Source organism: Carettochelys insculpta, chromosome 1, assembly GCF_033958435.1.
Source record: "Carettochelys insculpta isolate YL-2023 chromosome 1, ASM3395843v1, whole genome shotgun sequence".
Taxonomy (NCBI): Eukaryota; Metazoa; Chordata; order Testudines; family Carettochelyidae; genus Carettochelys; species Carettochelys insculpta.
The window spans coordinates 202,195,349-202,339,527 of record NC_134137.1 but is presented as its reverse complement, the minus strand read 5'-3'; the positions used below and the strand labels follow the sequence as shown (position 1 = coordinate 202,339,527).

The 144,179-nt window shown below is 43.0% G+C and overlaps 2 protein-coding genes and 1 long non-coding RNA gene across 4 annotated transcripts; 2 read left to right on the top strand and 1 right to left on the bottom strand.

Annotated features, from left to right (window-relative positions):
• Positions 1-35,638: 35,638 nt before the first annotated feature.
• On the top strand, positions 35,639-53,697 carry POU1F1 (POU class 1 homeobox 1). Of its 2 annotated transcripts, none has more exons than XM_074983477.1 (6): positions 35,639-35,780; positions 39,048-39,119; positions 42,768-43,013; positions 48,038-48,202; positions 51,567-51,627; positions 53,413-53,697. In XM_074983477.1, exons 1-6 carry the CDS (start codon positions 35,639-35,641, stop codon positions 53,624-53,626), a joined length of 900 nt encoding a protein of 299 aa, XP_074839578.1. In that variant the 3' UTR covers positions 53,627-53,697. The 2 variants fall into 2 exon arrangements, with proteins under 2 accessions (XP_074839578.1, XP_074839577.1); XM_074983476.1 differs by having other exon boundaries at positions 38,970-39,119.
• A 5,214-nt stretch (positions 53,698-58,911) lies between these two features.
• On the bottom strand, positions 58,912-78,970 carry CHMP2B (charged multivesicular body protein 2B). Its single transcript, XM_074997789.1, has 6 exons — positions 78,819-78,970; positions 71,973-72,064; positions 64,734-64,928; positions 62,906-63,008; positions 61,026-61,132; positions 58,912-60,866 (listed from the first exon to the last, which is right to left on the bottom strand). The coding sequence occupies exons 1-6, from the start codon at positions 78,850-78,852 to the stop codon at positions 60,753-60,755; spliced, it is 645 nt and encodes a 214-aa protein (XP_074853890.1). The 5' UTR covers positions 78,853-78,970; the 3' UTR covers positions 58,912-60,752.
• Positions 78,857-86,630, top strand: LOC142014748 (uncharacterized). Its single transcript, XR_012646037.1, has 4 exons — positions 78,857-78,943; positions 79,743-79,858; positions 81,841-81,922; positions 84,240-86,630. It is a non-coding gene; the product is annotated as an uncharacterized LOC142014748 (long non-coding RNA).
• Positions 86,631-144,179: the final 57,549 nt, after the last annotated feature.

Here is a 144,179-nt window from a genome sequence, read left to right as displayed (position 1 = left end):
TGCAACAAACCGCGTTGCCAGCTCTGCCCACATATACACACCAGCAACATCATTACAGGACCTAACTGGATCAGCCACACCATCGTGGGTTCATTCAGCTGCACATCTACCAATGTAATTTATGCCATCATGTGCCAGCAATGCCCCTCTACCATATACATCAGACAAACTGGACAGTCGCTACGTAAAAGAATAAATGCACACAAATCAGACATCAGAAATGGCAATATACAAAAACCCATAGGAGAGCACTTCAATCTCCCAGGACACACAGTAGCAGATTTAAAAGTAGCTATCCTGCAGCAAAGAAATGTCAAGACCAGACTCCAAAGAGAAATTGCTGAGCTACAATTCATCTGCAAATTCAATACCCTCAGCTCAGGATTAAACAAAGACTGTGAATGGCTGGCTAAATACAAAAGCAGCTTCCCCTCTCTTGGAGTTCACACCTCCAGATCTACTGATGACAATACAACTCAGCCTTCCTGACTGAGCTAACCTCGTTATCCCCAGCCTTGCTCTGGCCTATTTATACCTGGCCTTGCAGATTTCCAGGACCAGCATCTGAAGAAGTGAGTTAACTCACGAAAGCTCATGCTCAAAACTTTTCTGTTAGTCTATAAGGTGCCACAGGACCCTTTGTTGCTGCTCCAAAATAAAGGTCTCTATTTCGAAATAACTTTACAGCATCTTCACAATACAATCACTGTTTCAAATTAATTTTGAGATAGCAGTCAGCTTGTTTCAAAATTGGTGAACCTCATTCTACAAGGATTGACACCCAGTTTGGAATTCATATCTCAAACTAGGGGCTGGACAGACAGGGAATAATGATTATTTTAAAATAAACTATTCTGAAACAGTTTATTTCAAAATAAAGCTGCTGTGTAGACATAGTGGCGAAGTCTAACTGTCCCTCCCTTTCAGAAGGGGCATATAAAGGTTGTACTTCAAAAATGCTAATGAGGTGCTGATATGAATATTCAGCACCTCATTTGCATGATGGTGGCCTGTGGCTGCTTTGAAAGTGCTGCTTTTGAAATGCAAAATAGCCATGTTGATGGCGTTCCTTCAAAAGGAAGCCCCACTTTTGAAAGCGACTTTCTTCCTAATTTTTTTCAGGAAGAAGGGCGCTTGCAAAAGCAGAGCTTCCTTTTGGAGGAACCCCATCTACACGGCTAGTTTGCATTTTTGAAAGCAGCACTTTTGATGTGGCGAGTGGCTTCCATTGTGCAAATGAGGTGCTGAATAGTCCTATCAATGCCTCATTAGTATTTTCGATCCGCTACATTTACACGTCCCTTCTGAAAGGGAGTGGCGGTATAGACTCAGCAGTATTTTGGATTAGAGGCTGTGGAAACACTGCTTCTCATCTGAAATAGGCTCTGTTGTGTGTGGACACACTATTTCAGAATAAGTTTTGCTTATTTTGGGGCTTTGTGGTGTAGATGTGTTATTCCAGAATAGTTTGTTACGGAGTAATGACCCTGGAATAAGCTATTTCCCAAATAACTCTGTAAAACATACCCTTACAGAAACTTGGTTCCCACTCATCAGATTAAAAATGGAACCTAGGCTGTGTGGAAGCTGGTTTATCTGTGCCTGTAGTTTGCAGCTCTCTACTTTAATAGAACTAATACCATGCATGATGACAGAGGGATGCTCTAGTGAGTTAATGGCTGGCAAACCAATGTGTTACTGTACAGCACATTAGCTTGCCAGGCACTAATTTACTACGTAGACCTTGCTATAGAGCACCAAAAGTTTCATGATATAGTTTGACATTTCCTTATGAAAATGTGTCAAAGCACACTGCAGAACTTTACAGCACTGTAGGAAGTTGCCATTGGCCAGTTAGTGTACAGCAAGCAATTGTACTGTAGGGTGATACCCGGGTTAGCTAACACTAACAATTCTAGAGAGATACACGGTTAGATACAAGCACACACTATGGCTACGTCTACACAGCAGAATTATTTTGGAATAAACTATTCTGGAAGAGATTTTCTAAAACAGCTTATTTTGAAATAGCTCATGTACATACAAAATGCATATTGAAATAACGCATCCACAGGCAATAGAGCCTATTTTGGATTAGAGCCCCTGGAAACACTAAGATTATTTCGAAATAGCCTGTATTCCCAATCTACACAGCCCCTATTCCAAAACATCTATTTCAGAATGGGCACTATTCCTTGTAGAACGAGGTTTACACAATTTGAAATGACTGTCTGCTATTTTGAAATACTGGTTTTCCTGGCGGCTGTTATTCCGAAATAACTATTTTGTGTATCTAAATGGGAGGCATGATGCAGTGGTAAAATGAAGGACTGGGAGTTAGAGGATCCTGAACCTGTTAATTTCCTGCTACGTGAGTCCTGGGGCGAACCACTGAAGCTATCTCTGAAATGGAGTTCAAGCTGTTTCCTTGCATTGCAGGAGTGTATTGAGGCATAGCTGATTGTTACTGTCGTGAAATTCCTTGTTCCTGTCTTTGTAACATTTCATGTTTTAAAGTTCAACTGCCGTGTTGAGCTGAGAGTTATTTGAAATATAAGACAGTGAAAGCAACGCATAACAAAGTTGGTTGACATCTGATTGAATATTGCAATATTGCCTAATGATTTTATTCTATCTCAGTCTCATCTGAAAAGAACATTAATGAAAACCAATGCTCTCAAAAGCTCTCTGGAGCCATCCCTCTAAGTCCTCTGTGGGAAGAACATGCCTTAAACAGAATTGGAGCTGGAGAGTTTGAAAGCTGAATGCTCTACCAGGGACCTTGTTTGCCAAGTCCCCTTTAATCTAAAATGTTGCTGAAATTAGGGTCGCTTTCTTTTGACAAGTGTGTTGCAGAAGTTCATGTTAATGTTATGGAACCTACACAGTTGTGGAGTTTTTCTATCTGTGTGCATACAAGTTTTCATTGTTAGGTTCTTAGTGGCACACAATTCATTTTTATGCTATTTTTACGTACAAAAGAAACAATGTCATAAAAGCTATTGAGCGCATACAGACAACATAGTGAGCGCTGCCAGCCACTTGTGTACCCTGGCAGATCTTAAATCTGCTTTTTATAGCTCCTTTATTGTTTAGTTACTAGAAGAAAAATAATTGATAGTTAAATTAAGTTTTTTTTTGTTTCTCAGTTTACTTCACATGACCTCCATTTTCAACCCTTTTTCTAGACATTTTTGCATGCGGAATGTGTATGTTTATACATATACACAGATTGAATGTGTGTGTGTATTTTTAATATATTTATAGTTCCCTCACCACTGTATTATCTGAGCATCTTTGGGCAGTGTGTTATGTGAATTGACTAGTACCTCTCCCCTGCGTGGTTCATTCTTTCCCTTTTTCTCTCTTCAGGAGGACAGTGCAGTGTAGTAGTATTTTGTTGGGGTAGGGTTTTCTTTTGATTTCAAATGTGCATGCTGCTCTGCATTTAAGTGAGAGGAGAAAATGTCAATATATGGAGATACATACATATCTCATAGAGCTGGAGGGGACCTTCAGAGGTTATTGAGTCCAGTCTTCTGCACTCACAGCAGGACCTATCACCATCCCTGACTTTTTTTTCTATTTGCTCCAGACCCTTAAATGGCCCCCTCATGGGCTGAGCTTACAACCCTGGATTTAGCAGGCCAATGCTCAAACCCCTGAGCTATCCCCTCCCCACTGATGTTGATGAAGTGCGCCTTACTGGGTAGAAGTTGGTGACATTTCTGGTGATTATTGGCTTCTGCAGACATTTGTTTTCTCCAAGAAAACTGTTCTGCCCAAACAGGCATATGCTAGATTGCGTTAAGAGGACCGCAGTTGTTGACTCCTGTCCCTATCAAAGAGCTTTAGCTGATCTTCTAGTTACATTTTGGGCCCAGGTCATTAAGGATCTAAGCAATGCACATTATCCCAAGTAATTTAAATTTCACAAACTTACATTAAATAAAAGTCATTCTGTAATTGCTTAAAAATTCATTGAAAACTATTTTTAATGAAAAATGGAAACTATACTTTTCAAAAAAAATCTGTTATTGATTTAAAAAAAAATTCTTTTCAGGGTTGCAGGCTAGCAGAAAATAGGAGTAGCTGGTGTATTAGAGCAGGTCCATCTTCTGACCATGACCGAATTCAGTTTTTATGCCAAGGAAGAGAAGGAGAATAATTCTCTGTTGGGTTTTAACTTCCAAAACTTGCTTATGTGCAGGGTCTTCTGCCATCATGTGTGATAAGTTTGGAGAGACCCTGTGGTGATTGTAATGAGAATGCTCCCCCCCATACATCTGAGGGTTTCTCAAAAATCAAAAGGGGGGCGTGATACTGAAAAGTTTGGGAACCACCGAACTAGGGTATTTTGCATCTGCACTAGAGAGTTTTGTTAACAAAATGCGTGGAGTGTCCACACAAAAAAGGCGTTCTGTCAACGCACTGTGGACAGAACTTGGCACTTTTGTCAACAGCCTTCTGCCTCTCCTCCATGAGGCAGAACACCTTTTTCAACAGAATCTGTCCACAGTGAAGCCGTGTGGATGCTCCGGGGGACACTTTGTCAAGAGGCAGGGCTTCTGGGTCACCAGGCAGCCCTGTCTGCTGTGCTTCCAGTTGGCCATTCCATTGAGAAAGTGGCTGGGCAGTTTGTCCGCTCTCTGTCGACAGAGAGGATCGACAGAGCAATCCGCTTTCATGTGTGGCTATGATTTGTCGACAGAAGTTTTGTCAGAAGATATCCTCTGACAGTAACTTCTGTCGACAGATCACTGTAGTATAGACGTCATGGGAGAGTGGAAGTGACGAAGCTGGTGGGGGTTTTGACTCCTAGGTTAATTCATTCCAGCCCCTGAGAAGGCTTTCTCCTCCACAGACAAGCTTTTCCCTTGTGGTAGAAAATTGCATTGTGCCAGTGGAGCAGATATGTCAACCCTGGTCTTCATCTAGGGCATCTGATGAACTTGTCAATGTGCTGGACCTGGGCTTTTGAACGACTTATTGGAAAGGTCTGAGTCTTTGAACTTGTACTCAAAGCCAATACAGGGACTGGGTTTTTATACCTTTGTGGTAGTTCATGTTTCTGAGGGGAGATACTACAGCATTCTGTACTGGCTGGCCTTTCCTGCACATTGAGGGTTGTTTGCTCAGATATATTATATTTCCGTGGTATAGTCCAGGAAGAAGAAGATAAGTATATATATATATATATATAACTGAGGCTAGGTCATTATTTGCCAAGACAGAACCACATTTCTTAGAAAATCAGAGATAACGGCAGCATCTATGAGTAACATTTTCTATTTGAGATCTTGGTGATTATTCCCATACTATCAACTGAACTGACAAAGTGTGGGTCATCTTCCCCTAAAGAAGATGACACCAGCATTGCAAACTCACCACGCTGCTTTCCTCTGATCAACATCATGATCACCTTTGTCTTGCTCAGGCTCAGATTGAACCAGCTGCTTTTTCATTCATGAGTTGATATTGGCTAAACACTGAGTGACTGTGGTGAGTGTGCCAGGGTTGTTCTTGGTGTAGGATAGGTAGAGACGTGTGTCATCTGCACTTTGCTGGCATTTGAATCCATGTCGTGTGGCCAGCTTATCTAATGGCTGAATCTTGATTATAATGCACTGCTATAAGTGCAAATTTAAATGCACCTATGACTGTGGAGTCACTGCGAATGCCTCCATCATTTATATGCCCCATTACTGGCTATTACGTACACATTTTCAATTTTCAATTTATATGTTTATATGTATGTTGGTTTCTTCAAGTGTTTCACAAAACTTCCTCCATCTGTTTAAATATACGAAATTATGAGCTCTTTTTTCCAGGGGTTGGTTTCATGACTCAAACAAAGCTGCCATTGTGAAAGGGACAAACTATAGGGAGTTAAAATATCCACTGTGTGCTCTAAAACCTCAACTGCAGCAAACCTCTTAAGAAAATGCTTAGTTTTATCGTTTTTCAGCCAAGTGCTAAAGCACAGGCTTAAATCCCATAACTTTTATTCTTTAAAGATAAGCATGTGCTTAATTAAGTCATCTATGGAAGATAGATGAACTTAAGCATGTGTTAAGTCCTTTGCTGAACTGGATCCTAAATCTCACATAATTTTTTAAGTACGCACTTGTTCAGTGATGACCATATTTGTAAAAATTCAGTGAGTGGAACGTCAGTTCATTTATCTGTACAATATTGGAAACAGTTGTGGAGTTAATAAATTGGAAATCTGGAAAACTCTGTGTGTGTGTGTGTAAAAGCACATCTGTACATTATGAGAAATTTGAAGCTCTTACAAAATATTTTAAAATGGAATCTATGTGCATGCATAAGCATTTCTGATCAATAAAATTTTCTGCTCCTGCAGACCTGACACACTAAAGCCCATAGGAAGCAGAATAAGGCCCCCCAAGATGATCCATCAATGCTGTCATATTTGGTTATGTTAATACAAATTGGACTCATTATTCATTCAGAGTTTGGGTGGGCACAGAAGAGATGTGTGAAACAAGTAACAATTTCCTCTTTTTTCACAGAAGTTACTTCAAGTTACAGAAACTTTAACAAGTATCTTTAGAGCTTTTAGCTTGCTTTGCTATCCTAAGTATTAAAAAAGAGCAAAATTATTTAAATATTCAAAAGTAGTTTACTGTTGGCCTGAAATCTTATTCAGTTCCTCACACTTCAGCCTAGAATAGATTTTGTTAGCCAAGTTATTGACCATGAAAATAGATTCACTTTATCCTGTGAAACATCAGCTATATGCACAGAACTCAACAGACACAAGTTACTGTTTGTTTACACACCGGCAGTAGGCTTTGATTGCAGGTACTTATGTAGAATGAGGAAAAGCTTAACTAACCTATTCATTTTTAACAGGAAACCTGTGAAGTCCCACCAGTATTTCACAAGTCCACATTGTGTGTCTGCAGATATTGCTGGACATTTAGAGCTTGATTGGGCAAACCTTGCATAAGTAGGTTCTTACTCATTCCAAGTACACGTAAATGTTTAGGAACTGTTCATATAAGCATGAGTTTATGCTATCCAGTCCAGGTCTGTGAGCAACTTTGAGATCGCTGCAACTACTTATGGTCAATGTAACTGGAGAAGGGAAAAGCACAGCTGCTGAAAGAAGAAGGGAACACCACCTCATCTCCCTGACTTGGTAAGTACTATTTGCCCATTAATCTCCCTTCTCCATGCCTGGTCTAGTGACAGTTCCCCTTCCTATTTTAATTATTTCCACTTTAGCTACAGCAGAACTATTTTACGTGTGTGTTTGCAGGATTGGGCACTTATGGTTTAAGTACTTTCTGTCAAGAGCCTTTTGCTGGCAGAGGCATAATAGAGTAGTGGTGTACTATTCTGCTACCAGGAAGCTGCCTGGAAGTTGGCTTAGCTGGCCATAGGAAAATTCTCTCTGTGTAAGGGAATCTTATCATGACAGAGAAATGACACATCATCTGCCATCCTAACCTCCCCAGCTTGTGTCCTCTGCAGAGGGGTTGAATTGAAGAAGGGGCACGGCTAGTGCTTTCCAATACCCCACAAAGCCCGGCTGTTATAACAGCCCCTTGAGGCCATAGGCCACTGAGACAAATTAGAACAGCAGTCAAGCCCGTTCCAAACTGTGTCGAGGCAGAACTGATATAGAATGGCTGCAGGACTATAGAAGCTTCAATGCATTTCCCTCCTCAGCCACATCTGAGGATTTTGCCCCTTGTTTTGTGCATGTTTGTAAAGCAACCAGCACAGTACTGACACTAGAGGAATCTTTCTCAGCAGCAGGGAGGCTGAGTTAAAGAAAACAGTTGGCCTGATTCTTTTCTGCTTATACCAGGTTTCCATTGACTTTAATGGAGTTACGCCTGCTTTGCTCTTTTGGAAGGTGGAGGACACTCAGGCTGAACAAGTGGAGAAGAAGAACGTAGTGGTTAGGGCTCTGGCTTGGGAGTAGCAGCTTTAAGTCCCTGCTTCACCAGAAGCCTCCTATGTGACCTTAAGCAAATCACTTAATCTCTTTGTGCCTCAGTTCTCCACCTGTTAAACAGCAATGAAACACTTTCCCTACTTCAAAGGGGTTTGCGAGCTACACAAACTACATGGTGAGGAGCCACAGAATGACTTTTTGTGAGGAAAAACACCTGAGAAGTGAAGGCATTTACCTTGCAAATTAAGGCCATGGCAGCCAGTAGAATACTGCATAATTACTGTTTAACCATAGTACTCTGCTGGTTGCTATGGAGACACATAACATCTTGCTGTCAGGAAAAGGAATAGAGCAACACACCCTACTGTCCCAAAATTTGTCCTCATTGGCAATAGTTTTGAAAGAAATTGATTCAAGCCTCAAGTTTTTCTATAAAATTAAGACTACTTTGTATTTTACTGTTTTCAGCAATTTTTAACCAAGTCCCTGGTGGGAATTATTAAGTGACTGAAACAATCCTCTCCTGTAAATGATTATTTAAAGCAGCGTTATAAATAAAATACTCTGACAGGTGGAGACACTTAGTAATATCAATCAGTTCTCCCTTTAAATATGAAGTAATCATTTTATAAATTTATTTATTCTCTACATAAAGTTGCTGCCTCTCTCTCTCTCAAAAAGGTGACATGCTGTTGGAATATATAGTGCTATACATCTGGAAGAATAATACTTTATGGCTGGTGTTTTAAGGGTATGTGCTAAACAATTTTAGGAAGAAGGACAAAATGGTGATGTTTTGCAAACATGAAGATGAGTCTGTTGAGTGCTGGATTAAGAAAGAGATTAAGGGGTGGCTTTGGAGAGCTCTTCCACTCAGGTACTCTTTTTGTTATGTGCAAAAAATAGGAAATTCTCAGCATTAACAGTGACATGTTTTTCCCTATAACACCACATTTCTTCCTAAGTTTTCTTTTGTTAAGGCTTTTTTGAAGACAAGGGTAATATAATTTGTTTTAGCTGAGTTATATAATATTCAGCAGCAGCTTGATTAAATCTCATTGTAAGGACTTAAATTGTGAAGCAGAATTGCTTTCTTGAATTTGATGCTCTGTGTGCGATAACTGTATATACTAAGATAAAATAATGATAGCCATGAACCACATGAAGAAAGTGCTATAAAAAGTCATCAAATGTGATGAATTTTTGAATGCCCACATAAATCACATACATGCTGTTGAGTGTTCCAGAGTAGAGAAAAATGTGTCTAAATTTGTTTTCTGGTTATAAATGCGCTGTGAATGTGCATGCTAATCTCTGTGCTCTCTGCAAAGAGCGGAGTAGCAGATTTTTAAAAAGTCAGCGAACTATCACAATTCTAACATGACTAGAAACAGAATTAGCAGTAATTTGTCAATATAACCAACCTTCCAAGGGAGTGGTGAAAATTAATGTTTTAAAGCACTTTGAGACAATCAGATAAAAAGTGCTTTAGAAGTGCAAATTGTTGCTAATATCATCAGTACTATATAATAATAATTAGAATGAAATTGCCTTTAACCTATTAAATGAATGCTAACTGACAGAGCTCAAAGTGTTTCTGGTTCCTTTTTTCACTGTTGTTCCACAGCTGGGCATGTTGGATTTTGTTGTTGTTTGTTGTTTTAATTTCCAGTTTTCATTAAGAAGAGATATTGCAGATTATATTCTTCACAAATATGTTTCTCATTCAAAACAAAATGTAGGAGGTAATATATATGTAGAGAGAGAGCAGCTAAGAAATCATGGCAAAACCATGGCTACCTGGCAGCCACATCCAGCTTTTTTACATTTTTTTTAAAAATCAGGGACTTTTGTTGTATCTACTTTTGCTCTATATTTTAGATGAAAACTGGAACATAGCTGTGGACAAGTACCATTGCAAGATGTGATTAGCCAACTAAAATGAAATGAGTGCTTTGAAAAGATAACTGCAGCCCTTTTTTAGGCTGGTAGACTGTAGGGATCTGAAAGAAGGATGTGGGGAAAGGGAATGTGAGAAAGAAGCATAAGAGAGGGAAAAATCTCCTCACATGGGTCTGGTAATTCAAGAATGAATTTTGTGGTTCACACAGTTAGTTTGTGGTTTGCTGTGACTTTTGTACCCCATGCAACTTGATCTGAGGTTAGGGTTTGTGAGGTTCTGTGGCATTAAAATGTCAGTGGATTTGACAGCTTATAATTTACTTTAACTGTTTTGTGACTGTGTGGTTATGGCTACGAGTACATATCATGGCTCAGGTGACCTCTCAAAGTACTTAAGCTTCACTCTTCTGGACTATTAGGATGTCACTTGCATCCACTGGCATGCTTATAATGGTACATGGTACAAACCATGTTCTCTGGCGCTCAAATGACCATCACATTCAGTTAACTGGCATGCCTGACTGAGGCCAGCTGTCCAGGCAGGTCAGCTGACCAGCTGGGGCTGGCTGACCAGCTGCTCACCCAGGGCAAGTAGAAGGGGGTTGGCTGCCGGCTGTAATTTCCAAACATATAATGTTCAGCTCAGATATCTGGCACATTTTATTGCCCAACAACCCTGGTTCCTGGGGTGCCAGATAGTAATACTTGTAGGCTGGGTCTACGCTAGAGAATTTTGTCGACAGAAGGGGCCTTCTCTTGAAGTAACTCCAGGGAGCGTCTGCACACTTAAAGCGTTCTGTTGACAGATTCTTGACAGAACTCTGCATTTGCCTCAACAGCATTATCCCTCAAAAATCTGAAGCATAACAATCTGCTGACAGAGTACTGTCGACAAAAGTGCAGTGTAGCCACTTCTGGTGACAGAGAGGGCTTCCGGTTGCGAGGCTGCCCTTTTGCAGAGCTGCCATTCCGCTTTCCACCACCAGAGGGCCGTGCAGTCTGGCACTTCTCTGTCGACAGAGCAAAGTTGTGTGTAGATGCAATCTGTTGACAGGGGGTCCGTCGAGATTTTCCTGTCCACAGTAACTGCTGTCGACAGATGCTTCTAGCGTAGACATAGCCATACTGTATTGCATGGGCTGCATTTTGCCTTTAGTGACAGCCCTGAGCTTGGAGCAGTGTGTATACTGCACCATCCTGGGAGTGGACCCAGAGAACATTAACTCAGAGACACTCTTCTGAGCCACAGTCACTCCCTTGCTTCCTCTTCTCTCCCAGGAGATAGTGATGTACTGTTGGCCTTTACCCTAGCTAGCGACTAGAAAGGGAAGCAGGGTCATGGTTTTATCTGTTCTCCACCTCTACACATCCACTGTCTGTCCTCTTCTGGAGAGAGAGAAAGTGGTTAAGTAGCTTCTTATGCCTATGCCCCCAGACCACACCGTAATCAGCATCTAGCCCTCCCAACCGCCAACAGTACAGAACATCCCTCTTAAAATATCCTCCTCATACAGGGAAACCAGACTCTCCTGACAGAACAGTGGCTTTTTTTAGAAGAAAATTGCTCATATTCCTTGGCATTCTAATGGTATAATGCAGTATTTATTATACAAATGTGAATGCTTCAGGAAATAACTGTCACGCTGTTCCTGCTTCCTGGTTGAACTGGAATCTGCACCTGGGGCAGAGGAGAAATCTTCCTCTGTGGCAAGCTGCATGTCAGTATGGGATCAGGCGGGGTGGAGCTGTAGCCCTCTTTCCTCCAGGTCCTTCTTCTAAACCTGTGGGGAAACACAGCAAATGTTAATATAGCCTGAGGATACATGTGTTGCACTCCGTGCTGTGGAAGTCTCCAGGCACCATGGCATTTGTTCTGCATGTACTGCTGTCATGGGTGTCCCCTAGAAGCACAACTCCTGTTGCAGTCTGAGGGTTAGCAGAACTTGCAGGGTCAAACAGCAGAACAGAGGGAAGGGGAAATATCTTTCTGAATCTTCCTTGCCTATGCAGGATGCTCCAGGACCTGAGAGTTCAGGGGCTGAGAACCCGTGAGCGCTCTTTCAGAGAAGCTAATCCTACCTGGAAGGCGAAATAATGTGAGCTGAAAATGAAGAGTTTCTTTGCCTCCATTTGGTTATTCTTTCAGGGAGAAGCGTGAGGGCCCCAGATATTAATGTTGCTCAACCCAGTGTAGGTTAAATCATGGAAAATGTCACAGTGCTACCATTTTTAAAATGTCCCTCTCCCCCAGGCCAAACGTGTGGTTAGAAGCTTTTGTTCCACGTGGTACATGGCCTGCTGGCAGTTTAAAATTTGCTGCTGTGGTTTTAAAGGGGTATGAGGGAAAGAAGGTTTCAAAGTCCTATTGCACCTGCCTCCCAGTGTGGCTCTCAAAATCTTAGTATATTTTTGCGAGGTTTTAAGAGGAGTGATAATACCTTAAAAGGCAGTGTCAGCCATTCCAGTCAGAGGCATTAAAGTGGTTGGTTTAAGGAGGAAAGAGTATATTTGAACTCTTTCATACTGAATTAATTCCCACATGCTCATGCACACTGCACATTAAAAGGCTCAGTCAATGGCTGTTTTGAAAATAGATGTACATTTTTCATGTTGGTAGTTGCTGCTTTATTTTTCCCCAGATAATTATAAAGGAGGGGGATTCAGAATATTTTTGTTTCTTTTTTTTCCCCTGCCTCTTAAAAAAGACCTTCTCTCCGTCTTGCATATTCTATGTCTGGAGAGAACAGCCTCCTTCTTGCCAAATTCTATTGATATCTGAACTTGCTCCAACCTTTAGGTAACACTTTAAAAATTAACAAACTAATTTATTAAGTAATAAGCTTTTGTGGAGCAGACCCACTTCTACATATCTGGACATAGTGATGTTCTGGAAATATTGCTGAAAGTGAATTGGGACGATTATATAACGCAGGGATACAAAAAAAAAAAAGACTGACAAATCAAATACACAGGGTAGAAGGGAGGGGAGAGAAAATTACTAATTGTAAGAGTCTATTGAGTTAAGGGACCTGCCTGAGATCACTACAAATATCAGAGATGGGGAAGCTGTCTTACACATTACGAAGACAGCTTCCCCATCTTCGATATTTGTAGTGACCTTGGGCAGGTCCCTTAACTCAACAGACTTTTACAGTCAGTAATTTTCACTCCCCTCCTCCCCACCCTTCACCCCCCTTTCTGTCCTATGTAGCTGATTTCAGTTTTTATTTCCCCCGCCTTTTTTTTTCTGTGTCTCTGTGTTTGTATAATTGTCTTGCCAATTCACTTTCAGCAACATTTCCAGTACAGCATCTCCAGATCCGAAGAAGTGGGTCTGCCCCATGAAAGCTCATCAACTAATAGATTATTTTGTTCATCCTTAAAGTGCTACATGATTGCTGGTTTGTTTTGTTAGGATACAGACTAACACAGCTACCCTCTCTGTTACTATTCAACCTTGAGGTAGTTCATTCTGTGTCTGAGCACCAGACAGACTACCCTGGCTGATACAGTACTCCCAAAAGTGCAGGTATTGTTTTTTATTTATGTCCACACAGTATTTCAGTCTGTTTTCTTTAATGAGGCAGGGATGCATGCAGAAAGCTGTAAAGTTTTCTGTTTTGACTAAGAATCTAGGGGTCTCTAGGCACATCTGACTACTATTCCCATCTCTGCCACTGACTTTTTATGTCACTTGGGTAAGCCACATAGCCACTCCGTGCTACAGTTTCCTCATCCACAAAATGTTAATGCATTTAAAAAGCAATGTGACAGCCTCTGCAGTAGCCCTTCATAGATAATTATACCATAATTACTATTATTATTATCATACAGTATACTTTTTCACATTTAATATCACTTGGCAATGATTAATCTAGTTTTGTGGATTTAGTGTTTTAGTATGAGTTATGGAAGACTTTCCTAAAGAATAATACTTTAAATGTTATTGGGGATTAAAAACTTAAAACTTTTGTCTCATATTTCAAAGATTTTTACATGACCTTCTGATTGAGCCGGTGTGTGGTTTGAATATGCTGATGAAATCACTTTGGTTGCAAGATGTTTTGTTTGGTGATGAAACTCAAAACTACCAACTGTGTTGAACAGATGATGTTTTTCTGTCTAATGCACTAATATTCATCAATGCAGTGTATGTGAGGAAAGTTCAGGTATGAATATAGATGAAGACAAGGATTTTCCAGGAGCATATATGATTAGCTCCATTCGGTCATGATGTTTTTAGAAGCATAATGACCTCTGCTTCTATTGATATGGGAAGGAAAAAACAATATTTCATCACTCAGCGCTATGAATGCTGAAGCAGTAGCATTCTCATCACTAGCCTTTTATCAAATTAAAAATTTCCATTTAAGACAAGATTTTGTCAGCCTTCCTCACACTGAACGGTATCTTACTCAATGACCTAAGCCCATTAAAATTAGCATGCTTTTTTCAGACCAAGAGTGAGTTGGCATATCAAAATCTGGCTATGAATGTTTTGAGTTTATGGGAAGATTTAGGAAATAGATTTTGTTTTATGGATTTTCTTGGCACTGTCATTATAAATAGTCTTATCTTAGATGAACATACGCACCATTTTCTTTTTGGTAAGAGGTATGGAAAGTTACAAGTTCTGTGCTCTTGCATTCAAAAGCAGGCAATTTGTTTTTACAAACTGTTACTTAAGAAATAATATGCACTCCTGTGGCCACAGGACTGCTCATTATTTGTGAAGTAAGAGACTTCTGTAAGGTGCTGCAGGACTGCTTGTTGTTTGTGAAGCTGAAGACTAACACTCGACTGTTAATTGAGCTATTAGGTTTGTAAGAATAGAAGCAACCAGAGAAAGTTCACACTTGAAAAAATTATTACAGATCTCATTTTACTTTGCTCTTGTGTCATTTACCATTATAAATCTTACTATTGTGAACTAAAACAAGCATTATAATCCTATAAAATACTATGACTTTGGGATTAAAGCATTTATTTGAACATTTGTTCTTTAAAGCCTGCCTATACTTTAAACAAAATTAGTAAGGCTGCAAATTTCAACTTCTTGGGATATTTGGCTTAAAATAATCTGGAGAAATTGAATAATCTTATTTTCTATACTTAAGAAAGATTATAAAAGGTGCCCAGAGTATACCCTATATTATATTTTGTGAAAATCCAAACCAACTAATTAATGAGGAATATCTTTTTACTTATGTGCATGTACAGCAACCAAATAGCCTCAATTTCTGGTTGAAGCCTTGTATCTATTATTGCAGTGTACATAAATAGTGTTCTGTGGGACTCAGAATTTTAGTTACAAAATTAGTTTCCATTCTGAAGCAGAATAAATGTCCAATTTTGGAATTTCCTTTGAAATGGAATTTTGCCCAGGAAAAAATCATTTTGTGTTTATCAAAATATTTTATTTTAACTGCGACTCTTTATTTTTTAACATTATAATATAAATAAAATTCAGAACACATCAATATTAAAATCAAAAATCAAAATATTTTGCCTGGAAATGTTGAGGTGGGCTGCTTTAACTTTATTGAAATGCTTGGTTTTGATTTAAAATAAGATTAATCAAACTCAGCATTGTCCCAAGGAAAGTACTGATTTTCGACAAAACAGCATGTTCCAAAAGAAAAATGATCAATTTGAACACCAGAGCTACCCACTTCAGCTCTCAGATAATGATGTACATTTTTGTTAATATAATTTGTTTTATAAGTTTTTAAAATTTAAATTAAAAGAGGCTAGCTTTGGCCAACCTTAATTTCTCATGCTAAGTAGAAGCTTAGTGCACAAGTTTACACTAGAGAGTTTTGTCAACAAAACTTGTGGAGCATCTACACACAAAATGTGTTTCATCTACAGAAACTGTTGGCAAAAAAGCCGTGTAGACACTCTTGGGGACCCTTTTGTCAATGGAGAGGGTCAAAAGATTGATCGCTTTTATGCTTAGACACAATCTGCGGACAGAAGTTTTGCTGGAACACCTCTTCCAATAGTAACTTCTCTAGACAGAGGCTTCTAGTGTAGATGTAGCCAAGTAGTCCCACTGATTCCAGCGGTGCTTCATAAATAGCAATGTTCAGGGTAGCAAATTCTGTTCCAGGTTGAATTTTTTGCTGGGCTAAGGCAAACCTAAATATTCTGTGAAAAATCCTGGCTCACACTGAAGTCAGTGGGAGCTTTGCCATTTAGTGAGGCTGTGATTTACCCAGTGTTTTTATTACTGATCCTAAATTTAAATGCAAATGAGGTTGGTAATATACTAACTGGTTTCTTTATTCAGAGAAGAGGAGGGAAGAAGCCAAGTACATCAGAAGACGAATGTGACTGACTTTCAATTCATTCTGCCACAGAGAACTTTCCTTAAAATCATGATCTTCTTCATTCAATCCATTTTTCTATCACTTGAAATATATACACATCCCTAACTTCAGTAAGACCTTGTCCGCCTAAATCATTTTAATTCCACTTTGAGAATTGTTTTTTTTTTTCTTGGGAGCCTGAGGAATTAAGAAAAAGCTATTGGAATAAAGTATTTCAGTGCTTGCTCCTCTCTAATATTAAATAATTATGTATACGGTGAGCGCTTATGAAAGATAAGTGGACTTGTTCACCTTCATATAGGAGAGGCCTTTGCACATCAGTCTGTGTTGCATGTTCAGCCTCTGACCTATTCTGGTAAATCATCTTATTATTCAAAGTGTCAGACTGTGCCATCTTTAATATCAAGAAAATGAATTTTGTATTGTAATTGGAGATGTTACACTGCACATTCTTAGGTTATAAAAATATATTAGTGAACCACTGGGTATTTTGGTGTGTATGTTGATTACAGTTCCCAGACTTTTCTGGGTAGACTTTCACCACCTCAGGGAGACTCTAGAAACTGGTTTTATTTAGCCTACAGAAGAAAAGAGTGAGAGAGGATTTGATAGCAACCTTCAACCCCTCAAGAGGGGTGGTCCAAAGAGGAGAGAGGGAAGCTGTTTTCAGCGGAGCAGATGACAGACTAAGGAGTCTCACATTGCAGTGGGGAGAGGTCTAGGTTGGATATTAGGAAAAACTATTTCATTAGGAGAGTGGTGAAGCACTGGAATGGGTTATGTAGAGAGGTGGTAGAATGCCCATCCTCAGAGGTTTTAAAGGCTAGGCTTGACAAAGCCCTAGCTGGGATGGTTTATATGGGATTGGTTTTGCTTTGCACAGGGGGTTGGACTCTATGACCTCCTGAGGTCTTTTCCAAACCTAATATTCTAAGATTCCATTATTTTGACCAAATCACATCTTTCATTTTTGTCAAAAAAATTTGGGAAGTTTAAAAATAATTTATTGGCAAGCTGTGTTCAATTCCAAGTTGGCCTGAGGAATATAAATCACAGACTCTTCAGTCAAGATCAGTTTTTATGTTCACAAAAGCAGTTTTACTTTGCTCTGGCAGTGTAAAGAGGCTTTAAATGTGCATAAATATAACACACTTATATTTTAAGCCTCTTTTAAACCTCAGGCTATGTCTATACCAGAGAGCTTTGTCAACAAAACTGGGGTTTTGTTGACAAAAAACTTGCAAACCATCTACACACACAATGTGTTTTGTCAACAGAAACCATTGGAAAAAAAAAGGTATGTACATACTCCAGGGGAGCCCTTTTTTGAACATAACCAATCAAATGATTGATCCACTTTTACATGTAGACTGATCTGTTGACGGAAGTGTTCTTGGAACATCTCTTTCAACAGTAACTTGTGTAGACAGGTGCTCCTATTGTAGACATAGCCTCAGTATTTTCTCAAGTATTCCTTGTAGTTTCAGTTAGGTCTATGTACACCCTGATCTCTGATTTTGGGGCATTTCGCATTTGCCAGTGTTGGAAGACAGGATTCTGAGCTAGCTGGGTCTTTGATGTGGTGCAGTATAGCTGTTCTAATGGTTTTGTGTTACAATCACCTTATTACCATTTGCCCAGTTTTTGATTACCCTCTGGTGAGGGATCTATTTAGGGAGAAAAAACAGAATGCTGTCAAGTGATTCTATTAAAATCAGATAGAAATAGAATCACTTGACAGTGAATCTGATGTCAATAGAACTAAATAAAAGATGCTGGCTTGGACGTCACCTGGATAAAGAAGTCAAAACAAAAAGCAGTCAAGTAGCACTTTAAAGACTAGCAAAATAGTTTATTAGGTGAGCTTTTGTGGGACAGACCCACTTCTTCAGACCATATCCAGACCAGAACAGACTCAATATTTAAGACACAGAGAACCAAAAACAGTAAGCAAGGAGGACAAATCAGAAAAAGATAATCAAGGTGAGCAAATGAGAGAGTGGAGGGGTGGGGGGGAAGATCAAGAATTAGATTGAGTTAAGTATGCAGACGAGCCCCTATAGTGACTCAAAGTTCACATCACGATTTAAACCATGTGTTAATGTTCCGAATTTGAATATAAATGTCAGTTCGTCCACTTCCCTTTCTACAAAGAAGCGATAATTTCTTTTCAGTAACACACATACCTTTAGGTCATTGACAGAATGCCCCATTCCATTCAAATGTTGACTAACTGGTTTGTGGATCTGGAGTGTTTTGATGTCTGTTTTGTGCCCGTTGACCCTTTGTCTAAGGGAGTTAGAAGTCTGTCCAATATACAAAGCATCTGGGCATTGTTGGCACATGATGGCATATAAGATGTTAGTAGAGGAGCATGAGAAAGTGCCCGTGATTCTGTGAGTAACCTGGTTAGGTCCAGTGATGGTATTTCCAGAGAGGATAAACAAGGTCTGCAACACCAATCGAGCGATTGGGGTTGGGTCAATAAGTTGACTACCGAAAGAAAATTACAACTAACACATATAATATGAATTGGAATGTAGAATGTCCAAACACCATGGACAACTGGAAAATTAGAGCTGCTTTGGAAGGAGATGGTGAGATACTGATGCGATATACTTGGACTGGCTGAGATGCATTGGACGGCATCAGGAGAAATGTGAGGTTGTGAAGTCATTTGAACAGGGGACAAAGCAAAGCATGAGGCAGAAGTCAGATTCCTTCTCAGCCAAAGAGCTAGAGAGGCATTATTAAGATACAAACTGGTGAGTGCAAGAATGATGGTAGCAAAATCATTCAACATCTCGGTCATTCAGTTGTATGCACCCACATCAGACAGTACAGAGGAAGAGACTCAGCTATTCTATAAAGACTTGACAAAGACACTGGAGGAGATTCCAAAGAGAAATGTGGTGGTCATTGTAGGAGATTGGAATGCAAAGGTCAGAACAGATAATGAAGGTTAGGAGAGAGTCACGCAAAGGTTTGGATATGGAGAAAGAAATGAATGAGGTGAGAAACTACTAGAGTTTGCTATGGAGCACAAGATGGTGATATTCAACATGAGATTTCAACAAAAGGACTGTAGGAAGTGGACATGGTGATTGAATGACAGGAAGCCCAAGAACATGATAGATATGATTTTGAAGAGAAGAAAATGGGTAACATCAGTACAGCAGTGCTGAATTTTCCAAGGAGCAGAGGTAGACTTGGACCACAGTCTAGTGATTGCAAACATCAACATGAAACTCAAGAGAAAATGTAACACACAGTTTAAGAAAAGAAGAGATGTGGCAAGACTAGGTGAAGAAGAAATAGGGAATGCATACAGAAAAGGACCTAGATAAGAGTTTGAAGGGATAGCCACGCTGATAGAGGAGGCAGTTGAGCAGAATGTTCTGGAAGAAGAGACGATCAATAAGAAGCGGATTATGCAGGAGATCCTGAAGTTGGTACAAGAGAAGAAAGTGTTGAAGATCAGAAGGGATGTTTCTGAGAGGGTGGAACAGCAATATAGGGTGAAATGCAATGAGGTAAGGAAAGTGGCCAGAAAAGATAAGGCAAAATGGTTAGAGGAGCAGTGTGAAGATATGGAGAGGTATTACGGTGAACGTAAGACCAGGGAGGTGTATAAGATGATCAGGAATGTTAATAGGAAGTGGCAGCCTAAGCAGATAGCAATCAAAGATGAGAACAAAGAGGTGCTCATGAACAAGGAGAAGATTGTGCGGCGATGGATGAGATATTGCACCAAACTATACAAAGCACAGTTGGACCTGAGTGGATCAGAGAGACTGATCAAAGAACTGAAAGACATATCTTTGCTGAGTGTCAAGAGTGAGACTGATATTTCAAAGGAGGAAGTAGAAAGAGCAGTGAAATGACTAAAGAATGACAAGAGCCCTGGAAATAAGATCACAGGAGGGATGATTAAATAGGGTGGAGAAAGCATGATTCAAGAAATACACTGACTATGTAACATAGCATGAAAAGAAGGGAAGGCACCTAAGGAATGGAAAAGATCTGTGCTAGTGGCAGTACACAAGAAAGGAAGTGCATTGAACCACAAGAACTACAGAATGATTGCCCTAACGAGTCATCTAGGCAAGGTGCTCATGGAGACGCTAAGACTGCAGATATAAAAACCATCTAGTGGATGAGCAAGCAGGGTTCAGGAAAGATAGAAGTACCGTACAACAGATATTGGCACTAAGGTTGGTAGTGAAGAAAACTCGATTGAAAGAACAAGAACGTCTACATTTGCTTAGTTGATTTTTCAGAAGGTATTTGACAGTATAGATCATAAAGTGACTTGGGCGGTTTTAGAGTCATATGGAGTAGGTAGCAGACTGATACAGCTGTTGAAGGACATCAGTGGCAATGCAGAGCCAGTGGTGAGAATGTGTGGAGAGTTGGGAAGTTGGTTTAGAATGAGTAGAGGGTACAAGACAAGGAGATCCGATATCCCAGAGTATCTTCATCATGCATCTAGAGAGAGCGATTGGACAAGATCACAGAAGAGGTAGAAGGGATATCTGTGCATGAAGTAAGAATTAACAACTTGAGGTTCACAGCTGTCATTGAGGAACATGAGGAGAAGCTAGCAAAAATGGTACATGTGCTTAATGAGGGAGGGAAGCAGTACAGACTGATTATGAACCTGATAAAACAAAAACAATGGTATTTGGAGATAAAGAAATAGGAAGGGAGGTTAGCGTAGATGGGATTGAACTAGAGAACATAGAGAAGTTCACATATCTGGGGAGCAACATATCATGATCTAGGCTGTAAAAGGGAAATAGCAACTAGAATAGTAAAAGCAAGAGCAAGTCTGATGGCAACAGATAAGATCTGGAAAAGCAAAGTGATTAGCTTAGGAATGAAGCTGAACATCTTTAAACCGTGTATTCAGCAGAATGTTGTACAGATGTGTGACATGGGTGATAATGAAAGATTCAAAGAGAAGAATATTAGCATTCAAGAGGAGTTGTTCTGGAAAGATCCTGAGAACAGGACGGATGAAGAAGGTTACCCATGAGGAATGATATAGGAAGATACAGCTGAAAGAGAACCTACTGCAGAAGGTTCTACAATGCAAGTTACCGGTATTCGGGCATGTCTGGAGAATGAATGATGAATGAAAAATCAAGACCCGGTTATACGGCATAATGGAGGGTTTGAATAGGAGAGGCAGACCTCACAGAGAATGGGTAGACGACATAGTAGATTGGTGCAGAGCTAGTTTACAGAAACTAAGCCACTCCACACTGAACAGAGAAAAATGGAAGAAAATATTGAAAGAGACATCAGACACCAATGGGTGCTGAGCCCATGGTTGATGATGAGATATAGAGCTGAGAAACATTGTTCAGACAAATAGTTTATTCACTAAAAAGTGAATTTTTGGTCAACCTAAAATGAGTCGGAAATACTGAATGTGTGTGTCAAAGTATTCTGGTCACTTTTTGGCCACTTAGGATGAAGGCACTATTCACAAAAAAGGAACTGGTTACATTTTATGACTTTTAATCCAGCAACACTGGTACACCTGTGGATGTGCGTTGGTTCTATTCTCCCCAGTTGCCTGACGTAGAGAGAGGCTCTGAGCCTGGATCTTCCCCACTGCAGGAGAGTGTCCTAGCCAGTAGGCTCTGAGAGATGCTGGTGTGGAGTGGTCTCAGTCTCTCCTGTTAAGAACATAAGAAAATAAGAATAGCCATAATGGGTCAGACCAAAGGTCCAGCTAGTCCAGTACCCTGTCTTCTGATGGTTGCCAATGTCAGATGCCCTGGAGACAATAAACAACAGGAAATCATTGAGTGATCCTTCTTATGTCATCTGTTTCCGGTCTCTGACAAACAGTGGATATGAACACCAATTCTACCTATCCTAGCTGATAAGTATTGATGGACCTAACCTCCATGAATTCATCTAGTTCTCTTTTAAACTCTGGTGAAGTCATGGTCTTCACAACATACTCTGGCAAGGAGTTCCACAGGTTGACTGTGTGCTGTACAAAGAAAAACTTTCTTTTGTTTTAAACCTGCCACCTATGCATTTCACTTGGTGACCCCTAGTTCTTATGTCATGGAAACAAGTAACTTTACCTTTGTCACTTTCTCCATACCTATCATGATTTTATAAACCTCTATCATATCCCCCCTTAGCCTCCTATTTTCTGAGATGCAAAGTCTCAGTCATTTTAATCTTTCTTCATATGGAAGCCATCCTAAGCCCCTAATATTTTTGTTGCCCTTTTCTGAACCTTTCCAATGCCAATATATCTTTTTTGAGATGAGGTGACCACATCTGTATGTGCTATTCAAGATGTGAGTGTACTATGGATTTATATAGAAGCAATAAGATATTTTTGTCTTATTGTTTCCCCTTTTTTAATGATTCCTCACATTGTTTGATTTTTTTTTTATTACTGCAGCACGTTGGTGGATGTTTTCAGAAAACTCTCCACAATTACCCCAAAAGTGCTTAATGCAGAATCAGTTCCCATTATTTTGTATGTGCAGTAGGGATTATTATTTTCCAGTGTACATTACTTTGCATTTATTGACATTATAATTCATTTGTCATTTTGTTGCCCCTAGTTTTGTGAGATCCTTTTGAATTTCTTCCCATTCTGCATTGTTCTTAACTACAGGCTGAACCTCTGTAATCCAGCACTCTCTCATCTGACAACATGAAGCAAGAGTTTAGTTAGCCGAAGGTCCACTTATCATGGGAGTGGCCAAGTTTCCCATGGTCCAGTAAAGTTTGTTTACTGCCACCAGTCCTGGCTCTCAGTGTTCTGTGCTGTTACTTAGCTCTAATTTACCCCTAAATGTCTTCTAAGAGCCCAGCAAGCAGAGGAAGTGTTGGAAATGCTGCTAGACAATACTGACCTCCTGGGGTTCAGCAAATTCTCTTGTATGGCACTGGTCAGGTCCAGAGGGTGCTGGACTAGAGAGGGTCAGCCTGTATCTTGAGCAGGTTAGTATCATCAGCAAATTTTGCCATCCCACTGTTTACCTCTTTCTCCAGATCATTTATAAATATATGGAATAGGGTTGGTCCCAGTAAAGACCCTTGGGGGACATAACTAGTTACCTCTCTTCATTCTAAAAACTGACCATTTATTCTTACCCTTTGTTTCCTGTCTTTTAACCAGTTATCAATCCATGAGTCATCAATCCTTCCCTCTTATCCCATGACAACTCACTTTACTTAAGCTGTTGAACCTGTGGTAGTTTGTATACAGTTTTTGAATAGCAATTGACCTAGAGAGAGACTGTATAGCCTAGTGGTTTGGGCACACTCATGATCTGGAAGATTCAATTTCAAATGCATACTGCAGGTTTCATTTGTATTCAGTTAGCCACAGTTCAGTAACTTGACAAGATATAAGTAGCAAATTATACAATACACAGTCAAAGATGCTGTGCGTGTAGACAATCATAGTTTGAGATATTTTGATTCATTTGATATAAAGTAAAAATGAATCAGGGAGCTGCACAATAATGGTTACACAGCTGTAAAGATTGTACAAAAGCTTTTTTTTTCCCCGTTAGGTAATTTAATATAAATTATAAAAAAGGGACAAAAAGGGAGTTTCTGCTGTGTTTAGTGTGCTTGCAACCAATATTTTTATCTACATGAGAAAGTTTTACCAGATATGAAGGGGTTCCTTTCTAAGTGACATGAGCTAAACTGAAAAAAGTCTCTCATACACTGAAAATATGTTTGCCCACATAGGGATTATACCACTGTCATTTTAAACTCACCTTTAGATTATATTAAAAATAAAACAAAAAACTTTGCTACATAGATGAGGCCTGCTTTCCCAACAGTTGATCCTGCAGTCCCTTCTCATGCAAAAGTGTCCTTAATTTCAGTGTGCATTTTGCCTATATAAGGCCTGGAGCTTTAGGCTCTGAAACAAAGTTAGTGACCTGTAATGCATCAATACTTTTAAATCTGCCCCTCAGCACTAGCAACTCATTACAATTATTTATTCTCCTTAATAGTGCAGAGTTTTTAATGACACATTTTAGAATCAGCGCACGCTCTTCATCCCAGGCATAGGTGTACTGGTAAGGCCTAATATACCTTTTGGCATAATTCACGGCTGCATTTCAGTAGAGTTGCACTGGCACAAAACTGGTGAATCAGGATCTCTATGTTTATATTTTAAGCAGAACAGGTGAAATTTTAATAGAAGGACCTCAGTGACTTAAGAGCTCATGTGATGTAAATCAAGTCACTCCTAGATCATTTAAACCCTCAACCTCAATCATAATTTATAATATCTACCATTATTCAGAATGCGAAGGCACTAGTCTAGGGGACTAGTCACTCACCCCAGGCCTGTCACCATGCTGTTCTTTGAGAACCGTGGGAACACCATGTTTTCTGCTCAGATGATAAATCTTGTCTGTGATGTACATTTAGTGGCTCTTTTTCAGTAGAAATAATCTAGACCAAGGACAGGTGGTTCAGGGAAACAAATTATTTTACATTTTCTCTTTGGCCTTTTTCAAGTATCCCTACTTTTTTGAATCTGGCTTTAAGGCTATTGTCAGCTTTAATGTAATTATGCTCGTTTTTATTGAAACCGCAGTGAGCCAGACTTTGGCAGCAAGACCTAATAAGCCTCCTATATGTTTTAAAAGGCAAAACACATTGTGTTGGTCCATGGGAAAGTGTCTTCCTTTAAAATCTCTTAATCCCTTTCTCCCCCCTCATTTGTGTGTGCTACAGTAGCTGTGACCATCTATGGTATATACTGACAAGTAGTTAATCTGTATCTCACACCTTGTGGGAGGTGTACTTTTATCCCATACAGAAGTATTATATACAAAAAAGATATTGCTGGTTACTTATAGTAAAGATATGATGGATCTCATGGTTTCAATACTGTAAATGGACAGGTGCATCTCAGTGATTTCAAGTGAGTTTATAAAGAGCTTTTTGATGAAGAGAGATATGACTGCTGTCTATAAATACATTAGAGGGATAAACATCAGAGGGAAGGAGAGGAGTTCTTTATGTTAAAGAATCAGTGCTGGCCCATGGACAAATAGATGTAAACTAGCTATGAGCAAGTTAGGTGTGCAAACAAACAAAGGTTTTTAGCCATCAGAGGAGTGAAGTTCTAGAACAGGCTTGCCAGGGGAGTAGTGGGGGTGAAACAAAACAAAACAAAACAAAAAGTAAATTGTTTCAAGACTGAATTTAAAAAGTTTATAAAGGAGAGGTTATGCTAAGATTGCCTACAAAGGCATCTAACCCATCCATGACTGCTGTTAACAGATGTCTCCAATGGCTGGGGAGAGGTCTGAGTTACTAGAAGGGATTTCCTCCCAGGTGTCTGGCTGTGGGTGTCACCCATATGCTCAGGATCTAACAAATCACCATCTTTAGGGTCAGGAAAGAATTTTCCACCAGGTCATGTTGTCAGAGACCCTGTTTTGTTTATTTTATTGCCTTCCTCTGAAGCATGGGGTCCAGGTCACTTGGTGGACTGAACAATAATAAATGGTGGATTCTCTATAATTGAAACCTTTAAACCATCATTTGACCGTTTCAGTAAGTCAGCCAGAAGTTATGGTTCTGTTTTAGGTGATGGTGGTTCAGGTGGTGAAGTTCTGGTGCCTGCAATGTGCAGATGGTCACACTAGATGATTATGGTGATACTTTCTAGACTTAAAGTCTATTATTCTGAGTAAAACTCAGTAGGCTCTTAGCACCTTTTAGGATTTAGCTTGTAATGTTTAGAACAAATTTTTAACAAACAGTACCTAAATATAAATGCCAACTCAATGTTAATGCACCGAGATAGGTAGCCTGATTGTCCAGTTTGACAGGCACTTAGGAGTTCCATTGAATTAAATTGGAACTGTTAGTTGCTCAGGAGTTTTGACCACAGTTTTAACCTCTATCTGTAAGCAGATATGGAAGCATAGCTTTAGACATCGAGTTTGTCATCTTGTTTGTATTCTCCTCCAAGATTTCAGACAGGTTATATTTTTCCAGATTATCACTGCAAGTGTTATTCCTGCCACAAAAGCTCTTTTAAAACAGAATCCAGTAAATCTATATTTCATTGAGGCATACTTCTTGCAAAAGTATTCTTACTGTTTCTACACCCTGTGAAATAGAACCACATTTATGCATTAGTCAAGCTGTTAGTTTCTCTTTCCCATATAGAGTACAAACAACATAAATTGTATAAATTAGAAATGCAAAATACTATATATATGACCGTGAAGAGATTGGAGGAAGCAAACAGAATTATTGTTTAACAAGATAAGATCTGCACAGGTTTGCCAAGAGTGGACATAAACACATACACCAATTATATCCTTAGTGTAATATCACTGAGTTAGGAGATTTGCATTTTCTGCAACTATTCATAAATAGCACAAGTTGTCCCAAAGTAGTATTGCACAGCAGTACGTTGGAGACTACAGAAACAGCATGGCTGGGTCTACACATTCCCCTTCCTTTCGAAAGGGGCACGTTAATGTGCAGGTTCAAATATGCTGATGAGGCGATGCAATGAATATGCAACGCCTCATTAACATAATAGTAGTTGTGGTGATTCGAAAGTGCGGCTTTTCGAATCGCACGCTGCCTGTGGAGATGGGACCTTCTGAAAGGACCCCTCCCCCCAGTTTTCAAAAGCCCTTCTTCCAATCACCAGGTAGAAAGAAGGGCTTTCGAAAACTGGGGAAGGTCCTTTCGGAAGGTCCCGTCTCCATGGGCGGCACGTGATTCGAAAAGCTGCACTTTCAAATCGCTGCGGCTGTCATTATGCTAATGAGGTGCCGCATATTTATTGCAGCGCCTCATTAGCATATTTTGAACCTGCTCATTAACATGTCCCTTTTGAAAGGAAGGGGAATGTGTAAACCCAGCCTATCTGTATAGCATCTGGTGTTACAAATGTTCAGTTCCACCAGAATCATTGGTCTTGAGTAATTATCATGACCTCTTTAATGTTCCAGTTGATAAGCTGCAAGATAAGTGTGCTTGCAGTTGCTTAGCAGTTCTGAAAATAAGGCCAAAAAGAATGACATTTACTTGTCATACAGAGTGCCAGAATGAGGCCATTCACTTAATAAGCACCAAGGCCTGCCCCAATGGTCTGTGCTTCGAGGTGCAGGAGTGGAAGAGGCTCACTTAATTATTTACCCTGCCTAGGGGCTCTGCTTGGAGTTGGCTGGCTGAGCAGCCATGTAGAGATGCATGTGCACCCTCCATACTTCACAGGCCTGGTTGCCTAGGAAGGGCTGGTACTTCCTTTGTAGACAGGTAATAAACCAGGGTGATGTCCTGGTAGAGAGCTATGACAGACATCTTAACCATGAAGAAGTGGATGAGGATTTTTGATGTTGCTTTGTGTTGTTTTTTTTAAACAACTAACACGGTTATCCAAAACATAGTCCTTTGCACGTGGAGAATTTCAATGAACTACATTTGCTATGAAAGGCTACGTCTACACGTGAAGCCTACATCGAAATAGCTTATTTCGATGAGTAACGTCTACACATCCTCCAGGGCTGGCAACGTCGATGTTCAACTTCGACGTTGCGTGGCACCACATCGAAATAGGCGCTGCGAGGGAACGTCTACACGCCAAAGTAGCACACATCGAAATAAGGGTGCCAGGCACAGCTGCAGACAGGGTCACAGGGCGGACTCAACAGCAAGCCGCTCCCTTAAAGGGCCCCTCCCAGACACAGTTGCACTAAACAACACAAGATACACAGAGCCTACAACTGGTTGCAGACCCTGTGCCTGCAGCATGGATCCCCAGCTGCCGCAGCAGCAGCCAGAAGCCCTGGGCTAAGGGCTGCTGCCCACGGTGACCATAGAGCCCCGCAGGGGCTGGAGTGAGAGCATCTCTCAACCCCCCAGCTGATGGCTGCCATGGAGGACCCGGCAATTTCGACGTTGCGGGACGTGGATCGTCTACACGGTCCCTACTTCGAAGTTGAACGTCGAAGTAGGGCGCTATTCCGATCCCCTCATGAGGTTAGCGACTTCGACGTCTCGCCGCCTAACGTTGAAGTTGACTTTGAAATAGCGCCCGATGCGTGTAGCCACGACGGGCGCTATTTCGAAGTTAGTGCCGCTACTTCGAAGTAGCGTGCACGTGTAGACACAGCTAAAATAACTCATATCTACTAATATAACATATGCCATCATACGCCAGCTATGCCCCACTGCAATATACATTGGCCAGACTGGGCAGTCTCTACGTAAAAGAACAAATAGACATCAGGAACGGTAACATACAAACGCCTGTGGGAGAACACTTCAGTCTCCCTGGACACTCGGTAACAGATTTAAAAGTAGCCGTCCTACAACTAAAAATTTTCAAAAATAAAATGTAAAGAGAAATTTCAGAGCTGCAATTCATTTGCAAATTTGACTCCATCAACCAAGGATTGAACAGAGACTGGGAGTGGTTGGCCGGTTACAAAAGCAGTTTCTCCACTCTTGATATTCACACCTCCACATTAGCAACTGACAATGGGCTACATCACCCCTGACTAAACTGATTAGATTTCTCCTTTTTTGATGTTCACAACTCCACATTAACTGCTGATAATGGGCCACATCCACCCTGACTGAATAGACCTTATCAGCTCTGGCCCTCTCCTTTACTGAGACTCCCTCTTTGAATCCTTCTCTGAAATTCCCCCACTCATGCATCTGACAAAGTGGGTCTTTGCCTCTGAAAGCTTATGCTGCAAAATATTTGTTAGTCTATAAGGTGCCACAGGACCTCTTGTTGTTTTTGAAGATACAGACTAACTTGGCTACCTCTCTGATACTTGTCCACATGGCACAGAATATCCATCAAGTTCAATGCCTTGAGTGAAACTGTTTTTTAGAGAAGGTGGAGAAAATGACTAGGGGAGGCGCTGTTCTAAATTTAATTTTGGTATATAGAGAGGAACCATTTGAGAATTTGAAGGTGAAAACCGGTTGGGTGAAAGTGATCATAAAATGACAGTTCATGATTCTAAGGAATGGTAGAATACATTGGGAAAACATTAGAATAAAGACAATGGGCTTCTAGAAAGCAGATTTTTAGCAAACTCGGATGATTATTCCCATGAGAAGCAAGTCCAAGAGAAATAAAAATTCATGGGAATTTATTCCTGATCCCAGGCCTGGGGAACCTGTGGAGCAGAGGGGGCAGACAAGGCCCTCTGCCACTGCAGGAGGTCCAGGACACCATGTGGGATGGCTGGTGGGGGCAGGGCCTGGGGGAAGGCAATGCAGTGAGGGCAGTGGGAGTGGACAGCTGGGCCATCGGGTCCCACCAGACACCGGTGGCAGTGTCAAAGCAGGAAATGAGTAGTCCCAGGCCCACAACTTCTACTCCCTGTCATCCCATACCCACTGTTCCCTGATCTCGGTCATCCTCCAGAGGGGGGCATTGTGGTCCCTCTGGAGGTCCTCCCAGACACAGCAATGGCTCCTCCAGCTGCGGGCTTGCCCTGGCAGTGAGGAGGGGCTAGCCTGGCCTTCCGACAGTGTAGGTGCAACTGTGAGGAAGACAAGGAGGAGAGATGGTGAGGCCCTGCTACCCACCATGAGCAACAACCAATCCCCTTCCCCAGGCCAAGGGATGGGAATGTTCTGGGAGCAGAGCTTGTGTGGTCCGCACAATGGTACCTGCCACGCAGGACTCCACATCGCTTCTGAGACTGGGCTGCCTGCAGTGCCTCCCCACCTTCACTTGATGCCTAGCAGCCAAGGAGGATCTCCAGCCACAGAGGGGTCCCCACATGGCTGGTGGGTGAGCTGGGAGCAGCCTGGCCTTGGCCTGCCCCCGCACATACCCCTGTGGCTCACAGCGCTGCCCGTCAGAGCAGGTGCTGCCTGTCACTTGTGGGCATGCCCACGTGCTGGATGCCGCATTCCTCAGTGTGTCTGGGGTCACACCGACACACTTGTGGCTAGCCCGCTTCCAGACATGGCAGGTGCTGGCAGAGAAACCTCCCAGGTTTCATCTGGCCTCCTGTGGGGCTAGCATCAGGCTGGTCACTGTGCCCAGGGGCCGGCCGCCTGCTGTGTCCGGGTGGCACAGGCTACCTTGCACATGGTTCCACAGGCCGGGACCACAGCACAAGGTCCCACCTGATCTAGTCACGCAATGCTTGCAGCACGCCCCATCTGTGCCCCCCTCCCATGCTCTCGGGTGGAGGACGCTTGGGGCGCTCGCTGGAGGGACCCTCACCCAGCTCTGAAGATGCATGCTAGGTGGCCTGGCTGGTAGGGACCAGCTCCAGTGTGATGACCAGGGTGCTGCTGGCCTCTGAGGCTGTATCTGTCTCCAGCTCTGCTGGAGGTTGTGGTTCAGAGGCCTGCTCCTTCACCTACTGGTGCTCTGGTTGCGGTTGGGGGGCCTTAAGTGCTATGTCCATGCTGCAGCAGGGCGGGGATGTGTCCCACCCAGGATGTCGCAGACCTCCCAGTAATAGAGGCAGGAGCATTAGGTGACATCCTGGGCTCAGATGTTGCCCTGGTAAAGTTCCTTCACCTTCTCCTGGACCTGCTCCATGGATTGTGGGGTGGTCCCATTCCACCAGGGCAGTGGCCATCCTGGTGCAGATGGGGGCATTCTGCCATGCGGTTTTCAGGTCTTGGAGGGTCTCCTCCTACCCTCACAGGTCCAAGACGGTCTGGACCTTGGTCCTAGTCCAGAAGGGTGCCTGCGTCTGGGTGGCCCTGGGACACCTCCAGCTGGTCCCTTGAGGGCCCAGCGGGATCGTGGAGCGCCTGCTGCTCAGCCATCTGTGAGGCTCTCAGCTCTGATGTGACTGTGAGGGTGTGGGAGACTGCAGCCTGTAGCCCTGCTGCTTCCATGCTTTCAGCCTCCTGGCACAGGGTTTCCCAGGCTCCCTGTGGCTTTAAGAGGGGCTGGCAGCAGAAACCATGAAGTGCTGATTGCTGTGGACAGGGTATCCCCTGGGGCAACTGCTCAGCTCCCCGGAGGCCTTTTCTGTCGACCAAAGGCTGCCCAGAACATCCAGACTCGCCATTTATCGACAGATCTCTGTCGACATAGGTGTTTATGCCTCTTGGTGAGTGATGTGCAGCTGTCGACAAAAATGCTGCAATCTGCCAGTTTACGGTCAACAGAAAGCACTTGGTAATCTGGATGCTCCATGGGTTTTGTCCACAAAACCCTCTAGTGCGGACATGGCCTTAGAAGATAACAAGGTGATAAGTAACAGCGTGGATTTGTCATAAACAATATCAAGCAAATCTCGTATCTTCCTTTGACAGATGAACCAGCTTGTGGTAAGGGAAAAACAGCAGATGTGCTGTATCTCATTTAGTAAGGCCTTTATCTGACTATCTCACATGACCTTTTCATAAGCTAATGAGGGAAATGTAGCTTAAATGAACCTGCTATAAGGTGGGCACACGAGTGATTTAAAAAGCCTTCTGTGGTTCTTAATTGAACAAGAATGGTATAACTAGTGAGGGCCTGCAGGTATTTGTCCTGGGTTCATACATGATTTGGATAATGTCAGAGAGATTACATTCAAAATGAACCTAACAAACTGAAGAAATTGCTTTAAGTTAACAGGATGATATTTTATGAGAAAAAATGGAAAACGTGATATGTAAGAAGGAATGACATGTTGCACAAATACAAAACAGGAAATGATTTCCTAGGAAGGAATACTGCAGAAAAGTGTCTGGGGGCTGTAGTGGATTTTAAACTAATACAAGTCAACTATTTAGGATTGTTACCAAAAAAAAAAAAAAAGTGAACCACATTCTGAGAAGTATTAGCATGAGTGCTGTCAGCAACACATGAGGTCTTTTCAGTCTAGAATTACTTCTCATCTGAAGTCCTGTTCTGAGCACCACACTTAGGCTGTGTCTACACTAGCTCCCACCTTTGAAGGGAGCATGGTAAGAAAGGTGTCAGGAGATTATTAGTGAGGTGCTGCAGTGCATATGCAGCACTTCATTAAGCTAATTCTCCCCTGCGGCAGCTTCGAAGTGGCAAACTTGGAAGTGACGGCTTGCGTGCAGCCGTGGCTAACCCACTACTACTTCCAAGGGCCTGGGCCACTTCAAAGTCCCTTTAAGCCTCAAAATTTTGTGGAGTAGCCCAGGCACTTAGAAGTACTGGCAGGGTAGCCACAGCTACACGCGAGCCAGCACTTCGAAGTTTGCCACTTTGAAATTGCCGCAAGGGAAAATTAGCTTAATGAAGTGCTGCATATGCACCACAGCACCTCATTTAGTTATCTCCCAACACCCTACTTACCATGCTCCCTTTGAAGTTGGGAGCTAGTGTAGACACAGCCTTAGAGAAATATGTGAATAAATTGAAGAAAGTCCAGAGGAGAGCAACAAAAATGGTTAAATATCAAGGAAATTCACCCTGTGAGCAGTGTTCCTTCTAACTTCTTCCATTCATGGGCAGAATAAACTTTAAGTGCACCAAGGCATGTGTGGATGTGCACCACCAGTAGAAATGCATGCTGTCCACTGTGGGTTGCTGTGGGAGCTCTTTTAATCAGCTGGGTAGCACTTGAATCTCTCCTGGGTGACTGCACAAGCACTCAGTTTACAGGGAACACTGCCTGTGAGGAAAGATTGAAAGAACTGTGTTGCTTAGTCTGGTTGAAGAAAAGACTGTGGTTATAAAGGGATGATAATTGCTCTCTTCTTCCCTGAGGAGTGGACCAGAAGTAATGGTCTTACATTGTAGTTTAGACATTTGGAAAAACTTACTGTCAAGGTAGTTAAGCATGGGGACAAATTACCTAAGGAGGTTGTGGAATCCCTGCCATCGGCAGTTTCTAAGACCATGTTAGACAAACATCTGTCAGGGATGGTCTATGTAATACTTACTCCCAAGTCCATGAAAGGGACTGGACTAAATTATCTGTTGGCGTCCCTTCCAGTCCTACCTATCTATGATTCTACAGGCCCGATGAACAGCCACGGATCTAAGGGCCCTTTGTACTGGCACAGAGGGGTTGTGGCTGCTGTTGCAGACCATGTGCTGGAGTCACAGTCATGGAAGACTGGGGTCAGGGAAGTGGATTTCGTCCCTCCCGCAGTTCTTGCACTCTATATCCACAGAGCATAAACATTCAGGCTTTTCTGTTCCTGGAGTGAATTTTTGCTTATTGAATAAAAAATTAAAATGAATGCTTCTGTCAGTAAGCACTGCAACACAGCAGCAGAGTTACAGCTAGGTGATGGCAAAATGAAGAATATTTTATAAATTCTCCATTATTTAATAAATTGCGTTAGAGCCTCATTAACTTCAATGTTAACTGTTTTGATGAGATGGGCCATTACACTTCGACTACTGAGCGGTGAACAGTCAGTTAAAAGTCCAGTTCGTAAGATAGATGCCACCTCCATGCTGTTAACACCACTTTAAGCATTAAGATAATGTCTGCAGGATGTAAATTATCTTCTCTCTCAGCTTCCAACAACATCAGGCTCTGGTTCTGTCTCTATTTGATCATGGAAATTGCTCTAAAAACAGTTTTACAAATTAAATGCATAGGTTTCTGATCCAACACTTGCCAATTAATGGGCAATTCTCCACTGACTAGTTGCAAGCTGGACCAAGACCGGATTGAATAAACTTAGATGGCAGTACATTTAAATTAAATGTTTCCTATAATATTGCAAAACTTGTCCTTAAAGTTTTGATAGCTTAAGCTTAGATTTATAATTAAGGGCATGGCTTTATATGCTAGCTGAATCCCATTAATAATCTTCCTTTATGCTATATTTCTTTTTGAACTATTTTAATGCTAAAGACAGACTGATAAGAAAACACGAAATATGGATACCTCTGCAAGTAAAATTGTCTGAAGGACTTTGGCTATTTTGCCTTTCTCTGAAAGACATACTCTAATTCTCAATGGCATCATACAGCTATGCCCCTGAAAGAGGCAACTTTTAGAAGTGATATCAAGTGTTCAACAGATTGATCTTAAACCAAATAGCCAGTTTTACAAATACATCCTGGAATATTGACTTAACACACATATCTAATTTTAAGTTCAGCAAACAAATAAAGATTATCTGTGTGTTTTAAAGAAGAAAAAAATTCTTAAAATCAGCATTAGATATCAACACTTCAGGTACCAAGGGTTTTAAACCATTAACAAAAGGGAGACTGCTAAGTTCACGGTGGGAGCCACCATTTGCTTGTTCTAATGCTAGAGGAGCTTAAAGGAATGGTCTTTAACAGCATGGCATTTTATGACACCACAAAGCTACTTTAAGTGATCTTTTTTAAAAGATATTTTGAAGCTTCTCTGAGCCCCGTACTCATGGATTAGGGCACTCTGGTGTAACCGCATTGTTTTAAGTGCATTTTCTGTAAAAATTTGGTATGTAAAAAACATAGGATTGTGTGGTATGGTATCAGGATTTTCTCTGCGCTTTTTGTGGGGATGGTCTGCCAAACCTTCCAAGAGTTTTATTACTCTGAGTTGTGGCCATCCCAATGCCGTGCTAATGAAACACTGCGGTTGTAAAGGCAGCCTTTGGAGCAAGGGTCATTCTTCTGTGTTTGAATAGAGTTTAGCACAATGGGGTCCTGATCCTTGATTAGGGTTTACAGGCACTATGGTAGCAGAAATTAATAATAATAATAATAATGAAGGTACACGTGCTTAAATTTCTAGTGTTTATTTTCTTTCTGAATCTTAAAAATAATATCCACATAGATTTGTCAAGAGCAGACATAAGTTAGTTTAGATAACAGTTTAGTAGTTTATGCTTCCTAACTATATCCTCATCGATTAACAGCAGCTCAAACTCTATATGAGTTGGCATGAGTATGTAAAGTTCTGAGTCTCTTTGCTGGCTATACTGATTCGATGGTGCGTAATGCTGATTTAGACTAAAGAGATGAATCAATAGCCATTCATGCAAATTCTTGTCATCAGATTAATTTTTCTATACATTCTTTCCTTTGATTTCTCTGCCAAGCAGTCATCAAAACAATCCCACTTTGAGATTTGGAGCAGGTGTTAGCTATAGAAAGCTACTTAGTATTAACTGTTCCTGTCTCACACCTACAAACTTCGGAGACATCTTTTCTTTTCCTGATGATTGTTCTTTCACAAAAGGCCTGATTTAAAGTATCTCTCTAATCAAGTCTCTGGTTTCCCTCTTCTCCCACATTAATAGGGCATCTATTATGTTTGGGTGGGAAGAAAGGAGGCCCTTGGCTAATATAGCAATACTACTGGGCAAAGAACATTAATATGGATAAAGGGATTTCCTAGTGGTATAAATACCTGCACACGACCTACCTGTGCTCTGGAGCCCTTGTTTATGTATATATGCAAGTTAAGAGAACTGGACTAGAGTTTGAGCTGCTGTTAATCAATAAGGATCTATTTTGTTAGAAAATAGGAGAAGGTGTTTCTTTGTCTTTTCTCCTTTTGTGGGAATGAGTTGCCAGGCATTCGCTTCAGCCGACACCTTCGTGCCTTTGAATTCTGACTCCTCTTCTGCTCTGCCTCTGATAATGCATCACAGCGCTGCAGAATGCCTCCCTGTCTCTAACCATGCTACCAATGTCATGTCTACAGGTACTTTTTTTACTGGAACAGTTACACTCTTGTTAACTTTCTTTTTAAATGTATTTTGTCCCCTCTTTCTCTAAAGATTGCCAAACTTAACACAGAGTTAGTGAAATCTAGGCACAGCTATCTTATATCAACTTTGCCTCACCTGGGGCTACCTTAAAGCAGCAAAATTTTTACGAGGCTATAAATCGATGAATACATCAAGAGTGACTAAAATGTTTTCATTTTAGTTTGGTTTGGAGCTATCTCTAAATTTGCTAGGGGTTTGGTCTGAAGTATTTTACCAGAGCACTGACATTCTGGCTACAAAATACTATCAAACTTTTGTAACACAAAATAGTCTTTTGTAACATCTCCTTAAATAAACCAAATTATATTATATGAAATTGAATTTTTTTGAATTGAACATTGAATATAAATTGTTCAGTTTTGTTCAATAAATTATATAAATTGAATATAATTTCACAAATTATGTGAAACTGCACTTTACAAATATCTTAATTGTATTATTCCAAATAGGTGAGTACTTAATTGGGGGAGCTGCTGATGGAGGTAGATGAGGGAAATGCCCATTATTAGGAAAATTGACATTTTATTAAATGTAATAAATACTAGGCAAATATTCTAGAATTAGGATGAGATGTTCAAAGTAGCCAAGTTACTTAAGTACACAGGACTAGTTCTGTGTTTTTAAACTAGTTACTTTTATCTGACTAGGAATTTTAGTATGATTATGATTGGTTTTATATATATATATATATATATATATATATATATATATATATATATATATATGTGTGTGTGTGTGTCTTGAATATACATTCTGGGGTAGATTTTCTTTTTTAAAAATATCTTAGTAATTTAAGACTTAAGCATCTACTCTTAACCTATTGCCAAGAAGTTGGAAATGTCAATCTCTCTGAAAATCATGGGATGTGAGGGTTTCCAAACTGCAGAATGGCAACATTCAGCAGTAAACAATTCAGAAAAAGTCTTTAACTAACTCTTTGTCTAAGTTATACACCTTTTTAGAAACTTTTACACCTTTTTACAAACTGGTGTAGTTAAAGCAGTACTGTCCCTAGTGCAGATGTAGTTGTTCTGGTATGAATGCACTTTATCAGTATTAACGAGAAGTCCTGTGGCACCTTATAAACTAATGGATTTGATGAAGTGGGTCTTTGCCCATGAAAGTTACATTCCAAAATATCTACGTCTATAAGGTGCCACGGGCTACCCCTCTGATATTCATCAGTATAATTTATTCCCATATGGAAAAGAGAAGAAGCAGTACCTATCTACGGTTGCTTAATACCAGTATTACTGTGTCAGCGCTAGCCACTGTACTGTTCTCACTTTGCTGGTGGTAAAAATCATACCGTCTCCTCCCACAACTAATATACTAGCGCAAAAGTGCGTAAACTATAAAAGTTCCGTTCTAATTATCTGAACTTTGGTGACCATCCCCATGTGGTAAACTGTTAAAATTCTATAGCTCATTAAGCTGACATTTTTGCTATACTGCAGAAATCCTTCTGTGTATTTATACAACTCAGAAGAATCAAAGAAACCCATATAGTTCTGTGGTCTTAGTGACAACTCCTGGACAATCTAATGCTTTGAAAAACCCACTTATTGATATCGATTTTTCCTTTTGAGTCCCAGAGCTTTGATATAGAAATATTCATCAGGCAGCAACCAAGTCATGCCATTCTCATATCTGTCTTTCCCTGAGCTCTCTGCTGAGGCTGCCAACACAGGAGCCCATTTGTGACGAGGTTTTCTGTTATATGGATGTATATCAAACCAGAAATGGACAAATACGACAAACTCAGTTAACTCAGCCCACTGAACTGCCATCCCAGTACTGAGGTAACTGATATTGGAATTTCACTTAGGGCTTACCAGTTTGAGTTGTTATAAGTTCCTGAAGGAACCTTGATCTGGGATTCAGTGTTAATGTGGCCATTTGGAAACAAGGTGAATTTCTGAAAGGGGCAAAATTATGGACCCTTTATTGTTTTTAAGGGAGAGGGATAAGTCCATTATAAACCTCTTTCATGGATCAGCTACTAGAAGTAGATGCTATAGTCTCACTTTGTGTGATTTAGCATGTTTCAGCATGTCTTTAATATCCAAGATCATAAAAAAACCAGACTTTGTAGTTTGTGTGCATGAAGAATGTATGGTAGATTTTGGGTCTAGATATTATGGAGCAGAGATCTGAACCTTCTGTCTCTTCATTTTAGTCAGCCAAAATCATAAATATTTTTCTTCACAAAATTGATCTTAAAAAGCTCAATGCTTGGGGATACAGAAAACATTACAGAATATTTTGTCTGCATGAAATGCTTCCCGATTAAGGCAAATACTTTTATTATTGAAGCTCATGCTGCTTTTTAGCCCAGACCTGTGTTTCCTGAAATGCCTGACACATAATAGAGTAGCCAAGCTAACAATGAACTCAGGTTCCTTGTTCTTCAGACTTTGGCCAACCACACTGCTGCCTGTCAGTCCCTTGTGCAAACTATGGAGACAAAATGCTTGTGGATCTATTGTAGTTGCTGGTGCGAAATGTTGACTTGAATCTAAATTTTCAAAGGTTTGACTGTCTCAAACCTTTTGAATGCCCATCCAGAGACACTTTAAAGGGCCCTGATTTTCAGGGGGTGGGTACTCAGCACTTCTGCAGATCAGACTCTTTTACAGTGCCTCCATTTGAGTGCCACAAAATACTACAGGTGCAATGGTAGGCTTTTCTCTACATAAGGACTTATCCTCTTGGTTATGTATGCTCCTTCTATGGTTTTTGCATTGTAGGGGCTGATGGGCTTTTCAAAAATTTGCAAAACAATTTCAGCAAAAATAGATAGAACCAGAGGTGTGTTGGTGGCGGGAGATCTCATCTCCATATACATGTAAGTAGGAGAATGTGTCAGGCGGCCTAGATTATTAAGGTTGAGATGGTAAAGAAAGAAACGGGCAGGATAAATCACTGCTCTGGGTTAGAAGTGAGCTAACCAGTTTTCTCATGAGGCAAAAGCACCTCCTGCAGGCTATTTGCTGCGGAATTACCTTGGAAGTTAAAAGGCAGCAGAGAATAGTTAGCATACAGACAGAAACAAAATACAGATGTATTCTACTGCTGGACTGAACAGATATACCTTGAATACTCATACATTTTCTTATCAGTACTGTCTGTTTTGTCTTTGGTCCATACTCCTAAATGTTCCCATGTGCACTTCTCCATGGCGACTTTGGCAAACACATCTACAGGTCTTCATTATTCAGTACCTTCCTGTCATTATGGAAACCAGCAGTCTACCTATGGAGTGATGGCAGGTAAGATATATTCACTCTAACAGGATAATTATTTGCATGATTGTTTGGTGGAATTTTCCTCTAGAGGGACTGACGAAATGGAAGTTAATGAGAGGATGGCCTCATGATTTGGGCACTGGACCAGGACTAAAGAGAACTAGATTCAGTTTCATGCTCTTCTGTGGCCTCTGCCTCACTTCCCTATATGTGGCACTGGGTTAATGCTTCCTTTGTTTCACCCACTGTCTGTCTAGTACACTTAGGCTACAGCCACACTGCCGTGGGCTCAGGGTCAATGTTCTGGGTTTGATTTTTGCACATGCACAAAATGATGCTCCCAGGGGTCAAAGTTTGCCCCTGTGCTCCTTGCGAGAGGCAAGACGTAAGGAGGGTTGAAGGGAGAAGCACTTCCATTCACCTTCAGCCATGTAGACAGACATAGAAGTCAACCGCAGATAAGCTGATTTTAGCTACACAATGACAAAGCTAAAATTGCATATCCACAGTCAACTTCTATGTCTAGTGTCGATATATCCTTAGATTGGAAGCATTAGTGCTCTAGTGTAGGTAGTGCCCAATGCACTGGTCCAATCTCAGTGGGAGGCCCTGGGTCCTGGGCAGTGCAACAGTAAAAAATAGACCAATTATGGAACTTTTCCTGAATTCATTGGCTAAAATCAGCACAGGATGGAGCTTCTTCAGCATCCTCCATCCCTGGCAAGATCAGTTAAAGAAACAAAAATAAATGTCGTGCTGTTTTTGGTACTCATAAAACTTGAGACAAAATACGAAATATTCAATTAATTGTGACTCAGGTTTTGCCTGATGAACATTCTATTTCCTAATCCAGAGTCCACAGCCCTTTCTCTGAAGCTGATCTGGAGGAGGCGTGGAAGAAAAAAATTCAAAATGTGTTTTCTAAAATCCCCCCTCCATGTTCTTTCCTTCCCAGTCTCTCATGGTACTATGTGTAGTCTGAGGCCACACCCAAGAGCTGAGAGCTATGGGCCATCAGGATACTTACAATTTGATACTCACAATTTTATGTTCATAACAAAAAGCAGTCAAGTAGCACTTTAAAGACTAGCAAAATAGTTTATTAGGTGAGATTTTGTGGGACAGACCCACTTCTTATGTTGTGTGATAGTGGGGCTACTATACATGTGACATCACTATGCCTTTGCTATAAAACACCCAGGGGAATGTCTGGTCCCTCACCTGGTTTAGTAAATATATGAAGCACTAGTGTTGAAGACCCTGATGCAGGATTTATGGTTGATAAGTGATGGCAAACTTTGAAAAATGTCCTTTTTTAGGAATAACATCGTGCTTTCAACCAGAGTTAACACATCGGGAATGGTTTCTTTTCACAGAGATAGGAAATATGTTTAAAGGTCAAAGAAAAGTCATTTAATTCAATGTAGACTTTTCAAAATCTCATTCAGCAATATGAAATGTTTTCACACTCAGGCTCCATAGATCTTATGATGTAACTTGTAAAAGTGGTTCAGCAGTCAATGCAGTTCTTTAGATATCCCACTAAAGAGAGAAGAGAAATTGTTCAATAGAAAGGTGTTCTAGTCAAGTATCAACCAGCAAAATAATACAGTGTTGCTGGGGTCAGAGACTTCTATGGAAATAACTATGGCTCAAAGCTAATCAAAAAGCAAATGCCCACTTTATTTCACTCAAGAAAGAAAAATTGTAAGAATGAATCAACATAGGTGAATTTCCCACATGCAGGGTTTTCTGGGACAGCAAGTAAGACTTCTTTTCTTTTCTTTTCTTTTAGGCATCAAGCCTGCAACTCCAGAGATGTTATCAGCAAGTCTCTCTCAGAGTCGCATTTTACAGACCTGCAGCATGCCCCATCCCAATGTGGTGAATGGTGTTAGCACTCTGCAAGGCAAGTCCTTCTCTTATTTAGTCTCTTTTCCCTCCTGATATTTAACAATATCTTCCCCTTTTTCAGTCATATTGTACGTAACTTAGGCCTTGTGTACGCTAGCCCCCCCACTCCCATCAATCTAACCGATGCAACTTCAACTATGTAAATAAAGTAGATGAAGTCAACATACTTACCATGGTGTCTTTCACATGGGCAAATCAGCTGGGACTGCTTTCCTGTCAACTCTGGCTGCTCTTCTCATCCTGGTGGAGTACCAGAGTCAATGGGAGAACGTTCAGAGATTGATTTATTGCATAAATCAATGGTTGGTGGATTGATGGCTGCAGCGTTGATCCACTGTGTAGTGAAGACAAACACTCAATATACTAATAGGGTTAGAACCTTCATTGTACTCCCAGTTCCATGGAGGATGTAATCTAGGCCGTGAACATGACAAAAGGAGAAAAAGAGAAAGGAAGGGTGGTCTTGTGGTTTAGATGAAGGGCTGGGACACTAAAGATGTGGGTTTACTTCCAGACCAGGTTATAGACTGTTCAATTTTGCATGCCAATTATTCTCTTGATTCCCCACCTCTAAAATGGAAATAGGAATTCTTCTTTTCTCCCATTCCTTGTCTGTCTTGTTACTTCACAGCACAAGGTGGGTGAGGTAATATCTTGTGTCAGCTCAACTTTTCTTGCTCAGTAAAAGATATTGCTTTATCCAACTTGTCTCTCTAATTTTCTGGCTAGACAAACAAAGCAAGAAATAATGGAGGATACCACATTTTGCTTGTTCAAGACAGGGCGTATGTCTGTTTTTTCTGTGTGCCCCAGAAGAGAGACTTGATCTTGGTTAAATGACATAGCGTAGTCTAATAGCAAACAAAATTTTGCATAAAGTAGTTAATCTCTGGTCAGTTACTTTCTACTGTAAAAATATAGCGTGAAGAAGATTATCACTTGATGGGTTTTATCCTGCATCTTTATGCAGGGAAATTTCTCAATGAAATAGAGTGCAAATAGTATTGCATCTTCACATCATGTATAGTTTATAAAGTGAAATTGTTGGTGTCAGAAGACACACAAAGACCATGGGCCGGTCAACAAATGTAATCGGACATTGGTCCATTGACTTCAATGAACTGATGCCAATTCATACCAGATGAGGACATGGTACAATTTAAGTCTATTTAAGGAAAATGTAGGGTCCTTATTATCCTAGCAGCTGAATACTTCATAGCATGTAGTGCTATTACTTGCATGTTACAGATCAGGAACTAAGGCAGAAAGCAAGAGTGAAGGGAATTGAACCTGGTTTCCTAAGACTGATGCCTTTCTGTTGGAAGCAGCAGAGCTGACAGCCACGCCAGCTCCTTGGACAATGTGAGGGGGGACGTGGCTCTATGCCTTTGGAAGGGGCAGGGTGAAAGGTGGAAGGGGCTGGACCATGGGCTGCTGTCCCCCAGCACTGTCTGGAGCACACCACACAGTGTCCCCACCTCTCCAGGCTGCACTAAGAACCACATGGAGCCCTGTGGTGACAATTTAAAGGTTTCGGGGCTCTAGGCTCGGCCATTACCACAGCAGTTGGCAGAGACCCAGGCTCCTTTAAATCACTGGGCCCCAAGGCAATTATCCCCATTCTGTCCCTTACCTACCCCACAAGCTCTGCCATTGGTGGGTCTGGTCTATAGTATGTAATATTTCAAAGCATAACTGTTAGTAGAAATGCAGTGATGGACAACTATTGTATCACGTTCTGTTGTTGGCTTCATGCAGGTGGCCTGACCCCTTGCCTTTATAAATTCCCTGAACATGCTCTGAGTGCCAGTTCCTGTGCTCTGGGACATGGCTTTGCTCCCATCCACCACTCCATCCTTGGAGATGATCCTGTAACCACTGACTTCAAGCAGGAATTCCGTAGAAAAAGCAAGTCTGTTGAAGAGCCAATTGATATGGATTCTCCTGAAATCCGGGAACTGGAAAAGTTTGCCAATGAGTTCAAACTAAGGAGAATTAAGCTAGGTATGTATTTTCTACTAGACAACCATAGCCTGAAAATCCAAATGAAAGCTCAATTATATATTCTGTGATATGCTTTATCATTTAAAACCTGCCTCACATTTACCTCAAAGATTTGTTCAGAATTCATGTCCTCAGGCTTTTTACTTTGACAAGGAAGTGATTTTAAAACTTTATTCTATGTCTACACTTCTGTCTACCTCACAGAACAAATTATTGTTGATTAGCTATATTTTAGGGGAAAGTATGATCAGACACATAAATCACCCTTTAAAGTTGCACTTAATACAGCTGTTCAGGATTTTGATGAAAATTTTACCAGATAAGACTCAAAATCTAATTGTCGCTATGATAGTGAAACATCTATGAATACTTTCCCTATCAAAAATTATTCACCATTACAGTCATACAAGTTGTAAGGCTGATTTAATGTAGAATTTAAATACAAAAATGACACATTTTAAGGCAATTTTAATGGAGCTGGACAGGAAATCATTTTTCTCTTGTGCAAAAATAGATGAAAATAAATAGACAGAAAGCCGTGCTAGTTTATATACTATCAAAACAAAATAATTTCTTAGGTGATGAGCTTTTCTGGGACAGACCCACTTCCTCAGATCACGGGCATACCATGCTCACCTTGATATATTTCTGATTTGTCAACCTTGATTACTATTTTTGGTTCTCTGTGCCTTAAATATTGAATCTGTTCTGATATGGCTATGATCTGAAGAAGTGGGTCTGTACCACTTAAGTTCATCACCTAAGAAATTATTTTGTTAGTCTTCAAAGTGCTACTGGACTGCTTTTTTGTTTTGATGAAAATAAAGTATTATTCATCTTCATCAGCGATTTAGATACTGGCATAGAAAGTGCACTTATTAAGTTTGCAGATGATACCAAACTAGGAGGGGTTGCAACTGCTTTGGAGGATAGGGTCAAAATTCAAAATGATCTGGACAAATTGGAGAAATGGTCTGAGGTAAACAGGATGAAGTTTCATAAGGACAAATGCGAAGTGCTCCACTTAGGAAGGAACAATCAGTTTCACACATACAGAATGGGAGGAGACTGTCTAGGAAGGAGTATGACAGAAAGGGATCTAGGGGTTATAGTGGACCACAACTTAAATATGAGTTAACAGCGTGCTGCTGTTGCCAAAAAAAACCAAACATGATTCTGGGATGCGTTAACAAGTGTGTTGTGAACAAGACACGAGAAGTCATTCTTCCGCTCTACTCTGCGCTGGTTGGGCCTGGAGTATTGTGTCTAGTTCTGGGCACTGTGTGTCAAGAAAGATGTGGAGAAATGGGAAAGGGTCCAGAAAAGAGCAACAAGAATGTTCAAAGGTCTGGAGAACATGACCTATGAAGAAAGGTTGAAAGAATTGGGCTTGTTTAGTTTGGAAAAGAAAAGATTGAGGGGGGACATGATAGTGGTTTTCAGGTATCTAAAAGGGCGTCATGAGGAGGAGGGAGCATTTGTTCTTCTTGGCCTCTGAGGATAGAACAAGAAGCAATGGGCTTAAACTGCATCAAGAGAAGTTTAGGCTGGATATTAGGAAAAAGTTCCTAACTGTCATGGTGGTCAAACACTGAAATAGATTGCTTTGGGAGGTTGTAGAATCGCCGTATCTGGAGATATTTAAGAACAGGTTAGATAAATGTCAGGGATGGTCTAGACAGTACTCGGTCCTGCCTTGAGGGCAGGGGGCTGGACTCAATGACCTCTTGAGGTCCCTTCCAGTCCTAGCATTCTATGATTTTCACCACGTTGTTAATAGCAAAATCAACAAAAACGCATTTTAATTTTTTTAAGAGAGAAAACAACTGTTTTAGCAACACTCTCCATTTAGTCAAAAATCCAGTTTCACTTGAGGTGAAGAATTTTCATTCAGCTCTGGTCCACAAACCTTCCTTTAAGATTGTACTCTAAGGTGTGTGTGTGTTTTTTTTCTTTTTTTTCTTTTCCCACAAATTCCAATTGACGACTATAGTGTGATCCCTTCACTAGTATGCAGAATTAAAGAAAAGTTTCGTGTACATACATACATACATGTGGCTGGTTTAACAAGAATTGTTTTAAAATAGATTTATTTCAAATGGGGCATAATCCCTGTGAGAACACTCTGAAATTGATTAAATCTGATTCATATCAATACAAGACAATCAATTACACCCTAACAAGCAAAATTGATACTTCACTCTTAAAAGAAGGGAGTTAACAGCAATTAGGCTTGATCTACATTTAAAATCTGTCTTGGCATAGCTACATACACACCTCTGAGCTTTGTAGGTATGCTGACAAACCCTCTAGAATAGATACAACTGTGCTAATTAAAGAGGATTTCTGCCAGCACAACTAATTTTGTTTGGTGAGTGTTACTACACTGACAGAAAAACTCTTTCTGTGAGTGTATAGTGCATCTACACTACAGTGTTATACCAGCATATGCTCTGTAGCGTAGATGTAGAAGGGTTGCTAAACAGACTTAGTTAAAGTAGTACAACTTTTGCATATATAAAGGCATTAGTTAAATTGGTGTAACTATGTAGACAAGGTCTTGGAAAAAACCAAGGGAGAACATAGTTGAAAGCTGAGGGAGAGGTCCCTGTCTACGTCTTGGGAGAAGAGAGGCCTCCCATGTCGTGTCTCTGCATGGGCTGACAAATTATCATGCCTCAAGCAGAATAATCTAACTTCAAAATCTGGGATGAGACGATGGGTTTTTGCAAGGCTTTCTGTCAGTAGGTGGAGAATTGCCAGCACTTGGCAGAAGGAAACAAATTGCTCAGTCTAGGATACCTCTATCAGCATCTGCCTGAGTCTTCACTCTTGACCTTCTGCTAATTCCTTCCCCTCCTATGGGGGAGACAGAAGAAAGGGCAAGGTACCTCCTGCCTTTCCAGGGAAATAGGGATGGCCTCAGACCAGCGGCTTCCTCTTCCTTAGCCAAAAACCAGGGGACACAGAATGGCTCTGTCAGTTCCTTCTCTCTTTGTAGATGTCTGTACTTTGGTGGGGGCTGGGACTGGTGGGACAGCTCAGTGCCCCATTCCTCACACACTCAATCACACACACACACACACACACACACATAAGCATGCATTTTTGTTTGGCTCTTTGGGAACTTTCACTTCTCTCAGGTGCACATATTGCCTTGTCTCCATTTTCTTCCCCAGACTGTGTCCCATCAACCAAAATGATGCAATTCACTGAATTATTTCATTGTACAATCTACAGCCACCAAAACTGAGGTGCTCCCCACCCTGCTGTGAGCGGTGGTAACCAGTTTATCACCCTCTGAGAACTACATGGGGATGATGTGAAATGTATGGATGATCTCAGCACGGTTTCTGGTGGAAATATGGCCACATCATAGTCATGGACAGCTTCACTATAGCACAAAGATAAAATGTCCATCAGTGCTACGTTATCCCAATCAACCTAGAGATTTCCCTCCATGACAGGGTTGTGGCACACTGGTGGGGAAGTATGAGGAAGTTGTCTGTGCTACACTGTGAAGAAAAAAGATGTGTGTGTGTGTGAGAGAGAGAGAGAGAGAGAAAGGACAAAGCTGGCCCCTTTGTGGGTACTAAATTCAGTTTGTGAATTAAGAGTTGTCATTTTTACAGTCTCTCTTATGACAATATATTGTATCATTACAAAATGTGGCATGACTATAAAAATAGGAAATTTATATGATAGTTACATTATCTCTACAGCTACAGGGATATCCAGGGATATTCACATTTAAATCCACTTACAGTACAGAAGTAAGGGCTAGAATACGGTATACTGTCTGAAACAGTGTTTACAGTCTGTGAGGTTTTGTTGTATATCATGACTATGCAACTGTCAGCCAGACAAAGGGCAAGATTGCTATGCCCTAGAATATTTCAGCAGCAGCATCCTGAATTCTTGCGGAGTGACAACTTGCATTAACTTAAACAGATGTGGCTGAATAAAGACTGCAGGATTGGGTTGAATGCCATTAATAAAATTGGGATGTACCAATAGCCTAAACTGAAGTGGACAGTGTCCTTCTAGTGCACAGTGTTAAAATTAATTCAGACACAGGGTTTGATATAGTGAGGTCCTTAGCACTCTACTTACTACCATTAATAGGAGGGGAAGACACTCAAGATCTTAAAGATTATGCCAATTGTGGGGACGAGGTAGACGTCTTAAACTGTGTCTAGAATGAGGGTTAAGCCTATCTAACAACAATGCTCACTGACATTTTTTGCAAGCCCTGAGCAATGTAGCTGGGTCGATGTAATTTTTAGGGTGTGGATTTGTCCTTTGAGAGCATGGCCCAGTCCTGGAAATGGGGTTGGAAATCATGTTTTATTTTGTTTTGTACACTCTTCTCTGAATATTGGAAGTGCCTAGAGGCTCTGATCATGGATGAGGGTCCTATTGAGGCAGGCACTGTACAGATACTAATAAAATGACAGATCTTCCCCCACAGAGTTTATAAACCAAGTATATAAGGAGAATCAGTAGGTGGCCACAACAAATGGAGGGTAAATGAGACTAAGCAGGAAGATGATGATGATTACTGTGAGAAGCAGCAGTCACAGCAGTTGTTGTGGTTTGAGTAAAAATCAGAGTATATTCTTTGATTCTTTTTTAAGTCTTTAACTCTGCATTTTTCTTCTTTGCTGGGTTTCCGCCAGACTCCTAACATTAAAATAAACTTGTAATCCTGTGTAAAAATTTCTGCGTGATCATTAATGGTTGCTACCTGCCTACAATATCACACTGGTCAAAAGAACTTTGTCTCATGATGGATGTGGTGCTGGATGCTCATGTCACCTGTCTTACACTTTTGAACTCCACTGACATCAACTGAGTTACACCTGAGTAAGACTGAGGCCCAATCAAAAAGAGGCAAAGAAAACGCTTATGGTATATCACCAAAAAGTGTGTGTTGGATGTAGTGATCAAGGCAGTGTGTGCCTTCATGTAAATAAACCAAATTAGAATACTTAATTTTTTTTCTCTTTATTGCTTTTTGACAGGTTACACACAAACAAATGTCGGAGAAGCCCTGGCTGCTGTGCATGGCTCTGAGTTCAGTCAAACAACTATTTGTCGATTTGAAAATTTGCAGTTGAGCTTCAAAAATGCCTGCAAACTGAAACTGATATTATCCAAGTGGCTGGAAGAAGCAGAACAAATAGGAGGTAGATATTTATAATGCCTTGGGAATTTAGTCTTTCCTTGACAAGAATCTTGTACATGCATTAAATTCAGTAGGACTGATGCCTGTCATGGGTGGAAGAAAGCAAACCTTCCAGAAACGTACCGCAGGCACAAATTAGAGTGATGTAGCTCTCTTATATGTCCCTTTTTTCTCTCAAGACCATTTATGCAAACTAGTTCAGGTCTTGTGGAATAGGGCAGCTGCTTTTCAATGCACTACCATTGAATCAATGCAAAAGACCGCATAGGTGGGTGGAAGAATCACTGATACAAGGAGACCTTCCAATGGTAGACTTCTGATGTTGACACTCCTACACCAGCTTGCTCCCTACCATTGGTGTCAGAGATATGGCAATGGGAAAAGGGATGCGACTAGCCAACACAACACCTCCTAGAGCTGTAGTAGGGAGTGGATTGTATGGGGGTTGTGGCATCTGCTCTTTGCCATTGGAGGATCCCTTTCCCTGTGCCCTGCAAACTTGCAGTTGCTGGATGAACCCCTCAGACTCCAGGGCACAGGCATGATTTAGGACATGTATTTTGTGGGTCTTCTGTTCCCTGGCACCCTGGCAGCAGTCCCGTCACAGGGTGGTTGCCTCATTCCCCAGCATCCTGCACCTCAGAGGTAGCTCCTGCTGCAGAGGAGCTCTTCCATGGGACCTCTGCTGCCAGGGACCCCTTCTGTGGGGTGACTGCCACATTCCCTGGCCACCTCTCCTGGGAGGCTGTGGAGCCCCCCTATTCTTGGCAACCCCTCCTCAGCCAGGAGGTTGTGGAGCTCCATCTTCCCCACCCCTTCATTGGGAAGCTGCAGAGCCCCCATAACTGGTATTGCCTCACTGGGAGGCTGCAAAGCCCTCATCCCTGGTGCCTCACCATGGGGCAGCAGCCCCCATTGCCAAGGAGCCCTGACACAGCAGCTCCCCCATGCCCAGAGGCTGATGTCCCATATTTTGCCATAGAGCAATGTGGTCACCTTACTAATATTCCAGTCACGAGATTTATCCCTCCAACCTCTGTGATACCAGTTGCCATAATTTGGCTTACATACTAGTATTTTCATTTCTTCCTGTTTATTCCCTGTATTACCTGTATCTGCACAGAGGCATCTAATCTGCTGAGCACATTCCCCCACTAATTTCCCTCTTGTTCTACTTATAACCCTGTTGTAATTTTTCAAGTCTTGAGCTGCGTCTACACGTGCACGCTACTTCGAAGTAGCGGCACCAACTTCGAAATAGCGCCCGTCACGTCTACACGTGTTGGGCGCTATTTCGAAGTTGAAATCGACGTTAGGCGGCGAGACGTCGAAGTCGCTAACCCCATGAGCGGATGGGAATAGCGCCCTACTTCGACGTTCAACATCGAAGTAGGGACGTGTAGACGATCCGCGTCCCGCAACATCGAAATAGCGGGGTCCTCCATGGCGGCCATCAGCTGGGGGGTTGAGAGATACTCTCTCTCCAGCCCTTGCGGGGCTCTGTGGTCACCGTGGGCAGCAGCCCTTAGCCCAGGGCTTCTGGCTGCTGCTGCTGCAGCTGGGGGTCCGTGCTGCATATACAGGGTCTGCAACTAGTTGTTGGCTCTGTGGATCTTGCACTGTTTAATGAAAGTGTGTCTGGGAGGGGCCCTTTAAGGGAGCGACTTGCTGTTGAGTCCGCCCCGTGACCCTGTCTGCAGCTGTGCCTGGCTCCCTTATTTCGATGTGTGCTACTTTGCCGTGTAGACGTTCCCTCGCTGTGCCTATTTCGATGTTGGGCTGAGCAACGTCGAAGTTGAACATCGACGTTGCCGGCCCTGGAGGACGTGTAGACGTTATTCATCGAAATAGCCTATTTCGATGTCGCAACATCGAAATAAACTATTTCGAAGTTGGGTGCACGTGTAGACGTAGCCTTGCAGAGCAGCTAGATTTTTTTTTTAATACTTAATTGTGGGCATTGGTAAACTACCCCCTCTGAACCTTGTTAAAAGCCCTCACTAGGCTGGTGAATCAGTATGTGAAGATACTCTGGCCCTGGTTGGCCCGTATCTTGCCAGCAGTCCTGCTTAACAGAAAAGCAAACTATAGTTGAGGAAACCAATGGTGCAATTGTAGATGCATCTAAAACCAGCCCTTACATGCAGTGGCAAATGGTGAGGGGAGTTCCTGCAGGGGGCACAACCCATTTGCCCCCCAAGCCCTCCTGCCTCAAGCCCTGCCTCACCACCCTTGCTCTGCCCTCACCCTCTTCTTCCTCCGGAAAGGCTATGCCACTTCTGCTGAGTGCAGGGGTGGTCCCGTCTTCCCTCAGAGTGGTGCAGCTCCAGAGCAGCATGAACTGTTCTAGCTCACTCTGCTCTCAGGCTATGCCACTCAGAGGCAGAGAGGGGCAGGACTGCCACCACACTCACTGGAAGTGGCAAGCACAGTGAATGTGGGGGAGGGGCAGGCACTGGGCTTGCATGTGACACCTCATGTGTTGTCCCTGCTTGTCTGAGCTTGGCCTGCATTCGTTACCAGCAATGACTGCTTGAAAAATGTTCATACTGGGTACAAACTCTTTTGTCCTGTGTTTGGCTTTTCAAGCTATTGATGTAGTTTTTTCAGTGAATTTTGAAATGAACTTAATCTTTTGGAACAAATTACAGCAAGGTCGCGACATTTGCGAGTTTAACGTTCGTGAATTCAATTATTCGTGAGTGGCTGCCACTTCCCTGGGCCTCCAGAACAGGGAGCTGGCAGCTGCTGCTTCCTCAGGACTTTGAGAGCCAGCCAAGGGCATGGCATGGTCACTGACTGGCTCCCATGGCCCCGCTGCCCGTCTCCACCTCCCCCTGCTACTGCCCACAGCTGCCCAGGAGCCCACTGCATTCCTCTTCCCCAGCCAGGGTAAAACGATATTCACGAAATTCAACATTCATGAGGGTTCTCAACACCAAACCTTCACCAACGTTGTGACCCTACTGGCATATGTCCAACATTTCCCAATCTTTAATAAGCTGCCAACAAAACAAAACAAAACCCTTGATCAGTCCCAAACCCTGCTGTGAGCTGCAACAAAATTCAGCCCTGGGACCTGACCTGTGGTTCAGAAACATTTTTATGTACAGACTGATTCTGACACCCTCAAGCATGAATCAGCTGTGAACCAACCTACGTTCCCCCCTGCCCCACTCCTGAAGGGTGCAGTTACAGCATTCAGCCACCAGATGTCGAACTGAAAAATGTTTCAAAGACGACCATTCAGCAACCCTACTGCATGCGTTCCTGGTGTTAAAACACAACTAGTAATAATGGTTTATAGAAATTATTGTATTTGTTTTAATCTTGTATTGAAAATAACTTCCTCTTTTTGTATATAGCTTTATACAATGAAAAAGTTGGAGTGAATGAGCGGAAAAGAAAGCGCAGAACCACCATAAGGTAATAAAATACTTCAGAAAATTATGCGTTGGAAGTACTTTTTTCAGACCCCTCTTCTGGTTGAAATCCATGTAATGCTTTTCCATAAAGGCCCTATCTAGACCTGCCTGAAAAATCAATCAAATTTTGAAAAACGAGGACAAATTTTATGTGAAAATTTTCATGAAAAAAAAAATCCCATTTATCAACTAGCTAGGAAGCTGAAAGAGAACTTTCAACTGTTTAATTTTTTTCAACAAACCTCCCACACACATTTTTGCTTCGTATAAAAAACAAAACCAAAACCAAAGAAAACTACACCCATTAATGATACCAATAGTCCCCTCCTTTATGATGTCCAACTCAGTAAAAATCTTCTGTACTCTGCTGGCCCTTGATACAGCCTCTGAACTTCCTTTATGGAAGGTTTGATGATACAGGATAAATTTCCGTGTTTCTATAACTTGTGGTGTTTAGCTCTGGTGGGTTGAGGGAAAAAGCCTGTTGCCAAGAGCATCTGTCACTGTCCCTGCCCCTGCCCAGAGATCTGAATTCTGTTTCGGCAGCAGGGCTTTCACAAGCTGTAAGGAAAGAGAGAAAGGGCACTGGTGCCAACTTCACATAGCAAGGAGTTTTCAGAATCACTATGTCACCATTTAAGAAATCAAAAGATGTCAAAAATGTCACTAAAAACTTCCACATAATTCAACAGGGAATTTACACACACACGGCTACATTTGTGTTGAACATAATACTAAATTAATACATTATAGAATTTCTTTATACACTAATCACTGAAGATGATTTTAGACTGTAAGTCATATTCAAACAGATGTTTGTCGTACAGGTCTGAAGTGCATTCCTGGGGTTCTTGGGCTGAGAGGCTATGAATGAGAGGAAGAGTTTGACTAGAGCTCCTCCTAGCAGAACAGCTTTCTCTGCTTTTGGCCCTTACTGTACCTGGAGCTTGTTCAAGAGCTGTGGTCCCTATCTGTATTCCAAGCATGGGTGTGTATGCATGTCATGCACCAAAGTCAGAACTGTAGCAGTAACCAACATAAAAGAGAAAATGAATTATTAATTAAATTACGTTAAGGTCCCACTAACGTTACCTGCAGAATTTTTGCTGAAGTAGCTTGAACTTCACAAAAATATGCACGCTTCATATCTAAAATGAAGAGTAGTGTCCTCCTGCGGTCAAAAAAAATGGCATAGCTACTGCCAAATTTAGATGAGACAAAGTTTGTTTTTCTTTTTTCTTTTTTTGGTACAAGCACATTTCAGGCTCCCTCATTCTTTTGGAGATATAAACAACAGAAAGAAAAAGAAAAGTGGAGATAAGTTTTACGTATATTTAGCCTAACCTTGTGAATATGGGGAGAAAATAGCATTCTTAACTTTAATACTGCCTCTACCAATTCAACCAAGCATGTCTTTGGGTTCTACTGTTGCATAAGGAGCAAATTAAAACTGACTTTTGGAGGGAGTCTGATGATTGTTGGAACAAATTGTCACAGGCTGCATAATATACAGAAACATTAATGCATTACCTGTACCAATTAACATAACATCCTAATGGTTTACAGTGTGGACTGAAGGGAAAGAGACTGTCAGATTTTTGCAGCCCATGTCATTATTAGACCTCTAATGCCCTTTAAACCCAGCTGTTTACTGGAAAAGGGGGAAAGCAAAACAACTTCTTCCCTTTTTCATGTAACAATTTTAATGTCTGTATAATAGCAGCTATGACCTGAGAATGCGGAAAAAAAAAATCACTAACTGTGGCATTTTAATCTCTTCTTCCAGTATTGCCGCTAAAGAAGCTCTAGAGAGAAACTTTGGGGAACAAAGTAAGCCTTCTTCTCAAGAGATTATGAGGATGGCTGAGGGGCTCAACCTTGAGAAGGAAGTTGTGAGAGTTTGGTTTTGCAACCGAAGACAAAGGGAAAAGAGAGTGAAGACAAGTTTACACCAGACCACCTTTAGTTCTCTTACGAAGGAGCATCATGAGTGCCGGTAACGCTTCCTGTCATAGCTGAGGATTTCTGAGTGTATTTTTTTTTTAATATATAAAATGTTTTCCAATCTGAAAAGCAGTGCACCAAAAACGTTGTTTCCTTTGAGTTAATCAGTTTTTAACTAACATATCTTGGATACAATTGATTTTAATGTGTAAAGTTTGAAACATTCCTACTATATGGCTATGTCTACCCTTCAGAGATCTTCCAAAGGAAGGCCTTCCACAAAATATTTTCCTGAAGAACTTCTTTTGAAAGAGTGCATCTACACACAAAAAATTAGATCAAAAGAGCGATCTGCTCCTTTGAAAGAGCGCATCCACACAGCCCCCACTCTTTCAAAAGAGCAGGGCCAGGGATTGAAAAATCAAGCCCCATGAGGACTGCTCTTTTGGGGCGGGGGGGGGGAAGGGCCCAGAGTGTCTACACACTTTTTCTTATTTTGAAGGAAGGTGTTCTTCCTGAAATGGGATTGGAAGAGGGCTTATGAAATAAGTACCACATTCTTTCGATTTAATTTCGAAAGAATGCTTTGTGCGTGTAGATGCGCTGCTGGATATTTTGAAAGAGTTTCTTCTTTTGGAAAATATTTGAGAAGAACTTGCTAGTGTAGACCCAGCCTATATGTTTATGAAGAGAAGAGTATTGCTTAGCTGATTATTAATGTGTTACAAATTACACACGTACTACATTTCATCTACCAAGGTGGGGAACATTTTTTGAGTTGGGGGGGCTACTGACCACAGAAAATCAGTCAGGGCCAAATGAAAGTGAGAAGCAAAAATAAATAAAATCCCATAAAACCCTCACTGATGTGGCCCCTGATAGGGACACCTTACTCCTCTCATGCACGCTTCAGCACCACAGGCGGGAGGATATTAAAGAGGGGGCTGAGGTTTAGGGCTTCTCACAGGCCAGATTAACTCTTTTTGGGGGCCCAGCATGGAAAGAAAATGGGGCATTTGGGAGGGGGCTGCTGGGGAGTAGGTGGGGTGTCTGGGCAGGATGGAGGGTTGCAGGAGTGGGGCTGGGAGGGATTTTGGGGTCTGGGTGGGAGGTAAGATGCATAAGTGGGCTGGGGGCAGCAGCGGAGGAGTTCAGGAGTGGGCTGAAGCTGAGGGACCTGTGGGGGGAAGGGTGCAGGAAAAAGATGAGGGTGGAGGGGATCTGGGTGGGAAGAGGTGCAGGAGCAGGGTCTGGGTAGGAGCCAGGAGTGGGCTGGTGCTGCTTATCTCTGGCTGCTGCCCCCTTCCCCAGCCTCTCTAGTGAGATTCCCCCCTCCCTCCCCCATTGCTGCCAGGACCTGCTGCTCTGACTGGCCAGAATTCCCGTCAGAGTGGTGGGAGAAGTCTCTTACAGGCTGTGGTATGTTAGTTTCCCCAGCTGGGGCCATGGGGGGAGGAGGAGGAGGGGCGGAAGTGGCATGCAGAGCCTGGAGCTGCTTCAAGTCCCTGTCTTACTCCCGTCTCCCAGTCGAACTCATAGTCCAGATCCAGCCTCAGCCTGCCAGCTGTGGCACAAGGCTCAGGGCTCCACACCACCTTGGGTTGGATGCTAGGGAGGAGAGCCCTGAGCCTCAGGGTGTGGATCTGGACTACGGGCTGGTAATGCAACCCCACGATGGCGGGCTGAGTTCTAATTAAGCAAGGCCCTGCACAACTGACCTCCAAAAAGGAACATGTGTCTGTCTGGTCAGAAGAGAACTGCCATGTACTAGTCTGGTTAACTAAGACAATACAGCGTGGAAGTGGGATCTGGGCTGGAGAAGGGGGTTGGATACAGGAGGGGGTGAGAGGTTTGGGCTGGGGGACAGAGTTCCAGCCTGGGGCCAAGGGGTTCACATTGCAGGAGTGGGTGCAGGGCTTGAGCTTGAGCTCAAGGAGGGAGAGGTGTGTGGGAAGGGGCCTCAGGCCTAGGGTTTGGGAGTGCTGTATCTGGGTGGCTCCTCAGAAGCAATGACACATTCCTGATGCTCCTTGGCAGAGGTCTGACTAGGCACAATTCTTCCATCAGCAGATACCACCTCTGCAGCTCCCATTGGCTATAGTTCCCAGCCAATGGGAGCTGCAGAACCACTGCTGGGGGGCTACACAGAGCCCCTGTGGCCATTTCTCCAACTACAAACAGCAGAGACATGCTGTTACTTCAGGGAGCCTGCCAGCCCCACACCAACCAGACTATAAAGTGTATGTTCAGTAAATATCAGAAATGCCAAATTATAGAGCCGTCTGGTTGGTACAGGGCCAGATAACACAGTTTTCACTAATTTTGAGGCCAGAATGCCAGGTAGCAGCTCAGATTTCTAGGATGGAAACATTATAAAGGCATTCTCTGGCTGTTGCCTTAGCCCTGTTAGAATGAGCTTTAAGTCCCCTGAGGTACTGACACCTTTGCTAATGTGTAACATTTCTCAAAACACAGCCAATCCATTTAGACAGTTGCTGAGCAGAAATAGCATTCCCTTTACACTGATCGCCAAAGGCTACGGAAAGTCCTGCTGACTTTCTAAATGCTTTAAACCTAGTTAAATCAAAACTCAAGTATAACCTCATTTCTCCCTGGAGAGGAGGAGGTTCAGAAAAGAACAGGCAGAAATCATTATTTATATTCTCCCCTCCTGCCTTATAGACAGATGACTAAATTAGTTCATTGGTCCACTTACTGTGAAACCAGGGATTGTGCAGCACTGCAATGTGATTTCAACCCTCACAAGGGATAGGTAGTAATCATAGCTGCAACATTGCTCCCATTATTTGTTGCAAGGATACTAATTACTGCGAACATATTTCAAGCTTTTTCCCAGGACTAAAATTACAGGAATGCACATTAGTGATAATGGCAAATAAAAATTAGTTTTGTGTGGAGCAGTCTGGATGATGACTTGGAAAATGACTAGATAATAGATCCAGAAAGCAGTTATAATATTTGAGGTCACAGTGTATAGCAAGTAGAATATATCCATGTTGGTGTGATTTAAATAATACATAAGCACAGGAAGGGACCCTAGACTTGTTAAACTAAGGAATATAGGCTCCTGTATTAAGAAAATATATCCTTATGAATGAACTGCATTACTGATGTTCTTCTTGAGAGGATTCTAAATTAAAAGTAAGGGGAAGGATATCCTTCTCTTCTTTACCAAATCACATTTTACACAGGATATGAACTATTCTAACCACAGCCTGTCTCAACATGAATGCAGATCAGGCAACACTTTATAGAACAAGAATCCACCTTGTGGGTCTCAGCCACACTAACCACAGGTGCTGCATTCAAAGAAATGTACTTTCTAAAATCCTTGGAAAGCAGAGACAAATGAAGGTGAGGACTTGTAAATTTATTCCTTGATTTTTTTGTTTGAATTTTCTTCAGTTGCAGTAGGCATATTTAGTCAATTTTTTAATGAAGCATAGTTTAGATTTTATTTATATTCTAAATTATTTGCCAGTTTAAAAAGGGTTGATGAGAAACTGGAACATCACTATATGCCAAAAATAAAGCATTGTTGAAATAACCCATAATGCCAAATGTAGCTGTCCATGTTTATTTGGTTGTGATAGTATTTTGATTTTTAGTTAGCTATTCCACTCTTCTTTTTTCCATGCTATAGTAGTTACAGCGATTGCATCAGCAGGATCTAGCAGGCTGCTCTTGTTCTTCACAGCTGTGTCTACACTACAAGAATAACTGCAAAGTAGAGCATCCACACACATCCTACTTCAAAGTTAACTTCAAAGTAAGTGGGGGAGAGCATGTAGATTCTCTGCTGGCTACTTCAATGTAGTAGCTAACTCCGAAGTTAGTTCCTAGTGTGGATGCAGCCCCAGAGTTTGAGAATAAAGAATCATTTCAGAAGCATGGCAAAATAAAATAAAATCAGGCACTCTGCCATGTTCACATAAGGAAATGTGAATGGTTAACTAGATCAAACAGCTTGTCCAAAAACACATGAGTCACAGAAACACCGATGAGTCAGGCACGCTTTGAACCACAAGACCAAGAGTCTTAAGATGTCCTACAGCTAGATCCCCAGCCCTCAGGAAGGTGGGGGTTCAACCCTTTCTGTAGGAGCTGCTGATTGCTCCTGTCTAGTTTCATCCTCTTCTAAGCGCCCTTCCAAGAACGTGCTTCTGGTACCTGATACTTTAAATCTGGGGGTCAAGCAGCTACTTTTTTTTTTAAACCTTCACAAGGCATTTCTTCCCCCACTTCTGGATTATAAATATTCTAATATTTTCCTTTGGTAGGGTTGAGGTGATGCCTTAACATTTTATAATATGCTTAGTGGTGAGACTGGCATTATCCACTAATCTGTACAGTAAACGCAAGATTTAACAGACTAATGGGGGGAAGGGGTGTCCATTAAAGCCAAAAGTCCACTCAGTCAAGGGTTTACTTCCCACCCATCCTTGCCTGGCTCCTCCAAATCCCCCACATACACACAAATGCCAGGGACTCAAAAGGAGCCTGTTACAGTGGCTGGAGCTGCCAACCCCCTACCAGGAGTGGGGCACATAGGTGAGTGAGGTCTGCCCATGTATGCGCCCCACCCCTGGTGGGAGGAATGCATGGCAGCTCTGGTGGAGGCTGTGGTCCAGGCTTCCAAGGAGGGTTCTGCTGCGGCAGACGCAGTAAGTCCCTTACTTTTGGGTGGAGGGGGGCTTTAGGATTTTACAGGGCCCAATTAAGCAGACCTCAGGAAAAACGGGGAGTGGGGGGATGGGCTGGTGGACATCTGTTGCTCCCGAAGACCGCTAAATCATGGTCCATTTAAAAAAAATACTGTAGTATGCTGCCACTACCAATAACAGGTATGTCACCCCTTTGGTCTGATTAATGATAAAAGCAACTGACCTTTGAATTAATTCAATAATTCAAGAGCGTGTTTGAAACAGGAGAAGTACATTGTAGACAAATGGTTGATGAAATATGGGGCACATTATATCAAGCCTATAGCAAGAATTACTGGTTTTGCTTTGCCAAAATGATCAGTTTCCCTGATGTAAGTTCTGCATTTCTAATACAGCCATATTCTTTGTTCCGACTGCGGCAGGGCTAGGTTTGGGAAGGAGAGGATTAAACAATAGAGAGAAGGGGGATTGGAGCAGGGTCAGCAGTTTTCAGCTTGTCACTTACCCCTGCCGCCCCACCCAATAAACCCATGCTATAGTTGCATGTACAACCACCTTCCCACATCCCCAGAGAAAACACCAGCAAAATAAAAAACCCGCTGGAATTCACAACTCAAATGCTAATGAATGAAGTCCATTACTCAACAACGCACATGGTCAGACCCCCACCATCAGGACAGCTATTGTGGGAATAAAAGCTTTTATTAGATTTATACAAAATAAAAGAAAATTCACCCCAAATGCCATGGGTGTGTGTATTATGTACACTTGTACATTCCAACACATTGAAGATTCCTGGTTTGGCCTCATGGTTTAATGAAAACAGCCCTTCATTTCCACAGCAAAACCTAGACCTAGGCTCACAAAACAGATGGTTACAACCCTTCATTTCCCTTCTCAATCCCACATTGGCAGATGTGACAATAGCAATTCCACACAGGAATTGCTTTCCAGCTCAGGGCATGGCTCTACTTACCCGGCATTTGATGCGCTGTGATCAGTCCTTTGGGGTTCAATTTTGCCATGTCTCTCTGGGCTCAGCTGTCGACCCTGGTACTCCATGCTATCATGTGGAGGAAGGGACACTGGCGTGAGCCTGAAGAGCCCCAGTCTTCACTAGGGAACAAAGTCGATCCTGATACGTCTATTCTATCTATGCTAATGGAATAGCTGGAAATGAGTAAGTGAGATTGACTTTGTTCCCTAGTGTAAAGCACTAGGCATTAGAGACTGAGCACTCACATTGCTTACATGACCTTTCCCTCAAAGCCAATGCTATTCTTTTGACCTGATATAGTTCAGAGACCATGGAAAAGAATATAACAAGCTCAGATTCTAATCACTTGTTTACATATCATCATACAGTGTAATACCCAACACTTTTTTCACCCCAAGACTAATCATAGGCATAAGGCAGCTTTAGATTTCATCTGCCCCTATGCAATCATATGTACCTTAGTAAACAATACAGTGTCTTTAAGAGATAAGTACTGCAAAATATATACAAATCAGATTTCAGGTAATACTCCTTTTGCCAGTACTGAAGGGCTATGTGACAAATTCAGTATGGACTGCTACCAAGTGTAGATGACAATAATTGCCTTAACTGTAGTTACTTTGGTCTTAAATGATTAATATGATTTCAAAAAAATCAGGAGGGTACATCAAGATTTTATATACAAAAAAGGCACAACATTTCTGTTGAAGTTAGCTATGTTACAGTACAATACAGTTTATTCAGTGCCCTTCATGAAAAATATTCACTAAAATATTTAGTTCAAGCCCCTTCCACTGAAGTCAACAAGAGCTGGATTGCACCCATACCTTTTTGGAAGAAGTACAATTGTCTAAGAATGAATCAGCTCAAAATTTACTAAAAAGACACCTAAAAAAAAAGGCTATAAAGTTGTCGTCTTATTACTTAAGAGGAGATCAAGGTTAAAACTAATCAAAATGTCATCTTTTTTCAAACTGAAAGCAAACGAAGAAATCAAACCATTTTAAGAACCTTCCAAGTATAAACACTCCATATTTTATCCAAGGAAAAACTGTCAGTCATAGGACAATAATTCCAAAACAACTAAACAGAGGAAGATCTTACTGCTCTTTTTCCAAATCTGTTTGCTGGCTGACATTCTGTAAATTGAAGGGAAAAAAAGCAACTTAAGTTGTGGTGATAAATCTTGAGTACAACACAGCCCAAGTTCAGGCCTGGTATAAAATGGCTATACCTGTTTATACTAGGTGTCAATTCAGTGTTCAGAAAATCCCCTGTGAAAATTATCTATTCACAACATCTGATAAAGTAGTTTTTCAAACAACTTCAGTAATTCAGTGTTTTCTGACAAGAAAAAAAAGCCTTTTGGTGTGAATCAGCCTATTTCTGAAGTCTTCAGTTCCCTTAAAACCAAAGTACATCAGTTGTGTTGAAAACATGTACATTTTACACCTATCTGTAATGAAATAAGTGTTAGGCTGGCTGTGTATTGCCATCAGACTAATCTACTCCCAAAGCTTTGAGCTGCCGTTCAATCTCTTCATCTGAAATGGTGGTAGTTTTTGATGCTGATGCAGATGGTAGGCCTCGGGCAGCAGATGGTGCTTTGGCCATCTATTAAAGAAAGACACAAACTCCACTTAGTAAAAACAATATGCACAGTGACAATTTGACTTCTAGCACAAAACTACAAAATGAAATCTGTTAGGCTGACGTATTTGAAAAAATCAGAGGACAGTGTTTGACTCTGCCCTAAAGAATTATTTTCCATACCTTTCCTGAGATTTCAATTCCAATTTCATCAAGCACTTGGTTCACAATATCTTGGCTTTCTTCTTCTTCATCAGAGCCCTCAAAGATATCATCCAGAGTATCATTAACTAGGAAGGAAAATGAAACCCAGAGCTGCATTAGTGATTCAAAGTGTTCACAGAAGAAGGAGCTTTATAACTTAAAAATTAAAACAAAACGAACAAACAATGTTCTTCTACAGTCCCAGTAAGTAGCAGTAGTATGACTGAGTGAGAAGGCAAGAGGAAGGAACATATACTGTTTGTGGGGATAAATCCTGAAGAAGCACACTGCATTATCTATCATCAAATGCTGGCAACTCAGGAGTATTCTGCTCACCTCTGCACTTTAAAATCTTGCCTCTGAAGCAGTGCTAACAAAAGTACTAAGCATTAATGGTCCAGTGCCTTACCCGACGGTTTGATTTCACCAGTTTCTCAAAAAGGGTTTAAATTTCAGAATTCTGTGTGTTAGATTTAAAAAGCAAACCAATTAAAACACTCTACATTCACTTTAGAGACCTTGCCCTCTCCCCCCAAAAAGTCAGCTACTAGATGACTCTCCTCTCCCCAGACCTTCACCAATTGCAAAAATCCACCTAAGAGACTAGTGTGACAATGGCTAACACTGTAGTGTGATTTCTGTCCCTTTCCCACAGCAGAAGCAATGCAGTGGCAGGTTTTAGGATGAGATGAAGGCTGTGTCAACAGGAGTAAGATCAGTACAGCATCATGGGAACATTTCAAATTGGTAACCACTGTACCTTTATTTAGGGTTTAGTGAGGAGAGAGAGAGAAAGACTACAAGTGGGCTGAGAAACTGAGTGATCCCTAAATCAAGCATCAAGATAAGACTCCAGATCTGTAAAGATTTAGAAAGGGCAACAGTTAAGAAAAAAAAAACTAAATCCTCTAGTATCCAGACTACTATAAGATAAAACTACAATACAGTCAGCTCCTTCTACCCACCACCAAAGTCACTAACTGGGCAGGTGGGGTTCCAGGCTGTGACTGACTGCTTTTTACTACTTTCGTCCACTCTTGCTTTTTATTTACAATCAGTTGCTGGAAGGATAATTGAGGACTCCAGCCTAATCATCCCAAACACTTCATAAATTCTACAGAACACTGACTTCTACTAAGCAGAGGCCTTTCAACTATTCTCATTTACAAACAAACATGCAATCAAGACCAAAGTTTTAAATTTAACCCTGAAGCTCAGACATATCTTCAAACTAGGATGAGGAGTTGCTTATCTGCACGCCAACACTAAAGCTACAATCTGCACACAGTACTTATGCTGCTTTGTAAATAAAGAACAATATATTATTTGTTGACAGTATATTTGTTAACTATATATTATTGTTGCACTCTAGTTTTTCTTCCCTTCTGAAAAGGGAAGAGCTACAGCTTCTCCTGCCCTGCAAATGGCAGCAACTACCCTGCCACTTGTTCATGAGACATTTCTATCACCCCTGGAAAATAGAATGCTGTTTCTATTATTCCCCAAAATCTGAATGTCTAAGTGTTATTCAATTTCCCTGGTTTATTCAGTTCTAGTTTGAGTAAGAACACCACCTGTTCTGCAACTCTCCCACTCAGTGCCTCTTCCAATTTTTCTGTTCTCATTTTCTGCAGGTCTTTCATACAAAAATGGTGGAGTGAATTATATACTCAGTATGGTCAAATGTCCAGAACAATCATGCAGAAAGTGAAATATTTTCCCCTTTAATTATAGCTAATTAATAGTAATTTCCTGTGTTGTAAGTACTATTTACAAGTGGGATTAAAGATATGTCAACCCATTTTAGTTGTCTGAGGGTGTCGATGCTTGCTGAAGTTAATCACTAGAACATAACTTACTCATTTCCTCAGTCATTTCCATCTTCATGTTTTCCTTCTGGAAATTCTGCATAGTTTGTAATGTTTTCTGAGGGTCCATCTTCTTGTTAACAGCTTGCATTGTCTAATTATTTTGGAAAATATTAGTCATAAAATTGCACACATTTTGTTTAGGTACAGGTAAGTGATTTCTAGTCCAAAACCTGTGGCCAGTTCTGAATTTTTGCGTATCTAGACTACTACTGTAATGGGAACTATGGGGACCTATGGAATACTCAATTGGTCCCTTGCCCAGTAATTAATAAAAGTACTGTGACTAGTGCAATATAACAAGCAAGCTAGAGCAAGGGTCTGCAACTTGCAGCTCCAGAGCCACAGGGTGCTCTTTTGAGTACACATCGCTCGTTTAACTCGCTAAAATGAGGAACATGTATACCTACAAAACAAAAAAAGCAGTAAAGTAGCACTTTAAATACTAACAAAATAATTTATTAGGTGATGAGCTTTCACGGGACAGACCCACTTCTTCAGACCATAGCCATACCAGAAGAAACTCACCTAATAAATTATTTTTAGTCTTTAAAGTGCTACTTTACTGCTTTTTTGGTTTGATAGTATATAGACTAGCACAGCTTTCTCTCTGTTACTAATCAACATATATACCTACCTTTATTCACTAAATGAGCAAGCTTCCCCCGCTTATATAAGCCAGCTGTGGGGTCCCTGCCCAGGGGGCGGGTAGACCTGCAGTCCTGTGGCTGAAGAGGAGCCAGCTGCAGGGTCCCTGGCTGGGAGGTGGGGAGACTCGCAGCCCTGTGGCTGGAGCAGAGCCAGCCACGGGGTCCCTTGCAAGGGGAGGGGAGACCCACAGCGGGAGCCTTCTCCCTCTCTTCCCTCAGACATGCAGCTGTCTGACAGCCCTTCGGCTGGGGGAAGAGAGGGAGAAGACTCTTAGTCAGGTTCCCTCCCCTGTGCTGGCGGAAACGTGAAACTGACCAGCCATGAGCCGATCAGTTTCCCAGTCCCCCAAGCCATGGGGAGACTGAAACCAGCCTGCCCCTGACTCCCAGCTCCTGCCACTCTGGGAGCCAGGAAACTGACCGGCCCTGGTGGTTCCTAGCTCCCCTCTCCTTGCAGGAAAATTCAAGTAATGCAGGGTTTGCAGGAACAGTCCCGGGGTAACTCGATGGTTTACTGTATTAGATCCCCCCGCCCACCCCACAGACCTCCCCCTTCACCAGGTTTTAATGCCCCCCCACACACGGTCCCAAACTGCCTCCAGCCTTAACCCCCCCACAGCAGCCCCAAACTGCCCCCTGCCTTACAACCCCCCTGCAGTCCCAAACTTTCCCCAGTCTTAGATCTCACCCCCATCCCTAAACAGCCCCAGTCTTAGACACTCCTCCTGCAGCCTCTCCACCTGGACTGCTAGGCTGGGTGGCTCCCCCAGCCCTCCTGCTCCTAGCAATTAACTCAAGTGTTAAGGTTTCTGTACCTAGGCATCAGGTAACTGCTATCCCTAGTGATAGAGATATCAGCCATATCCACCAGTTATTGCTACTGACATATCTGCCTGAGGCAGCAGTGTTAAGAAACTGCAAATGGCTTCTTTAACAGCCACATGCAGCTGGGAACTGCCCCAGCCCCCGATCATTTCTGCTATTTCAGTGAACATCTAAAAACCCAACAATGAACAACTTTTGTTCAAATAGCAAATGGTATGTGATCTCAAAACATTAAATAACTCTGAACCTGTCAAGGCTTTTGCAAGCTACCTAGTGTTTGAGTTTCAATATGCAAGTGTGAACATGAACTACATTTAGGCATATATATACATTTATTGGCTCACTTTTGCTGTGGTTGACATAGCTCCTGCCATCTTCATCTGGGAGTTCATCACTTTTGTTTGTGTTGACATAGAGGTGACCTTTGAACTAACAGCATAAGTTCGAGTTTTCTGCTTTCGTAATTGCACCAGCTGTTTTGCTAGAACCTTGCAGGCTTCTTTGTTACCAGTCTTTGCCATTTTCTTTATTTCCAGTTCCTATTTTTAGAAAGGTAAAATAGTGATTAGATGCACATTAAGTGGACAAGGATTCTATAAAGTTATACAGTTAATACTTTTTAATAAATACTAAATTGGATAAATTAACTTCATGTACAAAAGCACTTTGAGAATGAAGGAACTGGCAAGGGAAGCAAGAATATTTCATTTTACTTTTTTAGCACAAGTCTATAATAGAGGACAGTGCTCTAGTCTTAGTAATCTTACCACTAAAAGCATGAGTCGCATTATACTGTAGGTGCGTGCACTTCCATTACATGCCTGTTTTTACATAATGGTAAGCATGACTTGTACATTCTGATGTGAAGTGCATATATATGGAGTCTAGGTTAGGGGTCTGCAACCTGTGGATCTGGAGTCGCATGCGGCTCTTTATGGACTTCTTTGTTGCTCCTGGTGCTATCACTGAAAATTAAAAAAGCCCCTCCTGATTTTTTTGCTAAATGGTAAACGTCTAAAAGCCCCCAAAATGAACAACTCATATCCAAGTAGCAAACAATTTGCAATCGTGAAAGGTTGGATAACTGCCCCTAGTGTCCTCCAGAGAGAGAAAAGGTTCAGGAGTGAAAGTCAGGAAGACAGTGGCACAAACACACATGTAAAGTGTGAGGAAATAAAATATGTAAAAAGTTTGAACATCCTGCAATAAACATGTATTGCATTACAAATCATTGTGTGCATGCTGTTCTTAAAATAGGGGTTACAAAAAGTATGGTTTGACATTATTTGTTAAGGACTACGTCATATTCACATGCATTGCTGCTCTTGAATTACGGTGCTTTTTTTTTTTTTTTTCCACCCAATTGGAACAAATTGCTCTTCTTGCTATTACAGAATCTCACAGATCACAGAATCACAGGGCTGGAAGGGACCTCAGGAGGTCATCTAGTCCAGCCCTCTCCTTCAAGCAGGATCAACCCCCACTAAGTCATCCCAGCCAGGACCTTGTCCAGCTGGGACTTAAAAACCTCAAGGGATGGAGAATCCACCACCTCTCTAGGCAATGCATTCCAATATTTCACCACCCTCCTGGTGAAGTAGTTTTTCCTAATATCTAATCTACACCTCTCCCCCTTCAGCTTCTGACCATTACTCCTTGTTCTGCCATCTGACACCACTGAGAACAGTTTCTACCCTCCTTTTTAGAGCTCCCCTTCAGGAAGTTGAAGGCTGCTATTAAATCACCTTTAAGTCTTCTCTTCTGTAAACTAAACAAGCCCAAATCCCTCAGCCTGTCCTCATAGGTCTCGTGCTCCAGACCCTTAGTCATTTTTGCTGCCCTTCACTGAACCTGCTCCAGCAAATCCACATCCTTTTTACACTGGGGGGCCCAAAACTGGACACAATATTCCAGATGTGGCCTATTTTGGTTGCCAACCCCTGATCTAGGTAATGCCTATGCCCAGATAACTCAGTAACCAATTTTGGGAGGAAATACAGGATTAATTAAACTAACAAAGGCAAGTAAAGTTTTGTATCCCTAATAATTAACAGCTGTTTAGAGAAGATGCTCATCATTTTCATCTTTTGATCTGGTCACTAACAAAATCCTATTAAACAATTTATTGAAAAGGAAAGGAAAACAGGGCTCTCGTCTATAATTTGCCATAATGTTATTGCCTGAACATATACAATTCATACAACCCACTTGTGTGATGACATTTTCTCAGGCAATAAGTAAAATTATGTTTAAGAACTGCAGAGCAGCTGTTGAGAGGAAAGCTCCTGCCAGAAAACGAGAGGTGCTGTATCCCTGCCTGAAGGCAACAGATGACGAAAAGGCTGCTATGAAGGGCTGTGATAGTAAGTAGTGGCCAGACTATAGCATGTAAACACTGAGAAACCAAAAGCAGCATTGACACAAAGCTCCAGGAGATGCTCCAATAGCAAATGTTAACTAATTGCTTTGGTTTTACTACTATGGTAGTGGCATCAGCCTGTGCCCATAAGCAATATTTCATGTGTAAGAAATACCAAACTATTGTAGAATATTTTGAGATGGATACAGTAGCTTGACAGAAACCCCTTATTTTTGACAAAGCTACATTTCACGATAGATTTGGTAAGAAGCAATTTCACCAGAGAAAATACAGCTATGCAAGTGGAATACATGAGACGTACTGTCAGCGGTGCTCCCTATAAGTTGTACTCTTGGGTGGCCACCCACGAGAAATTCAAATGCCGCCCAGCTGGTTAGCAGAGTGCCCACAGGTGACAGCATGTGTTACTGGTGGTGCACACCAGCATATGCCTTGGTGCACATAAAATTTATTCTGCACATGAAGGAAGAACATTAGAGGGAACAGCGACTGGGACATGAAATGAAATGGTAATCCTGTTTCTGTATCCTACACATTGGAGAAGAGGACCTGTTTTGACAGGGTGCTTAAAAATATCACGCTTTTAAAAATTATAACTCCAGTATCACATGGTTGAGATGAGTGACAGAAATGCATACTTTTGACACAGATTTACAAGTGTTGTAATAGAATGTTAGGAAGCACTAGTTTTCCCAATTAATGAGAGAGATGGATTACAAAAACGACTATAAGGTATGAAAAGCACCACTTTCAGGATGAAACATTATATACTGTAAATGCCAAGCATTATTAAACTATTAATTACAAATCAAATCTGTGCCAGTGAATCAAGTTATCATATGGCTGAAGTATTCATAATTAAAATTAATTCTGAAAGCAAAAGACAAGATTAATTCACAGTTCGTGTATTTATGAAATTTTAAAAGTTGATAACTAGTAACATTTCTTCTAATCAAACTCAGCAAGCGAACAGCATAGTAAACAAGGTACATTATTTATAAGATATCAAAACGGTCCACTCTATCGAAGGACAAATATTAAAATAGTGAGTAACTGTAACGCTTATCACAGAGCAACATCTACTTTAAATACTATTTGCTATGCCTCTCTATGTAGCAGCAAAAGACGATTGTTACAGGACAATGTTCTGATTCATTGGCAATTTCCTGCTCTTTTCAAATGACAAGCGTACCAGGCTTCGACCATTCAAATTCCTTAGTATCAAAGGTGAACAGACGATTGAGTCTTTCAAAAAACCTTCTCTTCATCTCTTCCTTCACAAGCGAAAAAATATGCACAACAACATATTACTGAAACAAGTTACAGAAATTAGACCATTCAAAGCTTCTCAGTGAATTTCTTTACAGAAATGAAGGCACTTAACAACGAATACAGGGCTAATCTATACTAAGTGGAAGATGTGGTAAAGACGCAGCAAAAATTGATTCCTTTGAGATCAGCACTCAACACCTGTACTTACTGCATGGAGTAAGGATGGGGGTCAATGTGAGACCCTAGAGGCTAGGTCTATACTGGGAAAATAAGTCCATTCCAATACATTGGTTAATTCCACAATGAAGCCTCTATGGCAGGAATTCCCAACCTATTGGTCAGGACCCAAACATGGGTTGCAATTAGACTTGTTAAGGGTCTCTAGCAGCTGGGAGCTTCATGTGGCTCTTTTAAGAGACATCTGCAGCTTCTTAATGCTGCCACATCCAACAGTTCTCTCTATCAATATGTATCAGATGGGTTGCTGAGTTAGTCTGTATCTTCAAAAACAACAACTCTTTTAAGACTAACAGATTTTGGAGCATAAGCTTTCAGGGGCAAAACACCTGCTTCGTCAGATGATGTATCTGATGAAGTGGGACTTTGCCCAGGAAAGCTTATGTTCCAAAATATTCTTTGGTCTATAAAGGTGCCACAAGACTTCCTGTTGTCTATCAAGAGAGAAGCAATTATGCCTTACAAAGACAGCTTTTCCACCTTTGAAATTCATAGTCATCCCAGGCAAGCCACTTAAGACTTTTGCAGTAAGTAAGTAAGTAAATAATTTTCACTCTCCTCCATCCCCTCTTCTCTTCTATATAGCTGATTTGTCAGATTTCATTTTTTTTTGTTTGTATCTCCCCCGATCCCGAGTGTGACTCGCCCAATCCTCCAGCCTCTGAGTGTGACCCTCCCAGGTTCCTCCCCAGTCTGAGTGTGACCCCCAGCCTGAGTGTGACTCCCCCCAGCCTCCCTGAGTGTGAGGTTTAAGCTGGGAGATCAGGGGTGGGGGGGAGCAGTTTGGGGTTTCCCCTACCACAACTCAGATCAATTATAACAATAAAATAATTATCTAGAATAAATGTGCTATTTGTTTTATTAATGTATTTTCCCCTTTCTTATGAAGTAACTGCTGTGAAAATATAAACATGAGGGGATGCAATTTTATATTCTTGCCTCAGGAGCAGAATTAGCTAATTACAGCACTGCTTCCCCACCCCATTTTTTGAATTGCCTTAGGTCAGCAAGTCTTCCTGAATCGTCAAAATGGGTCCCCGTCTGAAAAAGGCTGGGAACCGCTGCTCTAGGAGTTGCATGTCAGTCTCAAGCCTGGATAAAGGAGGAGTGTTGGTCAGATGAATGTCAATGTGCTGATCATGAAACAATACAAATGAAATATGATGCCAGACTAAGGAACAACAAAACCCATGGAAATGATAAGGTTACAGGGGATATGATCAAATATGGCAGAGAAAGTATGATTCAGGAAATACAATGACTATGTAATTTAGCATAAGAAGGGAAGGCACCTAAGGAACGGACAAGATCTGTGCTAGTGACAATACACAAGAAAGGAAGTGCACTGGAGTACAAGAAATACAGAATGATTGACCTAATGAATCATCTAGGCAAGGTGCTGATGATGATACTGACAGAGAGACTGAGATGGCTGACAGAAGAACATCTAGCGGATGAGCAAGTGGGATCCAGGAAAGATAGACGTACCATAGAGCAGATACTGGCACTAAGATTAATAGCGGAGAAAGCTTGACGAAAGAACAAGAACATCTATGATTGCTTTGTCACTTTTCAGAAGGCAGTTGACAGTATAGATCAGAAAGTGACTCGGGCAGTGTTGAAGTCATACAGAGTGGATAGCAGACTGATACAGTTATTGAAGGACATCAATGACAATGCGGAGACAGTGGTGAGAATGTGCCAAGAGATGGGAAGTTGGTTTAGAATGAGCAGAAGTATGAGAAAAGGAGATCTGATATCGCTGAGTATATTCATCACACACCTCGAGAGTGTGATGGACATCATCAAGGAAGAGGTAGAAGGGATTCTCATCCCACACATAGATATCAAGAACTCGAGGTTTGCGGATGATACAGTTATCACTGAAGAAGATGGAGAAGCTAGTGAGAAAAGAGCAGATGCTAAACAAGGAAGGAAAGCAATACAGACTGATTATGAACAATTGTATTTGGAGATAAGGAAATAGGAAGGAAGATCAGTGTAGACAAGATCGAACTAGAGAACATACAGAAGTTCACATCTCTGGGGAGCAACATAATCTAGACTGTGAGAAGGAAATAGCGATGAGAATAGTGAAAGCAAGAGCGAGTTTGAAGGCAATGGATAAGCTCTGGAAAGACAAAGCGATTAGTTTAGGAATGAAGCTGAGCGTCTTAAAAACGTGTGTATTCAGCACTATGTTGTATGGATGTGAGACATGGGTGATAACGAAAGATTTGAAGAGAAGGGTACTGGCGTTTGAGAGGAGTTGTTATAGAAAGACCCTGAGAACAGGATGGATGCCGGTGGTCACCAATGAAGAATTATATAGGAAGATACAGCTGAAAGAGAACCTACTACAGAAGGTTATACAAACGAAGTTACAGATGTTCTGGCATATCTGCAGAATGAATGACGAACAGAAAAATCAAGCTCCTGGTATTTGGCATAATGGACAGGTCGAGTAGGAGAAGCAGACTCCACAGAGAACGTGTAGATGAAAAAGTAGATTGGTGCAGAGCTAGTCTTCAGAAACTGAGCCACTCTGCACTAGACAGGGAAAGATGGAAGGAAATAACGAGGCATCAGGCACCAATGGGCGCTAAGCCTCTGGTTGTTGTTGATACTGATGATGATTTGCTGATTCTAGTTATGCAAATGCCATAGCTGGAATTGTGTATCTGAAAACGATTTATTTCCCTAGTATAAGCTTAGATACAAACATATCACACATCTCAGCCAAAGAGAAGGTTTTCCAAGAAGAGTCACTATTGAGGTTGTCCAATTTTGTTTATGCCAAAACTGATATCTGCAAGACCTTCCACCACACAAGGCAATGCCTTAATAATCACCTAAAACAGGAAGTGGTCTCTCTCTGAGATTTCCTCATGCAGTTTTTGGTCCCTATTAAAAAATAATTTGATTTGAATCTCCACCAGTATACGCATGAGATGACACAAAACTCAAGGGCACATAACCACTGAGCAAGAGAATCATCACTTAAAACGAGTTGATTGCAGCAAAATTCTGCAGAGATCATGGGAATAACTACATCCAAGTGACAAGGACAAGTCACATATAGCACTATCTACAGTTAAGTCATTTTGTGTTCTGAGATGATCAGATGTGTTACTGAACATAAGCTCTAATATTCACTCTGAAACCCTTGCCACTCATTTAAATAAGCATCAGGGACTCATAGTGATGCCTCCAACTGTATGGGATGGAATTCCCAAAAACTCACAGTGGAATTCAAAATACTTATACTGGGCTACTGAGCCTGCAGCATATTCACTTGCTGTCAAAGAATTCTGCAACACAAATCCATCCGTGTGGTAATTGTTTTTGTAATATTTTAAAACCAGTTATGAAACATTGTCCAATAGCATAGGTACATTTCAGCCACAAAAACAAAAAAGCCAGGAGGTAGAAATCTGGCTATATAATTAAAACCATCACAGCTTCTGACCTTACACTTATTAGAGGTCCAGGAAGACTTGGTAGACACTTTTTCTTAAAGCAATAATGGTGAAACACTAAAAAGTTTCCTAATTAAGCTAACTAATGTAGACTGTGGTGAAAACCAGCAGTACTTTGGAGACGGAAATTTAAATAAAAGTCAAGAGACTGTGTCATACCTGAATGGCAAACACTTTGTTTTTAAAAAAGTAAACAAACTCTCTGTTCTGCTTACCAGTTGTTTTTCCTGTTTCTCTAAGGCTGCTCGATCTCTGGTTATAGTCCTTTGTGTACCTCTTAACTCTCGATTCTGTTCCTTTATTATATCTGGAAAGGAAGTATTTATAGTTGATAAAATAATTCTTCAGACAGTTCTTAACAGTATTGAAATACATCATAAAAACACTACAATTTATTGAATTATTGAACACTTCCCTTCATTAATTTGGTTTTTAGCATAAGAATAAAGCACACCTCTACAGGGGCTATAAATATCAAATATATTCTAACAATATTGCACATAAATATGCATGTCTGAAACACCATCTTAAATTTCAACACTATAGGCTCTAATGGACTTTGTGTAACACAGAAGCATCTGACACAATATACTTCTACATTCTGTACGTGTGTGTCTTTCAAGAATGCAGGAAGAGTCGAGAACATTGATAAAGATATAATTTTCTGCAACTGTTTGACAGTCCTCTGAGCCAAATCCTCCTTATCTCAACCACTGTAGCCAAACTATGCAGTGGAGAAATCCATGTAGTCTAGGATCATGGGCGAAGGAATCCTCCACTTCCACCCTACTTCATGACTAACCATGAAACTGCGCAAGGGCTGTTCTAACAAAGCAATAGCATTGGTTCCTGTTGCACCTTCTCTGTAGAGCAGGGAGAAATGGCAGCTGTTCGCGTTAGTACCTCCAAACTGGGACAGACCAAAGCTCCATCTAGCCCAGTACCCCCATCTTCCACCAGTGGCCAATGCCAGGTGCCCCAGAAGGACACCATCCCTGCCCATCCTGGCTAATAGCAATTGATAGCTCTATCCTTCATGAACATACTTTTTTTTTTAAACCATGTTATAGTCCAGGCCTTCCCAACATCCTCTGTCAGAGAGGTCCACAGGTTTGCTGTGTGTTCATGGAAGAGAGAGAGAGAGGAAAAAAAAGACTTCCTTTTGCTTGTTTTAAATCTGCTGCCTATTAGTTTCATCTGATGACTCCTATTGCTTTTGTTAGGAGTAAATATCACTTCTTTATCCATTCTCTTTATAAGCATCATGATTTTATAGACCTCCACATATCCTCTCTCACCAATCCTGTCATCTTTTCCAAGCAAAAGAGCCCTATTCCTACTGGTTGCTACTCACGTGGAAGCTGTTCTCTAACCCTTTAAAAAAAAAAAAATTGTTGCCCTTTTCAAATTCCAATATATTTCTCAGATAAGGCGATCACAGCTAGACAAACAAATGTGAGCATCCCAGCCCTGCTTGTCTCCTTTTTCTTTGGGGTACATAAAGACCCCCAAAATCTTGCTTTTCTTCAAATGCACTCCAACTGGAGGTCAAGCCACAAGAGATGGGACACACAATTGGCTGGAAACTGATCAATTCTTTCATTCATTCTTGACACTCTCTTTCAGAAGGAGCAATTCTGACAGCAGGAATCAAATCTAAACAAACATTTATCAGCATTTAAAGAAGTGCCACCATTTAACAAAAGGTTAAAATTTAGCTAAAGGTTTTCCTCAACCATTAGGAAAACCAATAAAGGAATATTGTTTAAGAGTATGCACAAAAATATAAAACTTTGCTCACAGTTGGTCAGTGGACGATAATGGGAAAAGTTAGACGTTTCATCATCTAGTGGGACTTGTTGGACTTATCTATCCACACGTTCATTTGGCAGCCTGAGGCCTGGTCTACACTAGATTGAAAAGTGAATCTAAGACACGCACTTCCAGCTATAGCAGTTGTGTAGCTGGAATCAATGTATCCTAGATTGATTTTTCTGGCCATCCACACAGGGGAGGTCAATGGGAGAAACTAATACACTACAGTATATTACTAGAACAACTTAACTACAAATTGATTTTTGGTGTGCTTAGAATGCTACTTCTAGTCTATTTTATAAGAATTATATTTACATGTTCATCTGATTTTTGCACTGTAAGACTTGCAAACAAGCTTGGATTCAAAAACTGATTCAGGAGAGATGACCTTTTTCATCACATTTTTGAAAAGTCATAGAAGTCAGGAAAGAGTCCAGAAGAGTGGGAAGGGGGAACCGTATTTGCCATCTCTAAAAAGGGAACTAACCCAGGATATTACAAACCAGTCAGTTTAACTTCTGTGCCAGGAAAACAAGGGAGCAAGTAATTAAGGAAGTAATCTGCAAACATATGGGAAAAAATAAGGTGAAATGTAACAGTCAACATGCATTTGTAAAGAACAAATCATGCCAAACCAATCTGATTTTTTGATAGGATAACAGGTCTTGTGGATGAGGGAGAAGCAGCTGACATGGTATACCTAGACTTTAGTAAGGCAGTTGATATGGTCTTGCATGAGCCTATCAATAAACCAGGGAAATACAACTTAGCTGGGGCTACTATAAAGTGGGTGCATAATTAGCTGAATATAATTATTCTCTGAGAATAGTTAATGATTCACGATCATGCTGGAAGGGCATGACAAGTGGGGTTCTGCAGCGGTCTGTTTTGGGACTGATCGTTCAATATCTTCATCAGTAATTTAGATATTGGCATAGACAGTATGCTTATTAAGTTTGCAGAGGATACTATGTTGAGAGGGGTTGCAACTGCTTTGGAGGGTAGGCACACAATTCAAAATGATCTGGACAAACTGGAGGAATGGCCTGAGGTAAACAGGATGCTGTTTAATAAGGATAAATGCAAAGTACTTCACTTAGGAAGGAACAATCAGTTTCACACATTCAGAATGGGAAGTGACTGTCTAGGAAGGAATACTGCAGAAAGGGATCTAGGGGTCATAGTGGATCACAAGTTAAATATGAATTAACAGTGGGATGTTGAAAAAAAAAAGCAATCGTGATTCTGGTATACATTAACAGGAGTGTTGTGAGCAAGTCACAAGAAGTCATTCTTCTGCTCTACTCAGCACTTACTATGCATCAGCGGGGGTATTGTGTCCATTTCTGGGCATCACATTTCAAGAAGGATGTGGAGCAACTGGAGGTCCAGAGAAGACCAACAAGAATGATTAAAGGTATAGAGAACATAAGCTATGAGGGAAGACTGAAAGAACGGGGATTGTTTAATTTATAAAAGAGAAGTCTGAGAGGGGACGTAATAGCAGTTGTCAAGGACCTAGAAGAGCGTTATAAGGAAGAGGGAGAAAAATTGTTCTCCTTGGCCTCTGAGGATAGGACAAGAAGCAATGAGCTTAAACTGCAGTAAGGGAGGTTTAGGTGGGACATTAGGAAAAACTTCTTAACTGTCAGAGTGGTTAAACACTGGACTAGATTGCCTAGGGAGGTTGTGGAATCTCCATCACTGGAGATATTTAAGAGCAGGTTGATAGACATTTATTAGGGATGGTCTAGACCAGTGTCTCTCAACAAGGGTTACATGCACCCTTGGGGGTACACTGAGGTCTTCCAGGGGATACATCAACTTATCTAGATATTTGCCTGCAGGGTATATAAAAACATTAGTAAAGTGAGTAACATCTAAAAGTTCATTCAGACAATGACTTCTACTGCTTCATATGCCTTATGCGGAAATGCAAGTACGGTATTTCTATTCTACCTTATTTATTTGATAAGATTGTAGAAAGTCAGAAAGCTCTCAGTAGTAGCCTTCTATAATATTTTTGCATATTTTTGTAAGTAGCTTTTAAAAAAGATGTAACTCGGTGGTATGCAAAACAACTCTGACTCCTGAAAAGGGTACAGTAAACTGGAAAGGTTGAATGACACTTGTTTGAAAATTTCAGATTACCTTAGCACCATGTTTCACAGTCGGTGGTATGTGTATTCTTAGGGGTATGTGAGAGAAGTCTGGGGGTACTTACATGTTATATGTATTATTTGGAAAAAGGAATAGTTGATAAAAAAGGTTGAGAAACACTGGTCTAGACAGTGTTTGGTCCCACAGGACTGGACTCCATGGCTTCTCGAGGTCCCTTCTAGTTTTAGTGTTCTATGATTATTTTCAGCTGATTTAACCCCATAATAAATTATATAGAACTTGTTTCTCATACCTTTACACATCTGATAAAATAAAATGAAAGATGAACACATTGCAAGCTGTGCAATTATGGAATCAGGAACCCTTTCCAGGTTTATACAGGGCAACCTCCATCGATTAAAAAAATCTCTTTAAAAACAGTTTGAAAAGGAAATAATGTTTCCATAATTAAGTCTTTTGTGGATTACTTTTGTAATCCACAGAAGACAGACTATTGGCTCAGTATGCTGATAGCTCCCTCATTTACTTGGGTAACAAGTGAAATTCAGTCTAGACAGGTTCAATTATTGTCAGATGAATAAATCATGAACAATAAGCAGAAATTGTAGCCATAGTCTTGATTTTAAAGCATACATTAATCCTGAAAAAGAGTAGTGATTCAGAGTCTTCCTTCCCAGATGTGCAGAGACCTAGCAAGCCATTAAAAGCTGAAATTATTTCAGCAATAACAGGTTCCACCAAAATATTTTATGTTAACCTTCAGAGGAATGCACACGGAACCAAAAGCTCATGCTTGATAATTACTCCTTAGATTTAAAACAATCATCTGAAAAGAAGGGATATTGGAAACAAAAAAGACATTTTACTCATGTTACTGCTCCCAAAAATCTCACATGTAACACTTTCAAGGAACAGGACATTGAGTGGACCACCAATATATAAAAATAAAGACAATGTATTTTGGTCCAGAATAGAGACAGTATAAACAATTCAACAGACAAGCATCAAGCATGAGTTCTGTCAGAAAATAAACTTTAGAAACAGGACTTTGACTTGGGTGGGTGAGGGAATAGATGTTACTATGCCAAGTATAGTTGACTTTAAGAACATTGACAAGAAATAGTAATTATAGTTATGTACGTGACTAGCATTGGTAGTTTTACGCTACAGAAAACATTTCTTCTGTTAGAAAACTTACAGAATAGAAACTGAAGCCAAATATAATAAAGGCATTAGCATTAAAAAGAAAGCCAGTAAAAAAGAAAAAAGAAAAAGAAGAAAAAGAAAAAAGCAGCACTATTTTCTTTGTATTTCATGTGCCACAGGAGAGTCTCAGCTACTTTAAAAGAACTGCAACAATAGATAAGGGATAGTAACCAGCATTAACAGTTATTAGAAATACTCATTTGTTTCCGCGGATGAAAGAAATCCAATGGAAAATGAGAGCGTGCAATAGCAAACTGCCAGGGAGGAATAAGACAAAGGATGAGATCCTTGGCCCCTTCTCCAGAAAGAAGCACAAAAAGGGATGAAAAGGTTTGAAATAGCAGAACCCCTCCACCCCCCCACCTCTCCTTCCCTGGCATACAGAAATCGCCAGATAGCATAAGGGGATGACCCTACACCACCTGTTCTTATCACCTTCATGTCCAACTGTATGGTAAATTTCATAGGTATGTTTGAGGCACTTTCCATTCCTTCAGCCTCCAAACAGCAACTGACCTTGCAGGACCAAGTCAAAAAGATGGCACAACAAACTTCTGCCCTCCTCCCTGCTCTGTGCCCAAAAATATTATTTTTTACTTCATGAAATGCTTGGTGAATGTAGCACATAATCAGTTTCAAAACTCTGGCTGATAACAGACAAAGCAATGCTCCATCAATGAAGCACACCTATCTATCAGAGAATTTATGATGGTGTAATCAGTGTTCTTATGGGGGGAGTTAAGATGCCCACTTCTATTACTCAGGTAATTAACAGTACTTGCTCTTAGTTCTGCACGGGATTTAACACCTTGTCATTAAAATGTATTCCCCAAAACAACAAATCTAACCCATACAGTAAACCCTCCACTTACGTGGGGTTTGCATTTCTGCAACCTCTGTGTAACTTGAATTTTGGTGCAAGTCAAGGGGAGATGGGAACCAGGCTGCCTCTGGGTTCCCAGCTCCCCTGGGCTTGCAGGAGCCAGGAAACTTACCAGCCCAGCTTGTTAGTTTCCTGGGTCCCACAAGCAGTTGGGAGCTGGGAACCACCCAGGGGAACAGGAAACCACTCCTGTCAGGGGCAGCAGTGGCACTAACCCGAGACACGTGCAGCTCGATTACATGTATCTCATGGGTTTATTTTATACATATGAGCAACAGGTAGTAAATGGTGATTTGGTAGCTCAGGAACACCAGGGGCTCTCTCCTCAGTTTTTACAGCAGAAGCCCCCCCCGTCTCCTTCCCCGGCGTACAGAAATCACCAGATAGCAGGCACCAGTCTCCGAGTCTCCAGCAACGTTTGTCTGCTCTTCTCTTGGCAAAGGACAGACACTAGCTCTCCGAGAACAGCGCCGTTTGTTTTCGGGGCACTGCTGGTTGTCTGCCTCAGAGGTAGTCTGGTATCGCTTCGACCCAGCAAAAAACACCCCCCAAAACCACCAACGGAAGAAACACCCTCGAGCCCCCTAGAAGCAGGACTCGCTGTAGGTTCGCCCCAACCCAGCTGCAGGCACAGAGCCGCCCCAGCACGTCCCGCGGGGGCGCAGTTCCGCTTCCACTAGAGACACTGCCCCCCCTCCCCCAGCTGACTTATCAGCTGTCCCCGACGCGCTCGGGCCGCGGGGAGGGCCCCGCGCCTCACGCACGCACCCACCCAGCCCCAGCCCCCGGCGCACCGCCCGGCCCTGCTGGGCCCGGTCACAGCACGGGCGGGGCGGGGCGGGAGAGAGTCGCGCTGTGCCCCCCAGCAAAGACCCAGCACCCCGCGGGCGCAGGGCGGCTCGGCTGGAAGCGGCCGGGGGGCGAGCTGGGGCCCCGCGGCAAGACGGGGGTGGGACGAGATACGGATAGACCGACCCCCGGACGGACAGCCGCCCTGCAGACCGACGGGCCCCCGGGACAGACGCCGCCCGCTCACCGTCCACCGTCTTCTTCTTGAAGAGCGAGGCCATGGCGGCGGCGGCGGCGGCGACACGAAGAGGCCGAGGGCAACGAGAGCCGGAGCCGCCGCACCCGGCTCCGCGCCGCCTTCCTGCTTCTCAGGTGACCGCCGGGACGCGGCGCACAGACCCGCCCCTGCCCGGCCCGGCTCCGCCCCTGCCCGAGCCCCGCCCCCGCCGCGCGCCGGTTCCCTCCCCAGCCTCCCTTACTCCCAGCTCCCGTCCCTGCCTCTCCCGCCCCCTCCGCGTTTGATGGCTCCTTTGCTGCTACATCTTCTTGCCAAACCCGCCCACCCTCTGCCCCGGAGCAGAGTTATGGCCGGGGGGGGGGGGATGGGAGTGCTGTGCTCTCCCTCCTTGTTTTCCATCCCTGCGCCCCAAGGCGTGTGTGGGTGTGCACCGCAAATAGACACTGGGTGCTCTGCTAATGAGCCGGCAGCGGCCAGCCCGAGCACCCAGCTTACAGGGGCACTGGCTAGTGAGGGGATGGCCTAGCAGCCAGGTAGTGCTGGGCTGGCTGGTGGGGGTGAAGCCCTGACCCCAGCTGATCAGAGGCACAGGGTGGATGGTAAGAGGAGGACCACACTAGCTCTTGGTAGGATGGGCACCCGGGCATAGGATGAGGTTCAGGCTGATCGACCTGATGGAAAAGAAAAACGTAACTTACCCTACCCACAACACTGGGTCCCTGTTTGCACAGGGAGGTGTCTCATTTGTACTCAAACATCAAAGCTGCCCCTGTAACCAGAGGATGGTCTCTGCTCTGTATCAAGATAGGCTGGGGAGGTGCAACTATTTCAGTTACAAGTGTGGTGTTTTTGGGGGTCCTTCATGTCAAAGCCCTGGGTGGCTGGCACCTATGCCTAGGAGATGCGATAATATGATGTACTCTGTTTGAGCAGGGGAAGAAGATGGAAGATGTAGCAGCCCCACTGGCAAGAGTTAGGTGAAGCAGTTGGAGCACTCTGGTGCAGTGGAGGGAGGATGAAGAGTTAAAGAAGCTGGGACTTGCCCCTGGGTAAGTTTAGAACGGTCACTAAAATTATATATATCAAGCGCTGCTCTCTCCATAACACATCCAGTATTGCCACCTATCCTGATACTTTCCAATATCATCTCAGCTTTTGAATGGAGCCATCCTGTGACCCACAAGAACAGCTTTTTGGGCCTACTGATATCTCTAAATCATTTCAGGCCTGTGGAAAGAGTCTCATGTCCAAATTTCTCACATTAGGTATCAAGGGGAGAGGGTCTCTAGAATAAGTAATGACACTGTGCTGCAGAATGAAGCTTTGAGGCACCATCACACTTCTTACTGACTTTTTGATTTAAATATTAGTTATATTTTCTTTTAGTTAGGCTTTCTTTTAGCACATTCCATTATTTTACACTATGCATCATTTGTGTGTGTGTGTGTAGCTATATCTGAAATGGTGTGCTCTGTGTGTGTGTGTGTGTGTGTGTGTGTGTGTGTCCCTATATCTGAAATGGTCCTTGTCTGCTCCTGGGGCCTGTAGAAAATGAAATAGAAATAGAAATATCGCACTTGGTGGATTTTCATATTTTACATGTTATAGATAGGGGAAGCATATTCTAATATGCTAAATATGGGACACCTGATAAAATTATTCATACTCAAGTGAGTTCAATGGCAATCAATCAGAACCATCCAAAACAAGCTTAGCTGAGGAGCAAAGCTGCTTTCCTGTTTCACTGTTGCGTGTGGCTTTGGCACATGCAGGGCTTGGCTCCTCACAGAGAGCATCCTGGCTGCGTCCACACTTGCAGCCCCCCTGCCTCTTCTGGAAGGGTCATAGTAATGAGCGGAGAGGAAGGGGGATTTCCTTTGGAAGGACCCCATGTCCTTCCAATGGAACCCCACCTACAAAGCATCTTTGCTTCCAGATGGGGGATCTTCCAGAAGCAAGATCTTGTGGGGATATGCTAATGAAGTGTAAAATATGTTAATCCACACCTCATTAGAATCTTCTGCTACCTCTCATTACCATGTCCCTTCCAAAAGTGGGGCGGGGGGGAGGGCGTGTAGACGTGGCTCTTGAGTGCAAGGGTCTTAAGCGTTCCATGGCTGCCAGCCCAGCCAGAGGCAGTGAGGAAAGGTAGGTGCCTGCCAGCCAAGCTGTTGGTGAGCTGAATGGTCTAACTAGGGGCTGGTTCTCTGCACAGTGCTGGAAGTGGGAGACACCCCACCAGGAGGGATATGAAGGAGCAGTTGGGCTCAGGGGGTGACAGGGCAAAGTAGGGCTAATGGGTGGGCAGCAGAGGTGATGTGTAACTGTGTATGATCTGCCCTCACTCACTGGCTGGTACAGCCAGTGGTGTCTGGAAATGGAGGGAGGGGAAGAAAAGGGGACTACTGACCAAGAGCCAGCACAAAGCAGGGATTACACTGACAGACCAGAAGCGGGGGCAGGGTGCTCTGCATGCTGCAGCTTTGCCCAACCACCAGCCTTGCATACTCACCCCCATCATCAGCCACTGGACCCCCGTCTCTCACCACGAACTGATGGGCAGCTGGTAAGCCAGGATCCAGCCAGCAGTAGGACCCACCAATACTGTTGGGTGGGGAGAGGCAGAAAATATGAGACAATTTGCCCATTTTTAAGAAAAAGTAAGGGCACCTGCAGGAAGGCTTAAATATGGGACTGCCCCTTTAAAAATGGAATATCTGATACACGTCTCATAGAACTGGAAGGGACCTTGGGATGTCATCAAGTCCAGTCCTCTGCCCTCTTGGCAGGACCAAGCACCATCCCTTACAATTTTTTTTTAATCTGTTTGCCCCAGATCCCTAGATAACCTCCTCAAGGATTGAACTCATCCTTATTGTAGATTTATGTCTGTGTATCTTTTCTGTGGGATTGTAGTTGTGGACAATTCAAAAGGGAGCTGCATATCTGAGATATTATCATGTATAAAGCTTTCATGGTATGATTTATAAAACCCTCACCTACAATATTGGCTTTCTCACCATGCTTTCAGGTAATAAGATGTAATATGATATGAATATTCAAAAAATGGAAGAAATGAACTGAAAAGTCTGTGAAATCTTTTCAAACTCAAGGTAATTTTAGTTGTTTCTTCCTAATTTTTAACCTCCCACTGTTCTTAGATGTTGCCATGGTTAAAATATTTACTAATTTTCTGAGATCAACTCCTATTTGAGGACCATATCTATTGCAAGATATAAAATAAATAAGTATACGGTACTTAGTAACTTTTGTTTCTCAGCACAGTTCAGATCCATAGTTCTTAATAAGCTAGTTCATGATGTAGGATTAGTGTCTGTCATGAACAAGCAGCTCAAAATGGAACATAAAAGTAAAAGGTCTTGGTGCTGCTATACAGGCTGCTGGGCTGCTCATCTGAATAATAGCACGAATACACCTTCATGCCTCTTTTATTTAAAAAAAATAGTGGTTTCTTCATAGGCTTCTAAAAAGAAAGCATATAATGCAGCAGTGTTTTTCGTCACAACATCCAAATTTGCACTAAAAGAGATTTATAGTCCATTTTCTAGTTTTCTGTTTTCTACTAACATAATCAACCAGACCTGTATAACCATGCATGGAAATAATTTTTCTATTGCAACTTTACATTGTAATCATAGCCTTATAATGTCCATGGATCAAAACAAGACATGCTATTTACTTTGTGAAATATGTTTAATTTCCTGGAAAGCATATTTTTATTACAACTGACAAGATTTCATTGTTCTTCACATGGCCTTTTATTGAAACATTACAAGCTATCTTTAATAGCTTCCACGAGGCTACGGTTTTGATTGTGTGTAACGTCATAAACCCCTGGGAAGGTTAAGGAAATACTATGAGGGGGTTGAAATGGATCATCCACTGTATATCTACATTTCAAATTTTTTGTTCTTCTCCTGGTAATATACCTCCAATGCAGTACTTACTTAAAACACAAAACAAACAAACAAAAAGACTTCTGAATTTCTGCTTCCATTCCAAGTGTTCATCTTATACATTTGTGCATTTGCATGCTGGTTATGAGAGACAGCAAAATTAGCTAACCAGTGTATTGGATCTGAAAGGAAAAACAGAAATTAGCAAATTCTCACATCATCACTATAACGAATGGAACCAATATCTAGGTTTTGAACACTTCAGAATTAAGTGGTTGGCGGGGAGCAGTTCCATAACTAGCATTACAATAGAGATATCCTGTTTGGATTCAGTGTTTAAATTTTTCTAATACATCAACAGCCAGCCAATTACTTTATGCCCTTTTATTGACATCCATCTGTCTACACAGTTGGTTTCTCTGCAGCTGTGTATCTTTATTGTGGGTATTTTAAAACTAAACTAAACAAATTAGCTAAAAGAAAAAAGGCAGGCAAAGAGTATTTCTTTGACACAATAGTCCTATTGTGTTGCTGTGCTAAGGTGAAGAAAGAGGCTTTAGGATTCTTTTGGTGGCTGCAAAGTTTAAAGTGTCTGTGGGTAACCACTGATTTATTAATACCATAAGCCTAAGTAGTAGTATGTTACTACAGTAAACCCTCAATTTAATGGACCCTGATATAATGGATTTGGAAGTAATGGTTGCTGTCTGCCAGCCCCCACCTCCCCCAAATAAATGCCAGCGACTCACCCGAGCTGCCACCAGGGCTGGAGGAGCTGCTGAAACAGCTGGAGCTGCCAGGGCTGGAGGGGCCATCACAGCAGCTGGGGCCACTGGGGCCAGAGGAGCGTAGGGGGGGGCCGTGGTGGGGTGCAGGAGCTCTCCTCCCCCAGTCTCACGTGCGTGAAGCATGTCGGCTCCCGACTGCTGCTGCCCGCAATGGTGCTGAGCAGCAGCCATGGTGTGGGAGGCTGCTGTCCCCTGGCAGGCTGGGTCGGCCATGCTCTGCCTTTGCGCAGGTGGCTCAGAACTGGGGCTGGAGGAGCTACAGGAGGTGGAAGGAGCCAGACTGGCATTCAGCTCCCCTCTTGGTAACTGGGAGAGGGAGATGGAGGTGTCAGGGGAAGAATGGGTCAGGAGGGGGAAGGGAAGAGGGGGCAGAGGACGGGAGTGAGTGATGGGCTGGGGAGGTCAGTGCATCATCATACAGTGTAACAGTTTGGATATAGCGGACTTGCGGCATTAATGGACACCCCTTCCCCCATTACTCTGTTAAATCGAGTATTTACTGTGCATGCTTTGTTCACATATATGAAATCTAGCTATAAGGAACACAAATAATGAATTTATAACACCAGCACCATTTTGTAAAGCTAGGCCCCCAGCACAATAAAGCACTTAAGTATGTAGTTAACATGAAGGGGTAACTGTTTATTCAGTGCCTTATAGTAAGAGAATTCCTCCTGTGCAGACAGTTATATCCTAAATTCTTGTTTTTGGAATTTTTATTTTAGGAATATCATATCAATGCTGGAGGGTTTATCTGAAGACCCCAGAACTGGTCGGAAGCTTTCTCAGCCCTCACCTGAAGGTGTAATTGTGTTGACTCTCACACAAAGAGGACAGATCTCTCATCTTTGTGAGATATTTAAATTAAATAGTTGTTAATAAATAACTAGAGTTTTAAGCCATCTGACTAAAATTTACTTCTGCACTCAGTAGCTCACCTTTTATTTTTTTGGTACACTATACACAAGATCTGAATTTATAACATAAAAGCAAGTAGGAGGAGAGAAAAGAAACCCCAAAAATTGTCAAGGTTTCTCTGTAAATCATAAGGACAAAAAAGGATACTCATACCCTCTCCTTGCTCATGGAAGGTCACCTTAAACCCACTTGGGGAGCAATAACCCACACAATGGCTCTGTATCTGAGTCTCAGTAAAAGAGAAAGCAGAGATTGCTTATTATCCTTGTTTGCTGTGTGCACGGTAAAAATGAGTCACACAAACTGGTTTGGGAAGATGGTGCAACGTCCACGTGCTACTATGACCACTTGTGAATCAGCCTGTCATACAATGAGGGTGGTGGCTGTGAAAGGCAGGAACTTTGCTGGTCATTGAGCTAGCTGCACTTCCCAGCAACGGGTGCCTTAAAAGGACTTTATTGTGCCAGTCCTGGGTAATCTGCTGTGATCCAGCCAAACACTTAAGCACATGCTTAACTTTAAACACAAGTACTCCCAGTGATTTCAGTAAAACTATGCAGATGTGTGTAGTAAAGCATGAATGTAAGTGTATGGATGGCTCAAAGCCAGGGTATGGACTGAGTCCCTTGCAGTGATAAGGCTCTGCACTGTATGCATTCGTACATAGATCAGTACAGTATATGGGAGCTGAGATGTGTGAATCTTAGCTAAGACGCTGAGGCAGACTGAAGGGAGGGGCAAGCACGTGAGTCAAATGCAAGGTTTACTTCTGTCCATGCTCTAGGTTTCACACTGGCTGTTTGAAGCTTGTTGCACACAGACATAAGAAAGCTAGAGAAGGAAGAGGCAGAGAAAGAGGTGAGCAAGTAGGAAATCGGATGAGGCTGAATGAAAGAAAAGATTAGAGAGTAAAATAAATTAGTGTGCTTTTTTAAATAATGCCTAAAGAGTCCAGTGAAGAAATGAAAATGTGGTCCATGCCCTGAATAGCTTATAGCCCAAATCACTAGTCCTGAAAATACATATGCATGTGTTTAATTTGTTACCATGACTAGCTTTGACTGCAAGTTGTCTTATCGTTAAACACTTGCACGTTTGCAGGATTGTGTTTTAATGATAGTAAGGGCTCCATAACTGGTGATGACAAACAGTGATAGGATGGGAGAGTGAGAGAGAAAGGAAAGGGAGACAGAGGGTTACAGTGATAATGTGGTCAAACCCAGGATACATTTATTTTAACTGTTTTTGCTTAACAAGGTACTTAGGCATGTGCTGAAAAGTTAAGTCTGTGCTTTGGTGCTATGCTGACCTGGGGCTCATATGAATGTCTTGAGATTTATTTATGTGCTTTAAGATGGAGTCGGTATTCCAAAATATGGAGGAGATGGGAATGAATATAGAAAAACTAAAGTTGGCAGCGGTTGAGGGTGAGAATGTAGATACAGTGAGGTCTCAGAGTACGCGACCGTGCTCTTACATGTCCGACCCCAATTCCTGTTATAAACTATGTACTGTGATTTCCAGTTCTGCTTAAGTCACTCCCCCTGCCCTGGCTCAACCTCCCTCAGCTCCACGTGGCCCCAGAGCAGCTCCACTCACCACCCTCACGCAGCTCCGGCTCACCCCACATGCCCACGCCTGGCTCTGGCTTACCACCACTCTCACATGGATTCAGTTCACTCTCAGCCCCCAGCCCGGTTTAAACTGTCGCAAGCAGCTCTGATTCAAGCCGCTCGCTGTGCCACCATGCGCAGTTCTGGTACAAACGCCTGCCAGCTCACAAGCCACCTGCTTCCCTCCCCACCCCTGCGGCTCCAGTGCAGCCCCTCGGCTCACAAGCTGCCCACCCAGCCAGCCAGCCAGCCAGCCACCCCCAACCTGCATGACTCCAGTGCAACCCCTCTGCCAGCACACCAGCCATGCATGACTCTGGTTCCAGCTTAACTCCCCACCCCCCTGCTGCCCAGCTCACCACCAGCGCTCAACTCCACCCCTCACCCCTCATGCAGCCCTAACCTACGCCAGGCTTAACTGTCCCCAACTGCTACCCACAGCCCAGGACTTACCTTTCTGCTGCTTCCTCGCCTGCGTGTTCTGCCTGGGAAAAAGCCGGACCCCCACTTACGCGAAATCCGGGTTACGTGAAGGTGCGTGGAACAGAACCTTTGCGTACTCTGGGACCTTACTGTATGCTTGAGTGCCAGGATTAAGACAGGGATCACATCTGAAGAGAAACCCAGGGAGGTTTAGGGAGGGTTGAACATTTGGGAGAGGGAGAAGTGGAAGGGAAGAGAGGGTTAACAAGAGCAGAAGAGAAGAGAAAAAAGGAGTGAAAGGGACATGATGGAGGTGAAAGGGATATAAAGGAGACAAGATGAGCAAGAAATGAGGTGTGGGAATACCACAGATAACTAATGCTGCCGTTACCAACTGCCACAGTTCTGAAATTTCTCTTGTCCTGGCCATGTAGATGCAATACTTAACTTCATTCAAATTTAGTGCCCGTGACTTTGGCCTTGGTGTGATGGGACCCACAAGAGGCCCCTGATACAAGAGTGAGCAATAAGTGGCCCTAAAGCCAGATGCAGTTCACGAGGGTCAGCCCCTGGTGGGCTGTCAGACACTTTATTTATTTGTACGTCTGCAGGTATGGCCACTAATAGGTCTCATTGGCCATGGTTTGCCCACCTCTGCCCTAGTTTAATTTGCAGACTTAAGCCTTGTAAAGTAGCACTTGATTGCAACATCTAGAAGCTTTATGTTACGAATTTTATACTAATTAATTTACCAGTTACATTTGAAAGAAGGGGAACTGCTCGGAGACCACACCTGAAAGATAGATCACTAATTTTATTTAACAGAAAAATACTAAAGTCTTGTCACTAACATATTTACTGCTTGCTTGGTATTGGTTCAAAGCTTTCCCTAGTTCCATCTGTTTTCTAGGAACTCAAGTAGTATTGTGTGTTGTCCATCACCTTCTCATCTTACAAATTGGACAGCTTCCCAGAAAAGAAATTTACAGTATTGAAGAACTGGCAAAAGCTCACAAGAATTGAAAGCTACCACACCAACAAAAGAAAATATTTAGTCAAATGTTAGAGTGACCAAACGCTTAGACATTAAACCATTCTGAAAAAGCATACCTCAGTTGTACTTAGGATCAAAAGAGCTGATTCTCTGGTGTCACACAGGAGTAACAGCAATATAAAGTAAGTCTGAAATTGGACTTGGGCCAATAATCTGGAATTCATCTATTTGAAAATTATGTAGAATTTCCAATGAATTTTGGTTTATCTGAAAAATAAAATTTTAATTACTTGTTTTAGTAATTTAAAGAAACGTAGTCAAAATTGTTGCACTTGAAATTTCTTTTATTTTTACCTGTTAACAAGTCAGTGGAATTTATTAGATGTGTGTGCGTGTTTTGTAGGTATTTGTGACAAATGCTTAATTGTTCTTTTTTTTTCCCCTTTCTAAAAAAGAATCACTGACATGAACCCAGCATTCATTAGCAGTCTTATGGTAACAAAGTAAGGTGTGCAGAATGGAGAAGAATAAATATTTGAGTAAGGAAGCATATTTAATGATTTAATATTGTTTTAAGTGAATTCAATACTTGTGAAAGCTAAACTGATTTGACATCTGTGAAGACTGACATCTTCTCTTTATACATAGTCAGTTATATTGGTGTTTTCTGTCATGTGAGCGTGTGTCTGCTAGGAGATGGTCTGATATCCATTAAACTCACATGATAAATTTCCAAGTAAAAATGAGTAGAAAGTTTTTTAAGACAAAAATGAGAAATACCTTGACATTTATTTTGTAAATATTAAATTAATTAGGTATTTCAGTTTATGTGGTCTGTCAGCAGTATGTGATGGCTAGAGTTTTTAATGTATAACTCCCCTGTACATTTGGGCCATACTTTTGCAAATCTTTATGTATGCGAATAGTTCTGTTGAACTCTTCGATCTATTCAACCACAGAGTTACCCATGTGTTAAGTCTATGTAAGTAAGTCAGAGGTTTAGGTTTCAAGTCTTGCAAAAACTTTCATTAGTGAAATATAAATATTTTCTCACTGTTTATAGTGTGTATACATCACAGTACTTCATAAACACTCTAACTGTCCAGTCAACTACGTAGCAGCTCGTTGTATTACTCCCCTCTTGTAATATGAATAGGAAAGCAAAACTCTTAGGTTGTAAAGTGTGGTGTCTGTAACCCTCAATTTGATTAGAAGTATCACAAGTATTACAAGTATTTGATTGCAGGTTTCTTCCTTTTTTGCTTTCCTAAAGGGGAAAAAATAACCTTTTGAAAGTATTTCATTTTTCTGAACAAACGAGATATAGTTTAGCTTCAGCAACTGCATGCAATAGGAAATCATATTTTTGTAGGGCATTTATAATATCGAGGGGTATATTTTTAAAGGCATTTACTTACAAATGCTATGTCTTTAAATGACTTTGCCCAAGGAGAAATGGAAATCAAGGGTATCACCTAAATAGGGAAATGCTGTTAGTATTTTATCACAAGCTTCAAGAACTCCTTAAGGCATCAAGTTTAAAAAGGGCGAGAGAAGATTACATGGAGGATATTTGTTATTACAAACTGCAAAGTCAACAGGGACTGCTGCTAAATGCTCTTACAGTCATAACAGCCTGTCTTATGTTAATTCTAGCCTGGAGCGCCACGACTCTTTATGTGCAGAGATAATGGGGGGTAAAACTACACATTTTTGGTCAAGCAGCAGATTCTTCCCAACCATGTCAAACAAATTAAACAGCCTTGCAAACTAAAAATGGTTTGGGCATCAAAGGAATTCCCAACAACAATATGCAAGAGTTATTACCCTTGGTAGATAGTGAATGCTGTATTTTATGGTTGATACTCATTTTGATTGAATATTGCCTTTGTAAATTGCTCTCAAATAACGTGTTTTCCATCTCAAGCTTCACAGTCCAGAAGAAAACTTCTTTTTAATATAATTCTTATTGTTTATATACCCTGTGCATGTGTGTTAAACTTATTTTGATCTTGAGTATATAAGTAGGTTTTGCGGAAATCAAGTTTTATGTTTTTATTTTGGTGGATAATATGCATGTTTATTTTTCAATGTTCTTTTTCATTACATATTCAGTTGTGGGAATTGTGGTGTGGGGTCAGACAATAATTATATTTTTAGAGTAGATACTGAGATTAAAAAAGTTAAATCTTTATAACTGTTAGAACACAAAATGTTACTATCATGTACCAAAATATACAAAGTAAATATTCTTAAACCAAACTCCAAACTATCAAGGAGCAGTTTCTTACTTTGTCTATCTGTAAATTTTAGTTATTTTTGGTGGAAATATTTTGTCAGTTTGTGTGCATACTGTGAAATTGGCATTTGCTGACATTTACCAATGAAAATCTTATCCTTCAAAACCCATGTATAGTGGGTGTATTTCTAGACCAACATTATATTAAGGAGAAAATGGTGCAACAAGGCATCTGCACTGACTCTGGATTCCCCCAGTCCTGTGGGGAGGATTAATTGGTCACTTCTACTGCTGTCCTTCCTAGAGCAAGAGGTTGAAACAGGAAAGGGTACCCTCGATTTTGGCTGTGTGCACTGACTTTGATGGAGCTTGAATAGTATGGAGAAAGTGAGAGATGTGTGTGACTGGACCTTGAATCCTTTTTTCATGTTACCAACTCAGTTCTTTCATTACCAAAGGTTAGAAAGAACCATTGTGGGAGGCAATGGTTCAGACCAGGCTAACATTATATTCCTCACTATAGGTCCTACTGCCTGTCTGAGAAAGGCCACTGGAAAAAAAAGCAGAGCCAGGAACTATTCCCTGCACCTGCAAGACCACACCCAGCATAGCCTGACAAATGTGGGGAGCACAAGTGGGAGCGCAAGCATGGGACGTGGGGAAGAAAGGGAACACCAGCAAACCTGAGTTAGAATTGTTGTGAAGTATGACAGCAGCACCTACCACTAGCCTTCAAATTTCTCCTCTGCAGTGCTTAGGCTCAGCAACAATGATCTTGCCCACAATGGAAGCAAGTGATTGCTGCTTCCCACAGGGCCCCCACCCCACCTGGGAGATCAGTGTGATCCAATATTGTCCAATATAGTGGTTCTAACACAGTGAGTATTCCGTGGGCCTGGCCTTTCAGCAAGTTACAACACTCATCAGAATGTGAAACCTGGGCTGAAGTGGGTGGGGTTTTAAGAGGTAGGGAGACAAACATTTACAAGCTAAAACTCTGGACTCCTGATTTAATATTGTTACCTCCCACCATAATAGTGCTTCCTTTCCAGTTCTACCCTAGGCAGACCAATCACTTTCTCTGGTGTCCATTGTTTGGCTGGGATGGAGGATTAGATGAGCTACATGATCTGTTTGTTGAATTACATAGCACACACACATGGCCCATGCAGCTAGTCCTGCACCTCGCACCAGGTGTGCCTATGCCATTTGGCCTGTCTCCTTCCTGCTCTGCTGTGGCTGAGTGAGGGTGGGTAATATTGATAGACTTCCATGTGGTGGTGGGCACCTCCTTGCTGCTGTGGCCCAAGACCAGGATTGCTGTGGAGATCCGACAGAGATGGGTCTTTGTCTCATCACAAATCTCCCAAAATGAATTTGACAATGTAGGTCAATCTGGATGTACATGAGAGGGCATAGCCAGACAGTGTGCAAGGGCTGTAGAACACAGTAGAGCCCAACAGGGAAGCAAAGCAAAATCAGTCAGGGTAAGCCACCTGTGAACAATTTTGTTGTGCCCCATTTTACCTGCTGGATGGAGCTCAAATAAAAAGGAAATTATGGATACCTTGTTCCTTCCCCCCGACCCCTCCATTCCCACACATATGCTTCAGGCAAAGGATCGTATATCTCAGGTTACAGGGAGTGAGTAGGGACTATGCTTTATCAGACGATAATCATTTTATGTATTTATTATCATTAATAGTTATTTGCGTTGTGATAGTACTTAGAATCTCCATTCATGTACATGGACCTGAGCGTGCGAGGCCCTGTATAAACAGAATAAGAAAAGATACTCCATGCCCCAAAGAGCTTGCTCTAGAGGTGTAACATGTTAGAAAAGTGGATAATAGACAACAGAGTACAAGAAACCAATGAAGATACATTGGCAATCATAGATTGTGGTCTCAGCACATCTGCTACTTAACTGTAATAGTTAAACGTTTTGTAGGCCTCATAACACAGGAGAGTTTTAAGAAGCGATTTGGAGGAGGAAATACTAGTTTTATGGCTATACCTGGAGACCACCTTACAAGTATGAAGAGGAACATAGGAGAAACCATAAAAGTGGTTTTTTTTTTCCTATTAGTGCGTGGTGAAGACTGGCATTATTGGTTGATTGCATGTGAGAGTCAATATCCTAAGAGTGAATGAGAGATGATAGAGTGGGGAAAGGCCACAAAGGGCTATTGAGGTAGAGCACAAGTAGCTTGTATTTGATGGTGTGAAGAAAGGAGAGCTAACAGACTTGCAAAAAGGAGTGGCTTCATCAAGGTAATAGCAATAAGATGAGGAAATAATGTAGACATGATCTGATAAGAGCTTCTTATTAGATATTTAGTGGTGTAGCTAGATAGGAAATGTCTAGGGATGTTACACAGCAAGAATTGGTAAGATTTAGATAGAGCCTGGAAGCTCTGGAGGGAAAGCTTAGTCAAGCATGACACCCAGTTTACATGCCTGAGTAATAGGGAGGAAGGTGGTGGTGTCCACAGTGATTGAGAAAGGCAGGACCAGAGAGTGACTTGGCGGGGGGGGATAAGATTACAAATTTTGTTTTGGCCATGTTACATTTAAGCTGATGTTTGAAATGCACAAAAAAAATCTGAGAGACAGGACAAGATTTTAATTTGGGCAGAAGGAAGCAAGGCTGATCTGTGAGCTGCCAGCATGGAAAAGGTAGCTAAAAGACTTTGTGAATATTTGTGAATGGCATTACTCAGAGACAAAATCGTAGAGGGAGAAGAGAACGAGACCTAGGACAGAGTTCCTCCATAGAAATCTGGAGGGGAAATAATTAATACACTGTCAGATTTTATTATTTTTCTCAGAGCCACTGGAGTCTTTTGTTTTTAGGATTCTTTGATAGAGAAGCGGGTTTTGTAAGTTTTGATTAGTTTAAGTAAAATAATTTTATTAGTATTTAATTCTTTTTACCTAACTTAGTCATAAATTACAAAACCCAGCCTTCTTAGATAGACAGACAATACTGTTGCTAATATGATACTATTAATTCAAAAAAACATTTTTTTACTGATAAACATGGACATTCATTCATGCTAAACTGAAATGGAATTCTTATTTATCTGCACTTTAAATACATACTGGGTGTAATTTATTAACCATTAATTGTGCTTACCCAATTGGTATTTAAGCCTGAAGATTCTGATACCCACTTAGATATAGTTTGTTTGAAACTGGCATATGGCTCTTGCAACTATAAGATTTTTAAGAACTTTGTTTCTTGATTTTGGAAAGTTGAAAAAAATTAACTTGCTCTTTTTCTTAATGATTAATGATTTCACAAGTAATCAGGATGCTTGTCAGTTTTATTCTCCTTTGAGAGTAAATACAGCCACCTAAAGACCTAACTTAACAAAAAATATATTCAACTTTTGTACAGTGAAAGTGCTCATAAAGCCACAGAAACCACTAAAAATCAGCTCTCACAACATGAACAGCAAACCCAATATATTTTATGCTGGATTGGGCCCTAAAGTATAATAAAAACACCTTATTCCTTTTTTATCACCTTGTGTCCATGAGGCTGCAGCATCAGTTTACTGCTGATTCTGGTTTTTATGCTTTGGAACTGTTTACCCTAGTAGGCCTGTGTACCTATTTTATTATTTTCAGCACTAACACTACGGCTACATCTACACTTAGAAAAAACTTCGAAATGGCGATGCTAATGGCCAAATCAAAGAATACTAATGAGGCACTTAAATGAATCATAGAATCATAGAATAGTAGGACTGGAAGGGACCTCGAGAAGCCATCGAGTCCAGCCCCCTGCCCCCACAGCAGGACTAGGCACTTTCTAGACCATCCCTGAAAGCCATCTATCTAACCTCTTCTTAAATAGCTCCAGCGATGGAGATTCTACCACCTCCCTTGGCAATTCATTCCAGTGTTTGATCACCCTGACAGATAGGAACTTTTTCCTAATGTCCAGCCTGAACCTCCCCTGCTGCAATTTCAGTCCATTGCCTCTTGTTCTATCCTCAGAGGCAAGGAAGAACAAGTTCCCTCCCTCTGCCTTATGACACCCTTTTAGATACCTGAAAACTGCTATCACGTCACCCCTCAATCTTCTCTTTTCCAAACTAAACAAGCCCCATTCTTTCAGCCTTTCTTCATAGGTCATGTTCTCTAGACCTTTGATCATTCTCGTTGCTCTCCTCTGGACCCTCTCCAATTTCTCCACATCCTTCCTGAACTGCGGTGCCCAGAACTGGACACAATACTCCAGCTGAGGCCTAACCAGCGCAGAGTAGAGCGGGAGAATGACTTCTCGTGTTTTGTTCACAACACACCTGTTAATGCATCCTAGAATCATGTTTGCTTTTTTTGCAACAGCATCACACTGTTGACTCATATTTAGCTTGTGGTCCACTATAACCCCTAGATCTCTTTCTGCTGTACTCATTCCTAGGCAGTCCTTTCCCATTCTGTATGTGTGACACTGATTGTTCCTTCCTAAGTGGAGCACTTTGCATTTGTCCTTATTAAACTTCATCCTGTTTACCTCAGCCCATTTCTCTAGTTTATCCAGATCCTTTTGAATTATGACCCTATCCTCCAAAGAAGTTGCAACCCCTCCCAGCTTGGTATCATCTGCAAACTTAATAAGTGTACTTTCTACGTCAATATCTAAATCGTTAATGAAGATATTGAACAGAACAGAATATTCAGTGCCTCATTAAGATGCTGCCGGGAAGTGCCGCGTTTCACTCACACACGGCTCATCCACACGGGGGTCCTTTTTGAAAGGACCTCGCAAACATCAAAATCCCATTATTCCCATCAGCTGATAGGCATAAGGGGATTTTGACGTCTGCAGAGTCCTTTCGAAAAGGACCCCTGTGTGGATGAGCCGCGTGCGAGTGAAATGCAGCACTTTCGAAGTGCCATGGCGAGCAGCATGCTAATGAGGTGCTGCATATTCATTTCAGCGCCTCATTAGTATTCTTTGAATTGGCTATTAGCATGGCCATTTCGAAGTTTTTTCTAAATGTAGGCATGGCCTACAAGTAATTTTTAATGTAATTTTGGTTTCACAGAATCACAGTATCATAGGGCTGGAAGGGACCTCAGGAGGTCATCTAGTCCAGCCCCCTGCTTGAAGCAGGATCAACCCCCACTAAGTCATCCCATCCAGGACCTTGTCCGGCCGGGACTTAAAAACCTCAAGGGATGGAGAATCCACCACCTCTCTAGGCAACGCATTCCAATGCTTCACCACCCGCCTGGTGAAGAAGTTTTTCCTAATATCTAACCTATACCTTTCCCTCTTCAACTTCTGACCATTACTCCTTGTTCTGCCATCTGACACCACTGAGAACAGTTTCTCACCCTCCTCTTTAGAGCTCCCCTTCAGGAAGTTGAAGGCTGCTATTAAATCACCTCTAAGTCTTCTCTTCTGTAAACTAAACAAGCCCAAATCCCTCAGCCTGTCCTCATAGGTTTTGTGCTCCAGACCCTTAATCATTTTTGTTGCCCTTTGCCGAACCTGCTCTAGCAAATCCACATCCTTTTTATACTGGGGGGCCCAAAACTGGACACAATATTCCAGATGTGGCCTCACCAGTGCCGAATAAAGAGGAATAACTACTTCTCTAGATCTGCTCAAAATGCTCCTCCTAATGCACCCCAGTGTGCCGTTAGCTTTCTTGGCTACAAGGGCACACTGATTACTCATATCCAGCCTTTCATCCACCATAACCCCTAGGTCCCTTTCCATCGTATTGCTGCTGCGCCAGTCTGTCCCCAGCCTGTAACGATGTTTGGGATTCTTCTGCCCCAGGTGCAGGACTCTACACTTCTCCATATTGAACCACATCAGATTTCTTTTGGCCCAGTCCTCCAATTTATCCAGGTCCCTCTGGATTCTCTCTCTACCCTCCAACATATCTACCTCTCCTCCTAGTTTTGTGTCATCCGCAAACTTGCTGAGGGTGCAACCCAGTCCCTCACCCAGGTCATTAATAAAGATGTTGAATAACACCGGCCCCAGAACCGAGCCTTGTGGCACTCCGCTTGAAACAGACCGGCATCCAGATATTGAGCTATTGACCACTACCCGTTGGGCCCGACCATCAAGCCAGCTTTCTATCCATCTTATAGTCCAAGGATCCAATCCATATTTCCTTAACTTATGGACAAGAATGTTGTGGGAGACCGTATCAAAAGCCTTGCTGAAGTCAAGGTATATCACATCCACTGACTTCCTCATGTCCACAGAGCTTGTTACCTCATCATAGAAGCTAATCAGATTGGTCAGGCAGGACTTGCCCCTCGTGAATCCATGTTGGCTACTTTTGATCACTTTCCCCCTTCCAAGTGCTTCAAAATGGATTCCTTGAGGATTCCCTCCATTATTCTCCCAGGGATTGAAGTAAGGCTGATGGGTCTATAGTTCCCTGGATTGTCCTTCTTTCCTTTTTTAAAGATGGGCACTACATTTGCCTTCTTCCAGTCATCCGGTATCTTCCCTGATCTCCAAGTGTCTTCAAGGATAATGGCCAAAGGTTCAGCAATGACCTCTGCAAATTCTCTCAGTACCCTGGGGTGCATTAAATCCAGACCTATGGACTTGTGCACATCTAGTTTTTCTAGATAGCTCAGAACTTGTTCCTTCCCCACAGATGGCTGCCCTCCACCTTCCCATACTGCGTCATCTAGGACCATCATTGGGAGGTTGACTTTGTCTGTGAAGACTGAGGCAAAAAAAGCATTGAGTACTTCAGCTTTTCCTGCATCATCTGTCACTAGGTTACCTCCCTCATCCAGTAACGGCCCCATACCTTCTCTGATAACCTGTTTATTGTTCACATGCCTGTAGAAACCCTTCTTGTTACTCTTCACATCCCTTGCCAGCTGCAGTTCCAATTGTGCTTTCGCTTTCCTGATTACTGCCCGGCATTCTCTAGCCGTATGTTTATACTCCTCCTTAGTCAACTGTCCTCATTTCCATTTCTTGTATGCATCCTTTTTGAATTTAATCTGACTAAGGATTTCCCTGTTAAGCCAAGCTGGTTGCCTACTATGTTTGCATTTCTTACTACACAGCAGGATTGTTTGTTCCGGTGCCTTTAGTCAGGCTTCTTTAAAATACTTCCAGTTCTCTTCAACTCTTTTCCCCTTCATCTTTGTTTCCCAAGGGATCCTGCTCATCCAGTCTCTTAGGGAGTCAAAGTCTGCTCTTCTGAAATCAAGGATCTGTATGCTACTGCTCACCCTTCTTCCTTTTGTTTGGATCCTGAAATCTACGATCTCATGGTCGCTGCAGCCCAGGTTCCCTCCCACTTCTATTTCTTCTACTAGTTCTTCCCTGTTGTGTTTCATTTTAATCCATGTTACCTTTGTTCGTTGTTTTAAAAAATAACATGGATCAACACTATCTTTACTGTGTAATAAGGCACCAGATGTATTGCAAATTACTTTTGAATGTGCTTTGTTGCAGCTTGCTATCTGCTTCCTTCTTAACTGCTTATGTTGTCTGCAATGTACTTCTATCAGAAATATTTCATACATAAAATATAGATGTCATGTTAAGAACAGTATGGTTCTGCCACATAAAAATGAGAGTTGAGACTTACAAAGCTAATGTGGAGATGTAACCACAAAACTCCCATTAATTTCTATACAAGTTTTGTAGCTAAAAACTGTAGTTCACTTTGAAAATCTCAGCAGAAAATCTTAATAGTCAAAGCAGTTACAACTAGAAGAACTATTTTATTTTTTTTTACCCAATTCAGAACTCTTATGTGCAAGCTTCAAAACGCTAGGGCTGTGTCTACACTAGCTCCCAACTTTGAATGGAGCATGGTAGGGTGTCAGGAGATTATTAATGAATATGCAGCACTTCATTGAGCTAATTTTCCCCTGCGGCAACTTTGAAGTGTTAAACTTTGAAGTCCTGGCTTGCACCTAGTCGTGGCTAACCCATGGGTACTTCGAAATGCCCAGGCTACTTCGAAGTCCCAAAATTCTGAGGAGTAAAGGGACTTTAAAGTAGCCTGGGCACTTCAAAGTAGCTGTGGGTTAGCCCCGGCTAGACGCAAGCCAGCACTTTGAAATTGCCGTGGGGGAGAATTAGCTTAATGAAGTACTGCATATGCACTGCAGCACTTCATTTATAATCTCCCAACACCCTCTTTACCATCCTCCCTTTGAAGTTGGGAGCTAGTGTAGACACAGCCTTGGAGACCAAAACAGCCTAAACTTTCTGTTCTTTAACTTAGCCTTTCAAATGGTCAATCCTTTTTAACTATGATTTTTTTTATAAAAAATTCATATCAAGCTATTATATGATAATACAGAATATTCAATAAATATTTTAATAAACATGAAATCTTAAGAGGGTTTGAACGAAGTACCATTGCCATAGTGAGTTGCTTGTCTACCATATCTGTTGTTAGCCCTTGTGGGGCTAAATAGTTTTTATGGCGAACAGGTTCCCCATATTTTTCTGTTAAGGGAAACATTAAAGCCTTGTCTACACTAGTCCAAAACTTCGAAATGGCCATGCAAATGGCCATTTTGAAGATTACTAATGAAGCGCTGAAATACATATTCAGTGCCTCATTAGCATGTGGATGGCTGTGGCACTTCGCAATTGCTGTGGCTCGCTGCCACGCAGCTCGTCCAGACAAGGCTCCTTTTCAAAAGGACCCCGGGAACTTCGAAAGGACCCCATGGGAATTTTGAAATCGAATCCTTTTGAAAAGGACCCCCGTCTAGAGGAGCTGTGCGGCAGTGAGCTGCGGCAATTTCGAAGTGCTGCGGCCGCCTGCATGCTAATGAGGTACTGAATATGTGTTTCAGTGCTTCATTAGTAATCTTCAAAATGGCCATTTCAAAGTTTTGGGCTAGTGTAGACGTAGCCTAAGAGTTACAATGGAAAAATAAAAAATAAAGACTAAATAAATGCAAATATATTCAGAATGTGTTCTCTATTACACACTAAATACAGTATGCCTGACCCTTCATTATATTACACTGTAATAAAAATAATTGATTATTTTAATTTAATGCAGAAAGTTGCGTTCATTTCTGGCACAGGAATCTATGATTTGGGCTAGTGGCTGTAGGAAGTCTGCCAGAAGCATGTTTCCTGGCTGGGGGACAGAAAGACGCATGGGCCATGTCTACACTAGCCAAAAACTTCAAAATTGCCATACAAATGGCCATTTCGAAGTTTACTAATGAAGCGCTGAAATACATATTCAGCGTCTGATTAGCAGGCGGGCGGCCACGGCACTTCGAAATTGACGCGGCTCGTCCAGACCGGGCTCCTTTTCGAAAGGACGCCGCCTACTTCGAAGTCCCCTTATTCCTGGGGACTTCGAAGTAGGCGGGGTCCTTTAGAAAAGGAGCCCGGTCTGGACGAGCCGCGTCAATTTCAAAGTGCCGCTGCTGCCCGCATGCTAATGAGGCACTGAATATGTATTTCAGCGCTTCATTAGTAAACTTCAAAATGGCCATTTGCATGGCCATTTTGAAGTTTTTGGCTGGTGTAGACGTATCCATGAACAAACACAGAAATAGACAAACTCATGCTTAAAGGTAGTCATGTGCTCAGTAACTCTTGTGATTCAGGGCCTCTGAGAGAGGAGGCATAGAAAGCCAAATTTACCTTCTGCAATGTAGTGCTGAGTGTAGCCAACTGTAGTAGTGGGATCTAAACCTACAAAGAGGAGCATATCAACTACAATGGGCCAGAGAAAGAGTGAGGATGACTTGATAGCCTGGTGGAAAGGGAGACACCTGGATTCCAGTCCCAACTTCAGTGAATATTTAATATATATGAAGTAGAATAACTTCAACAGGAAAGCATAAGAGATCCCTGCCCCTAATTATTAGGGCACTCACCTACACTGTGAGTCCCCAACCTATTTAAGTCCCAGCCCTGCTCTTCGTCGGGCAGAATGAGAACTTAAACCCATGTCATCCAAGGTGAGCGCTCTAGCGGTAAGGTCATGGGGGGGGGCACCACCTTCTCCTCTGGTTTTGTGAGGGTTACATGAGTTCTCTTGTGAATGTAGCACTCCACTCCAGCCCCACTCCAGCCTCTAGTTTTTTTTCTGACAGAAACTATTTAGCAAATGTGTGAATAGTTTTGGCAGACTTGAATTATTCAGCCAAAAATGTACTTAGTTCTAAGCATGGCTGGAAGTAGAACCAGGGAGCAGCAGTTTTGTGCAGTATGCTTCCCTGTAGGGTTGGGCTAATTTCTGGTCAGACAGCTTCTAGGGAGTTACAATTGGTTGGCTTGAAGTAACGGCCCCTCAGCGGCTGCATAGAATTCTGAAACTAAGGGATTCATTCATATTTCTGCTGACTTAAATCATTTAACACAAGAGGTTTCTCGTTATTAATTGTTTAAGCATTGCAGTGTAATTTGCAAAGTTAGCTGAATTTTGAAACCACTGGTGGATTTGAAATTCATTCTCACTGCTGTATCAATTACAGCTGGTTCTTGTGGTGAATTTTATCACCAGTGTTCATGAAATGCTTTGATAAAGGAGATAAAAATGGTACAATTTTCTGATTTTTTCCATTGTGCAGAAGAAGCAAGAGGCTGTTGCCAATTATACTGTTTTTGTCTCACTTATAAAAAGCTTTCATAAGTATAACTGTGGAAAGAGATCTGGTTGACTCATTCATTGTGGATAATTTATCCAAAGAATTTAGCACTTTTTTGTTCATGAATGGATAAACTGATTTTCATTCATCTATTTGTTATTCATACTCATTTGAAAAACATTTATAAATTGCAGACTCTGAGTTTTTCATAAAGTGTTCACCTTGCCTGTTCATTATGCATGATGTGTGATTGGTCACCTAAGTCTTTTGATGCTGTTCATGCTTCCTCACTTCAGGCCTGAACTTTTTAAGCAGAAGAACCATAAGTGGCAAATACATTGGTTTGTACACGAATAGCCTTGGTCCCATAAGAATATCGGTATTTGCATGAAGAGTACTCATTTTCCAAAATTTGGGTGATGAAAACCTCATTTTCATAAATATGTATGAATGTGATCAAGGAGACCAGGTGTTCAGCATTGAAAAGAATGTTTTGCCAGAGCGACCTTACCTATGTCTATATGGAAGTAAACTTCTAGGAAAGAACTCATCCTGTATTTGTCACAGCAAGTTCTTGTTTGTCTCCTATAATGGGTAGTGTAGAGTAGGCAAAGAAGGTACTGTGGTCTGGTGGAATGAGTAAGGGATTAGGCATCAGGAATTTCTTTGTTTCATTCCAGTCCTCTGTTCCTGAATGGATGTTGTGGCCTTGGGCAAGTCACTTTCATTTTGTTTCCCCATCTGTAAAATGGCTATAATAATCCTTTCACATTTACCTCTCAAGACTGTTGTGAGGCTGTGTTAGTTAAGTGTACAGTGATTTGAATACTGAAAGCACTATATAAGTGCTAAGTATAGTTATATGAGTCCATAGTACTGAATTGCAGGGGTGCATTTCAGTACAATGGTGCAAACATAGGAAGAAATCCTTGAATGTTAGTATTACGCATGCTTACAACAAAAATCAAACCTATAGGAGCCACTTACAATCAAATAATTTATTAGGCACATCTGGCAACTGCTTATAGCTAAATAACCTAAATAACCTGTAGCTTAATTGCTCCTTGTAGAGCATTGGATTTATGCATGTCTTTCTAGCCCCAAGAGCCAAAGTGGGAAACCCTGCCTTAGGCACTAAGAGGGTCGTACAAGAAATAGTAGGTAGCATAACTCAGCCCTGTCAAATTAATGTTACTGTCATGGGACATAGATAGCATAATGAAGGGGAGTAAGGGCATTAAGGAGAGTTAGTCCTTCAATAGGACATCCTGTTTTATTTCAATTCATTTGCAAAAAGGAGTAACTTTAGTTCTCTAAGAAATCACAATCATGCATTCTCACCTTGTTTCAGTGAAGATATGTCTTATTGGCTATACTTTGTAAAGCTTGTTTCCCTTTCACAATGGGTTGATTTTTAAAATTTAGGAATGAAAAAAGGGACATTGTCATGTAAAAATCTTAAAATATTATCTTATCCTTGAGATAGTCCAGTTTTTTTGTTTCTCAACCCATTCGAGATCAGAGCAGTGTTCCCCTGGATGATCTCTCTTCTCAATAACCCCGTTCCATTCTGCTTAGTTCTCAGAAAGTTCTCTTCTGCTTTCAGTAGGGTTTTGATCCCAACCACGAGATTCCACGAACACTTAAAGGACTGAGAACCTGCGCAAGCTGGTTATAGAATTGCAGTCTAAGGCGGATCTCTGGACCGTTGACTTCACATTGGCTACAGATTGAGATGTATTGCTTAGTATTGGTGAAGCTGTACAAAGGATGAGATTATTCAAGTGATTTAGGAGCACCTGCCCAACTGAAAGTCAATGGGATTGATAGTCCTAAGTCATGTATGTCTTGACTACACATATGTGTTGTATCGTTTTAGCTCCACCAGCACAGGGTGACCATCCGTCCTGTTTTGGGTGGGTCAGCCCCGTATTTCAGGTGCTAGGAGGGCATCCCTATTTATTTTTAAAATGGGGCTAATTTCTCCATATTTGGCCCCCTGCTGGTGTGCAGGTGTAGCTGCTGGCAGGAGATCACATATGCACATGCTCGCTGGTCACACGGGAGGGAGCCAGCAAGGGGCCTGGAAGCCTGCAGAGGGCCCTGCAAAATTAAGCATATATTGGAGTCCAGGGTGTGGCAGCCACCCACTTCCTGTTTCCCTGCACCTCGGGGAAACTGGGAGAAGCACTGGCAGCTGCTGCCTTCTTCTTGGCTCCCTGCACCTTGGGGAAGCTGGAAGGAGAACCAGCAGCTGCCACCCACTTCCCAGCTCTCTGATGCTCAGTGGAGATGGGAGGACTCCCCACCCCCGGTATCTCCCTGTTTCATATTTGGCATAGGGAGATACGGTTACCCTAACTGTCAGCATAGTTACATTGAAATGAATGTGCTAAATACAGTATAACTTAACCATGCACAGAAGAGGAGCAAACTGTTCCGTAAAGGGCACCTTTATACCATATAACTGTTGTTGCACTGGGGTTATACCAGTTTTCCAGTAAACACACCAAACATAATAGCTGTACAGTGCAAATACTGAATATAGACCAGGCCTTAAACTTTTTTGAAATCTAACCCAACATGTATTTTTATTTTTTTCCTGTTTCTTGCATTGTGGGTTGCAAGATTCCTTTCTCAACAGGTGACTGATTAACAGGTGGGAAGGAAAATATAACTAAATTCAGCAATGCTGTAAGAGGTATGTTTAGAGTATGCGATAAATGATAATATAACAAACATGGATGGAACATATTTTATTACGTGTGTTCAGTGTTGCATGATGGGAACCAAATCCTTACATAAAGCCACTATCCTGTTCTGCATTACACATAGTAAAAGTACATAAATAGCAATTGTCATTACTGTGGGTATGCAAAGTGACTGTAGGTAGAAAAGCTATTAATATAAAGTTTGAGTAGCAGCTTTGCCCCTTCCATTACAGATAGTATAATTTCTTTCTGGTTACTTTTCATGCTATATTCTATTCTTCATTGCCCTAAAAATATAAATTACACTGTTAATATAGCCACTGAATGCCTAACAATCTGATTCTCCACTGCCTTACACCAGTTTTAAACAGGTCAATCTGAATGAATTTCTACTTCTGATTTACATTGTAATCAAGAGTAGACTCGGATCCCAAATTAGTGTAGATCTTTACCACTTGTATCTGACTTCTGACCAGTGTACAAATGTAATTTATTATACCAGTGTTTATAGTCCAAATGAATTTGGTCAGAGACCTCCCTGTAAGCTGCATTTCTCATAGCAAGTCTGAAATTGTACCATTCATTAATTTTATTTTATGGTAATCTTGTACAATGAGTAAATCTTATCTCAGTTTTCTGACAGAGGGACAGATAATGATTTTGCTTACCCCCTGTTAAATCAGGAAGTACTCTAAATAAAATCAGTGGAGTTACACCAGCGTGAAAATGATGTGAGAGGAGAACAGGGTGGGGATGGGAAGCATAGACTTCAGGGCTATGTCTACACTGTAGCTGTAACTTAAAATAACTTATGCAATTTGCATTGCCCAAATTGTGTAATTTATTTTCAGTTAACTTAATTCAAACTGCTATTTTGAAGTTTCTGCTACCTCATGTACAATGAGGGGTACTGGAACCAGAATACCTCGCTCAAAGGCTACGTCTACACGTGAAGCCAACATCGAAATAGCTTATTTCGATGTAGCAACATCGAAATAGGCTAGTTCGATGAATAACGTCTACACGTCCTCCAGGGCTGGCAACGTCGACGTTCAACATCGACGTTGCACAGCACCACATCGAAATAGGCGTTGCGAGGGAACGTCTACACGCCAAAGTAGCACACATCGAAATAAGGGTGCCAGGCACAGCTGCAGACAGGGTCACAGGGTGGACTCAACAGCAAGCCGCTCCCTTAAAGGGCCCCTCCCAGACACAGTTGCACTAAACAACACGAGATCCACAGAGCCGACAACTGGTTGCAGACCCTGTGCCTGCAGCATGGATCCCCAGCTGCCGCAGCAGCAGCCAGAAGCCCTGGGCTAAGGGCTGCTGCCCACGGTGACCATAGAGCCCCGCAGGGGCTGGAGAGAGAGCATCTCTCAACCCCTCAGCTGATGGCCGCCATGGCGGACCCCGCTATTTCGAAGTTGCGGGACGCACAACGACTATACGGTCCCTACTTCGACGTTGAACGTCGAAGTAGGGCGCTATTCCTATCCCCTCATGGGGTTAGCGACTTCGACGTCTCGCCGCCTAACGTCGAAGTTAACTTCGAAATAGCGCCCGGCGCGTGTAGCCGTGACGGGCGCTATTTCGAAGTTAGTGCCGCTACTTCGAAGTAGCGTGCACATGTAGACTCGGCTAAAATGGTGCAATTTTGAGCATGGTGTCAAGCCGCGGAGTTTCTATTTCGGGATACAAATATTTGTATCCCAAAATAGCAACTATAGTGTAGCCATAACCCAGTAGATTTACTCCTGGTTTGCACTAATAAAACATGAGAGAGGAAGCTGTAAAAGCAATACTGAATAACAAACTCTAGAGAATTTTAAAACTAGATCAGAGAAAGTGCGAGAAAATAAACAATAGCTGTAGGAAATATTTCTGCACTGATAGTGGTATGGGTCCTTTTCATTTCTAACACGAATGCACATGGAAACACTGCCATTTTCAGAATATTGTAACATTTGCATTACAAATCTCTTCGCTGTGTTTAGAGCTAACAGATTGTTATTGCCCAAAGCACAGATGTGCCAATGATTACTACAACGTAAGATTGCTGCAAAACTTTTTCTAAACACTGATGCCTTTCGCACAGCTTGAGAAAATGTTACTAGCCTTGCAATCATCACCTAGACAAACATAATTTAATATACAAACACCATTGTGATTTGGACAACACATCATGTCCATTATTTGTTTTAATCAGTAACAGCAAATGAGACATGAACTGTTCCAGATATATGGAATTTCTAATGTTCTAGGGTAATAGATTGTTTTCATACACCCTTGTGGGTATAGCATAATAAGTAAAAAGTTGCCAAAATTTTCCAATGTGATTATTAAGAAAGATTTCCCTGGTTCTCCATATTTTTAATTAAAGATTTTCTGCAATTTCTAATAATATAAACCATAGTGGACTAAGGACGTAGTCATTTTTCTCCCACTGTTGTTATATCAGCATACTTCTTGACTTAATTTGTATTACCCCAGTAACTGGGGACAGCTGCAGCAAGAAAACAGTGGTCACATGGACATGGAGCTGTGACCTTGCTTGCCTATGGATGGGTAAGTGCCCCCCGGTACCCCACAGGGGGAACCCTGCTGCTCCCCAACAACCCAGCCAATTGCTTGGGCCACGAAACCCTGCCCTGCACCACCCATGAAAAGCTCGTGCTCAGGTTCAGGCTGGGGAGGCTGGGCACAGTGCCATGGTCTGGCCCCAGACCCCTCTGCCCACACCCTTTCTTGGAGCAAGGGCCGGGGTCAGGACCAGGACCAAGGCCAGGGCTAGAGCACACTCCCTCCCCTGGGCTGGGCTTAGCTCTGTGGACCAGTCCCATCCCTCATGGACCCCCCCACAACCCTTCCTTACCTGAAGTTCCCATCCTCATGCCACCTCTTCCCTGCATGGCCCTGCCCCACAACTCACTCCCTCACCCCCGCTGCTCACCTTTGTGAGATGTCTTGCTGCTGCAAGTGTAGACATAAGTACAGGTAAGAGACAGATAGTGCATCATGGGGCAGATCACAGGTTGATGCTGGTGGATGCAGACCAGAAGCAGATCCACATTTTTGTATTCATGCAGAGCTTTACATATAAACTCTCACTATTCACATAACAATAGCATCAGACAATTATTGTATGAAAGCTTTCATTTAGATTCAAAATATTTGCAAATACCTGTACACTGCTCAAAAGAGGTTTATATTATCTTAAAGGGTTTGAGGGACCATTTCAGGGACAACAAATGTTGTCACTTTTCAATAAAGCCATGCATTAGATTAAGAAGAAACCAATATCGTCTGTAAAACATTTGCCAACTATGTTATCCTTAGCATTTGAAGAAGGAAGACTGTAGTCAGTTTATAAAATAAATCAGTTTCAGTTAGTATATTTTGCGAATTGTAGATATAGATTTAACATGAAACAGTTTTTCTTTTTTTGCAAAGCGGAGAGCTACTGGGGTCCCCTTTTGTAATTTTAGAGTTCTGATCACACTTGCTAAATGTTGCACTTTGTAAGTATCCTATCCTAAATAAAGATCACACTTAGATTCCTTTACACAGCCAGGTCTCTTTGTCGGTCACAAATAGCCTATGAAGTTTGTTGTATTGAGATAAAAATCATGTCCCTCTGAGAGACATGTCTGTACAAGAGGAATATGTCCTGTTCTGTGAGCAAAACTCATGCTGGTTTGATGGTCTTTTTGAGAAGAGTTCCTATGGCTACGTCTACACGTGAAGCCAACATCGAAATAGCTTATTTCGATGTAGCAACATCGAAATAGACTATTTCGATGAATAACGTCTACACGTCCTCCAGGGCTGGCAACATCGATGTTCAACTTCGACGTTGCGCGGCACCACATCGAAATAGGCGCTGCGAGGGTACGTCTACACGCCAAAGTAGCACACATCGAAATAAGGGTGCCAGGCACAGCTGCAGAGAGGGTCACAGGGCGGACTCAACAGCAAGTCACTCCCTTAAAGGGCCCCTCCCAGACACACTTTCACTAAACAGCGCAAGATACACAGAGCCGACAACTAGTTGCAGACCCTGTGCCTGCAGCATGGATCCCTAGCTGCCGCAGCAGCAGCCAGAAGCCCTGGGCTAAGGGCTGCTGCCCACGGTGACCATAGAGCCCCGCAGGGGCTGGAGAGAGAGCATCTCTCAACCCCCCAGCTGATGGCCGCCATGGAGGACCCGGCAATTTCGACGTTGTTGGACGCGGATCGTCTACACGGTCCCTACTTCGACGTTGAACGTCGAAGTAGGGCGCTATTCTGATCCCCTCATGAGGTTAGCGACTTCAACGTCTCGCCGCCTAACGTCGAAGTTAACTTCGAAATAGCGCCCGACGTGTGTAGCCGCGACGGGCGCTATTTCGAAGTTAGTGCCGCTACTTCGAAGCAGCGTGCACGTGTAGACACAGCTTATATGTACCATTTGTAGTCCATGTACAACTTTCATTGAGATCTCTATAAGATATTCTGAACAAAGCATTAAAATAAGAACATAAGAACATCCATTACTGTGTCAGACTAAAGGTCCATCTGGCCCAGTATCCAGTCTGTCAACAGTGGCCAATACCAGGTGACCCAGAGGCGGTGAACCAAAGACAATGATCAAGTGACTTGTCTCCTGCCATCCATCTCCAGCTTCTGACAAACAGAAGCCAGGGACACCATTCCTACCCCCTGGCTAATAGCCTTTTATGGACCTAACCTCCATGAATTTATCTAGCTCTTCTCTGAACTCTCTTCTAGTCCTATCCTTCTCAGCCTCCTCTGGCAAGCAGTTCCACAGGTTGACTGTGCGCTGTGTGGAAAAACACTTTTCTTTTATTAGTTTTAAACCTGCTACCCATTCATTTCATTTGGTGTCCTGTAGTTCTTGTGTTATGGGAACAAGTAAATAACTTTTCTTTATTCACCCTCTGATGATTTTATATATCTCTATCATATCCCCCCTCAGTCTCCTCTCTTCTAAACTGAAAAGTCCCAGTCTCTTTACCCTCTCCCCACATGGGTCCCATTCCAAACCCCTATTCATTTTAGTTGCCATATTCTAATGCCAAAATATCTTTTTTGAGGTGAGGAGACCACATCTGTACGCAGTATTCAAGATAGCTGGGCCTACACATGAGCACCCTTTCAAAAGGGCGAAAATTGAAGTTCGGTGGTTGAAATAGTGGCTGTCGAAAGGGAGCACCCACCGCCATTATCGGATCGGCATTTCGATCTGCTCTTAAGAAGTGCCGCCACAGGTCTTTTGAAAGAGAGCGTCCACACAGCTCCAAGCCCTCTTTCGAAAGAAGCGGGGCAGGAAATGCTGCGGACGGGGTCCCATGGCCGACAAGCCCTTCCGGGGCTGCAGCCAGCTGACCCCTTTAAAGGGCCCCTCCCTCCACCCTCCCCTCCACACAAGCCAAGTGCTGCCCAGCCTTTCCCAGCCTGGCAGAGCCCACAACGGAGGCCCACGATGGAGCCCCAGTGAGAGCTCCTGCAGGAGGACACCTTCATTATGGATGCCCTGCTGGCAGTGCTGTGCACCATCGCCGCAGCTGCACCCAATCTCATTGGGTGGCTGGGCAGTCCCCCTGGGGTTGTGGGGCTCTCCCACCCAGGGCACCACTGGGCACCCTCCCACATGCCCCGACACCTCTGGACCCACCCAAGAAGCACTGACTGGTGGGAGCACGTGGTGCTAGGGGAGTGGGGCGAGGAAAGGTGGCTGCAGAACTTCCGCATGCCAAGGCAGACCTTTGAGGAGATCTGCCACTGGCTCGCCCCTGCACTCTGGCACCAGGACACCTGCATGAGGCCAGCCATCTCCCTGGAGAAACGGGTCACAATCGCCATCTGGAAGCTGGCCACCCTGGACTCCTACCGCTCTGTGGAATGGCAGTTTGGGGTGGGCAAGGCCACCGTCGGGGCTGTACTTATGGAGGTAACGTAGGGCTGGGTGCGTGAGGGGGCTGGGGCAAGGGGAAAGGGGAACCCACCACTGCAAGGGGCTGGATGGGGCAGGGGCTGGATGGGAGGGGGCCAGGGGGCTGGACAGGGTGGGGGCTGGATGGGAGGGGGCAAGGTGCTGGACGGGGTGGGGGCTGGATGGGAGGGGGGCAGTATGGGCTCAAGGCAGGGGCAGACGGCCACCACACCTGCACTAGAGCATGTGTTCCCCTTCCCCCCCTGCAGGTTGTCAGAGCCATCAATGTGATGCTGCTCCATAGGGTCGTCCACCTGGGGGATGTGGACAACACCGTCGCTGGCTTCCAGGACCTGGGCTTTCCGAACTGCATCGGCGCTTTGGATGGCGCGCGCATCCCCATCCGCACCCCACCACGCAGCGCCGGCCGGTACGTCAACAGGAAGGGCTGCCATTCGGTGGTGCTCCAGGCCCTGGTGGATGCGAGGGGCCAGTTCACCGACATCTATGTGGTCTGGGCCGGCCGCACTCACGATGCCCAAGTCTTCCAGAACTCCGGCCTCTGCCGATGGATGGGGGCCAGCACCTTCGTCCCCCAGCAGGAGATCCCGGTGGTCGAGGACGTCACCTTGCCGCTCTGCATGGTGGCAGATGCGGCGCACCCCCTGCAGCTGTGGCTCATAAGACTGTACACAGGACACCTCGACCCCACCCGGGAGGCGTTCAATCAGCGCCTCAATCACGCCTGCATACGCAGCTGGAGGTCAGGGTCCTCAACGTGCCCCAGGTGGTGGGCGCCTGTTGCATCCTCCACAATGTCATGGAGGGAAAGAGCCTATGTTCCTGGGGGGGCCCTCTGGCTGGCACCGGCTTTGAGCAGCAGGGCACCACTCCCATCTGCCAGGCCCACCAGGACAGCCACCGCATCAGGGAGGCCTTCAGGCAGGCCTTTGCTGACGGCCACCTCTGACCCGCATGCACACCCACATCCCATGCACATCTGCCACCCACCATCCCCGCCACCCCCACTCCCACAAGTACTGCACCCCCACGTCCACCACCCACCATCCCTGTGAGGAGCACAGCGCCGAGTGGTGAACTATAAAATAAACATTTATCTACACTATTCTCGTTAACTATGTACAGGGGGTGGGAACCTAACTTGGAGGGGGGTGGGGCACGCTTTGCGGGGCAGGGGTGATGGGCTGCGAGCTCCGTTGGCCCCTGGAGCCCCTGCCTCCCTGGTGCGGTGTCCCTGGCAGGGAGGAGAGGGTGTGGGCAACACCGTCAGATAATGCTGGTGAGTGGGCCTGGTGGGGGCAGAGGGTGCAGGCTCAGTGGGGGGAGCTGCCTCAGGGGCCAGGAGGTGGGCAATGGTGGCTGCATGGTCCTGGAGGGTGTGGCCAATGCCCGCCAGTGTGGTCAGCAGCCTCTCCCAGGCTGCCCTCTGCAATTCCATCTCGGCCTGGGTGAGCCACAGGTGCTGCTCAGCCTGGCTCTGGCTAGCTAGGTCCTGCTTAGTGCCGTGGGGGGCCCTTTGGCCACAGCCCCAACGGTGTGCTGCCTGGGGTGGCGTCTGGGTGCCCCTGAGGGCTGCGGGGGAGCTCTTGGGGACGAAGGACGGCACAGGGCTCTCCCAGCCCTTAGATGGCGCGGTTGTGTGGAGAGGAGGACAGCATGTTGATAATGTGCCCTGGATGGAGGGGACCTGGCTGTGGCCCACCCACCTGAGCCCACCCCGTGGGAGCCCTTTCCCCCAAAGGACACGCACCCCTCAAGGGACACCAACCTGCCCCCCATGGGCTGGGCCTCCTGGCCTGGGAGTGTGTCCAGGCGTCTCTCATGCAGGTGACCCTTCCCAGCCTGAGGTGTGCAGGCCCCAGGTGCTGTCCAGCAGTGATCGGCCACTGCCCCTGTGCGTCTTGCGGTGCTGTCCACTGAAGGCGAATGCTGGGCATCACGGGTGGGCCACTGCGGGGTGCCGCATCCCATGTGGAGGGTGGCCTGTGTGCGGCCCAGGACCACAGGTTCTGTGTGCGGGCAACTAGCCATTGCATCGCCCCCCACCCTGTGGAGCAGATGTGCGCCCCTCCCTGTACGTACCTGAGGGTCCCTCGGCGTTGTCCAGGGATGTCTGGCTCCCAGTTGCCTGGTTGGAGGAGCAGGAGGGGATGACAATGGTGAAGTCTCCCTCCTCACTCGACCACTCCATGGTCCCCCCACCATCCTGGGTTCCAGTCTGGGCTGCTCCTCCTCCTCCTCCTCTGGCTGCAGGTCCTCGGCCGAGGTGTCCAGGAACGACGGAGGTGGGGAGCTGTCCTGGGGCTCCAGGATGCCCAGGAGCTTCTGGTAGTAGGGGCAGATGGCTGGAGCTGCCCGGGAATGGCCGGCCTGGTCCCTGGCCCGGGCATAGCCCTGCCACAGCTCCTGTAACTTGGAGCATACCTGCTCCATGGGACGCTCTGGGTAGCCCTGGTCTGGAGGCCCTGTGCCAGGCAGGCAAAGGCAGTGGCATTGTGCCACTTGACCCCCATCTCGTGCAGGACCTCTTCGTCCTTCCACAGGCTGAGGAGGTCCCACAGCTCCCGCTCCATCCAGGAGGGGTCCTTTTTTTTGCCTTCCCCTGGGAGCCAAGCTGGGATTTGGGGCGGGGGGCATGGGGCTCATAGGGGGGCTGGCCGCTGGCAGTGCTGGAGTGTGGGGCTTGAGCACATGCAGAGGCTGCTCTTAGCACGCTCTCAGCTTCCTGCCATGGGTTTCCTGCATGCTTGCAGCTTTAAGGCAGCTGAACGCAGGGACCATAGAGCCTGCTGCTGCCAGGTGGAGTGGCCCCGCGCTCCAGCTGACTGGTGCCACAGCAGACCTATGTTTCGAAAAATCAGACCGTGGAGCGTCTATACGTGTACTCTTTTGATTTAGTATTTCGAAAGGGGCTAATCTTCCTGATCAGGGTTCAGATTTCAAAGTCTGAACCCCATTCTTTCAATTTCCTTTCAAAAGACGTGTGGACGCTCCCCCCTCTCTTTCAAGAAAGGGATGCTTATTTCGATTTTTTGTGCACGTGTAGACACAGCTGATGTGGGCGTATTGTAATTTTATATAGGGGCAGTGAGACATTCTTTGTCTTATTTTCTATCACTTTTTTAATAATTCCTAACATCCTATTTGCTTTTTTGACTGCCACTGCACGCTGCATGGATGTTTTCAGAGATCTATCCATGATAACCCCAAGAGCTCTTTCCTGATTAGTTGTAGCTAAATCAGCCCCCATCATATTGTATGTATACTAGGGGTTATTTTTTCCAATGTGCATTACTTTACACTTATCCACATTAAATTTCATTTGCCATTTTGTTGCCCAATCACTCAGTTTGAGTACTAACCCTTAGATACATCTTTCAAAAGATGGAGTAAATAGAAATTGTAAGTGGGCATCCCAGAATGTCTGCAAACAGATTGAGGTTAATGGGTAGGGTTTTTATGGATAATAAGGTGTCATCCTTTTTGACATTTGATGCCTATCACTGAGTAACAGAAAGTAGAGATTTCCTAATTATGTTCTAAATTAGCTTCAATATTTCATTTAACTTAATAAGCAATCGCAAATCTAAGCATCTGAGCTACCATATTCTCCAAGCATCATGTGGATAAAAACCGTGTCTCTTAAAATTCAGTAAAGGCAAGGGAAAATTTATAATAATCTACATTTATAAGAATAAATTATAATTTTATTAATAGGCATTTTGTATCAAAATTAGTGGCTTATTTTTACTTCATTTACCTATATGATAATTTTGGAGTTGGGGAAGGTATCCCTTAATCAGTCCAAGTGCCTATTTTCCATGATGTTTCCATACAGAAGAAGGAGGGGGTTGTGAATTGTTGCATTTGCTGACTTAGCAGCTGCTTGGCAGTATTAGAAAATGACATTGTAGAATCTTCAGCCTTGTTCCCTGTAAGCTGAGCGCTTAGGCAGTTGCCCAAGAGAGATTCAGGTGCAGCCCAGCTGATTAGCAGAGCAAGTATGGCTGCCCACAGCCAATGGCATGTGTTTCTGTTGGTGGGTGCACATTTGCACATGTATTGGTGCACATAACAAAATTTATTCTGCCCATGGATTTGCTGTCATCCTTTATGAAACCAATATAGAAGATAGTTCATGGCACATGTCTAACCCAAGCCTCTTATATTAGTTAATTAGATCTTAGTTAATTTCCTTATGCAACCTCCTCTGTTTATTAAGCATTGGTGCATAGTTTTGGGTTGCTGTTAATCAATGGCGTTGTAGTGGTGTGTTAGATACACAAACTTGGTTTTACACACTGCCTTAGATCAAAGGCCTGAGTCAAAATTTTCCCCAAGAACTGCAGGATAGCCTATGTGATTTCAGGAAAGGGTTGCAATGTTATAATTCTGTCAAAACTGTGGTACCACAGATAACAGCACTGCATGTCAGTTAGGAATATGAACATATACTCTCTCCTGTTTCTTTCAGAAATGACATGGGATTATAGAAACTGTATATGAAGCCGTATGTGTTACAGCTTGCTTTACTGATGAATATGTCTGCTGCTGTCAATAAATCTTAGAAAACTGACTCATGACCAAATTTTAAATCAAGACTGTCCTACTTATCATGTTTGCTATTTTTTCTTATGAAAATGAGGATTAGATAAGTCACTCTCTGTGCTAAAATCTGTTCTTTATATTAGTGTATGGATATGGGTATATAGTAGTCTGCTGTGGATAAAGTACAAAAACTAGTGGCTGAATTCTGCTGGATTCTTTCAGTCAGGTCTTCTCTTTTCTCTCAAGGCACTGTCTATAATACGAAAATTATAGACCAGACCAGTGCTTATTTTTGTGCCAATATGTGCTGAAACTGAGTACTGGCATCTCAGCAGCCCCAACCATGGGACCCCCAGCAGCTCTGTGGCAGAGGGATGGCTGTGGCACAGAGCCCCACCAGCAGCCACAACCACAGGAACCACAGCAGGGAAGTGGGCGGTGGGGAGGTGGCTGAGTACTGGCTCCTCCTTTTTTTTTACAAAAAAACCTGGACCAGACAGTCTATAATAAGAAATATACTGGAACAGATCATTAAATAATCAGTGGGCAAGCATCCATTCTAGAGGATGATGGGATGATAAGCAACAGCTAACGTGTTTGTCAAGAATAAATCATACCAAACAACCTAATTTCCTTCTTCGACTGCCTTACTGGCCTACTGGGTAGTGGCAAAGATATAGCTTGATTTTAATTAGACTTTGGATGCAGTCCCACATGACATTCTCATACGCATGGATGAGTAGTCTAGAAGAAATTATTATAAGGTGGGTGCACAACTGATTGGAAGAGCACGCTTAACAAGTAGTTATCAATGTTTCTCTGTCAAACTGGGAGGAGGTATCTCTTGGGGTTCCATGGGGTCTGTCATGGCTCTGGTACTGTTCAATATTTTCATTATTTCACTAACTGCTTACATAATAGACTGGAAAATATGCATATAAAATCTGTGAATGGGAATAGGTAAGTGAGGTAATGGGATTGCCAGCCCTTTGGAATACAGAATTACAATTGAAAATGAGCATAACCTGGAGAATTGTTCTCTGATCAACAGGATAAAATTCAGTAAGGCTATGTCTCAGGAGGAGTGGCTGTGTTAGCCTGTAGCTTCACAAATAACGAGTAGTCCTGTCAACTACAGACATTCATAAACAGAGGCCTGAGGTACATCTTTCACATCGAATGGCAGGACTTGTTGCAAATGAGGAGCTTTGGAACAGAGCAGGACAAGAACCGCTCGATGTTCAAATCAAGAGAAGAAAGTGCGGAGGGCTAGGCCATACTCTCAGAAAACCATCATCCAGCATAGTCCGGCCAGCTCTCAAATGGAACCTGCAAGGAAAACACGAAAGAGGAAGACCTCAGACAATGTGGAGAAGATCTACTGAGACTGAAGGATAACAACTGTGATACTCCTGGAGTCAGCTAGAAATTTGGTCTCAAGACCGAGTGAAGTGGAAGAGACTTATAGATGACTTATGCTCCACTTGGAGTACAAGGGTTTAAGTCGAGTCCTGTAGCATCTTAAAGACTAGCAAATTTATTAATTATGTTAATGAGGTTTTGTGGGTAAGACCCATTTCTTCAGATTTTTAGATATGGAGTTGACAGTTCGAATTCAGGGTTTATATAGTGAAGGAGAGGGGAGAGGAGAGAGGGAAAAAGGTCACCTGTCATTAGTAGGACCAGTGGAAGAAGTAAATTAAGTGGGATGTGTGCCATTCCTGTGACTATCAAAGGATATATGCAAAGTACTACACTTAAGAAGGAAAATAAAACGCATGACTACTAAATAGGAATAACTGGCTAGACTATTACAATGCTGAACATGGTCTGGAGGTTATCGTAGATCACAAATCGAATATAATTCTGCAATGCAATGCAGTTATGAAAAAGGCGACTACCTTTCTGGAGTGTTTGAATAGAAGTTTCATATGTAAGACACAGGAGGCAATCATTCTGCTTTACTCACTACAGATGAGGCCTCAGCTGGATACAGTGTCCAATTCTGGGTGCAGTGTCCAGTTTTTTCATGCTTTTAGAAAGATATGAACAAACTGGACAGAGTGCAAAGAAGAGCGACAAAAAAGATAAAAGGCTTAGAAAAAGTGAAAAATTACAGGGTAAGTTTAGTCCCGAGAAAAGAAGACTGAGCAGGGACTGAAGATGGTCTTTAGATATGTTTAGGGCTCTTATAAAGAGGATGGTGATCAATTGTTCTCCATGTCCACTGAATGCAGGGCAAGAAGTAAAGGGCTTAAGCTGCAGCAAGGTAGACTTAGGTTGGATATTAAGAAAAAAAATAACTATAAGGATAGTTAAGCACTGGAATAGGCTTCTAAGGGAGGTTCATTGGTAGTTTTTTTTAAATAATACATAAGATGAACACCTGTCAGGGTATACTTGGTCCTGCCTGAACTCAGGGGATTGGACTAGATGATGCTTCCAGCTCTACTTTTCTGTGACTATGTGAAAATATTTTGAGAGTATTAAACAGTTAGAGAGACTTTCTGAAAAATAAAGTTATGTCAGCCGACAGATACAAAATTATAAAAATAAGGCAAAGTTTTTGTCATTAGTGATGGGTGAACCACAAAATAATCAGTGGCTCAAATAGACCTTTGATCTGGATACTTGACAGAATTCTGTCCAAATCTTTTGTCAGTGAAAGTCACAGAAAAACTCTCCCTCTCAAGATGTCCAGAATATTTTTTTTTAATGAGCTGAAGGTACAGTATGAATAGCGTCCCTAATAACAGCATGGTGGCTGTCCTAATCTTGGCTGGAATCTAGAAGTGTGGTGGTGCATAAAAAATAGTGTATTTGTGAGGAGAGTGGCAGAAAACTTCTGAACCCCCCGTGCTTGATTTGAATTTGATCTTGACTGGCTCACATGTCCCAAAAATAATACAGATTTTGCTAAAAGCAATTGCTGGGATTGTTTACTTTATGCACCTTTTTTGACAGAAGTAGGGAGTGGTGTACTTAGACACCACCTTCTCACTTACTACCCTCTGGCCGATGCTGAATTTAGTGACTGTAAGTTGATGGTTGTAGGTTGTTTTGTGGATATTGCAAGAGAAGTGAATCTTGAAGGATATAGAAGAGGCAAACTTCTGTGGAGACAGTATGACGTCAAGCTCTCTACAAAGCTACAGAACTACAGTTAAACTAACTTTATTGTATGGCAATGAATGTACGTGGTGAGGAAGGTTGAAGAGCAGTGGCTTGATGTTTTCATTTCTTTTCATCTTTGTCAGCGCTTTTAAGTGGCAGAATTAGATCAGCAATGAGGATATTCATAGCTGAACTCATACTTGATTTAGTTCCATCAGCTTTGTTGTTACTGATATGTTACTGGAAGGGAAGCAGAGGTGTAAGTAGCTTAAATTTCTTATAGGTACTCTTGTATTGCACCCCCTGATGGGAGTGCTCAGGGAAGAGGGCTGAGGGGGTTGCAACACTACAGTATCTGTAAGAAATTTAAATGTGGGGTGAAGTGTGAGGGAGCTCAGGGCAGGGGGCACAGGAGTCAGGGCAGGGGCTTGAGGGTGTGCGCACTGGAGGTGACCGAGTGTGCTGGGTGCAGGAGTCAGGGTTGGAAAGTGCGAGGAGGGTCCTTGGCAGGTGAGATGAGGGGCTCAGGGTAGGGTTGAGGAATGTGTGGAGAGTGGGAAGTGCAGAGGGGCAAGGGTGCTATTTAAGGAGGGCAGGGGAGCTGAAGCCCCACCCTCCCACTGCCACGTATTCATACCAGGAGACAGCTTGCTCTTCCTCTTTGTTACTCTCCGGGAGAGGGGAGCTCACAGCATGTCACTCACTCCACTGCCCCCTCCCCTCCTCAGCCAGGAGGGAGAAGAATGCATCCAAGCTGTGTGCTTTCCTCTGGCTCTTCAATGGGGAGGGAAACAACAAGCAGTGTCCCCTATGAATCTTGGGGTAGGTAGAGGGATCAGCACCCCTGCCACCCTCCCTAAATGGTGTCAGGAAAACTCTTGGTGTCAGGAAGGGGCTGGGGCAGCCTGGGACTGGTGGGAGAGTGCACCTCCAGAGGGCCCCTTTAATCTGCCTGCCTACTACTTAGTACAGCAGCTTGGAGGAAACCCCCAAAGCCCAGCTGGGACTGTGCCCCACTTCCTCCTACAGCCCAGTGCGCCCCAGCCATACTGCTTCCTCTAGCTGGAGAGGTGCACTGGCTAACCTTCGTCTCAGGAGGGAAGACAAAAGAAGTGTAAAGCATGTTGGTCTGGGTGGCACTCAATCTGTGAGGAGGCTATAGTCCCTCTGGGATCTGACTTGATGGTGATGATCTACCAGCCTTCCATCTCCGTTTTGGAAGCACAGCCCATGTAGAAGGGGTGAAGTAAATCCTTTGCGCATGCTTCCCTTTTATTCATATCTCTTCTGGCTGTCATGCTTCCGTACATCTGTCTCTTCAATGCAAAAGACTTGTCACACTGTAGAACATCTTAAAATACTCATGCAGAAAAAAAAAAGGAAGGAAGGAAGGAAGGAAGGCCTTCTTCTGTCCAAAATTAACTTTAATTAACCAACATAGAAAGAAATTAGGAAGACAGAGAATTAGTGGAATTAGGGTATATTTTGATATTCCTGTACTGTGAAATCCTCTCTCTAAAATAAATGTTTTTTTCATGAAGCTCCCAAGGGGAGAGCCATCCCCCCAGGTCTATGTCAAGTTTTCACATAAATTAAGATGATTGCCAGCCTTTTTAATACATTTTCCAGTAATAACTCTGAACACTTAGTAAGAGCAAATCCCTAAAGCTTTCCTTTTTAAGCCAACCCTTCTGATTAAATATTCTTGAAATATTTTAAAGAGGAAAGGAAAAACCAGTGACAGATTGTTTCTCCCCAGTGGTGAGGATAAAGAACCAGATTTTCTACTGATGTGCCTTGACTTCTCTGGAGCTGTGCCAAAGCAGCAGCACTGAATTATATCATCTGAGTCTGAGGCTCTGGTACACAGGTTTTCTAATGTGTAATCTGAAATGCTAGTTTGACATCCTATTGTCAGTTTTGGCATAATGCAGCATCTTGCCACAGCAGTCTACACTTACAAAGTAGTGTGCAAGAAATGATACATATGTGCTGTAAAGAATCCTGTTAATAACATTATGCATGCTGGTGTAAAATGGGAAGTCAAAAATTTGGTGTGAAGAGAGGGCTTTATTGAGTTTGCTTTTCAGACAGATTATTTCCAATGGCTAAATCTAGCCTAAAATTGCTTAAATGTTGTCTAGTCCTCTGATTTAAATGACAAAAGTAGAAACACGAAGGTCAAACCAGGTTGGTAGTCAGTTAGAGTAATTTAGGCATGAATCTTCCTTGTTGCAGATTCGTAAGAAATTCTTAAACTGTTCCTGTCTGCCTCCTCCTTTTCCCAAATCCCCTTTGCTGATGGCTTGGACAATAACTATAAAATTAACTATCAGCAGAAAGGTGGCATCTACATTAGCAAGTTCTTTTGGAAAATTCAGCCCTTTGTCGAAAGAACACGTGAAGCGTCTACACACAAAATTCACTCTTTTGATCCAAAATCAAAAGAATGTGGCTCTTCTTCTGGAAGCCCTCTTCTGCTCCCAGATCAGGAAGAGCGCCTTCTTTTGAAAGCTTCTTTAGAAAAAAAAGCATGTGTAGACACTCCACAGGCCCTTCTTTCAAAAGAACAGTCCTCATGGTGCCAGAATTTTCAATCCCTGGCCCGTTCTTTTCAAAGAGCGGGGGCTGTGTGGATGCTTTCTATCAAAAGAGTGGATCGATCTTTCAGTTTGCTTTTTTATGTGTGGATGCACTGTTTCAAAAGAAGAACTTTTTTCAAAAGATCACTGTAGTGTAGACGTAACCAAAGAGAAGACACCCCCTGGTAAAAGTAAATAAACTCATTGTAAGAGAACATGATCCCTTTGACTTTAACATTTTAAGAGCCATTTTCTATCTTCAGTTGATACAGTTGCCCAACATCCTAACTAAGCTCTATGCGAATTTCACCGACCACTTTCTGTGAGTTGGTACACTAGCTATCCAATCGTTTCATTTTTTTTTAAATACATAAATTATTATAGTGGAAACAATGTTATATATGTACATCTCCCTCATTTAATCTTTGTTTGTTAGAGTCTAAGTCTCTTGGGATTCCTTATTGCTATTTTGAACCATAACCGCATGATATGGTACAGCAAGAAAATGTGCCTCCAAAAGTAGCTTATGAACTTGAAGTATTAATATTTCATCCTCAGACTGGCACTTCATAAGGAACTTCGCTGTGATCCACCAACTCTGATGCTGCAGTTAGGACCAGTACTTAGGAAGTTAACAGGGTATAACACACTGCTGAGGGTAAGCCTTCAGCAACTTCTAGTAACATTTAAGCCACAAACCCTCCCATTAAATTATGTCCATTTCAATTTGTCCAATAGATGGCACTATCAGTCTCTTTTTCTCTTCTGGACTAGTCAACTTTGAAACAACTGTTGCGAAGACCACTCTTTTCTGGTAAAAGCAGTCATCTGCTTTTTCTCATTAATGTTTTCTGTTTCATGTTTTATTTGTGTTCCTAATATTCCATACTGGTATCTAAAATCAGTACATTATACTACAACAAATAATGATAACTCATACATTGTTCTTGATCATGTATTAAATGATCCTCAGTTTTCAATGATTTTATAATCCAAGTCTGTATTTGAATAACTTAAATGTAAAAGACATGGAATGGGACTTTCTCACAGTAAGGTATGCATGCTGCCAGGGGCTGAATTTGTGGTTCTAAAGTTGGTTGAACAACTTAACATTTTCCCCTTGCATCTATATTGCACTGTTTATGATCTCAGCTTTTGCACAGTCCACTGTAGCTGTACAATGCATTCCAACAGAGGCTTTCAAAGCATAATACAGCGATTACACCAGCTCTTCCACTGGTATCAATTGCCATAGCTAATTGGTTCAATAGAGCTCAACTGATTTGCAACACCTAGGGGTCTTGTCCACCAAGTCTCTACTACGTTATGTCTGTGTCATCATCAGGATTTTCAGGGTGAGATGTTAGAAGGACAGGGATAGACACATAAGAGCAAAACAGAAGGGGGAAGCAAGGAGAGGCTATAAGGACAAAGTAGAAATTAGAGAAAGGGGGATTTGGGAATCCTCAGCATAGAAATGGTAACTAAAGAACCATGGGAGCTGAAAAGGTCATCCAAAGAGAGAGGGAGAACAGTGGGAAAAGCACAGAGGCTGGAAGAAAACAGATAGAAAAGAGAAGCTAGCAAGTAAGCTAGCAAGAGAACTAGGTAAGTGCTGAATCTTAGGTGCTCCCCTCTACCTTCCCCCCCACAAAAAAAAACAACACACAGAAGAGAAGGATTAATAGGAACAGGTGGTCAGTTACGTAAAAGGCAGCAGCTAACTAAAGGAGGATGAGTATAGGAGAAAGTCCTTCACCATGTAAAGAGAAATGTTCCTTTGTGACTTGTAGTGAGAGTGGATTCATTGCAACAGTGGCTGAAACTGAACTGCAGGGCACTGGGGAGGCTGTTAAAAGTCAGACAGCTGAAATGATGAAAATAAACTACGCATCCTCTGGGAGACTGGAGGCAGATGGTAAGTAAGAGTAGTGACAGTTGGAGGCAAGGTCAAGGTCAAGGTCAATGGTTATACAAATACAGCAAGAAATTAGTGTATAGTGTGTAAATTTTCTCTGTGAAAGTTTGAGAGGATCCTGGCTAACATTCACTTCTGAACAGAAGACAAAAGCTGTACAAAGACAGAGAAGAGTCAACAAGCATTGGTAACCATAAGAATCTAATCAATAAAGGGAACCAAAGTGTTTGACATGGAAGGTTGCAAAGCTGCACGCAGAGGGAACTCGTTTGTAGTGGATGAAGTCGGTGTGGTCTTTAGTCCCTGGCCAGAGTACATTCCCATGGTGCAGCATGGTCACATTCACTCAGTCAGAGGGGAGGTTGCAGTGTAACGTAGAGATATAGTCTGGTCCAAAGGTCGAGCCCACAGTGGGCAATGGGAACATGAGGTATTCCAATTACAGCTCCCACGAGGAACTGCAGCAGCTGTGGTGAATGTCGATTAATATCAAACTGACCTGAAACAAAATATGTCAGTTCAGTTTGAAAAATTAAAATATCTCCTTTTGGGTCACCACAAACTGAAATACAAATATTAAATATCAATTTTCCTGATGGAAAATGAAAGCATTTCAGCAACATTGAAATTTCCAGTGCTTTGGAAGGATACAGATGTGGATGTGAGGGGGAAGCTGTAGAGCAGTGGAAATCCACTCAAAAATGATTGTGCTGGTGAAGTCACTGACAACTTCCTTAGAGGGTTGTGCTAGTGGGTTGCTGAGTGCAGGAGAGGTGAGGTGAAGAGAAGTGAATGGATGGGAGAATACATTGTAGGATGTGGGAGTATGGCCTTTGGATCTAGATCCCCAGGGAACTCTGTCACAAGTAGCATGCTTCTCTCCTTCCCCGCTGGCTTAAATTATACCGTGCTGGCAGGAGACCATCTCTCCTACTTAGAAATGCTCAGTCAGACTTTTAATTGCATGTTTTATACTCTTCAGTGTACAAAGATTGTAACTCTGAGTGAGAATGTAACTCAGTCTGTAGGGAACGACAAGAAGTCTTGTGGCACCTTATAGACTAACAGATATTTTGGAGCATAAGCTTTCATGGGCAAAGACCTGCTTCATCAGATGCATGAGTGTGGGGGGTGGTGGTTTCAGAGGGATATTTAAAGAGTGGGGTCCCAGTAAGAGGGAGGGCCAGAGCCGACAAGGTCTATTCAGCAAGGTGGAAATGGCCCATTATCAACAGTACTTACCAAAAGAGGAAAAAACAAGTCAGATCAGACAAGGGGATGTGAGCCATGGTCAGAGTCTGAAGGGGAGATATTGGCACCCAGAGCAGAGAAACTGGTTTTGTAAGCTGCGAGCCACTCCCAGTCTCTGTTTAATCCATGGTTAATGGAATCAAATTTGCAAATAAATTGCAGCTCAGAGATTTCTCTCTCCATTTGATTTTTGAAATTTTTTTGTTTCAGAACTGTCACCCTTACATCTGCCACTGAGTGTCCAGGGAGATTGAAGTGTTCCCCCACAGGCTTCTGTACGTTACCGTTCTTGATGTCTGATTTATGTCCATTTATTCTTTTATGGAGAGACTGTCCAGTTTGGCCAAAGTAAATTGCAGTGGGGCATTGCTGGCACATGATGGCATATGTTATATTTAGTAGATGTGCAGGTAAAGGAGCCCCTGATGGCATAGTTGGTGTTAGGTCCTGTGATGATGTCACTGGTGTAGATATGTGAGCAGAGTTGGCAGCGAGGACTGTTGCAGGGGTATCTGTAGCAGGAAAGTGCTTTTCAGCATATGTACTTTGGAAACATTGGAACAGATTCCCCACTGTCCTGCTTTTTGCACAGTTGTGTCAAACCTGCACAAAGTGTGTATAAAATGCTGTCATTCTGAATTGGGAGTTTTCACTTTGTCTATTTTCCACGTTTGTAAAATGACTAAAGGTGCAGTGCAGTATTGTTCTATAAAACAAAGAATAACTAAAACTTAGATAACATGAAGAAAAGTTAAATGCAGTATAATTAAACCTCTCACAGTCACTCTCTCTTCTTTCATCTACCAGGTTTTGCTTAAATACAGCCTGTAAGTTACTGTCAAGCCACTTTCCACAACATTGTACTTGGTTAAATGTGTGTTTTATATGAAATATTACCTATCCATCGCCAAGACCCCAAGTCAGCAAATCATTTAAGCTTGTGCTTAAAGTGGTGTTATTCCACAAGCACTTAAACATGCCTCAGTCCCATTGGATTTAGGTACATTCATAAGAGCTTTTCTGAATGGCGATGGACTGCTGAATCAAGGATTGAATGAATACATGTTTAACCCCAACTTACTGCCTCATAATGATACTTTATTATAGATAGGATTCAACTCACAGGTGCTGGAACAATTTTATAGTGGGGGTGCTGAGAGCCATTGAGTCAAGCTGTAAACCTTGACAAGTGCACCTCTGCTTCCAGCACTTATGGTCTTATGGCTCTAGGCTACCAGGAAGCAGCAGTGCTATCCAATTAGTGAAATGACTCTTTAGTTCTAATTGTAAAGACACAATAGTTGGAGAATCTAATTGGGGAATAGACAGAGAGTAGTTCTGCGCAACTGTTCTGAACATGCTTTTTGTGAACATCTGAAAAATAGGGTCATTTTATGTTGTTGGTATGTAAGGGACCCAGAAATCAGGCAGTAGGGAGAGCGCTGCCAGTGATGGGGGTGCAGCAGGGTCCGGAAGAGGGTGCAGAAGGCAGGGCTGAGGGAACTGTGGGATAGGTTCCCACAATGCACTGCTGCAACAGTCGCTGTTTGGCCACTCCAGTGTGGCCACACTAATTCAACCTTCAAAACAAAAAGCAGCCAAGTAGCACTTTAAAGACAAGCAAAGTAATTTATTAGGTGAGCTTTCGTGGGACAGATCCACTTCTTCAGACCACAGCCAGACCAGAACAGACACAATATTTAAGACACAGAGAACCAAAAACAGTAATCAAGGAGGACAAATCAGAAAAAAAATGATCAAGGTGAGCAAATCAGAGAGTAGAGGGGTATGGGGGGAGGGAAGGTCAAGAATTAGATTAAACCAAGTATGCAGACGAGCCCCTATAGTGACTCAGAAAATTCCCATCCTGGTTCAAACCACGTGTTAATGTGCTGAATTTGAATGTAAAAGACAGCTCAACTGTTTCCCTTTGAATAGCAGTGTGAAATTTTTTTTTCAGTAACACACATACTCTTAAGTCATCAGCAGAATGGCTTATTCCATTAAAATGTTGACTAACTGGTTTGTGGATCTGGAGTGTTTTGATGTCTGTTTTGTGCTCATTAACCCTTGGTCTAAGGGAGTTAGAAGTCTGTCCAATATACAAAGCATCTGGGCATTGTTGGCACATGATGGCATATATGATTTTAGTAGAGGAGCATGAGAAAGTGCCTGTGATTCTGTGAATAACCTGGTTAGGTCCAGTGATGGTATTTCCAGAGAAGATATGTGGACAAAGCTGGCAAGGAAGGTTCCAGGACTGGTATTCCTGGGGTATAGACTGTGGCTGTTCGTGAGGATCCTCATAAGGTTGGGAGGTTGTCTGTAGGAGAGAACAGGCATGTCACCTAGAGCCTTCTGGAGTGTGGCATCCTGATTAAGGATAGGTTATAGGTCTTTAATAATTTGTTGCAGTGGTTTGAGTTGGGGACTGTTGGTGATGACCAGTGGTGTTCTGTTCTTGGCTTTTTTGGGCCAATCTTGGAGTAGCTAGTCTCTGGGTATTCATCCGGCCCTGTCAATTTGTTTTTTTACTTCTCCTGGTGGCTAATTCAGGTTTATGAGTATTTGGTAAAGATCTTATAGTTTTTGGTCTCTGTCAGTTGTATCAGAGCAAATGCGATTGTATCTAAGAGCTTGACTGCAAACAATGGATCTAGTTATGTGTGCAGGATGGAAGCTAGAAGGGTGTAGGAAAGTATAGCGATCACTAGGTTTTTTGGTACAGTGTGGTGCTGATCAGGCCATCCTTGATTAGTACTGGAGTGTCCAGAAAATGTATCTCTTTTGTGGAGTAATCAAGGCATAAGTTGATGGTGTGGTGTAGATTGTTAAAGTCTCTGTGGAATTCTTCTAGAGTCTCTATACCATGGGTCCAAATCATAAAGATGTCATCAATGTATCTTAAGTAGAGGCAGGGTAATAGAGGACGACAGCTGAGGAATCGTTGTTCCATGTCAGCCATAAATATATTAGCATATTGTGGGGCCATGCGGGTGCCCATAGCAGTGCCACTAATCTGGAGGTATAAATTGTCCCCAAATCGGAAATAATTGTGTGTGAGAACAAAGTTACAGAGGTCAGACACCAGATTGGCTGTGGTGACATCAGGGATGGTATTCTTGACTGCTTGTAATCCATCTTTATGTGGAATATTAGTGTACAGAGCCTCTACATTCATTGTGGCAAGGATGGCGTTCTCAGGAACTTTTCCGATGTTTTGTAATTTCCTCAGGAAGTCAGTGGTATTGTGTAGACCTTGTGGGACTTTGAGGATACTCAAAATCAAATTTATAAAACCCAACATTATAAAATCAAAATTTAATAAAACTGAATTTATCTGGTAGTGTAGACATAGCATAAGGTTATGTGATATACTTCTAAGAGCACAGTACTAAACCCACAGCAATGATTGAGAGTTTCACCATTGATTTTAGACGGAGCAAAATCAGCTCTTTGTGTTCTGGATAAATACAGGGCTGGATGTCTACTTAGGCCCAGTAACTGCTTCCCCGGGGCAATTGTAATCTAGAGGCACCTGAAACTTAAAAATAGGTTTAAAAAGTTTCATTTTTTACATAAACATCAACATCATCTGTAGTTGGGGTCAAAGGTCAGGCACCAAAGATGCTGCACTTAGGGGCTCATAAATTGTAAATGTGGCCCTGGATAAACCTGGTATAGGGATTTTAAATTGGCATTCCAGTGAAAACACATTTATATTTTGCAGCACTGGAAAAACCTTATGGAAACATCCTAAGGAAATTAATGTAGAAACATAACCTTTATATCAAATATTTAATTCAACCAGTAGGATATTTATATACCTGGAATAGATTTTAGTGTTATCCCTAGAAACAGAGTCCTAAATATTGGTTTAAAAGTTCAATAGCAGCAATATCATTCTTAAATTCTGTAGCACTTTTATGGTAAGCCCCTCTCTACTAATTACTTTTGTAGGGCTCTTCCATAAAGCAAGATGCTTACCCTCTTGTTAGCTCAGTTCAAGTAATATTTGAGACAGTAAAAATAGGTACATTGGATGTAACTCTTCCTCTATACCCAGAGCAAGTTTCAGTATTAAGGGCCATATACCGTTGGAGAAAATGGGAGTCTTTACACGTAGCTTCAGTTGGCTTTGGTCAATTTCGTACTGCCTTGACTTCTGGGTCAGGGAGGGACACAAAGGTAACTCTATAAAATAAGTTACTAGATAATGTATCTTAGCTTGTGTGTAAACCCTATTGGTAAATTTATTGCTCAAGATGTTCCCTTTCATAATTAAATTGCACTTGCCAGTTTTACTGCCATTCTCAAAGATAAATCCTTGATATGCGAGCTTCCGTGCACTGTCTATCCCTGTTGCCCACCTTTTTATTACAGGTAGGGGATTATTTTTTACTGTATTTCTGTGGATTATGGCAGATCCTTAGCTCACTCAGGTCTGTACCTTCTAATTTATACTTTTGACTGTAGTAATGCTATATTTAATAGGCCAGTTACATACTGACAGCTTTAATATGTTCTCTTCTGCTTGTGTGCAGACGTATCCCAGAATTTGCTGTTTGTCTATATTTAAATTGCTCCTTCTTTTGCTTCTGTTCTTCAGATCATCTATCTTGTTCTCCGGAAAGATGCATAACTCCCAGTACTATTAATGAGATTTGTGTGGAATCTTATGCAACAGCAACCAGAAATACTCAGAAAGGTGTTGTATCAAAAACCTACCGTGTTCAGATATACCAACAAAAGCAGAAAACCTCTTGCAGAATCATTCTCCAGTCCAGCTGGTGTTCTCAGTGAAAATAACCATGTATCCACTTTCTGATTCAATATTTCTTTTTGGAGAATTTAAATGCCAGAAACATCTGTGACACTGCAAGTGGTAGAATTGTCTATAAAAACAGATGGAGCTTTGAATACCAGAACTAGAATACAAAACTAAAGCAATACACAAGAACTGTGAAGAGTATAAAATGTAATGGCTGCGTTTAACAGTTGTGCTGCAATACCATAAAATCACGTTCAGTAGACAAAACTGCCTTACTTCATTAGCAAGATGGGCAGATGCAGCAATCACTCTAGTTACTTCTTGCACAGAGCAGCCCTCCGATTGGCTCAGGGCTTTGTGCCACTTTTGCTCCTACCTCACACTGGGATTTATTGGTATCTAATGCGGGTTCTAAGTATACTGGAGAGCCAAGGTAGTGCCATGACACTCTCCATTGTTTGCATTTCAATCTCTTGATATGTACAAGTTATTCATTGAAGCTCATGAAGCTCAGTTTAACAGGAGTGCTCGTAATGGGAAATATATAGCCAAACCATGAAGAAATGTACTGTCTTCCTGTTTCAAAGGAGTAAAAATAGTACAACATGCTTTCTACTTGTCACCCCTGTCCCACTGTTTAATTGTGTAAACCAGGGCTGGAGTGAAAACTGCAATGCACTTTGAATTCAGAAGCTGTCTGCATTCAACTGTTTTAATGTTCAGATATATTTTTCTTGATCAGTTGTCTTTGTTTCTGCTATATTTTTGAAACTAGAAATGTCCACAATAGCATATAGTTTATTATTTATTTTTATTTGCCTTTTTAATCACTACTCTCTGTGTGGTTTGGTTGCTCAGACTTCTGGCGAGCATCAAAGGTTGTTGGTCAAATCGTGTTGGAAATGTTTTGCCATTCATTAACTTAAATTCGCTAAGCCAGCAGTTAGCAGGAAGTAGCAGTTAACAAGACTGCTGCGTGAAGTATAATGTGGACAAATGCAAACTTTGCTGGCACAGATTTGACAACACATTTCATGTGTGTCCGGCTATGTGATCCTTGATATCAGGTCAGGATCTCTCTTATTAGTGGCTGCTAACCTTGGAGTGGTTTTAGGATATGCTGAAAGTGAGGATCAAGTTGCACAGCCAAACCACAGTGATCTCAGTGTTTTTATGGCCATCTCAAAAACGAAAATGGAGGTAGACGGGAGATTGGACCATTTTTCATTTTAAATTGGTTCAATTTCTCTAATCTGCTATGTGAAGTAAACATTCTCTTTTTAAAGAGGGAAAATGCCATCAACAGCAGAAATAATCTCAAAGTGTGTGGAGTAATCACTCTGTTCTGGAGTTGTGGTCCTTACCCTTTTCCAGTCCAACCACTTTTCCTGCATACTGGCTAGATACAAGAGTGGTTACAAGGGGTTTGCAACAAGAGTTGGCTGTCTAACTGCTTTTGGCTTCTGTGAAAACCTGAGTCTATGTAACCAAATACGCATACCTCGCTTGGCAGTGTTAGCTATGAAATAAACTCGATAGGCATGCCAAACCACACATGTCCGCACTGCACCACACTTTGGACAGTAGGGGTGTGAATAGCACAATGCATCAAATTGCTGTGTTTTAACTCCCCATTTTGGCTTCTGCATGAGGGAAGTAAATGGTTGTTAGTTCACATGAAGGATTCCATTAACACACTGCTATGCACACCTGCCTCATCTGAACTGTAGGGAATGTTGGCAAGCCCCTAGAATGTATTGCATACTCTCTCTCTCTCACTCCCTTTATGAAAAAGAAAGATACACACATTAGCTGAAGGGACAGGAGAGGCAATAGTCTGTTCTACTGTATACATAATGTCTTCAACCAATCATTAACTTTAAGTGGGAGATTTATAACAGCTTTTCAGTAGTATACGGAGAACTTGCTCCTAGCCTTGGAAGAAGCCAAAACATGAGTGTTGAACAATCTTAAGGAGTTTATTTTTTAGTAAGAGTTACATTTTCAAAGAATCATGGTCACTTTTGTAAGTGGAACAGTCTTCTAAGTTGCTTACGGTTTTTATTTTTTTCCAAAATTCTTATTTTTTCTGTAAACAGTGGCATATGCAGAATATACAATGGTATAATTCTAAGGGTTTTATTTTCTATTCTTTAATCTTATATTCCAAACTGATTTAGTAATTTTCCATTCAAGAATAAAAAAAAGCTGAAATTATAACAACTCACACTACACAATCACATGCGCTGCGTCTCTTTACGTACCCATGGATATCAACTGATGTTAACACAGATAAGGATTTACCATTTATTTTGTTCTCACTATAGCCAACTCTCACAAGTTTGTGACTTTTTGGTGTTTGTTTTTTGCAAGATACAGCTGCTAGAACTGAGACATTTCTCGAGAATTTCATCTTTACTTTTAGAAATAAATTTCTAATTTTCCTGCTTGCAGAGATAAAAATGGATATATGAAGTAAGCCTACATAGAAGCTTCAAAACAAAACAAACAATGCCCCTCCCCCCACAACAAACAAACACAAAACCCCAAACAAACTAGCAAACAAAACACAAAACAAATAAGAACTCCAAATGGTTTACAATCTCATGACATTTAACATAATATGATTTCTCGAGTGTGGTTTTTGAATGCCCACAGAAGACATTACTCAGCTCTCGAACAATCCAATAGCATAACACCTGATGGGAAAAATATGTTTAGCAATTAAGATAAGGACCCTTTTCTACTTTGTAACCATTATGTCAACCTGGGATCTACAGATACCAAGCAATCTTAGCAGCTAAATCATAGACAGAGAAGCTGCCTGTCCTTTTCAGCCAAAGCTGAGTGGTGTTCCTTCAACAACTGTGAGGGTGAAAGAGCTGAAAGACATGAGGGAGGGTGGATGGATGCTGGAGAGTACCGTAGGCAGAACATCCCTCCAGAAGACTTGTGACAAGCTGCCAGAGAATCCAAGACTCCCAGGAAGCTGGAGTGGAGAGACAGGAATTAACTGAGGGATCTACAAGGCTACCACGAATGATTACTTCTGGCTGGAACCCTGGGGAGTAACTGGGCCTGAGTTCCCCAACCTTCTCCAGACAAGGAATGTGGAGAAGGAGGCTTTACATTAGGGGCAGGCAAATATCGGCCCAGAGACTAGGTCCAGTTCCTGAGGTTTAGCCCCTGGTGGGCTGCTGTGCTGTATTTACCTACACCTCCACAGATATGGGTGATTGCATCTCCTGTTGGCTGCAGATCACCATTCCCTGTCAACGGGAACTGCAGGAAGTGGTGTCCCAGTCTGCACCTCTTCCTGACACTCCCATTGGCTACGAATGGTGGTCTGAGGCCAGTGGGAGCTGCAGTTGCCCATACTTGCAGAGGCACAGGTGGATAGAGTGGTGGCACAAACCACTGCCATTTTACTGCCTGCCCACCTTGCCCTACATCCAGGAAACCTAGGCCTATCCACTCCCCACTTGAGCCATGAAACTTCTGACTACCCATTAACCTGAAGGGGGTGGAGAATACGAAGGAACTGGCTAAGGACCTGGGTCATAACCAGGGTTTGACGAACACAGTCTGTGATGGGATAAAGGGGCATGGTGTTAGTTTTGGTCTAGATCTGCATCCTGCTTCAAGTGGGCTCTGACAGACAGTTCCCACATTACAACTTGTTATATCAAGGCAACAATATTTTCTCTTTTCCATAATGCTCCATTCACTAGTATGGATGAAAGGGTGCATCTCCTTTATCTATCAGGCAGTGTGGAAGACAAGCCAAATACACAGTTTTAAGTGTACAGCAGTGCCAATGCTGACTGCTCAGAAATCATGATTCTCCCCACTTCCAAAAATCCTTTTCAGTGCCCAGAGTTAAGAATACTATAAAGATTTAATTCACTCTATTACAACTCCAAATCAGTGATGCATGAAAGCATGTGCATAGTCCCATTAATTACTTATAGACTTAGAATTAAGCATACGCTGAATCAGGACTGATGAATGTAAAGGGATGAGTAGTGGAAGTATTTTATGCAAGATAAGTATTCTTTCTCTACTTTAAAATTGCACCTTGTCTCCAACAAAGACCAGTGCCAGATGCCTCTTAAGCCCCAAAGAGAACAGCTGTGGAAAACCTACTCAAAGGGAACATTTCCTCTAAATCTCTTCATTTGCAGGTTGGTTTACCCAAGAGTTTATTTTCCTTCTAGGCTTTTTTTTTAAAGCTACTCTCTAGCAGAAGTTTTAACTAGAAGGGTTAGCCAGTTGTTTGACTACGACACTCTTAGTTCCTTGAGCATGTTTGAGATCAAATAACTGAATTTGGCCAAATTTGTTGTCTTAAGATAAAACAGTATGCAGCAGAGGGCAATGTTGTGACTGCCACCAGATTATTATGACTGCTCAGTCTTCTCAACCTGCTAATTCAACCGAACCCAAAGTTACTCATAGGGAAAGACATTAGGCATGGTTTGGTGACAAGGCACTTGGCCGGGTTGATTCTTTTCAAGGCACAGTCCTAATGTCTCACACAAATTGCACAAGTATGTTAATACGTATGAGTGCCCCATGGTACGCAATCAGCAGTGGGAGTCTCTACTGCCCCCTTATCTGCACAAAGGATTAATGTGAGGTATCTCAACAGTTAGGCTATGATCACACTGTGATTGCTATTTTGGGATACGTTCATATTAAATAGCAATCCCACAACAAGCAGGGCTATTTTGAGCATGGTATTCCAGTTCTACTACCCCTTATCGTGAGACGGGTAGTGAAAATTTCAAAATAGCTGTTTATTTCAAACTTTGGTGCCAGTTAGACGGGACTGAGTTGGAAACCTTAAAGATTAAGACAAACAACAGGGATACAAGATTAATGTACTGGCTTATACGTTTCATGACATCTTTTTTTTTTTTAATTTTACTTTCTCTTGTCATTGATATCTTGGTCACAATGTCCCTACTTATTATTCTGTCCTATATCTTATCTTTTACCAGGCTTGGGTGTATCTGTGCTAGTCTTCTGAAAATGTATTTATGTAAATGTCTAGAGCCTGGCACTTGCGAGTACCTACATTTTAGCAAAGTTAGCAGCAGCTTTGCCAAGTGCATATACCAATCAGTGACCTTGTAAGCATCAGCTTTAATACATGGTTTGGTTTACAACCTTCAGTTCAGGACTCAGGTTTTGCAGAAGGCCCAGTGCTCTGAGATCTCTTTCTGTATTAAACAGTAGAATATGAAAAGGAGACATATCTACCCTCCTTCTAGGAAGCAATTCTCATCTCACTGCACATTCACCTGACACATAACAGCCGCATCTACACGTGCACGCTACTTCGAAGTAGTGGCGCCAACTTCGAAATAGTGCCTGTCATGGCTACACGTGTTGGGTGCTATTTCGAAGTTAACATTGACGTTAGGCGGCAAGACATTGAAGTCGCTAACCCCATGAGGGGATGGGAATAGCGCCCTACTTCAACGTTCAACGTCGAAGTAGGGAATGTGTAGTCGTTGCGCATCCCACAACATCGAAATTGCGGGGTCCTCCATGGTGTCCATCAGCTGAGGGGTTGAGAGACGCTCTCTCCAGACCCTGAGCTCGATGGTGGCCGCGTGGAGTGGCCCCTTAAAGCTCTCCTCCCCCTGCCTTCCTGTGCAGGAAGCTGAGAGAACGTGCAGGCGGCAGCCCAGACACGTGGCCAGCCTGCACGTCTCTGAGTGCCACAGATACCCACGCCAGCTGCGATGGCCGCATGCCAGCCCCCCAAGCGCCCCCAGGGGACCTGCCCCCAAGGGGAGCCAGGGCTCAGAGCCCAGCAGCCAGGCGGGGAAGCGGCAGTGGGGCCCCTCCTGGATGGAGGCCGAGCTTCGGGACCTGCTGGGGCTCTGGAGCAAGTAGGAGGTGCTCCAGGTAATGGGGAGCAAGAGGCGGAACGCGGATGCGTTCGCTTGGCTGGCCGAGGGCCTGGCCACCCGGGGTCACCCTGCCTGCACTCCGGATCATGTCCGGAGTAAAGTGAAGGAGCTGCGGCAGGGTTACACCCGGGCCCGGGATGCGGCCGGCCGATCTGGGGCCACCCCCGTCACTTGCCCCTTTTACAGGGAGCTCAGGGACATCCTGGGCCCCCGGCACACCTCCTCCCCTCTGGCCACCCTTGATACCTCGGCCGAGGAGCCCCAGCAGACCCCGGAGGCGGAGTCCGCCCCAGAGGCAAGCCCCGCACCCTGGGGGCCCCCCCAGAAGCCCACCCCCGGGGCACTGGAGGAGGAGAGGGAGTCCTCCTCGAGTGACGTCGGCATCCAGATCATACTCCCATCAAGGAGCTCCAGCCAGGCGTCCGCCCCCCCAGGTGTCCCCCGACCGTGGGAGCGGACCGTCAGGTATGTACCTCCCGGGTGCACACCCCCAGGGTTGAGGGGCAGGGGTAATAGATATGACCAGGGCCCTCCACATGCCCAGATGACCATGGCCCCAAGGACAGCAGAGCAATATCCCTCACAGGAGTGCATCAGCCCCTTTCCCCCTGCCAGCACGACAGTGCCATGCCCCATCCCCGGAGCTGGGGGGAGCGGAACCTCTAGGGTCCCCCGGGGGGAGGGGGTGCGACACCCAGCAGCAGCAGCAGCAGCAGCATGTGATGGAGTGGGGGGAGTGCAAATGAGAGACTCAGGCTACATATGGGAAACAAGCTGAATAGCTCCCAGTGGCTAAGGATGATCCTGGTGCTACAACTGGCAGGTTACACCTCTGCCCTGAACAAAGAGGAGGGAGGAGCCAAGCTGGGTTTGAATTGGGGGCAGCAGTTAGAGGCTAGGGCAAGGGAGAGCTGGAAGGCAGCCAGCCTGAGGAGGGGGAAAGCTACACCCCAGAGGGGCACCCCTCGGGGTCTTCTTCCCAGGACGGGTTGGAAGGACTGTCTCTGACTGCTGTACTGTCGCTTCTGTGAGAAACTGGGCATCTGTTGCCTAATATACCTTCTGTTGTACCTGCTGAGTGAGAGTCACTCCTGCCAGCGGACAGGGTGCAGTGCAGGGGGACCCCTGAACCCCATCACAGCAGCATCTCCCGGGGACGGGGATGGGGAACCTGCAGCAGAGGGGTGGGGGGACAAGGGCCACGGCTCGGGGCCCACATTAACGGCTGTCTCCGCTCTTCTTCCCCCCCTCCTGTGTTCCACAGCTGCACCATCGGAAGGACCAGAGAGTGCCGGCGAGGCGTCAGTGGTCCCAGACAGCCCTCCGGGGCCATCACTCCAGGCCAGCCCCTCGGCGGGGCACCGACCAGCCCCACGGCGGGGAAGACGGCAGACCCAGCACCAGCAGCCGATGGCGACGGACCCCCAGCTGCTGGCCCTCCACTGTCGGCAGCTGGAGGTCGCCGAGCAGCGGCTGCGGGTGGAGGAACGCCACCTCCAGCTGCAGGAGAGGGCACTGGCCTGGCGCCAGGAGGCATGGGGGGCCTACATGTGGACTCTCAACCATATCGCGGACTCCCTGGCCCCCCATGCCGCGCCGGCCGCTGCAGCGCCCACCTTGCCTGCTCCACCTGCTGCTCCAGCCGCTGCGCTGTCCGCCATCGCACCGCCACCCGCCACCGAGGGCCCTTCCGCCGAGGGGGACCTGGGGCCAGCTGACATTCGCCGGCCGTACCTCCCGGTCCGCCCGGCCCCCAGCCAGCCCCGGCCAGGGCTGAGGCCGAGGCAGCGATCCCGGCTGCCCACTCCCAGCACTGGACTTTAGGGGCGTGGGGCCCAGGACGTGCCCCCCCCCCTTTGTATATATTCCCCCCAGTTTTTGAGTTACTTTGCTGTAAATAGTTTGTATATTTGACCCCTGTTACCGTGGTGATCCTTACCCCCCCATGTAAATAGTTCTCCCCTTCCTTGTCTTCCCCTTTCATGTTATCCCTATTTTTATAATGTATATATATTTATTAAGTTAGAATTTCCCTGTAGATAGTTAGTTAGTCTTGTTGATAATAATAATAAGAGTTCTAAAGATATTTGAGTTGACAAAAAACTGTCTGCTTTTATTTTTACAAGAAAAGTGTGGGGGGGGCTCTTGGGTGCTCTGTGGTGTGGGCGTAGGGGCAGGGAGTGTTGTGGAGGATGGGGGGGCAGTGGGGGGCCTGACAGCGTTCACCCCGCGGCCTCATCAAACTGGGCCCGCAGGGCCTCCCGGACCCGGGTCCCTTCGGGGTCCACCTGCCAACTGGGGGCAGCGGGTGGCTGCACATCGGCCCTGCCGGCCTCCACAGCCCAGCCCTGAAAGAAGGTCTCCCCCTTGCTCTCCACCAGGTTGTGGAGGGCGCTGCACATGCCCACAATCTGGGGGATGTTGGTGGGGCCCACATCAAGGCGGGTGAGGAGACACCTCCAGCACCCTTTGAGGCGGCCAAATGTGCGCTCCACCACCTGAAGTGCATGGTTCAGGCACTGGTTGAAGCGCTCCTGGCTGGCAGACAGATGGCCCGTGTACGGGTGCATGAGCCAGGGCCGGAGGGGGTATGCCGCGTCTGCGATGACACAGAGGGGCATGGTGGTGTCCCCCAGAGGGATCTCCCGCTGGGGGATGTAGGTCCCCGCCTCCAGCCGGCGGCACAGGCCCGAGTTCCGGAATACCCGTGCATTGTGGGTGCTGCCAGGCCAGCCCACATAAATGTCCAGGAAATGAGCCCGGCTATCCACCAAGGCCTGGAGGACCACTGAGTGGTAGCCCTTCCTGTGTAGGTAGCGTCCTCCATTGTGCTCCGGGACGCGGATGGGGATGTGAGTCCCATCCATAGCCCCGAAGCAATTGGGGAAGCCCAGGGTGGCAAAGCCTGCGATGGCAGCATCCGGGTCTCCAAGCCTCACTAGCCTGTGGGGAAGCAGGGTGTTGATGGCGCAGATGACCTGCAGGGGAAGCACATGGGAGAGCACCAATGAGGGGTGTGCAGGGTGTGTGTGGCCCTCCCCTGCCAGGGCTGCCTCCCCCTCCCCCATGGGTCCTCTTACCTCCTTGAGGACAGCCCCGATGGTGGCCTTGCCGACACCAAACTGCTGGCCCGTGGATCAGTAGCTGTCTGGAGTGGCCAGCTTCCAGACAGCAATGCCGACCCGTTTCTCGACACTGAGGGCACGCCGCATGAAGGTGTCCTGGTGCCTCAGTGCAGGGGTGAGCCACTGGCATAGCTCCAGAAATGTCTGCCAGCTCATCTGAAAGTTCTGGAGCCAGCGGTCATCATCCCACTCCCCAAGCACCAGCCGCTCCCACCAGTCGGTGCTCGTGGGGTAGCTCCACAGCTGGCGGTGTGTGCGGCGGGGGGGGGCGGCGGGGTGCTTCAGGGTTGGGGGTTGCATCCTCCTCCCCTGCGGGCAGCTCCTCCTCTGTGGCAAGGAGGTGCTCAGCTGCCTCCTGCATGGCATGGAGTAGGGCGAGCACTTCTTCTGCAGGGGCGGCTGGGTGGACCTCTGGCTGCTGCTGCAGCTGCTGGGGGTCCATGACTGCGTTGCTCGAGGTGTGCGTGCCTATGGCTCTACAAACCACGTGCTGTGCAGGCTGCGTGTGTCTGGGAGGGGCCCTTTAAGGGAGTGGCTAGCTGTTGCCCCAGAAGCGCTCGTCCTCCCTGTGACCCTGTCTGCAACTGTTCCTGGCACCCTTATTTCAATGTGTGCTCCTTTGGCATGTAGATGTTCCCTCGCAGCGCCTATTTCGATGTGGTGCTGCGCAACGTCGACGTTGAACATCGACGTTGCCAGCCCTGGAGGACGTGTAGACATTATTCATCGAAATAGTCTATTTCGATATCGCTACATTGAAATAAGCTACTTTGATGTAGCGTTCACGTGTAGACGTAGCCAAGATGTGCTTTAAAAATGCTCATTTCGGCTAGTATTATTTACACTATGATTTTAAAGTTACCGAATTCTGAAAATATTACTTAAAGTTTAACCCACCAGTTTGTACCAGGTTTGTCCTTGGTACGTCCCTCCACTTTCTCTCATCTTTTTGAAAGCTACATTCAAACTGTTGATGGCCGTGTCTACATGAGCCCCAAACTTTGAAATGGCCACGCAAATGGCCATTTCGAAGTTTACTAATGAAGCACTGAAATGCATATTCAGCGCTTCATTAGCATGCGGGTGGCAGCGGCACTTCGAAATTGACGTGGCTCGCCGCCGCGCATCTCGTCCAGATGGGGGTCCTTTTCAAAAGGACCCCGGCTACTTCAAAGTCCCCTTATTCCCATGAGCTGATGGGAATAAGGGGACTTCAAAGTAGGCGGGGTCCTTTCGAAAAGGAGCCCCGTCTGGATGAGACCCGTGGCGGCGAGGCGCGTCCATTTCAAAGTGCTGCTGCCGCCCGCATGCTAATGAAGCGCTGAATATGCATTTCAGCGCTTCATTAGTAAACTTCGAAATGGCCATTTGCATGGCCATTTCGAAGTTTGGGGCATGTGTAGACACGGCCAATGTGATATATACTATGCTTAGCAAATATGCATTGGCTATCATAATCGTGAAAGTTCTTGTTAAACAGCATAAGCAATTGTAGTCCACCTTTTCAGCACCAGCAGACGATTGTGGTGCTGTTCTTGTCCTTTGTGACATATTGAAGCTGGTGGTTTTGTGGTTGTTGTTGTTGTTTTGGTTTACTTTGTTTGTTTGTTTTGTTTTGTTTTTTTGCTGCTGAGGGGATTTAAAATGTGTTTCTGCAAAGCTCCCCTTTATAATGTCTACAAGTGTGACTTGCGATTCTGAATTTAAAAAAAAATTCTATATCCTCAGGATCTTCTGAAAGCTAAGTCTTAAAAGGCCCTCATTGTGAAGGTGCCAAGGACCGCTTCTTAGATTAGGAATACCCTCAGATTCAGTTGAATTTGGGAAGTTGGGAGTGCTATGAGGATCAGGTCCAAAATTGCCTAGTTCAGATGTAGCTGAGAACTGGCCGTACTAAAATATTTTCCACAAAAGTAATTATTTTTTTAATCATGGCCATAATTACAATATTCTACAGTGTTCATATTACTTAAAACTTTACACGTTCATAGCATCATTACTGAATTTGGTGTGTTTATGGATAATGGTATATAGCTTTAAGTCTATTTGTGGCGATATTCTGCTCCTAAGATATTTGGCATTAATATCTTCTGATTTAAAAAGTTGATACTAATTCAAAAGGCATTTGCTTGTTGCACATGTAAGTGTCAATATGTGTATGATTAGCATAGGAAATGAGGCTAAGTGTACATATGTTTTCTAAAAGGCAGATAAAAATATTTCCAAAACCCTCTCATACTGAATATGAATAACACATGCTTTATGTTTTCCTAGACTTAAATTCCAGGAACTTCAGAAAACTAATGTAATAAACCTTCTATGTTCTGAAAGTCCCACGTTTTGATTTAATGAATGAACAGAGTATGCTGCACACAATAGTTATAACCCATGTGTTGAGAGAACAAACAAAGGTGTGAAAAGATGCCTGTGTGAGTGTCAATTAGTAGCAAACAGATGCTGCTAGGAGCAAATTATTCAAACTGCATTTTGTACTTCTGGCATCTTAAAACAAAGGGCTGATGTGGGCCCTTGTGCAAAGCACTTATGGACATATGTAGCTGTCAGCTTGCAAATAATCTATGTGGCTTCTTTACATCTAGGCACATACTTAAGTGCTTTGCTGGATTAAGATATGAGTGAGTCAACAGTTCATGAATTGATGGATAGCTCTTTAAAGGATGTTTTGTGGACGTCTCTATGGAGGCTTGAAGAGTAAGAAAATGCTCATTAGAAGACAATGCGTTAATTACATTTGTGACTGAACTCCTTGAGGGAGAGTTGAATGTCTCCTGCTCTGCTTTGGCATATATTTCATGTTATAGCAGTCTCAACTAAGGATCCACACACGTTCATTTAAAGAACACGCTCATTGCAGATTTGATAAAATACAAATAAGGTATCACTGAGAGATTTCTAATGATAACTACAGTACTCAACCCAAGGTTTAAGACCTTGAAGTGCATTCCAACATCTCAGAGGGAGTTGTAGCAAGCACAGGGGACAGTTAGAATGCACAATGACTACACGGGGAGCAGCAAGCACCCCAAACCTGGGGAGCAGCTGCTGAGCAGCAGCATGACACCTGCCACCCTAGCCTACCCTGAAGAGTAGCTGCCGACTGGCCAGCAAGGCCCCCATTGCCATGGCCACCCTGGCAAACAGTCGCCCCAGAGAGAAGCCACCCACTGCCACTCCTGCCTTGAACCTAAGAGCCCTCCCATACCTCTCAACCACTGCAGAGACTTCTGCACCCCTTCCCTTGAGCCCCCCCATACTTCCCAGCCCTGACTCCTGCACCTGTATGCCTCCAGCTTCCTACTCTGATCCCTCCACATCCTCAAGCCTGACTCCTGCACCCCTCCACCCCAGCCCTCTGCCCTGAACAATACTGTGTAAGTCTTCCAGTAGAAAATAAATATAAATTTAGAACCAGACACTTTATATTTTGTTGTAATTTAAATCAGTATGTATATGACAATGTAGAGAACATCCAAAAATCTTTGACTCAATGGTATTCTGATTTTAGTTGTGCGATTAATCACAATTTAATTTTTAAATCATTTGCCAGCCCTAGTTTTGACAACAGAAGCTTTTAATGTGCTGCTTACTGCACCTTTTAGCTGCCGTTTTCAAGTGAATTTCATCAAAGGACCCCTTGATCAAACCTGGGAAATTCAGAAGCTATCTATAGGAGAATGACAATCCTAGCAAATATTTAGAGCCAGATTTTGAAAACTGGGTTATCTAGATGTTTAAGGCCTTGATAATGACTGCAAATTAGATACATCTAAATAGCCTAAATCATGCCTGAAATTAGGTGCAGGTGCAAAAGTGTGTATGAAAATAAGAAAAAAAAAAGAATGTGAGATGGGGATGGTTGGTTAGGGAGAGCCACAGATTCGTAATGGATAATCTTGTGACTAATAAGACTATAAATAGTCATAGAGAAGAGAAATCCATGAAGAAACCAGATTGAAGTACAGTAGACCCCTGAGTTACATGAGGGTTGTGTTCTGGCCAACCTCACGTAACTCAAATTTTATGCAAGTCAGAAAGCCAGGAACCAGGTGGCAGCCTGGCTTATGGCTTCCCTGGGCTTGTGAGAGTTGGGAAACTGATGAGCTTTGGTGTGCTGGTCAGTTTCCTGGCTCCCAGAGTTGCAGGAGCCAGGAACCAGGTGGCAGCCTGGATCCCGGCTCCCATTAGTTTCTTAGAGCCAGGAGACTGACCAGTGCATAAGGCTGCCACCCCTGACAGGAGCAGGGAAACCTCTTCTGTCAGGGGCAGCAAGAGTCAGGCTGCTGCCCCTGACAGGAGTGATTTCCTGCTCCTTTCAGGGGCAACAGCCAAAGGTCAGACTCTTGGCTGCCACCCCTGACAGGAGCTGGGAAACTGACCAGCACAGCAGCTGGTTAGTTTTTCTACTCCTCTGAGTGGTGGGGAGTTGGCGTCTGGCAGCCCGGTGCCAGGTGTCAGCTCCCTGCCACTCAAAGTCACTTTAACCTGAGATACGTGAAAGTCGAATGCACATACATTGGGGTTCTACTGTATTGTAAAGGAAAAAATACAGCATATTTCATCAAGTATTTTAACCTGAATAATATTGTCTCATTGTGATTAAGCAAATATTTTTAGCCAAGAAAAGAGAATTTACTGTTAGGAATAACAAAGGGGGAGAAGGAGGGATGGGAAATAGATTATTTGGCAAACTATATCTCTTTAGGTCAACTCATATCTCATCTGTGCCTCTCTTTTTTGGGGGTATCTTCACTCCTAAAGTACCCTTATTGAATGATTAATAATGGGGATCATAGAATCATAGAATTCTAGGGCTGGAAGGGACATCAGGAGGTCATCTAGTTCATCAACCTGCCTAAAGCAGGATCATTCCCAACAAAATCATCCCAGCCATGACTACGTCAAGCCAGGACTTAAAAACCTCTAGGGATGGAGATTCCACCACCTCTCTTGGTAATGCATTCCAGGGCTTCACCACCCTCCTGGTAAAATAGTTTTCCATATCCAACTTACACCTCTCCCTCTGTAACTTCAGCCCATTGCTCCTTGTTCTACCATCTGTCACCACTAACAGTCTCTCTCCATCCTCTTTGGAGCCCCCTTTCAGGAAGTTGAAAGCTGCTATCAAATTGCCCTTCAGTCTTCTCTTCTGCAAACTAAATAAGCCCAAATCTCTCAGCTTCTCCTAACTGGGTATGTGCTTCAGCCCCTTAATCATTTTTGTTGTCCTCTGCTGACCCTTCTCCAATGTGTCCACATCCTTTCTATTCAGGCGGGCCCAGAACTGGACACAATACTCCAGATGTGACCTCACCAGTGCCAAGTAAAACTTCTTTAGAGCTGCTGGAAATGCTTCTCCTAATTCACCCCAATATGCCATTAGACTTTTTGGCTACAACGGCACACTGTTGACTCATATCCAGCCTCTCATCCACTATAACCCTCAGGTCCTTTTCTGCAGCACTGCTACTTAGCCTATCGGTCCTCAGCCTGTAACAGTGCTTGGGATTCTTCCATCCCAAGTACAGGACTCTGCACTTGTCCTTGTTGAATCTCTTCACATTTCTTTTGGCCCAATCCTCCACTTTGTCAAGCTCATTCTGGACCCTATCCCTACCCTCCAATATATCTACCTGATCCCCTGGCTTAGTTTCATCTACAAATTTGTTGAAGGTATGATCCATTCCCTCATCCAGGTCATTAATAAAGATGCTGAACATTACTGGCCCTAGAACCAATCCTTGGGGCACTCCTCTTGAAACTGACCACCAACCAGACAATGAGCTGTTGACCACTTCCTGTCGGGCCTGTCTATCAAGCCAGCTTTCTATGCATCTTACAGGCCATGTGTCCAATCCCTATTTCCTTAATGTGTGGGCAAGAATGTTGTGGGAGACTAGCAAATGTTTTGCTAAAGTTTGACTCCCACATGTCCACAGAGCCAGTTATCTCATCATAGAAGCTAATCAGAGTGGTCAGGCATGACTTGCCCATGGTGAATCCATGTTGACTATTCTTGATCACTTTACCCTCTTCCAAGTGCTCCAAAATGGATGACTAGCTCTTCCAGAGATGGGGCTTTATTCTTATAATGATAATATTTTGTGCACATTTATTAAGCAGTATCATAGCCAAGGAGGGTAATATGAAGCATGATTTTTGCTAGTTGAAAACTTTGTACTCTACGGCTGTGTTGACTATCTTCTTACTTTGTATTTTGTTTTGTTCTCATTTACCACTTCAAGTTCATTATTCAGAACCTCAGTAAAACATTTTCCTGTTTACAAGTTTCAGATATAATTAGAGGAGATACAGGTATTTGCTAAGAATGCAAGAATTCTGACTTCCACTTCCACTCATATTCACTTCCCAATCAGACTTACTTGCCATGTTTCTGGAGTGTTATTCTAAATGTGGGGGATTGAACACCTAAGATTTGTAGCTTCCCTTGAGGAATATAAACAACCTGTAAATTCTCAAAGTAATGAGGCCAAAGAATTCACTTTTTTGCATATGTTTCACAAGATTTGCACTTTTGTTATTTTGGTGTTGGATTGAGAGTAAGGAATAAGGCAAAAGTGGGATCAAATCTTAAATCAGTGGGAATCTTCCTTTTAACTTCAGTGGCCTTTTGGATTTTGGTAAATTTGTGCATGCAGAGTATGCTGTTCTCTTGCCTTGCACCTTCTGTGGTTATAGGTATAAACATTACCATCCTTTTACAATTTACATTCACTTTACACAGATGTAAATGACGGCATAAAGGGTAAGACAATGGAGACGATGGCTGTAAAAATAAAGGAAATTAGAAAACATGGAAGCACAAGAGTGGTTATGGAGAGTAATAAAGCCAGAGATGTTCATTTAGGCTATGATGTTTTGTCAGCAAAGCTTGTGGAGCATCTACACACAAAGTGCATTTTGTCAACAGAAACTGTCGACAAAAAAGCTGTGTTGACACTCTGGAGAGGGGCTCTTTTGTTGACAGAGTGGATCAAGAGATCAATCTGTTTTTATGGGGAAGGTATAACTCAGTGGTTTGCACATTAGCCTGCTAAAGCCACGGTTGTAAGTTCAATCCTTTAGGGGCCCATTTAGGGATCTGGGACAAATAGATTAAAAAAAATATCTGTCAGGGTGGTGATATGTCCTGCTGTGAGTGAAGGGATCTGCACCCAATTACCTCTCAAAGTCCCTTCCAGCTCTATGAGATCTGTATATCTCCATGTTATGATGTATAGATATGATCTGTTGACAAGTTTCATTGGAACATTTCTTCTGACAGTAACTTCTGTAGACAGATGCTTCTGATGTAGACATAGCCTTAATGAATGAAGATGAAACATCCATTCTTTAAATTAATATCACTGAGGCAGATTTTCAGAATGTGTCAACAATCACAGTTTGTGCTGATGGATCTTGCCATGGCTTCACAGACCAATTCAGGAAGAACACTTACTGCAGTGACCAGTCAACCATTTGCCTGGTAGGGTTTATTGAGAGGCATCTTGATGCTATACCAGGTGTTTTGCTTCCAGCTGCACAACACGTCTTCTCAAAGCTGTGGATACCCACCCTTATGGCATGGTGCCATGCACTGTGGCCTGTCATCAGTTGTTCAAATGCTGAACCTAAACACTCATATTATTCAAATTTTGTTTTGAGTAGCTTTGAAGTGTTTCATCTGCCTTCCACATGCAAATCAAATGAGTCATGATGCCAATCATACCAGCTTTTCCCAAGACTTGCATGGTGGACCAAAGTCCAACTAAAACAGTTTACTTGTACTTGTGTAAGTAAAAGTAGATTCCTGATTTCTGATGCAACCCATACATAGCCCTGGTGGCCTATTGTGAGTATATTGAATTGGTAGAAGTTGGAGAAAAATTTCATGAAGCTCTGATGTGTTGTGACCTTCCATCAAAATGATCACTTTAGTAAGGATTGGCCTAGAAAATTGCCTGCTA

Excerpts from the sequence above, each read along its gene's own strand:
- POU1F1 (XM_074983476.1), top strand. The coding sequence starts at position 35,639 with ATGAGTTGCCAGGCATTCGCTTCAGCCGACACCTTCGTGCCTTTGAAT. Across the intron at positions 39,120-42,767 it reads TACCTATGGAGTGATGGCAG|GTGGCCTGACCCCTTGCCTT; the intron begins GTAAGATATATT and ends GGCTTCATGCAG. Across the intron at positions 43,014-48,037 it reads ACTAAGGAGAATTAAGCTAG|GTTACACACAAACAAATGTC; the intron begins GTATGTATTTTC and ends GCTTTTTGACAG.
- CHMP2B (XM_074997789.1), bottom strand. The coding sequence starts at position 78,852 with ATGGCCTCGCTCTTCAAGAAGAAGACGGTGGACG. Across the intron at positions 72,065-78,818 it reads CAAGAAGAAGACGGTGGACG|ATATAATAAAGGAACAGAAT; the intron begins GTGAGCGGGCGG and ends CTTCCTTTCCAG. Across the intron at positions 60,867-61,025 it reads GAATTGAAATCTCAGGAAAG|ATGGCCAAAGCACCATCTGC; the intron begins GTATGGAAAATA and ends TTTCTTTAATAG.